A 121,896-nucleotide genomic window follows, 5' to 3' on the forward strand; every position below is an offset into this window, starting at 1 on the left:
TACCTCTTCTTTACAGCAATTTTCTCCATTGCAATTTGGTATTCGTCTGTGTTAATGTCTACCTCCTAGATAGTAAGCCCCCTCAGGGAAGGAACTGTTTCTGTTTTTCTTGTCATTGCACTTTCAGCACCAAGCATGGTGGCTGCATCATGACAGGTGTTTAGTAAATATCTGTTGTATGAATGAATAGGTGGGTAGATGGACAGATAGGAGGGCAAACAGATAAATAGGTAGGTGAATAGATGAAGAGATAGATGAGTGGCAGGTGTGTAGATGCATCAGTAGATGGGTGCATGGACATACATAGATGGAGGATAGATAGATGGGTAAAGGGCAGATACATGGGTATGTGGGTGTATGGACAGGTGGATGTGTGGAAGTATGGATAATGCAAGGGTGGATAGGTGGGTGAAGAGTGGATATTTGGGTAGATGAGTGGATGGATAGGTAGGTGAGTAAATAGGTAAGTAGAGAGTGATGAATAGACAGGTAGGTGGGTGGATGGATGGATATGTGAGTGGATGAATGAGTAGGTGGGTGGATGATGGGGTAGGTGGGTAGATGGAATAGGAAGGTGAGTGGAGGATGGATAGATGGGTAAGTGGGTAGATGGAATAGGAAGGTGAGTGGAGGATGGATAGATGGGTAAGTGGGTAGATGGACAGATATATGAGTAGACAGATGGATATCAGGGTGGATGGATGGGTAGGTGGGTGGATGGATATATATGTGAGTAGATGGATGGATATGTGGGCAGATGGATAGGTGGGTGGATGGATGGACAGATAGGTAAGTAGAGAGTGATGGATAGATGGATAGGTGGGTGGATGGATGGATATGCAGGTGGATGGATGGGTAGGTGGGTAGATGGTATAGGTAGGTGAGTGGAGGATGGATAGATGGGTAAGTGGGCAGATGGACAGATACGTGAATAGATGGATGAGTATGTGGATAAATGGATGGGTGGTGGGTGGATGAATAGATAGGTAAGTAGAGAGTGATGGATAGATGGGTAGGTGGGTGGATGGATAGATATGTGAATAGATGAATGGATATGTGAGTGGATGGATGGGTATGTGGGTGGATGGTTGGGTAGGTGGGTGGATGGATAGATATGTGAATAGATGAATGGATATGTGAGTGGATGGATGGGTATGTGGGTGGATGGTTGGGTAGGTGGGTGGATGGATAGATATGTGAATAGATGAATGGATATGTGAGTGGATGGATGGGTATGTGGGTGGATGGTTGGGTAGGTGGGTGGATGGATAGATATGTGAATAGATGAATGGATATGTGAGTGGATGGATGGGTATGTGGGTGGATGGTTGGGTAGGTGGGTGGATGGATAGATATGTGAATAGATGAATGGATATGTGAGTGGATGGATGGGTATGTGGGTGGATGGTTGGGTAGGTGGGTGGATGGATAGATATGTGAATAGATGAATGGATATGTGAGTGGATGGATGGGTACGTGGGTGGATGGTTGGGTAGGTGGGTGGATGGTTGAGTGGAGAGAAGAAAGTGGATGAAGCTGACATGATAGCTCCCACATGTGAGTGTTAGAAGGATGTCTCACTCATTGGACAAGCTCTGGGGAGGAGGCTTCTTTAGAATCTGTTCTCTGTCTGTGCCTGGTGCCCAGGAAATGGATGCTTTCTCTCCTTTTTTCCCCACCTAACCTTTTCCCACCACCTGAAGGAGACACTTGCTCTTGTGGAGACTGAGGATGCTGACACTGGTTTAGCAGGAGTGTGGTCTCTGCTGGAGCTATTGAGGGGAGTCTGTAGTCACCTCCTCCAACTGTAAGCCATTTTGATCAGAGATGTGGGTTCCAAGCCATGGGAATCCCTTTTTCCTCTTGCTTCTTGCTTTACATAGGCACAAAGAGACTAAGTTAGTTTCTTCTTCCTCCATAGATCCAAGAAGTGAATTTGGGGAATGTGACGGTCAGTTTCATGTGTCAGTTTGGCTAGGGCACAGCCCCCAGTTATTCCATCAACACTAATCTAGATGTTGCTATGAGAGTATTTTGTAGATATAATTAACATTTATAATCAGTTGACTTTAAGTAAAGTACAGTATCCTGGATACTCTGGGAGGAACTGATTCAATCAGGCAAAGGCCGTAAGAGCAGAACTGATGCTTCCCTGAAGAAGAAGAAATTCTACCTGTGGACAGAAGCTTCTGCTCTGCCTGAGAGTTCCAGCTACCCTTCCTGATGGCCAGCCTAGCCCCCATCCCCCAAAATGCATAAACCAATTCCATAGAAGCACACATATACACATACATATACATATGACATATGTATCTACATATACATATACACAAGCACATCTGTATGCCTGTGAATCCTGATGTTTTCTGTCTCTCTGTTGGAATCTGACTGATACAGGGGAGGAAGAGGAGAGGCAGCAGCTGGGTCCTAGAATAGATGCTAGAAGCAGAACCAGTTGTGTGGGAGCTTCCTCAGATGAGGTTGTGGGAAACCTTGACGTAGAAGCAGTGAACACTCTCTTCTTTTATGATATGAGAATACCCATAATGTCGGTGACTAGCCCCATCCTATCAGCCCCCACATATGGCCTGAGGTGTTGTGCAGATGCCAGGGATCACTCTCAGAGGCTCAGGACTCCTTAGCATGACTTGTTCTACAGAGTCAAAAAACACCAAGGGCCTTTGCACCATGGCAGAGCTGGACCTTCCATCTAGAACACTCCAGGACTTCCTGACCCTTAGTTTCTCCTCTCCCGGCCAGCAGGGGACTGAAGTTCAAACTCACGTGAAATTTTGCGTCACCAGTCTTCATGACAGTCAACTATTCCCCCAACTGTGCCCTTTCTGGCAGAAACCTTATCTTCTGTCTTCTCAGCAGAGCCAGACCAGAGCCGAGCACCAAGCATGGTCTGGAAACCCCAGCTGGTGTAGCAAGTTCAGCCCTGGTTTTGCAGAAGATGTCCTGTGGTTACTGCCCTGGGGCTGCTCGCAATCAGTGGAGGAGACAGATGATAAACACAGGAGGACTAAGCCATGTGGTCAGGGAGATGCCAGGGGAAGCTCCGGGGTCGAGCGAGCCCAGGAAAAGGGGAAATGGGAAATGCTGACTTCCTAGAATAGTTAGAGGCAGCTCCTCAGGCTTAAGCTGGGTCTTGAACGATGAGTAAGACTGTATCTAGGGATTTTTTATTGTTTTGAGAGCTTACTCTGGACCTCACATTTGTCTAAGTTCTTTAAAAGAATGATCTCATTTGCTCTTCACAACCACCCTAATAGGGAGCTTCCGTTATATCTTTTCCACCAATGAAGAAACTGAGATTCAGAGGGAGAAGTTAAATAATTTGCCCCGAATCACATAGCTGCTGAATAATGGTACCAGGATGTAGAACCGAGGTGGCCCGGTTTTGTCATTTGTTGTTTGTGTGTGTGTTTTGAGACAGGGTCTTGCTCTGTCACCCAGGCTGGGGTGCAGTTGTATGATCATGGCTCACTGCAGCCTCCACCTTCCAGACTCAGATGATTCTGCCACCTCAGCCTCCTGAGTAGCTGGAACTACAGGTGCACACCACCACACCCAGCTAATTTTTGTATTTTTTGTAGAGACAGTGTTTTACTATACTGCCCAGTCTGGTCTCAAACTCCTGGCCTCAAATGATCTGCCCACCTCAACCCCCAAGTGTTGGGGTTACAGGTGTGAGCCACCGCGCCCTGCCTGGTCCAGTTTTAAGATCTTGTTCTTCACCAGCACCCTACACCACCTAGGCAGGAGAAGTGGTACCCCATGTAAAGAGGACATGATTGCATCAGCACCATATGAACCCATAGTGAAGCCAGACTCAAAGTCTGCCCTTCCCCAAAACTAGATTTTGAAAATTTGACTGATGCACTTGCTTCTACTAAAGCCAGGAACGTGAAATTATAATAAATTCTGGTCTGGGTAAAAATAAAATATTTAAACTTAAAATAACATTGTGGGTGTTGATACGTCTACTTTTCTGTTTTGCAATACTTAAATTAACCCTTTAAAATACATAAAAACACACTTGAAAGGATGCTGCTTTTCCCCTTGCCTCAGGCTCCAAATAACACTCTGCACAGCACTGTCAGAGCCTGTCTTTACATGAAATTCTGATATTACGTTAGTTGTGGGTTTTGGGCGCTCATTTCAATTTTTTTAAATATTGACTTAAAATCTTGATTATAAGTTTTTGACACCTGTGGCAAAGGCCGCCTTTGTTTGCCCCAGACCTGAGGCAAAGAGCTATGACAGCCCCCTGCACGAGCTGGAGTCAGGGGTGAACATGGGAAAATCACATGAAAGGGCCCTGATGAGGAGACTTTGGGCCAGGGCACAGGAGACTTTCTAGGCCATGATGAGGAGCTTAGATTTATCCTGTGGGCAATGGGGAGCCACTGAAGTATTTTAATGAAGAAAGGGGCAGGGTCAGACTTGTGTCTTAGAAAGATCACCATACCCTGCCTGCTGGACCATCAAGAAGGTTGATGCACGGGTCGGGTGAGAAAGGACAAGGCCTAATCTAGGGCAGGGGCCGTGCAAATGAAGTTCGGGGTCATGGGGTGGGTGGCATCGTCAGAGCCCCCAGGCTGAGCAGCAGGAATCTGAGTCTGGGAAGCCTCTGCGAACCACCCTGAAAATGTTCGGTTCTGTGTCCCCACTTAAATCTCACCTTCAATTGTAATAATACCCACGTGTCAAGGGCGGGACCAGGTGGAGATAATTGAGTCACGTGGGTTGGTTTTCCCCATACTGTCACATGTCTCGCGATAGTGAGTGAGTTCCCACGAGATCTGATGGTTTTATAAGAGGCTTCCCCGTTGCTCAGCACTGCTGTCTCCTGCTGCCGTGTGAACGACGTATTCGCTTCTCCTCCTGCCGTGATTGTCAGCTTCCTGAGGCCTCCTCAGCCATGCTGAACTGTGAGTCAATTAAACCTCCTTCCTTTATAAATTACCCAGTATCGGGCAGTTCTTTATAGCAGTGTGAGTACAGACTAATACGCACCCGGAGTCTGGGAGCGTGCGCTGTGGCTGCCATCATGGCCGGCGTCAGCAGGGAGAGGGGCCAGGAAGGCAGGTGAGTTCACCCACACAGAAAAAAAAACTGCTGCCTCTGTAGCCCTTCTTCCCTGTTACCTAGAGTGGGGTTCAGCGAGAAGACTCTAACAGACAGCACCTGAAATCAAACGTGTAGTCTTCTAAATTGTGTGGGACCCTCAAAGGAGGGCTGGTTACGAACCAGAGGGCATAAGAGACAAGTAAACAATAGACCCTTCATTTTCGATTTCCCCTCCCTGGCGTCCAGCGACACACTTTTCATTCCCAAGGACTTCCAGGGACCCAAAGTCCTCCCTTGGCTTGCTTTTAGTGAAGCCCATGATCTTGCATGGAAGCCTAAAAACAAAAAAAAACTTAAATGTTCATAGCATCTTTATTTATTATAGGCAAAAACTGGAGACAACCCAAATGTCCATCAACAGGTGAATGGATAAACAAATTGTGGTATATTTATACAATGGAACATGACTCAGCAACAAAATAGTACAAACACCACATGCACAGTGTATGCACACCGTAAATGAATCTCAAAAGCATTATGCTGAGGGAAAGAACTAGATGCAAAAGATGTATACTGTATGACCTCATTTATGAATTCAAGGACAGACAAAACTAATCTATGGTGATAGATTTCAGAGCATGGTTACCTGGGGGAGATGGGAGAGGGTGAGACAAAATACTGGCTGAAAGGAGTACGAGGGAGTATCCTGAAGTGATGGAAATATTCCATATATTGATTTGACTGGTAGTCATGCTGGTATATACATATTAAAAATTCATCGACCTGTACACTTAAGATTTGTGCATTTTACTATATATTATGCTTCAATTTAAAAATACATAAAAACAAATAATTTGTAAAAGAGGAAGTGATTGATGTGTGTATGTGTGTATAAATCTATGTAATGATGATAAAATGCAAGTTTCAGCTGTAACCTACTGCTATAGATTGACACTGTCCAATAGAATTTTCTTTGTTGGTGTAAACTTCTGTATCTGCACTGTCCAATATGGTAGAAACTAGCCACATGCAGCTACTGAATACTTGAAATAGCATGTGAGTGGCTAATGCAACTGAGGAACTAAATTTGTTGCTTCATTTTAATTAATTTAAATTTACATTTAAATAGCCACGAGTGGCTAATGGCTACCATTTGGGACATTACAGCATAGATTTAGTAAGATGCCAAACCAAGATGTTTAAATTTTCCACTTTGAGCCAAGCATGAGGACCTTCAGCAGGACCACTCAGGAAGTCTGATATGTTCAGGGACAGGGTGAATGCTTTGGAGACAGGAGTTTTTTTAGAAGTTCTGTTCCCTAATCATCCTGTTTCTTCCACAACCAAAGTCCCATTTACCTCACTTTGTCTCTTGATTAATTCAGATTCTCCTCAAATGTTTGGGGATCCTTGGCCATTCATTCATGTTTATAAATGAGCTGTTCTCAAAGATCAGATAGTTGTAGATATGCGGCATCATTTCTGAGGGCTCTGTTCTGTTCCATTGATCTATGTCTCTGTTGTGGTACCAGTACCATGCTGTTTTGGTTACTGTAGCCTTGTAGTATAGTTTGAAGTCAGGTAGCGTGATGCCTCCAGCTTTGTTCTTTTGGCTTAGGATTGACTTGGTGATGCGGGCTCTTTTTTGGTTCCATATGAACTTTAAAGTAGTTTTTTCCAATTCTGTGAAGAAAGTCATTGGTAGCTTGATGGGGATGGCATTGAATCTATAAATTACCTTGGGCAGTATGGCCATTTTCACGATATTGATTCTTCCAACCCATGAGCATGGAATGTTCTTCCATTTGTTTGTATCCTCTTTTATTTCATTGAGCAGTGGTTTGTAGTTCTCCTTGAAGAAGTCCTTCACATCCCTTGTAAGTTGGATTCCTAGGTATTTTATTCTCTTTGAAGCAATTGTGAATGGGAGTTCACTCATGATTTGACTCTCTGTTTGTCTGTGATTGGTGTACAAGAATGCTTGTGATTTTTGTACATTGATTTTGTATCCTGAGACTTTGCTGAAGTTGCTAATCAGCTTAAGGAGATTTTGGGCTGAGACAATGGGGTTTTCTAGATATACAATTGTGTCATCTGCAAACAGGGACAGTTTGACTTCCTCTTTTCCTAATTGAATACCCTTTATTTCCTTCTCCTGCCTGATTGCTCTGGCCAGAACTTCCAGCACTATGTTGAATAGGAGCGGTGAGAGAGGGCATCCCTGTCTTGTGCCAGTTTTCAGAGGGAATGCTTCCAGTTTTTGCCCATTCAGTATGATATTGGCTGTGGGTTTGTCATAGATAGCTCTTATTATTTTGAGATACGTCCCATCAATACCTAATTTATTGAGAGTTTTTAGCATGAAGGGTTGTTGAATTTTGTCAAAGGCCTTTTCTGCATCTATTGAGATAATCATGTGGTTTTTGTCTTTGGTTCTGTTTATATGCTGGATTACATTTATTGATTTGCATATGTTGAACCAGCCTTGCATCCCAGGGATGAAGCTCACTTGATTATGGTGGATAAGCTTTTTGATGTGCTGCTGGATTCGGTTTGCCAGTATTTTATTGAGGATTTTTGCATCAATGTTCATCAAGGATATTGGTCTGAAATTCTCTTTTTTGGTTATGTCTCTGCCAGGCTTTGGTATCAGGACAATGCTGGCCTCATAAAATGTGTTAGGGAGGATTCCCTCTTTTTCTATCAATTGGAATAGTTTCAGAAGGAATGGTACCAGTTCTTCCTTGTACCTCTGGTAGAATTCAGCTGTGAATCCATCAGGTCCTGGACTCTTTTTGGTTGGTAAGCTATTGATTATTGCCACAATTTCAGAACCTGTTATTGGTCTATTCAGAGATTCAACTTCTTCCTGATTTAGTCTTGGGAGGGTGTATTTGTTGAGAAATTTATCCATTTCTTCTAGATTTTCTAGTTTATTTGCATAGAGGTGTTTGTAGTATAAGAAATGGGGAAAGGATTCCCTATTTAATAAATGGTGCTGGGAAAACTGGCTAGCCATATGTAGAAAGCTGAAACTGGATCCCTTCCTTGCAACTTATACAAAAATTAATTCAAGATGGATTAAAGACTTAAATGTTAGACCTAAAACCATTAAAATCCTACAAGAAAACCTAGGCAATACCATTCAGGACATAGGCGTGGGCAAGGACTTCATGTCTAAAACACCAAAAGCAATGGCAACAAAAGCCAAAATTGACAAATGGGATCTAATTAAACTAAAGAGCTTCTGCACAGCAAAAGAAACTACCATCAGAGTTAACAGGCAACCTACAGAATGGGAGAAAATTTTTGCAACCTACTCATCTGACAAAGGGCTAATATCCAGAATCTACAATGAACTCAAACAAATTTACAAGAAAAAAAAAACAACCCCATCAAAAAGTGGGCAAAGGACATGAACAGACACTTCTCAAAAGAAGACATTTATGCAGCCAAAAAACACATGAAGAAATGCTCATCATCACTGGCCATCAGAGAAATGCAAATCAAAACCACAGTGAGATACCATCTCACACCAGTTAGAATGGCCATCATTAAAAAAGCAGGAAACAACAGGTGCTGGAGAGGATGTGGAGAAATAGGAACACTTTTACACTGTTGGTGGGACTGTAAATTAGTTCAACCATTGTGGAAGTCAGTGTGGCGATTCCTCAGGGATCTAGAACTAGAAATACCATTTGACCCAGCCATCCCATTACTGAGTATATACCCAAAGGACTATAAATCATGCTGCTATAAAGACACATGCACACATATGTTTATTGCGACACTATTCACAATAGCAAAGAGTTGGAACCAACCCAAATGTCCAACAACGATAGACTGGATTAGGAAAATGTGGTACATATACACCATGGAATACTATGCAGCCATAAAAAATGATGAGTTCATGTCCTTTGTAGGGACATGGATGAAACTGGAAAACATCATTCTCAGTAAACTATCACAAGGACAAAAAACCAAACACCACATGTTCTCACTCATAGGTGGGAATTGAACAATGAGAACTCATGGACACAGGAAGGGGAACATCACACTCTGGGGACTGTTGTGGGGTGGGGGGAGGGGGGAGGGACAGCATTAGGAGATATACCTAATGCTAAATGACGAGTTAATGGGTGCAGGAAATCAACATGGCACATGGATACATATGTAACAAACCTGCACATTGTGCACATGTACCCTAAAACCTAAAGTATAATAAAAAAAAAAAAGAAATAAAATAAAATAAATAAATAAATGAGCTGTTCTGACCAGGAGCTCCCTATCCAAGGGCGGGACTGGCCACTGGTGGGCTTCATGCCACATGAATGATCAGAAAGTCAAAATTACACAAAACCTTCCCCCCTCGAATGCCAGAAGGCAAAGGACGTTACTCTCAGACCCCAACTCACACTCACTGCCCAAATTCTTCTGGACATTTATGGAATTTCTTAAGAAATAATCATTCTGTTTTGTCCTAGGGGTAAATTCTGGACTGTCATCTAGTCTGCATTTTGGGAAAGAGTGAGGGTTGTGAAGGTCGACTGTTTTTGTACACATCTTCAATTATTCCTCCTTTTTTCAGCCTCACTCTCTCATCCTAGGCCAGCCTAAAGTACCTGTCATCTCTACATCTGCCGCCTTGTCTGGGATCCACTAAGCATGTCCCCTTTGCATATATTCCAAGCTGAGAGTTTCTCCACTCTGCTTTCAAACCAGCATTTCTTCATACACTTCCTCCCTTCCAGAAATCTGTTAAAATGCCTCATTCACTGCCACTCCCCATTGTCTTCCTTGTTAGAGGACTATACTGTTGTATTCCTTTACTGTCATTTTAGTGGAAGGAGGGAATATAATGTGCTCAGTGCAGCATCTTGAATAGGAAGTCCTCCAGGAATAGCTTTAAACTCTCATGGACACAGACAGTTCTCCAATCTCTGCTACCTCTTGAAGAAAATTCCTAAGGTCTCCTCATTATCGTATGACCTTGAATTGCATTCCTCCTCTGGGGTGGGGTGAAGGAAATAGGATCTGTAAGACCAGGGTGGAGCAGAAGGGATGAGCAGCACAGCTCAGTATTAGAAAGGATGGGAACTTCCACTTCCACCCAAGATGAACTAGTAAAAGGACACCTAAGGACCCACGCCCCAAAACCACTTTAGGGAATAGGCAGTGGTAGGGGGGCCTGAACTCACCCTTGGTTAGATCCCTGAGCAACCTTCCCAAAGGGCTTAGGGAGGGAATAATGTCCTGAGCTCCCAGGAAGCTAGGCACCGTGACAGTGAGGTGAAGAATTACAACCGCAAGTAGTGGGAGCCATCCCATGCCCCTGGTAGGCTGAGCACCACCAGGTTAACTGCTAAGGGAGGGAGCAGACTGGCAAAGGCCCAGGAGCTGGCACTTGCCGGTGCTGAGTGGGAATCTATTTCAGAAGGCGGAACACTGCTTGAAGAACACAACACCATCTAATAGGTGGCTATGTTTGAAAGTAAAGAGCTTGTCATTTTTGACACGGAGAAAAAGGTGGCTGTGCAGCTGGAATATGATTAATTCCCCATCAAGGTATGTCTGTACTGATCAAAAGACAACCAGATAGAGAATTGAAGAAAACAACAAAAAGAGTTTGAGGACGATCCACTTAGAGGAAAGGACTCTGTTGTCCTTTAATGCGCACACTCACTGTCCTCTTTCAATATTACAGAGTTGCACATGTGTAGAATTAATCATTTATTGTTTGAATATACAGGTTGAACTCCAGTGCATTCCACAGTCCTTGGGTGGACCTGGAGATGAAGTAGTCCATCATCAAGCAAGGAGGTTGTCAGGTTTTAAAAGCCTTGTACTATGCAGGGGTCATATTCAGAATAGTTAACTAGTGTAGGCATAGGCACTGACCAGTCAGAATCAACATTGACCTTAATAACCCATCCAGTCAAACCAATACTGACAGTCAGCCTGCATACATGAACACACAGCCTCTGCAAAGTGGAATGAGCTCTGCTGGGCCGCACTACCTGGCTGCTTGGCCAAGCCTGGAACCTTCAGCCTGTGTTGTACCTTCAGTCTGTGTTGTTTGCTACTTTACTCTGGATATCTGTATTGGAGGAGCCTCTGGGAAAATTCCCTTTGGAGTCTGGGCTCCCCTTACATCTGCCACTTTCTCCCTTAGTCACATAACTATCCTCAAATTAGCAAGATGCCTGTATGCCTTAAATTAAGAGCAGACTGGTGCAGCATCAGGATGCACCAGTCTAAATTTAGACGAAGTGTTCTGCTGGAAATGAAAGAGCATGTTTAGATTTTAATAATAGAATTTTAAAAGACTGGTAGATCACTTCTGCGTGGGTCACCCAGCTCCTGAACACCTGGGTATTCTCAGTAACAGCTATAACTATACAGTCTGATATATCAGGAGTTGCATTAAGAAACTAGTAACAGAAAATGGCAATAATTTTTTTCTCTCTTATATACAAGAAGCCCTGGGATAAACAGAAGAAAATATTCTGTAGTAGATAGGAGCCAGGATCTTCCATCTTTATGTTCTATCATCCTTAGAACATGTTGGCTTTCATCCTCAAGGTCACTTCATGATGACTTTTGGGGCTCCAGTCATTATGTCTGAGTTCTAGGCAGAAAGCTAACAGGAAAGAAAAGGCTGGGCGCGGTGGCTCACGCCTGTAATCCCAACACTTTGGGAGGCCGAGGTGGGCGGATCACAAGGTCAGGAGGTCGAGACCATCCTGGCTAACATGGTGAAACCCCGTCTCTACTAAAAATACAAAAAATTAGATGGGCATGGCAGCAGGTGCCTGTAGTCCCAGCTACTTGGGAGGCTGAGGCAGGAGAATTGCTTCAACCCGGGAGGCAGAGCTTGCAGTGAGCAGAGATCATGCTACTGCACTCCAGCCTGGGTGACAGAGTGAGACTCTGTCTCAAAAAATAAAATAAAATAAAATAATTAAAATCAAAATTTAAAAAAAAAAAAACAGGAGAGAAAAGAGGGGGCAGAAGTCACATACCATTGCCTGCCCTTTGTTAAAGCACTTTCTCAGGAGCTCTACCCAAACACTTCTGCTCCCAACCTGTTGGTCACCTCTAGCTGCAAGAGAAGCTGGAACACTTGGGGTCCTTTAGTTAGACCCATTGCCACATGAAATAGAATTGGGGCTCTGTTATGAACAACAAAGAAGAGAATGGATATTAGGGAGGCAACTAGCATTCCTGGCTTCAACCTATATAAGAAAGTCCTCGCTCTCTCTCTCTCTGGGGCCATATGAAGAGATAGGAGATGCCCCCCAAAACCTGCCACTGCTGTTGCACCAGCTGAGGCCTCCTGCAAGAATCAGGAGCAACCCTCCCGTGAGCAGACAAGGCTGACCCAGTTGCCCAGGGGCTCACAGGCAACCAGAATGGAGCCTACCCTGCAGGGGCAGTGGGAAGCTGTAAGCCTTTCAGCCCGGACCTTCCCTTCTCCTCCTCACTGGGTTGCAGAGTGTGGCACCAAAGCTTGGAAACCCGAACTGTCCATGAAGAGGTCACTCATACAAGAAAAGAAACTACTGTTCTCAGCACCACTTTCAAAAAAGGAAAATTAGCCTAGAGTCACACTGAGAAGACCTTAGACAGACCACCTCAACCCAAGGGTGGGCGTGGAGGGTCAGTACTAGAAGTCCAAAAAAACAGTCAGCAGGGCTGGGAGTGGTGGTCACCACTTTCCATCCCAGCTGCTTCTCTCGGGATTTCACAAGTCCAGGGAATGAGGGTAATCCGAGTGTATGGGTAACAGCACTGGAAACTCCCCTGGGGAAGCTGGAGAGACAGTGAGGCAGGGGTGGCTTCTGACCTCAAAGAAATCACATCCCAAGGAACTCACATTGAAACCCAAATCAGAACATGAGGAACGAGGTTCAGATGCTGACCCTGGGGGAGATGGATTGAGGAGGGAGGTGTCCTTCCAGTTTGGGGGCTCAGAGAAGCCTGAGGGGGGTTAAGCTATTTTTCAAGCATAAGGATGATTGGTTGTGGACGAGTGGGCAGCATCCTTTGAAAAGTCAGTGTGACATGAGCAAAGCTAGGAGGGGGGACCTTGACAGCTGGGGGCTTTGACTCTGTCCCTCCCTCTTCCTCCTGCTTTTCCTTGAGCCCGTGAATTTCCTTACTGCTTCCTAAGGTGGATGGAAGGAAGCACTTCTATCTGAGGCTAGCACTTCAGGCCCGACTGCTTCAGCAAGCAAGGACCCACTAGTGCTCCTCTACCATAGCCCACACCCACTGCCTAGATTCTGTCCGCACAGCACTGGCACTCAGTGCAAGCTTTTGGACAAATTAATGGGTGAACAAATACACAATTGAAAGGGGGCCACGAGAGCAGCTGAACCTGCTCTTTGAGGGATGTTCTCCATGCAGAGAAACACCAATCTACAAAATGGACTTGTTTCAGGTCCACCCAGGACTATGTCTCAAAGGGAAAAGTGACCCGTAAAATATGTTTGTGCAGTAAAACGAATGATCCTAGTGTCAATTATTTAGAAACAAGCCCCTAATGTGAACAATCAGAAGTGAGGAAAAATCGATACACTTCTTCTCATTGTGTAGAAATGGAAAACAAGCTTCATTTTACTCCAGCCCCAGGGAGAAAAGAGCAAATTAATGATTCCTGTCAAGGGCTCCTGTGCTGCGTCCCTACCCAGGGCCTGGCTCAGGAAGGTGCCAGATAAATGGGTTAGGAGGGTTCTGATCTCAGGCCCAAAATGCCCAAGTGAATCCAGGGTGTACACGTGCACACAACACACATAACACACAGAGGTGTACATATGTGTTCTCAAGTGCCTTATGCGTCCACACCCATGTACACACATGCCTGCACAGTCGTACACATGCATAGACACATCTGTCTACACATATGAGCAAAGATGACATGTTCACTCACACAAGTGCACGTATGAATATACGTGTGTGTGTACGCTTGTGTGTGTACCTGAACACAGATGGCTGTACCACTCACTCACATAGATACTTACCCGTGGGTCTCAGGCATATCGTGCTTGCTGAGTTCAGTTACAGTGCTGTGTGTGCTGTGGCCAACTAATAACGGAATAGATGAAGCTTGCAGCCCTACCAGGAATCTGCTGGCTTCTTCACCCCTATTTCGCCACCAAAAGGGCTTCCCCCACCAAAGACATGTAGACTTTTATGGAGAGATATACACTTAGAAAGTCATGTTGGGCCGGGCACAGTGACTCACGCCTGTAATCCCAGCCCTTTGGAAGGCCAAGGCAGGCTGATCACCTGAGGTCAGGAGTTCGAGACCAGCCTGGCCAGTGTGGTGAAACCCCGTCTCTACTAAAAATACAAAAGTTAGCCAGGCTTGGTGGCACGTGTCTGTGATCCCAGCTACTCCAGAGGCTGAGGCAGGAGAATCATTTGAACCTGGGAGGCGGAAGTTGTAGTGAGCTGAGATCGCGCCACTGCACTCCAGTCTGAGCGACAGAGTGAGACTCTGTCTCAAAAGAAAAGGTGATATTGTACATACACATAAAGCACACATTTAGGAATACTCGTATTGGTTTCCTGTTGCTATTTATAACCAACTACCACAAACTTCGTGACTTAAATTTGTCATCTTAGACTTCTGGAGGTCAGAACTCCAAAATGAGACTACGAGGCTAAATCAGTGTCAGCAAGCCTGCTGACTTCACCACCTGCCACCCGGTCTCAAAACCAGTGCCACGTATTTCAGGTTTTTGTTATGAAAGCATTCCATTCCAGATACCAATTACTGTATGGGTCAGCTATTGCTGCATGACAACCACAAAAGCTCAGTGTCATACAACAACAAGCACATACTTCTCACTCATTTGCCTGTGGATTGGAGATTCAGGGGAAAGGAATGAGTGATAAACTATAATTTAGTCTACCACACATAGCGAGGATATAGTGATTTTTCAATAAATGTTGGCCATTGTTAGCTATTCTGCCAACTCCTCATACAGCGATATTCCACAGTAAATATGTAGAATTGGCTTCTAATCCCAACTCCACCATCACCTCACCATGAGGCTTACAGAAGTCACTTAACCTCTCTAGGGCCTGGTTTCCTCATGTAAAAAGTGAGGATGCTGAGTGCAGTGGCTCACACCTGTAATTCCAGCATTTTGAGAGGCCGAGGGCGGTGGATTTCTTGAGCCCAGGAGTTCAAGACCAGCCTGGGAAACACAGTGAGACCTTGTCTCTACGAAAAATACAAAAATTAGCCAGGCTTGGTGGCTTGCACCTGTAGTCCCAGCTACTAGGGAGGCTGAGGTGGGAGGATTGCTTGAGCCTGGTTGCAGTAAGCTGAGATTGTGCCACTGCACTCCAGCCTTGGCGACAGAGCCAGACCCTGTCTCCAAAAAAAAAAAAAAAAAAAGTGAGGACAGTGGAACTAGAATGTCAGATATCTGATGTAACTTTCACTTTTCCCCCTCCAAAGTCTGTGGCAGACTCACAAATAGATCAAGCCACCTTTTCCTCTGAGCCTGAACTTGAATTCAGAATTAATCTCCAGAAGATGCACCGTGTGGCCACCATTAAAATGATCTGAAGTTGGTTCAATAAATGAATGATTGTTGTATCCTGAACTAGAATTGCCTCTCTTAGAGCAGGATGTAACACTGGCTGTCATCCAGCTCAACCTCCTCCTGAAGATGCAGGAATTTAGGTCCAGAGAAAGAAACAGCATGGCTGAGAGCACACAGCTAGTTAGTGGAAGGCCATGCCCAGAATCTGGGCTGGTATTCCTTTTACACCACGCAGTTGGAAAGAGAGGGCACTGGTCCTCAAATGCAGGTCTTCCAGTTCCAGGGATGTCCTCTCCCTCTGCTCTCTCATAGACACAGAACTGGGGGAATGATTCCACTGGGTGGAGGGAGAGGGGGCTCTTATTGCTTGGTAGGAGTAGAAAACCCTATGAAAGGCACAGCCCTGTGTCTGCCCTCTCTACGAAACTCACGGTCTTTGTTCACACTGCTTCACTCGACATCTTTTCTGTATAGTCTTTGAAACTATTATATCAACATAGGAAAGGAAAGAGGTTAACACACTACAAAAAGGCCAGAAAGAAGAGCAAATGAGCGCTCATAATGGACGGAGATCATCTGGGTTTGCATCTTGACTCCAACACTTACCAGCTCTTTGATGTTGGGCAAGTCACAGGTCACTTACCTCTCCATGCCTCAGTTTCCTCACCTGTAAAGTGGAAATACTAATAGTAATTACCTCAGAATGGTCAGGAGCAGCCTGTTTAATATATACGTTAAATATATGTAAAATATACATATAGGACTTAGAAGAGTCTCTGGCACTTAGTAGAATTATATAAACATCAATTGTTAGCTATTCCAGTTTTATTACCTTAGTGTTGTAGAAAATGCAGCAATTTGGAAAGCTGTGCTCCATGCAGCCCAACTCTCACCTGGCAGCATTCCGTCACCAACCAATTGAACCTGAAAGCCCCTCAGCCACCTCCAAGACATCACGACTTCACATACGTCATATGGACATAGGTGGTGAGAGATGCCCCTAAGGAAAAGTTCTTTTTCCATTTGATGAGAAACTAGAACTCAATTTTCAAGAAAGTCCACATGCTTTTAGAGCTGCCTTTAGCAGAAAGGAGCCACTGAGTCGAAAGTTTCAGGGCCTTTTCTGTTGGTGTGTGTGACTCATTTAGAGCAGTGGTGATACATGAGGGAAGGTCATGGGAGCTGGGGCAAGGCGGCAGGATTTGGTGGGGGGAATCGGAGCTCCATTGTTTGCAATGGATTGCTGGAGGAAATGCTGTTTGCTTGGGAGTCATTTGCAATTAACTCCACCTAGGATGAAAAATGGCGTGGGCATGAAAATGTTATACTATCCATGTAATAATAAATCGTTAGCAGATGCTGTGGGCATGAAGATTGTTATTAATGACTTTGGGGAGAAAAAGGTTTGTGGGAAATGTTTGATTCGAAGGGAGGACATGGTTCTTGCTCCAGCCCTGCCTGTTTGGTTGGCCACAGCACTGGGAGTTTATAGAATGGTGTGAAAAGGAGAAAGGCGTCATGTGCAGAGGGACCTGATCTGGCTCGTCCAAGCTGATGAGAGCTCTCCATCCAGATCTGGAGGCCTGGAGCTCACCGTGCCCCTCCCGCAGGGAGGCTGCATCTGGGCTTCTCACACTACTTTAGGTCCTGAGTCCTTGGAGGTCTGGGGCGTTGCTGCTCTTGTGCACACCTGAAGGGCCTCTGGCTGGAAGTGTCACACTCCAGGAAGAGCCACATTTGGTTCAGCACAGCCATCATTTTTGGGGTGCTCTCTCTGTGCCAAATTCTCAACTCAACTCTCACCAGAAAGTTCCAAAAATTCAATCCTAAGAAGCAACAAAAATGTCTGACCCTCCCTCTCCCAGAAGTCTTCTAGGTAATCAAAGCTTGCAGCACATCCCACAAACATCTGCCTTTGCAGCCTCGTCCTGCACCCCGTATGGGCCCAGATAGTGCAGGGCTGAATCACTCAGTGTTGGATAGCAAAGTGCTGGGTGGTGCAGTGGTTAAGCGTGGGCTTTGAGGTTAGCCCGACCAGATTTGCCTGCATCTTTGCCTCTTCTTAGTAGTAGTGTGGTTTTTGGCAAATGAGCTCATCTCACTGATCCTCAGTTTTCTCACCTCTCAGATGGGCAAACAAAATATGTATCCCCAAATACTTTTTTTTTTTTATTTGAGACAGGGTCTCATTCTTTCACCCAGGCTGTAGTGCAGTGGCATGATCATAGTTCACTGCAGCCTCAAACTCCTAGGCTTAAGCAACCTTCCAACCTCAGCCTTCTGAGTAGCCAGGACCACAGACACATGCCACCATATGTGGCTAATTTTCTCTACCTTTTATAGAAACAGGGGGTCTCCCCATGTTGCCCAGGCTGGTCTCTAACTCCTGGCCTCAAGTGATCTTCCCGTGTTGGCCTCCCAAAGTGCTAGGATTTCAGGGCTGAGCCACAGTGCCCAGCCCCCACGTAATTTTTGAGGATTAAATAAGATATAGAAAACACTTAGTCCAGGCCAGGCGCGGTGGCTCACGCCTGTAATCCCAACACTTCGGGAGGCTGAGGCAGGCAGATCACCTGAAGTCAGGAGTTCGAGACCAGCCTGACCAACATGGTGAAACCCCATCTTTACTAAAAATACAAAATTAGCCGGGCATGGTGGCGCATGCCTGTAATACCAGCTACTGAGGAGGCTGAGGCAGGAGAATCGCTTGAACCCAGGAGGCGGAGGTTGCGGTGAGCTGAGATCACGCCATTACACTCCGGTCTGGGCAACAAGAGCAAAACTCTGTCTCAAAAAAAAGAAAAGAAAACACTTAGTCCAATCCTGGGGAGTAGTAATAAGTCCTCACATGTTTTCAATGGTGACGTGTCAAACCCCTCACCGTGAGGGTCTCCACGTCCAGGCTCTCCCTCTCCTGCCACCCTTCTCTTTGGTGCACTGCTTCCTCCCTGAGGCAGCCTAGCCAGCACTTCAGAGCATGAACTTTGGGCTCCACGGCCCCACCTTTAAGCCCTGGCTTCTCTACTCACTAAGTCTGCAAACACGAAGACATGTCTTAGTTCTCCAGGCCATGGTTGTCTCGTGTGTAGAATGGGGATAATAGTGGCACATGCCACATCTGTGCTGTTAGGAGGGCTGAGTGAGAGTGAGACAGTGGCGGTAAACCACCGGGCACGTGGGATGTGCCCCTCAGTGCTGAGTCTCAGAACTCTGCTAGATGCTGTGGGCAGGAGGACTAGAGCAGGAATGAGGTCCATGCCCCAGGAGCTCGCAGTCCAGAACTCCATGCTGGCAAAGAGGCGTCTTGGTCCAGGCTCACTCTGCTCAACACTGGGGTGAGCTGGGGCCACAGATCTCTGCACTTCAGCACTCCTTTACCCCATTCCCCTCCCCCTTCTTCACTGCCATCATCAGCCAAATCCTATTTCCTTCACACCTGAGATCCACAGACAATTGGGCTTAAATCCACACTTTCTCACTGTGTGATCTTGACCTTGGGTAGTTGCTTAACCTCTCTGAGCCCATTTTCTCACCTGCAGCTGTAGGGACCAAATAAGATGGAGCAGGCAGCATGCCTAGTCCAAAGCCTGGCACTGTTTCCAGGTTGAACTGTTCCCTCCATCCTTACTTTCGGTCCTCAGTGCAAACTTCTCTCTCTGCCGTCTCCTCTCCAGATATATACTGTGCCCAAACATTTCTTCCAACACAGTATGCCCTGTGGCTCCTGTTGTATTGGAATCAGAGTGTCCTGCATTCCGCATCTTCTCTAGAACCACTCTCTCCATTTGCATCTTAGGGTAGAAACAGTGGCTCTCTCCCAATGTCAGCTCTCCTCACTGGGGTAGATTATTGTGTTTATGGCTCCAACTTTGTTCACTCCCTTTTTTTTTTTTTTTTTTTTTGAGACAGGGTCTCACTCTGTCACCCATACTGGAGTGCACAGGTACAATCACAGCTCACTGCAGCCTCGACCTCCCAGGCTCAGGTGATCCTCCCACCTCGGCCTCCTTGGTAGCTAGGACTACAGTTGCCTACCACCACACCCGGCTAATTTTTGTATGTTTTTTTAGAGATGGGATTTTGCTATATTGCCCAGTCTGGTCTCAAACTTCTGGCCTCAAGTGATCTGCCTACCTCGGCCCCCCAAGTGCTGGGATTACAGTTGTGAGCCACCGCGCCCAGCCCTTTCTCCATCCCCTTGAGTTATCTTCCCCCTACCTGATTCAGTACTTGCTGTGTGACTTGCTTCAGCCAATGGGACAATAGCAATGTGTGGCAAGAAGATACTTGGAAAGTGTTTGTGCCCTGGGGCTTGTTCTCTCTTGTGGCTCTTGGAACCCTCAGACAATCAGAGGAAGAGAGGCTCCAGTCATCCCAGCCATCTCAGCAAAGATGTCATAAACCCCACAACCTCAGCTGACCTATGAGCTGACCAAAAATGCAGGAGAGATTCAGGCCCAACAAAAGAACCATCCTGATAAACTCAGCCCAAATTGTTCACCTACAAAATCTGAACTTAATAAACAAATGATAGTTTAAGCAACTAAAATTTAGGTGGTTTGTTACACAACAAAAGCTAACTGAGGCCGGGCACAGTGGCTTATGCCTTAATCCTAGCACTTTGGGAGGCCAAGGTGGGTGGATCACCTGGGATTAGGAGTTCAAGACCAGCCTGGCCAACATGGTGAAACCCTGTCTCTACTAAAAATAGAAAAATCAGCCAGACGTGGCGGCCGGCACCTATAATCCCAGCTACTTGGGAGGCTGAGGCAGGAGAATCACTTGAACCCAAGAGGCAGGGGTTGCAGTAAGCCAAGATCATGCCACTGCACTCCAGCCTGGGTAACAGAGCAAGACTCCATCTCAAAAAACAAAAACAAAAAAAAAGCTAACTGATACACCCGTGCCTGCCGGGCAGCACTCAGGTGTTTTGGATGGCCTTTAATTAGTCTAATCCAATCTGGATAATCCCAATCTCCTTGCCACAGGCTCTGGGATGAATAGAATTGAGCCAATCAGCACACGGAATCCACCAGCCACCAACTTGTTCAGGAAAGGGCATGGGATCCAATTCCAGCCAATGAAACCACAGAGAGGTTTGTTTGAAGATTCTGAGAATAAAGCTTCCTTTATTATGAAAAATCTTTCAGACAATTTCTCTTCCTCTGGATTTTATGTGTGGATGTGGAGCCAGAAACTGCTACCTCTTTTTTGCCTCCATAAAGGAAGCAGTCTGAAGACAAAGACCAAGCAAAAAGAGAGTACAGATGAGGGAATTGCAGAAAAAAGGACACTGGAGCCTTTGGATTAAGCTCACCTAAGACCACTGTACACATGGGCTTCACGTTATATGAGCCAATAAATTTCCTTATTATTTAAACCAGTGTGAGTAAGGTTTTCTCCTATTTGCAGCCAAAGTCATCCCAATTGCTGTATCTCCTATCATAAAATGAAGAATAAATGTCTATTAAATGAATACGCTTCCCACAATAACTTCACTCTGCAAGCGCTTCCCCCAACCTACCTGATGACAAATTGAGGGCCCTAGTCAAGGAATGAGCACCTCGCTCCCTCTGAGATAATGGATCTCTTCCCTGGGAATTTTTAAAATGTGTGTCCTAGAAGGTCAGTCTCTTTGGTGATTAAAGCTGTAAGAAGTAAACCTCAGAACTGCATTGTGTCCTGCCACATGAAGAAAGCGATTCATTATGGAAACGGCAAATGAAACAAACATGTCCAAGAAGCAAGATACGGACAGAGAAAAGGACAGAGACACACACACAGAGAAAGACCTGTTGGCATTAAAATCCCTGGTTCCAATAGTTCTCGAGACCCAATTGCTTCCCTGACTGTCCCATAGCTTGACTAATCTGCCCTTCCTAGGATACTCGAAGCCAACAAATTATCCTTCTCTTGCTTAAGTGTTTTTGAGATTGGACCATTCTGTAATTTTCAGTCTGAAGTGATCTTTAAAATGTGCTCTACACTCTATCCCCTGATATCATCCTTGATGAACTCAGCATCCAAGATGATGTCCCTCTGACATCCTGGTCGTACAGTTCTCCAGCCTCCTTAACTCCAGCAACATTCTCCTCTGTATCACTGCCCCCAGGCCAGGTACCCTGCCATAACTCTGAACTCTTCCACCTCCAATGTCTCAGGCACAGCTGTGATGTCATACCCAATGCACAGATCTAGAGTCAGAAGCTCTTGAAGCTCTTGAAGGATGATTGAAGCTTAGAAATCAAACCTACCTATTTTCAGCTGGGCGCAGTGGCTCACGCCTATAATCCCAGCACTTCGGGAGGCCAAGGCAGGTGCATCATCTGAGGTCAGGAGTTTGAGACCAACCTGGCCAACATAGTGAAACCCTATCTCTACTAAAAATACAAAAATTAGCCAGGCACGGTCGCGCGCACCTGTAGTCCCAGCTACTCTGGAGGCTGAGGCAGAAGAATCACTTGAACCTGGGAGGAGGAGGTTGCAGTGAGCTGAGATCGCACAACTGTACTCCAGCCTAGGCCATAGAGTGAGACTCATCTCCCTACAAATTCCGGACCAAGGCTGAGGCAGAAGAATCACTTGAACCTGGGAGGAGGAGGTTGCAGTGAGCTGAGATCGCACAACTGTACTCCAGCCTAGGCAATAGAGTGAGACTCATCTCCCTACAAATTCTGGACCAAGTGCTGCTCTTAGTGACACCCTGAGATCCTTTGAACCCATGCCGTACAGTCTTGTCCTCTATAGTCAAAGACCTTGCCCTTTGACCCGTCTCTAATTCTCAGACCACTGAGCTCTGAGGGAAATTATGTGCCAGAGCTTCTCAGTCATTCAGTCCACAAACATTGATTGAGCACCAATGATACAGAGTTCACTGGTTGATTAGAGATCAAACCCAGCCCCTGCTTTTGCCAAGCTCTCAGTCTAATGGGGGATCCATACTATATATCACACATATTATACTGTGTGAATGCTATAAACAAATAGCATTCACACAATATATTAAGTGCTATGTTTTAAACGAGAGTATTATAATAGCCCAGTGGGGAAGTAGCCACTAGAGAAATGCCCTAAAGTTGGTTAACTTCTGAGTTCAGTTTTGAAGAACTAGTAAGAATTTGGGCTGGACGCAGTGGCTCACGCCTGTAATCCCTGCACTTTGGGAGGCCGAGGCGGGCAGATCACCTGAGGTAAGGAGTTCAAGACCAGCCTGGCCAATATGGTGAAACCCCGTCTCTACTAAAAAATACAAAAATTAGCCAGGTGTGGTGGTGGGTGCCAGTAATCCCAGCTACTCAGGAGGCTGAGGCAGGAGAATCACTTGAACCCAGGAGGTGGAGGTTGCAGTGAGCTGAGATCGTGCCACTGCACTCCAGCCTGGGTAACAGAGGGTCTCAAAAAAAACATTTGGAGGCATAGGATACTGCAAGCAGAAAGTAAATGCACAGTGACTAGAGTATTCATTCATAATTCAACAAATACTTATTGTGAGTGGCAGGCATTATTACAAACACAGAGGATTCAGTGACTCAAACTCTGTCTATTCCTGCCTTTTCCCAGACAAACCCCTAAGCTTCCCCTCACCAATGGATATGAAAGACCATGGCATATGTGGAGGACTATTTAATACCCTGGTCACCTGTGAATCTTCTCCCTCACACCAGCCACCAACTGCCATTGATTCACAGACCTTTATATTGGTAACACCTCCACTTTAACCATATTCAGTGGCATCTTGTTAATTTCAGTCAAGTCTGCCAGACTATCCACATTTTTTAAAATACCAAATAGCCATTCAATGTGTATTATCACTTCCAGGTTTGCATTACCTGCAAAGTCAGTAAAGCATCTTCCCTAGCATCTTGATCAAGCCACTCACAGAAGTATTAGACACATTTTGCTTGAAATTAAATTATCATCACATGCCAGACACGTGGTGCTGACCAAGAAGGGTTGTCTCCTCACTGACATCAAATGATCCCCTCATTCGACAACCCGAATTTTGACTATGTGCTTGACACTGTTCTAGTGACCGATAGGTAGACATAACTAACTATGCTCTTGAAGTATTTTGTATCTAGACAGACTTACAAAGAAGGCAGCTAGTAACCCTGACAAGAGAAGGCAGGAAATATTTCCGAAAAAAAAAAAGAGGTGGGGACATTTAGGCTAGCTATTGGCAGATGCACAGGAGTTTGCAGGGTGGCTAAGAAGAAAGGAACATCCAAGGAGAGAAAACTGTGCACGAACATGATGCTTCAGGAATCTGAGAGCCTGGGTGAGGCTGCAGCTTGTGGCGTATGAGGATTGGAAACGTGGGCAGGTACCAGACACTAAGAAGCCCCATGTCTAATTAATTCTTTAAATCCATGTCATCCTCCATCATGTCCACAAAGACATCTTGAGAAGCCACTCAGTTTTGTTGTGGAGCTGAGTGTGCCTGAAGTTCCAAGTAGCACCACTTCTTGATAAATAATTCAAAGCCCTGTCTTCATGAATCCACATACATCTTCTCATTCAAGGAGTCTGATTTATAGACACTTAGCTTTTGAACACAGAAGGCACTGATTCTATTTTGTTGGTTTTTTGTTTGTTTTTTTTTAAGCAGAAGTGCTCAGGATTTACTACACTGATAGGCAGATACGGAAAATGAGCACAAGAGGAGCTGGGGGCTATTTGTATAAATATATGGGAATGCTAATGCAGTCCAACTGCAGACGAACCATCCTGCTGCCCGCCTCCCAGTCTCTCCATCCCAATGGGCAGAGAGGGACAAGATGCTCTCTGTCCACCCCAGTGATTCCCTATTACAGCTCAGCCCCTCTGCATCACAGATGGGAAAATCATCTAAAGCCATGCAGAATGCATGGAACCACTCGGAGCTCTGTACCTCGAGCTAATGAAGTTTCCGCTTCCTTGAAGCCTCTTCAATTTCTTCCAGTCCAAAGCATGCGTGGACCTCTACAGGGAGGTAGTGTGGCTGAACGGAGAGCAGGTCCTGACATGAGGGAGGTTCTGCCATGCCCCAGCTGCATGATCTTAAGCAAACTACTTAATCTCTCTATGCCTCAGTTTTCTCACCTCTGAAATGGGGGTAACAATGAGTAGCTGTCATAAGGATTAAATAATGTTGGGAGTGCTCCCTAAACACACTCATCTTTACTTCAAAATTGTGCTGAAGGGACTTTATGTCTTTTGCCATATTTTTTTGCGGGGTTGGAGGGTTCATTTTTCGGTTTTTGTTTTTGTTTTGAGACGGAGTCTTGCTCTGTCACCCAGGCTGGAGTGCAGTGGCGCGATCTCGGCTCACTGCCAACCTCTACCTCCGGGTTCAAGCAGTTCTCCTGCCCCAGCCTCCTGAGTAGCTGGGATTACAGGCACATGCCACCACGCCTGACTGATATTTTTGTATTTTTAGTAGAGACGGGGATTCACCATGCTGGCCAGGCTGGTCTTGAACTCCTGACCTCATGAGCTGCCCACTTCAGCCTCCCAAAGTGCTGGAATTACAGGCGTGAGCCACTGCACCCGGCATTTTGTTTTCTTTTATATGGTGTCTGCACATCTATGGTGTAAAGTAAGAACTTTACTTCCATCTATATAAATATCTTCATCTTGTGTGAAGTTATTTGGATATTTCTTTAACCCAACAGCTGTAAAGTGAGTAAATCTAGTGTTCTTTAAGGTTGAGGAAACAGGTTTTCTTTTTATGCTGTTGAATTGTAAAATATGTAATCAAATTTAAAATACAAGTACCCTAAAATCTTATAATCTTGCTCCACAACTCTATCTTACAGAAATACTAGTAAGACCATGTGAGGCACAAAGTGTAACATTGGTGGTAATGGTAAAAAAACAAAGTGGAAATAATTTAAATGTGCATTCATATCTGAATGAATAAATTATAGTATATCCCTACAAATAAAATTCTACACAACCAGTTAAAAGGTGCCATATGTACAGACTTGGAAAGAAGTCTATAACATATTGTAAAGTGAAAAAGGAAGTTGCCACACAATCTGTGGAGTGTTAATACTCATTTTGGATTTTAAAAGCCATATTTAATAAAAATCACTAATGATTTATTAAATGCTTATTCTTTGCCAATTATTTAAATATTTTACCCTTACAGCAACCCCTTGAGATAAGTACTGTTATCCCATTTTGTAGATAAAGAAACTGAGGCACTGAGAGGTTAAGTAATTTTCCCAGGGTTGTGGAGTTAGCAAGTAGTGGAACCCAGAATCGAACCGCCATCTGGCCACTGAGCCCACCCCTTCAGCTCCACGTGTCAGAAGCAGAGAAAAAGGTCTCAAACTGGAATGGGGAGGACAGTCCTTCTCCACCTACTTTATCCACTTTTGTGTTGTTTGGATTTGTTACAATGAGCATGTAATTGAAAAAGAAAAATTTTATAAAAGCACCCAACCACGTGGAATCCTTGCCTGGGATAGGAGCCAAGAGCGGGTGGAAGGACCACAGACGCTTTTCCCAGCCAGGCTAAGCTCAAACCTGACGTCCGCAGATCCCCAATATACACCTTACCCATCGGCAAGGAGAAGTGTGTGGGGAAAGGCACCAGTTTGGGCCTAAGGCAATCTGAGTGCAGTCCCACCTTCACCACCTCCCAGCTGGGTGGGCTTTCACAAATGTCTTAACCTCTTTGAGCCCCCACTTCTCAGCTGCAAAAGACTAATGCCACCATTACAGGCTTGCTATGAGGATTAGAGAGAATGACTGACGCACAGCACGTGATCAGGAAGAGGAGCTTGTTGTGGCTACTGGGTCCCATCTCTGCAGCCATGGCTTCTGGGAACCTAGCATCACGTGAATAAAGACAAAGTCTGCTGGCTGACATCATCTGGGAAAATTTTCTTGTCACATAGTGTTCATAACCAACTCTCAAGTCCAAACTCAATTCAGAGAAAGAGGATTTCACATTTATAAATTCAAAAGCCCAATAACTTCCCAAGTCTCCCCCTAGCTTCAAGGCTCCTCACATTCCAAGGAACAAAAGGGATGGAAAGAGGGATTTCTGTTCCCACTTTACCCAGTGATCTAGTCTCAGCCTCTGGTGTTCCAAATCTGGTCGGGCATTTGGAAGAAATAGTTTGCCTCGAGTCTTCCTGTCAGTGGGTCTGGGAACCACCTGGACAATCGGATGCAAGGCTGCAACACAGAAAGAACAAAGCCTTTAGACTTGGGTCCTGCCTTTAGAAACCTGAACTTCAGGGTGCTCAGCACACGGGGGACAGAGAAGAGTTAGGAGGTGTTTTAACCCCTTTAAAGTCTATATTTCAACTTTAAAATGACTTTAATATTCTAATATTCTCCCTCCCAATATTATGCAGCATTACCTGCATTGACTGGATTATCCAGATAATTACTGGAGTCTCTACTACCCCTCCTCCCAGCCCCTAACTGGATACTGACCTCAGAGTGAAAGCATTCACCCTTCTGAAGGTCCTTGTGAAGCCTGCGTGATGCTGTGTAATCTCCCAAGCAGCTTCGTTTATCGCTATTGTGCGTTCCTACAGATTCTTAGTTTAATGACACCCTTTCTGAAGCAGCAGCAATGGTGCCAAATGGCACTTGCATTTCCAGGAAAGCAGCCAAACTCATTAAGTTAATAAAGGAATTTAGCTGTATAGAGATGCCTCCTTCACATACATTCCCGAAAAACCCTCACTCTCACAACTCAGCAGCAGCAGCCATTAAATCTCTGCCTCCACCTGCAAAGCACTGGCCCCACTGAGTCAAACCGCATCGGCCCTGCGGTCAGTTGCAGAAGACAGGGCACATCTCAGAGCCTGGCCAGCTGACTTCTCTGCCACTTCTGCTCCCAAAGCAGCTCCCCAAGGTCCCTCTCTCCGTGCCAGAGTGAGCCCCATTAGGGCCCACAGATCCTGGTCAGGAATGGGACAGGCTCCCTCAGTCTGCCCGGTTATTATAGCTGGACTGTCTGGAGTCACAGCATAGTCTGGGCTGGCAGGAAGCAGTTGTCACATGAACCATCACAAGAGCCACCTGTGTGGTCTTCTTGCCTCGGTCTTACCCTCTCTGATCACACTTCCCTGTTGCAGCCAGGGGAATCTTTCTAAACTATAAATCTCACTGTGTCACTCCTCCACCATATTGTTTCAGCAGCTCCACATGACTCGCAGGAGGCCAGTCCAAACTCCTAGTAGCATCAGGCCTCCCAGCGTACCTCCACCACCACTTGCCTCTCCAGCTTCTCCTCACATCATCACCCATCCAGCTCCCAAAACACACCCAGCTCTCCCTCACTCCAGGCCTTTGGGTACCACTCTCCAGATGCTGTGATGCCTTCACCAGCCCCTCTGCTTCCTCTTCCTGCATAACTACAGTTTGTCCTTCAAGACTCCATGCAGAAATCTCTTCCTCCTGGAAGCTTTACTTGGCCTCCGAAGTTTGCTTAACTCAGGTGCTCCTCTTTGAAACCCCACAGCAGCTGGTGTGCCCATACGCCTGAGCCCATACCACACTGAATTGTGGTCATCTCCTTATTCTCAGTCTCCACAGCTACAGCGTGGGCACACAAAGAGCAGGCACTGTCTTTTTCACCTCTGCGTTCCCACGTACCTGGCACACAGAGGCACTAAATAAATGAAGCCACAGGCTCCTGTCTTGTGGAATGGGCCTCAGTGTCCTGCATGTTGAATTCCTGTCTCTCCTGCCGTCCTATCTCCTCAATGACCTTTATAGAAATGTCCACCCTTGGCCGGGCACAGTGGCTCACGCCTGTGATCCTAGCACTTTGGGAGGTCGAGGCAGACAGATCACAAGGTCAGGAGTTTGAGACCAGCCTGGCCAACATGGTGAAACCCTGTCTCTACTAAAAATACAAAAATTAGCCAGGCATGGTGGCACTCACCTGTAATCCCAGCTACTCAGGAGGCTGAGGCAGGAGAATTGCTTGAACCTGGGAGGCAGAAGTTGCAGTAAGCCAAGATCATGCCACTGCACTCCAGCCTGGGTGACGAAGTGAGACTCTGTCTCAAAAAAAAAAAAAAAAAAAAGGAAAAGGCATGTCCACCCTTTTTCTAGTGCCCAGATCTCTCTTCCTTGCCCTCTTTTAGCTTTTTCTCTTCTCCTCTATCATACGTACTTGTCAAACTGAAGCTTTAAGTCTTTTCATTTCTCCACTCTTGGGAAAGGTTTCACCTGGTCCCATCTGCTGCTTTGGAGTGACCCATCCATCTCCTCTCCAGCCCCGGTTCCCTCACCTCAGTTCCTACACCTTTAATTTCACCAGGGGTTGGGGAGTCCCTTCACCCTTCTGCCATCCTGGAAAGGGATGTGAGAGCCACCAGGGGTGTGAGCCTCTGGTCCACTCGGCCCCGGTTCTAGCTCCAGCCAGGTCCCCTAAGACACACGATCACTGCTGCATAGTGGGGGTGGCTGCATGACAGACTCATTTCCCTTAATCATCCTACACTGATCAATTGCTGAGTTCAGCCAAGCCTCTCAGGAAGGGTTTATATTTCCTATTGGCACCAGCTCTTGGCATAATGAATTGCTGGAGTTTACTAGCATCTGAATGTGTTTCAAACACTCTTCTTCCAAGTGTCAAGGCACAGAAGGTAATTAGCATCCTGCAAGTAGTGGCCACATGTGGGTTGTGGTCTTGCACCAAGCCTCCTACCCCACTCCGCCAGGATTCAGAATCCTCCTTCATGAGAACCAACAGAAGCATTGATTCAGCCAAGGATCCAGATCACCGAAATCTCTGAAAGGGAATCATAAGGCAAATAGCTGCAGGAGGCAACACTGGTGCTTATAAGGGCCACCAATGGCTGGCTTGCAGAAGCACTGTGGCCGATACAAGAGACCCCTGTGGGTAGAACCCAGGGCAGAGGCTGGGCTAGGAACCCCAGGACTGAACCTTCAGCTGATTTTTGAAAGAAGACTGATGACCAGGATCTGGTCGGGAAAACTGAAACCACTCCAGTATTTCCATCACAGGGAATTTAATAGGAAGGACGGGCCACAGTGAGGATAAAAAGACTAAGAAGCCATGCAGGGATGGTAAAGCCACCCAAATATGAGCAACAGCAGGGGCTAGTTTCCCCTCCAACAGCTGCAGGACACAGGGGGATGATGATATTACCAAAACCCAGAAACCAGGGCCACCCAGCCCAAGCTAGAACCATAGCAGAGGTTGCCAGGAAAAGCTGAGACCATGGTGTGAGGGGCCGTCCAGCTGGGACCTGAAACAGCTGTCCAGATGCAGCCACAGCCAGAAAATGCCCTCCCCCACCCAGAGCAGAGAGAAAAGGAGAAATGGCCTGACCTCTCCCTTCCTCTCATGCTCCAATCTCCTGCCAAACCTAGACAAACACCCATGGCAAGGGTACCTGGGAAACACAGCTTGCAGGAGAAAGACGGGGGATGGATCTAAAAGCCAGGGGCAATGACCAACTGAGGGACCACTGGAAAAACACACCCATAGTTTATGTGCCTCTATTCTCCTTAGCATTTTATAGCGTTCGGTTGTGTCCTTTCTCAGCTTCCATCCTTCTGGACTGAAGAGTTCGTCCCCACGAGGCAGTCTTCTGTGTCCATCCTATGGGCTCAATTAATTTTACAATCCTCCAAATACTTATTGTGCATCAAATATGTGCCAGGCACTCTGCTGGGCAATGGGAGGAAGGGGATGCTGATAGAAATAAGCTATCACTCTTGCTCTCAAAGTACTCACGGTCCGGGGGACAGGGGTAACAGATAATGCACAGCTCTCTATAACAAGAAGTAAATAATTTATGTGTGGCCAATGAAGGAACTGTGCCTGGGGACATGGGAGAAGGCGTCCCACAAGAGATGACACCTGAACTGCAGTAGAGGAGGAGGAGTTTATCAAGTCGGAGAAAGCCTCCCAGATAGAGGGAGCAGTCTCCCAAAGGCACCCAGTGGGTGGCAGAACGCAATGGTTCTGGAGACGCCAAGAAGGCAAGGCTGACACGGAGACCATGTGGGGAGAAAGATACAGGCAGGGCCTGAAGCTTGTACCAGAGGCTACAGGACCTGGAGCACCACACAGCGGTGGGGAATCACAGAAGGGGTTTATCGAAGGGTGTGATAGGATGAGGTACGAGTTCCAGAAAGGTCTCTTACTACCTACATGAAGGATGTGTTGGAATGGGTGGGATCAGAGGCAGGGAGAAAGTTTGAGAGGCAATTAAAAGGTAATACATGGTAGAAATGATGATGAGCAGAGGGGATGGAGAGGAGGACCAGGGGTAGGAAATGAGCTATCTTAGGGACAGAGCACTGTGAGGGAGGATGAGGGATGTAGGCACCTGATACATGGCCTGGCGTTGAGCTTTGCAGTCTCTGTGCATTTCCAAGGTGGTGCTGAGATCAAAGCTGGGCCCAGAGCCTTGAGAATGTGCAAAGAGAGGCTGAGCCCAGAGCCCTGAGGATGTGCCTGGTGGTGCCAGGCCTTGGGGACGGTTTTTGCTGCAGTTGTACATTGGGCATTGACATCAGAGTTCCCTGAATCATACCAGAGCAAGGTTTGAGTCATTTTCCCAAATGACTCCCTGTATCCACCTCTTGGTTCATCCATTTTGATGGCTCTGAAATTTTATCTCTTTACCCACTGATTTCTGAGCTGGGGAGCAGAAACTTCTGTTCCCCAGAGCCTGTTTAAGAGACTGAAATCTTGGTCTTAGATTCACTCCCCTAGTTTCTTCTTTTTTTTCCCCCAATTCTTCCCTCCCTCCTCCCTATCTTAGCCTTGTGTTATATGATAGTCTGAGATACTAAGAAGCAACATAGAAGAATCAAGAACTGGGTTTTTTTTTAGCCAATCCAGATGTGAGTAAACAAATACACATAAGAAGTAAATGTAAACAGCAATCCTTCATCTCCCACTCCTCAGAAAATATGAACTGAGACATTTCAGGGGGGTGAGTTTAGAGCCAGGTCCACATTTGCCATATCCTTGCACAGTCCTGCACGATGAGAAATTATGCACCTTTTATTGAGAGCTGACTTTGTGCCTGGAATTGTGCAGGACACTGAGCACCCAGAGGTGGGCAAGGCACACTCCCTGCCCCATGAATTCACACCCTAAGCCCCTGCAGTCTGGCCCCAGCTCACCCCTCCAGCAACCTCTCGTGCCACTTCCCACCACACATCCTTCAACTGTAGAGGCATGGAAGGGACTGGGATTGAGAACTAAAAACTCCATAGACACAGATGAAGAACGAGGCATGTAACCCAAGTGGTTCTGTGCAGAGAGAACCACTCTTTTGGACCTAGTTCAGCAGGCTGTTTGGGGGCCACCACAGACACAGACTGTCAAGGAAGTACATAATTCAGTGAATACATACTAGGAACAGGTTTTGTGTAGTGTTGCAGCAAAGCCCTGGGAGGAAGGCGAGGAAGCAAAAGACCAATCCATCGAAGGAAGTCAGGGACTGGTAAGAACCCTGGACCGCTCCATGAAGGCCAGCTCTTGTCCTAACCTTCATTCCTTCCTTTGTTCAACACATAGTGAACTTCTACTTACATATAACTAATCCACTGCATTAGGGGCCGGTTGTATGGTGGTGTGCAAAATGGACATAATCCCTGCCCTCAAAAAAGTTATAGTGTAAGAAATAGGCAAGAACACATCAAGAATCAGTGGCCTCTTCCCTGCAGCTAGAGAGCTCCCTAGTCTAGGGGAAACTGCAGATGGGCCTTGGTCTGATTGTTCCAGGCCACACCTCCTTGAAAAAGGGGACTTGGGGCGGGGCGCGGTGGCTCACGCCTGTAATCCCAGCACTTTGGGAGGCCAAGGCGGGCAGATCATGGGGTCAAGATATCGAGATCATCCTGGCCAATATGGTGAAACCCTGTTTCTACTAAAAATATAAAAATTAGCTGGGCGTGGTGGCATGCACCTGTAGTCCCAGCTACTCAGGAGGCTGAGGCAGGAGAATCCCTTGAACCCAGAAGGCGGAGGTTGCAGTGAGCAAAGATCACGCCATTGCACTCCAGCCTGGCAACAGCGCGAGACTCCTTCTCCAAAAACAAAAAAATCTGCCCAAGATCCATTGGGCAGCAGAGCCTTGTCCTCCAGTCTAACGAAAAATGATCATAGGCTGGGCATAGTGGCTCACACCTGTAATCCCAACACTTTGGGAAACTAAGGTGGGAGGATTGCTTGAGCCTAGGAGTTCAAGACCAGCCTGGGCAACATAATGAGATCCTGTCTCTACAAAAAAGTAAAAAAAAAAAAAGCCGGGTGCAGTGGCTCACATCTGTAGTCCCAGCTACTTGGGGGGCTGAGGTGGGAGGATCTCTTGAGCCTGGGAGGTCAAGGCTGCAGTAAGTCGTTATCACACCACTGCCACTCCAGCCTGAGTGACAGAGTAAGACCATGGCTCAAAAAAAGAAAAAAAGTGATCACGGTGGGAGCCTAGGAGATCCTTAAGAGTCAGGAGAGGCATCCCATTAGTGGATCTGCTAATTGAACCTCAGTCAGCACTGGATTCACAGAAAGGTTCCTCTTGCTTCCAGAAGCAACCTTCCAGACTGCTTTTAATGCATTCTCTGATGGTTGGAAGAAGCCCTGTTTAATTAGCTGTTTAATTATCGCCACCTACTGGCCTAAATTAAATTTTGTCAAGAAAAGAGAGCCTGGAATAATGGAGTTTAACGACCAGTTGACATCATGGATTCGTAGTTTTCTAGGGAGGCTTAGCAGGGCTGTCACAAGGGGCCTCATTAATTCTCTGCAGTAAGCCCCAGACGGTTGCAAATTTAGCTTGTTCTTAAAGGCTTCTGGAAGGGAATTCCACGCTAACCTCCCCTATCTCATTCCTACAACTTAGCATCTCTCACTGGGCAGAAGTCCTACCTCAGGGCTAATCCTAGTTCCTCCTGCTGCACTTAAAGCCCCCTTGCTTTGATTGTCATCCATGGAGCTGGATGCACTCAGCGGCCATCATCTGACCTCTGTATTTTCTGGCTCAGAAGCCTCCATAGGGAGGGGTAGGCAACAATCCACTTGAGGCACAGATACGTTCCGAGAGGCTCGGGCTTCCCCCATGTGACGGCCAAGGCAAGTGTGGAGCAAGCTGAAAGCAGCCTCGGGAGTGAGAGGAGGACAAGCCTCTTGGAGAGGGATCCGCCGGCCGGTCACTCGGCGAGCACACCACTCAGCACATCAGTGCCATTGTGATGCATGGGAAGGAGGAGGCTTTGGAGTCTTATAGATCTGGTTCTCATCTGCAAAATAGGGACGATAATTTTCATCTTAAGAAAATAGTTGGGAAGATGAAATGAGCTAACTTTACAAAGTGCCTGGTATGAAACAGGCCCCACTCAACAGACGTGTCATCTGCTCGTCTCCCCACTCCCAGGACTGTCATTAAGAAAACTCGATTCAGGCCAGGTGCAGTGGCTCATGCCTGTAAACCCAGCACTTTGGGAGGCCGAGATGGGCAGATCACCTGAGGTCAGGAGTTCAAGACCAGCCTGGCCAACTGGTGAAACCCTGTCTACTAAAAATTTAAAAAAATAAAAATAAAAAATTAGCTGGGTGTGGTGGTGCATGCCTGTAATCCCAGCTACCTGGGAGCCTGAGGCACAAGAATTGCTTGAACCCAGGAGGTGGAGGTTGCAGTGAGCTGAGATCGTGCCGCGGCACTCCAGCCTGGGGGACAGGGTGAGAGAAAAAAAAAAAAAAGGAGGGAGGAGGGGAGGGGAGGAAAGAAAGAAAACTGGGTTCAACCCTTTTGTGTACTCACAGCACATATTGTTCTGGAGTGACTCGGTGGACAAATTTACATACATACAAAGATACATGATACAATTAAAATTGTATTACCTTAGCATGAACAGCAAGCAAAATTAAAACAAGAGTAGGGAGAAAATAAGATGAAACCAGGAGTTAACACTGTAGACATATCATGTGCTTTAAGATTGAACTTGGCATGTACATTTTTAAGAGATGGGCCAAGCCTCTGACTTGAAAACATCCCAGAAGGTAAATCAAAGATGCATGTGTCTAGTTGCTTGATGCCACGGTCGAAAAGCAAAAATAACTCTCAAGAGAAGCATATTTCTTTTTTTTTTTTTTGAGACGGAGTCTCACTGTCGCCCAGGCTGGAGTGCAGTGGTGCGATCTCGGCTCACTGCACTCGGCTCACTGACTCAGCCTCCTGGGTTCACGCCATTCTCCTAACTCAACCTCCTGAGTAGCTGGGACTACAGGTGCCCTCCACCATGCCCGGCCAATTCCTTTTTGTATTTTTAGTAGGGACGGGGTTTCTTCGTGTTAGCCAGGATGGTCTCGATCTCCTGACTTCGTGATCCGCCCACCTTGGCCTCCCCAAGTGCTGGGATTACAGGCATGAAGCACATTTCTGAACCCAAATTTTTACATGTGTGATCTCTTCAACCCAGAAATTCCTTTTCTAGGACTCTATCCTTTGGAGGTACTCACATGTGTGTGATTATACACTTGTGTACAAAGTTGGTTATCACCACGTGGCTGGTAACAGGAAAATGCAAATGAAAGCCAGCTAGATTTCCATCAAATTTGACTAATCAAATAAATTATGGTAGATCCAAGCTATGAAAAACTCAACAATTACAAAAGAGAAGAAAGAACGACTTAGATCCATATGTACTAACATGGAGGGATCTGCAAAATATTTTAAGAGGAAAAAAATTCACTCCTAAAAACCTTAGGTCCTGTATATTTGGCACATAGAAAAATAACTGTGTTCATGTAAAACTGTGTTTTTTTTCATGGAACACTGAAACATTCATGTAACATTGGTTATTCCTGGGAAGTAGATCTGACGGTGCAGAAAGTCAAAAGAACATTTTTACTTTCCCCCATATATTTCTGTATTATATTTTTATAATCCTAATAATCTAAAGAACAAGATGAAAATGTCATTTTAAAAGTTACGTGTAATTGGATAGTAGTATTGCATCGATGTTTTAAGCTTCCTGAATTTTATCATTGTACAGTGGTATATAAGAAAACATCCTGATTCTTAGTAGATATTGCCAAAGTTCTTAGAAGTAAATGTTATGGGCCAGGTGTGATGGCTCATGCCTGTAATGCCAGCACTTTGGGATGCCGAGGTGTGTGTGGGGGGGCAGATCACCTGAGGTCAGGAGTTCGAGACCAGCCTGGCCAACATGGCAAAACCCCGTCTCTACTAAAAATACAAAATTTAGCCAGGCATGGTGGCAGGCACCTGTAATCCGGGCTACTAGGGAGGCTGAGGCAGGAGAAACGCTTGAACCCAGGAGGCAGAGGTTGCAGTGAGCTGACATCGCGCCACTGCACTCCAGCCTGGGCAACAGAGCAAGACTCCATCTCAGGAAAAAAAAAAAAAAAAGGAAGTAAATGTTATGATATCTGCAACTTACTCCCAATAATCAGCAAACATAAATAAAAATAAAACAATAGTAAATGTTAATAATTGGTGAATCTAGGTTGAGGTTATATGGGAGTTCACTGTACAACTCTTGACATTTTCCTGTAAGTTTGAAATGTTTTCAAAGTAAAAAGCGTCTCTGAAAAGTTATGCATGACTTCCTCCTTTTAGCATAGAGACTTGGGTGTGCCTTGCCTGGTTTCTAAGAGGACCTTTTTGGTGGGTGTTTTAGGCCTATAAAGCGGGAACCAGTCATTGTTCTTTACTGAGATTTAAATGCAGTTAAGAAGGTCAAATGAGAATACTCAGAGTGAGAGATGCGTTCTGTTGTAACTGATGTAAATTGACTGTGACCTTTGGCTATCGTGTGTTCTTGGAAGATGGTGATGTGGGTGTCTTGTCCAAGTTCACAGGACATTAAAGTAGACCATGGTAGGGGCAACACCAAGTCCTAATATTTCCTTCACTTAACAATGGAGGAAAGACTAGAAGGAGGAAGAGGAGTAACAGGGAGAGGAGGAGGGCTGGATGAACTAGACTACATTTTTTAACAAAAGATTTCACCTGTTGGTGTTCAAAGCTCCATTTTATCTAAGCCTGAATCACATCAACTTGGGGGAAATGAATTGTCAAACTATTGAGATGATCTTGTTGGGTCCATAATACTGTTGGATTTAGTGGGTTCCTTTTCAAAGGTTCCACTTGTTCACTTCACTCATTCTTTGTCCTCTATTTTCAAAGCCTGTTTTGCCTCCTTGCCCCTAGTTATGGTAAACAACCTTCCAGCCGTTCCCAATCTGTAACTCACACCCATTCCCAATCTGTAACCCACATCCATTCCCAATCTGTAACAACCCACATCTGTACCTTATTTGGCCAAAATTGCTCTTCCTGCTGCTGTAGCCCCCACCCCTGCTCCATTTGAAGTAGCCAATCAGGATCAGCTTAGACTGTGCAGTCCAACTCCAGCCAATGGGGACCGGACACAGTATCAGGGACTGACTGCATTAGGGATAAAAACCCCTTAGCCCTCCTTTGTTCAGTGTGCTCTTGCAGTGGCCAGAAGGGCAAGTGGCACCCTTCTCCAGAAGTATATTTGCCTTGCTGAAAAATCCTTTGAGTGCTCATTTTCTTTGTGACTCCGAGCTCTTATTTCCAACAATACCAAGCACACATCTGAAGGGACTAGATATTTCCATGTTGATCATCCTGGAAGGAGGATAACCCTGGGGCCTCTGCTAGGAGTGATGTGAATGTAGGACAGCTTGTTCTCTTTCTAGATATTAGAGCCAGATGGTCGTGGCCTCCGAACGGCAGAGGAGGCTGGAGAATCTTGAGGCTGGGCAATGACCTGCCTGTGTGTAATGGAAAGCACCAGAGCTGCAGAGAGTCCAGCTGGAAAAGGGATAGCAGGGATGATCCTGGACCAGAGAGGGCTCTGAGGACAGCGTGAGCCACAGCTGCAGAGAGTGACGCCCTGATGTAATTACCATCCTTCATCCCTGATCCTTGGGGAAGGTCTTGCTCAAAATCATATCCTCATATCGTGGTCTCAGCTGTACCGTAAATTGGGAAAACCTTGTCCCACATTTCAGGAATGGGCCAGGAAACAGCCGTGCCCTAAAATGGTTGTGACAGAGAGGACACCTGGGCCCAGCAACTTCAGGAGGATAGAAACGGGGTCTGAGACCAAAGGGACAACAGCAAGGTAGTCAAGACCAGTCGATCAGAGGGGAACCGAGGACTGACTTCAGAACCCCATGAGGCAATGCCTGGGACACGCTTAGACATAGGTGGGAGGAGAGGGATTTCAAGGAGGCTGATTTCCAGAAGTTATCCGGATCTGAACTCAAGCCACAGTAATTTGAACCTAAAGAGAAAGCCTCACTGTACTCTGCTGGAGTATTGGCCATAACAGATATTCCTCATGAGTTAAGTTTTAATGGAAAATAGCATGACTTGAATAAAAGTGAGTTTTAATGTGTTCCTAAAATGCCTCAAGGAAAGGAAACAAAGACCCAAAGCACCAGAAACAGGGATAACTTTAAAAATTCAGGCTCAGAGAGCGCCAGTGGGTCCTCTCCACCAAACCTATGAGGCTGCTTCAATGCACAGAAAGTACTTGAGTGCCATCTAGTGGCCAGAGTGAGTAGCTGTTTAGAAGGATGACAAGGAAAGCGTTCAAAAGACATTCATTGTCTGTGGCATTGATTGTGCTGACATTGTGGGCCAGGCACTGATTTAGGCATAGCGGATACAACAGCGAACAAAACAAGCCAAGTCCTGTCTCCAGGGACCTAACATTCTATTGGCAGGAGGGGGTGACAGAAGGTAAACGAACAAACAAGTCTGTAACGTCAGGCAATAATAAGTGTCATGCGGAAAAATAAAGCAGGGAATGGAGGAATACCACTTTACAGAAGGTTGGATAGCGCACCTCTGAATATCTGGGGAAACCATTCCAAGACAATGGAAAAACTAGTGCAAAGGCCCTGGAGTGAGAGTATTCTTGGCATATTCAAGGAACAGGGAAGAGACTAAGAGGACCCAGTGAGGGAGGGGGATAGGGTAGGAGATAATGCCGGAGAGATATCAGGAGCTAGATCATGCAGCCCCTGGGAGCCACTGGGAGGACTTTGGGGGATTTGGAGAGTTTTTGTTGTTGTTGTTTGGTTTGGTTTGAGACTGTGTTTCGCTCTTGTCGCCCAGGCTGGAGTGCAATGGTGCGATCTCCGCTCACTGCAATCTCTGCCTCCCAGGTTCAAGCAATTCTCCTGCTTCAGCCTTCTGAAGGATTACGGCATGCGCCACCACACCGGATAATTTTTTTTTTTTTTGTATTATAATTATTAGAGATGGGATTTCACCATGTTAGCCAGACTGGTCTTGAACTCCTGACCTCAGGTGATCTGCCCACCTCAGCCTCCAAAAGTGCTGAGATTATAGGCATGAGCCACTGTACCTGGCCGGATTTGGGAAGTTTTTTAATATTATTTCATAGGGACAGGGTCTTGCCATGTTTCCCAGACTGGTCTTGAACTCCTGGCCTCAAGCGATCCTCCCGCCTCAGCCTCCCAAAGTGCTGGGATTACAGGCATGAGTCACTGCGCCTTTGGTTGGACTTTGGTTTTTACTCAGAGTGAGATGGGGAATATGGGAAAGTTTTGAGCTGAGAAGTGTCCTGACCTAATTTATGCTTTAAGTGGATAATTCTGGCTGCTAGACTGAGAGTAGACTGTAAAGGGGCAGCATCAGCGTGGGTGGGAACACGTGGGAGGCTAGCACAGTGATCCCAGTAAGGGATGACTGAAGGCTGGACCAGCGGCCCCAGTGGGCGTGGTGGGAAGGGTCAGGTTTCTGATGTATTTAACAGGTTGAGTGGATCTCCAGTGGCCAATGATTTAATCAATTGTGCCTATGAAGTGAAACCTCCAAGAAAACCCCACAGTTTTGTTTGTTTGGGGTTTGGAGAGCTTCCAGGTTAGTGAAGCAGGGAGGGGAAGGGAGAGTAGGGTCCCTGGGAGGGCAAGGAAGCGCTGTGCCCCTCCCCCACCCACACTTGACTTCGGCATCTCTTCCATTGGGCTATTCCTGAGCCGTATCCTTCATCATGAACCAATAATAATAAGTAAAGTGCTTTTCTCAGTCCTGTGAGTCATATCAGCAAATTATTGAACCTACCGGGGACTGTGGGAACGCTTGAATTTGTCACCAAGTCAGACAGAGATGCCAGTGGTCTGGGCACCCATTTGCAACTGGCATCTGATATGAGGCCAGCTCTTCACTGAGCCCCTAAACCTGTGGGGTTTGATGCCGACTCCAGGCAGTTAGTGTCAGAATTGCACTGTAGGACACCAGTTGGTGTCTAGAGAGTTGGTGCCTGAACTGGCTGGTGTGAGGAGGAAAAAAAACCACACAGCCCTCCTCCAGGCCATTCCTCCCACCATATGGAGTCTCAGGGTCCCTCACGGAGTGCTCAGAGCCTCCCAGTCATCCCACTTTTAGCACAGCGCTTTTCCACTTCTGGTCAGTCTGGTACTAGAATGTCCTACAATGTGCTTATTAGCCATTTTTAAAAACTAACATTTATAAAATATATTTAGGCCAGGCACGGAGGCTCACACCTGTCATCCCAACACCTTGGGAGGCGGAAGTGGGCGGACCACCTCGGATCAGGAGTTCGAGACCAGCCTGGCTAACATGGTGAAACTCCATCTCTACCAAAAATACAAAAAAATTGGCCAGGCGTGGTGGCGAGCGCCTGTAATCCCAGCTGCCCAGGAGGCTGAGGCAGGAGAATCACTGGAACCCGGGAGGTGGAGGGAGGTTGCAGTGAGCCAAGATCTTGCCACTGCACTCCAGCCTGGGCGAGAGAGAGAGACTCTTAAGACCTTTTGCTGAATTGAAGCCTCTTGGTAAACCTATGATGTCCCATTTAATAGATAGGCAAACTGAGGCTCAAAGAAATAAATCAGGCACATAAGGAGTCCTTGTCCAAGCAAGCCGTGGGTTGAAGCCCGGGCTCTGCCAGTCCAGGTGAAACCAAAGCATCTCCAGAAATTCCTGGTGGTGTGTTACATCAGCAAATGAGTTGGGTAATGTCATTCCTCAACCTGGAGTTAGTGGCATCTTGCAGATTCCACAAAAGAGGAAGTCTGCACCTAGCTCCCCGAGGCCTGCTTGCAAGAATGAGGAAAGGGCTGTTCTGCTTTCAGGTGGAAATGTTCACCAGCTAAGTGCTGGGCTGCCCAGAAGGCAAACAGCCCCCTGGGCCTGGGACACATGCTTCAGTGCCCCTGGTAGCATGGCAGGACATGCAGTGCAACTCAAGAAGCTCCCAAAACCATGAAAGACTGGGAAAAATGCTCCCTGGCCCAGTTCTAATGTTTCCCAATAAGGAGCTGCCTGGGCAGACACAGGGGGCCCCACCCATCCAGAGAGGCTGGGCCTGGGCTGCAGACACAACTGCTTGGAGAGTCTGCATCCTGGCTCTGCAGACAGGCTGTAGGTGGTGGGCTGGCAGAGTGCCCATGTGGAGATGCACGCACCGTGTTTAGTATGGGCCTGTACCTGCTGCAGTGTCAGCTAGTCTGGGCCTGTGCCCCTCGTCCGCCTACAGATGCCATGTGGCCCGTCTGAATCTGTGACTCTGAGTCTGGCCTACCCAGGCCTGGTTTGATCCTACCCCCTGGCCACGCCCCTTGTGGGTTTGCTCTGGGTGACGTTTCTTTCCTTCCTGCTCTTGTTGACTGGGGGCTATTCTTGCTGGCTGGTGCCCCAGGGCCTGGAGAGGTCTGAAGAGACCTGGGAGCCAGCAGCCCTGGGCTCCGCTCTGGGTTCTGAAAGCGCATTCCCTGCTCTGAGGCACCTCCCACCCCACCTCTTCTCAGCCTTGCAGCTCAAGGGTTGATCTCAGGAGTCCAGGACCCAGGAGAGGGAAGAATCTGAGGAACACAGATCAGTGAGCGTTGCCCGCACCCCATCCCTCGTCACCACATCTCCCCTCACCCTCACCCTCCCTGCCTGGCCCTGGGCCCTTTCCCAGCACCTCCCTCTCAGCTGACTTCTTCCAGTGTCTCGCAGGCCCCTCTGGGCTCCTCCCTCCCCTGGCTTTTCCTGCCACTCTCCGTCTATCGGCCTCTATCTGCAGGTGCCCTGGGATTTATAAAACTGGGTTCTGAATGCTGAATAAGAGACGGTAAGAGCCAAGGCAAAGGACAGCACTGTTCTCTGCCTGCCTGATACCCTCACCACCCGTGAACATCCCCCAGAGACCCCCCTTAACTCCGGGACAGAGATGGCTGGCGGAGCCTGGGGCCGCCTGGCCTGTTACTTGGAGTTCCTGAAGAAGGAGGAGCTGAAGGAGTTCCAGCTTCTGCTCGCCAATAAAGCGCACTCCAGGAGCTCTTCGGGTGAGACACCCACTCAGCCAGAGAAGACGAGTGGCATGGACGTGGCCTCGTACCTGGTGGCTCAGTATGGGGAGCAGCGGGCCTGGGACCTAGCCCTCCATACCTGGGAGCAGATGGGGCTGAGGTCACTGTGCGCCCAAGCCCAGGAAGGGGCAGGTGAGTGGACAAAGGACCCCTCTGCCCGCGGGGCATCCCCTGGCCCCCACGCCTGCCCTGCCCTCTTGGGACTCCACCACTGAGCCCTCCCTGCCAGGCCTTCCTCTGGGCAGTGACACAGAACTGCCTTCTCAAAGGGGGATCCAGGCCCCAGACTACGCTGGAGCCGGGAGGCTTGCTGGGGGGCCCTTGCTGCACCTCAGAGCCCCACACCCTCTTCTATTCAAGTGCATTCCCAGTACTCGCCTGACATTGTAGTTATGAGCACAGACTTGGGAATCAGGCACTATCACCAGTCGTGGCGCTATCACCCTGGGCCAATCACTTCACTGTTCTCTGCCTGTTTATCTGTCTGCAAAATGGGAGAGTGAGAGCCCACCTCCCTGGGCAGTGTGAGGGTTAAAAGAGATCATCCAGGTTAAACATTTAGCACAGAGTCTGATATACAGCAAGCGCTCAATAAATAAGATCTCCCATTGCTGCTGTTGCTGCTGCTGCTGTTATTATTACTATTAGCCATCCTGGGTGGCAGATGCCGTTGGCCCAATAAAGCACAGCTGAGGCTCAGTAGGAGTAGTGATTTACACAAGGAGATAGTCAGGACCAAGACAGATACGCAAATTTCCTGATCCTAGATCAGGACTTTTTGCCTAGCAGTATCTGTAAGAACATCATTCTTCAGACAAGCCTCTAGAGGAGGTTGTAGAGGGCTGCAGCGGGTTCACTGGTGTATCCTGACCTCTCTTGGTTGAGAGGAGACCAGCTCAGTTCCCTGGCACCTGCCCCTGCCCCTCTGATGCGTCTCCAACCTCTTTGTCTCTTTCCTGTAGGCCACTCTCCCTCATTCCCCTACAGCCCAAGTGAACCCCACCTGGGGTCTCCCAGCCAACCCACCTCCACCGCAGTGCTGATGCCCTGGATCCGTGAATTGCCGGTGGGATGCACCCAGGGCTCAGAGAGAAGGGTTTTGAGACAGCTGCCTGACACATCTGGACGCCGCTGGAGAGGTGAGGCTTGCTGAGTCAGGCCGACAGCCCTGGGTGGAGCTGTGAATCAGCTGGTGGGCCCCCCGCAGATGATCATGTATGTTCATGGGGAGCTGACATGGGGGACAGCAGAGGAAGGATAGGGTTGCCAGGATGGGCTGTGAGAGGTAGGCCTGGAAATGATCTTTCAGGGACCTTCCAGTGCCGAGATTGCACCCCTCCCCATTTGGCAGATGGGGAAGCTGAGACCCATGTGGGTCAGGCAATGAGTCTTACCCAACTGGGTGCCCAACTGGTGCCATGGTCCTTGCCCAAAGAGAACTCAGCTCATAATATTGATGGGCTCTGAAGATCCTTAGGGTCAGGGTGGTCCAGAAGTTCCAAGGAGCACTGTGTTTTCCAGACAGACCCCAAGAAGAGGCTAGGCTTAGTCCTCGGCCCAAGCCAGCTCCCTCACATGACTTCTGTCTTCACTACTGAGAGAATAAAATTGTCCCTCTACTTCGACATGGTTTTTAAAATAATATTAAGACCCATCTCTGAGTACTGTTGTGAGAGTTTAAAATATAGGCACCTAAAAGAAAATAAATGTTCAGTAAATGGTTATTTTTCTTTTCATTCCACACAGAAATCTCTTCCTCACTCCTCTACCAAGCTCTTCCAAGCTCCCCAGACCATGAGTCTCCAAGCCAGGAGTCACCCAGCGCCCCCACATCCACAGCAGTGCTGGGGAGCTGGGGATCCCCACCTCAGCCCAGCCTAGCACCCAGAGAGCAAGAGGCTCCTGGGACCCAATGGCCTCTAGATGAAACGTCAGGAAATTACTACACAGGTGAGACCCTACTGAGCTCCTGGCAGGGTGGTGAGGTGGGAGAGACAAATGCATGGACAAAGAGTCCCCTGGGGACCAGGTTGGCAGGCTGAGCAGAGGTTCTGGAAAACATCTGAAATTTCCCTCAGGAAATTCCACCCTTGGAGCCTCTCCGCTGGTCCAAGGCACTGTTTCCAGGAGGCACCTGGGCATTAAAATACACATGTGTTACCCAGCACGTCTGGGGGACAACAGAGCAAGGATGGGGGAGCCTGGATGGGGTTACACATCACCTGGTTTACTGGACAGGGCACTGGCCTGGGGTCAGAAGAGCTGGGTTCAATTTCCACTGAGCTCCTCACCCTCCAAGTGGCCTACCGCTAGTCCCATTCCCATCAGTGCTCACTGGACACTCTCTGGGTTAGACCATGTCCAGGGCTTTACGTGTACATTGGACTTAAATTCTACAACCACTCCATGAGATAAATATTGCTATTATCATACCCTGGAGATGAGAAAAACAAGGATCAACAAGATAGTCTCACAGTTAGTACTAGCAAAGTTGGAATTCAGCCTTCACTGTCTCTCACACAGCAATCCACACCTTTAACTTTTACACAGGGAGTGCCCTCATCTGGGCAATGAGGACGGTCATACTAAAGCCACAGGTACAGAGGCTTCTGATGTCATAGGCTCCTTAACCACTGAACTACACTGCCTCTCAATGACAGAGGATGCCTCCTTTGAAATCTGAGAGATTTTAAGTTAAAAGTATTTCTTCTGCTCCCAGCAAGGAGTAAACTTGTAGATTTCGTGGTCCTATGTGGCCTAGGCTCAAAGTATATCAGTTTACTTAATTATTCACACCACTTGCCATTCAAAAAAAAAAAAAAGCCATGTAACAAACCTGCACATATACTGCCTGAGTCTAAAATAAAAAATAAATAAACTCATATTTTTAAAATCTTGATAGGGTATATAAGGAAAGATCAACATTCGAGTTAAACTCAGGAAAACAGAATCTGCAACAAAGTCAAGAAAGGAAGATTCTAATTCTAATACTTTAAGTTGTTTCTTTCTATATCTCAGAATCACAAAGATAACTTTTTCTCAGAATTATTTTGTGAATTAAAAAATCCAAACAATAAAGACAATTAAAACTGAAAAACAAAAGAAGGAAGATAGGAAGAATATAAAGACATATCAGAGCCATCTATGGAGGCATAAAAATGCAATAACTTTAAAAGTGAAAAAAACAAGTATGAAAACCACAAAGACTAACTCATTGCTATAAATAAAGTTTCCATCAATTGTGGGCATTCTAGCAACACTGGCAAAAGGGGAAATATAATGGGTTACACAATACCTGTTACTCAATAGAAAAGACCAATGCAAGGGAAATAACATTTTTCCCTAATTCTAAATTCTAAGGGAATTCTTCAAATAGGGAACTTAAAAAAACAACAACAACAAACTTTTATTTTAGTTTCAGAAACACATGTGCAGGTTTGTTATATAGGTAAATTATGTGTCACAAATGTTTGGTGTACAGATTATTTTGTCGCCCGGGTAATAAGCACGGTACCTGTTAGGTTGGGTTTTTTGTTTGTTTGTTTTTGTTTTTTGTTTGTTTGTTTTTTGGTTTTTGGTTTTTTTGAGACAGAGTCTTGCTCGGTCACCCAGGCTGGAGTGCAGTGGTGTGATCTCCACTCACTGCAAGCTCTGCCTCCTGGGTTCACACCATTCTCCGGCCTCAGCCTCCCGAGTCGCTGGGACTACAGGTGCCCGCCACGAAGCCCTGCTAATTTTTTGTATTTTTAGTAGAGATAGGGTTTCACCATGTTAGCCAGGCTGGTCTTGAACTCCTGATCCAAGGTGGTCCACCCACCTCAGCCACCCAAAGTGCTAGGATTACAGGTGTGAGCCACCGCGCCCAGCCCAGTAGTTTTTTAATCCTTACCCTCCTCCCACTCTTCACCCTCAAAAGGTCCCAGTGTCTATTGTTCCTTTTATGTGTCCATGTGTACGCAATGTTTACCTCTAACTTATGAATGAGAACATATGATATTTCGTTGTCCGTTCCTGTGTTAGTTCACTTATAATGCTCTCCAGCTCCATCCAAGTTGCTGCAAAGGCATGACCTCATTCTTTTTTATGGCTATGTAGTATTCCATGTGTAAATGTACCACATTTTCTTTAGTCTATGGTTGATTCCATACTGGTGCTATTGTGACTAGTGCTGCAGTGAACATACATGTGCATGCATCTTTATGGTGGAATGATTTACATTCCTTTGGGTATATACCCAGTAATGGGATTGCTAGATTGAATGATAGTTCAGAGTTCTTTGGGAAATCGCCAAATTGCTCTCCACAGTGGCTGAACTAATTTACATTCTTACCAGCAGTGTATAAGTGTTCCTGTTTCTCTGCAATCTCACCAACATCTGTTATTTTTTGACTTTTAAATTATAGCCATTCTGACTGGTGTAGAATAGTAACTCATTGTGGGTTTGATTTGCATTTTTCTTTCTTACTTTTTTTTTCCCAGAGGTCTCTTTTTTTATTCTATTCTGGCCTTCAACTGATGGGATGAGAGCCACCCACATCAGGGAGGGTGCTCTTCTTTTTTTTATATATATATATACTTTAAGTTCTAGGGTACATGTGCACAATGTGCAGGTTTGTTACATATGTATACATGTGCCATGCTGGTGTGCTGCACCCATTAACTCGTCATTTACATTAGGTATATCTCCTAATGCTATCCCTCCCCCCTCCCCCCTCCCCCGACCCCATGACAGGCCCCGGTGTGTGATGTTCCCCTTCCTGTGTCCAAGTGTTCTCGTTGTTCAATTCCCACCTATGAGTGACAACATGCCGTGTTTGGTTTTTTGCCCCTGCGATAGTTTGCTGAGAATGATGGTTTCCAGCTTCATCCATGTCCCTACAAAGGACATGAACTCATCCTTTTTTATGGCTGCATAGTATTCCATGGTGTATATGTGCCACTTTTTCTTAATCCAGTCTATCATTGATGGACATTTGGGTTGGTTCCAAGTCTGTGCTATTGTGAATAGTGCCACAATAAACATACGTGTGCATGTGTCTTTATAGCAGTATGATTTATAATCCTTTGGGTATACCCAGTAATGGGATGGCTGTGTCAAATGGTATTTCTAGTTCTAGATCCTTGAGGAATTTCCACACTGTCTTCCACAATGGTTGAACCAGTTTACAGTCCCACCAACAGTGTAAAAGTGTTCCTATTTCTCCACATCCTCTCCAGCACCTGTTGTTTCCTGACTTTTTCATGATCGCCATTCTAACTTGTATGAGATGGTATTCCATTGTGGTTTTGATTTGCATTTCTCTAATGGCCAGTGATGATGAGCATTTCTTCATGTGTCTGTTGGCTGCATAAATGTCTTCTTTTGAGAAGTGTCTGTTCATATCCTTCACCCACTTTTTGATGGAGTTGTTTGTTTTTTTCATGTAAATTTGTTTGAGTTCTTTGTAGATTCTGGATATTAGACCTTTGAGTAGATTGCAAAAATTTTGTCCCATTCTGTAGATTGCCTTTTCACTCTGATGGTAGTTTCTTTTGCTGTGCAGAAGCTCTTTTGTTTAATTAGATCCCATTTGTCAATTTTGGCTTTTGTTGCCATTGCTTTGAATGCTTTAGACATGAAGTCCTTGCCCATGCCTATGTCCTGAATGGTATTGCCTAGGTTTTCTTCTAGGGTTTTTATGGTTTTAGGTCTAACATTTAAGTCTTTAATCCATCTTGAATTGATTTTTGTATAAGGTGTAAGGAAGGGATCCAGTTTCAGCTTTCTACATGTGGCTAGCCAGTTTTCCCAGCACCATTTATTAAATAGGGAATCCTTTCCGCATTGCTTATTTTTGTCAGGTTTGTCAAAGATCAGATGGTTGTAGATGTGTGGTATTATTTCTGAGGGCTCTGTTCTGTTCCATTGGTCTATATCTCTGTTTTGGTACCAGTACCATGCTGTTTTGGTTACTGTAGCCTTGTAGTATAGTTTGAAGTCAGGTAGCGTGATGTCTCCAGCTTTGTTCTTTTGGCTTAGGATTGTCTTGGCAATGCGGGCTCTTTTTTGGTTCCATATGAACTTTAAAGTGGTTTTTTCCAATTCTGTGAAGAAAGTCATTGGTAGCTTGATGGGGATGGCGTTAAATCTATAAATTACCTTGGGCAGTATGGCCATTTTCACGATATTGATTCTTCCTATCCATGAGCATGGAATGTTCTTCCATTTGTTTGTGTCCTCTTTTATTTCATTGAGCAGTGGTTTGTAGTTCTCCTTGAAGAGGTCCTTCACATCCTTTGTAAGTTGGATTCCTAGGTAGTTTATTCTCTTTGAAGCAATTGTGAATGGGAGTTCACTCATGATTTGGCTCTGTTTGTCTGTGATTGGTGTACAAGAATGCTTGTGAGTTTTGTACATTGATTTTGTATCCTGAGACTTTGCTGAAGTTGCTTATCAGCTTACGGAGATTTTGGGCTGAGACGATGGGGTTTTCTAAATACACAATCATGTCATCTGCAAACAGCGACAATTTGACTTCCTCTTTTCCTAATTGAATACTCTTTATTTCTTTCTCCTGCCTGATTGCCCTGGCCAGAACTTCCAACACTATGTTGAATAGGAGAGGTGAGAGAGGGCATCCCTGTCTTGTGCCAGTTTTCAAAGGAAATGCTTTCAGTTTTTGCCCATTCAGTATGATATTGGCTGTGGGTTTGTCATAAATAGCTCTTATTATTTTGAGATACATCCCATCAATACCTAATTTATTGAGAGTTTTTAGCATGAAGTGCTGTTGAATTTTGTCAAAGGCCTTTTCTGCATCTATTGAGATAATCATGTGGTTTTTGTCTTTGGTTCTGTTTATATGCTGGATTACATTTATTGATTTGTGTATGTTGAACCAGCCTTAGCATCCCAGGGATGAAGCCCACTTGATCATGGTGGATAAGCTTTTTGATGTGCTGCTGGATTCGCTTTGCCAGTATTTTATTGAGGATTTTTGCATAGATGTTCACCAGGGATATTGGTCTAAAATTCCTTTTTTTTGTTGTGTCTCTGCCAGGCTTTGGTATCAGGATGATGCTTGCCTCATAAAATGAGTTAGGGAGGATTCCCTCTTTTTCTGTTGATTGGAATAGTTTCAGAAGGAATGGTACCAGCTCCTCCTTGTACCTCTGGTAGAATTCGGCCGTGAATCCATCTGGATTGGTAGGCTATTAATTATTGCCTCAATTTCAGAGCCTGTTATTGGTCTATTCAGGGATTCAACTTCTTTCTGGTTTAGTCTTGGGAGGGTGTATGTGTCCAGGAATTTATCCATTTCTTCTAGATTTTCTAGTTTATTTGCATAGAGGTGTTTATAGTATTCTCTGATGGTAGTTTGTATTTCTGTGGGATCGGTGGTGATATCCCCTTTATCATTTCTTATTGCATCTATTTGATTCTTCTCTCTTTTCTTCTTTATTCGTCTTGCTAGCGGTCTATCAATTTTGTTGATCTTTTCAAAAAACCAGCTCCTGGATTCATTAATTTTTTGAAAGGTTTTTTGTGTCTCTATTTCCTTCAGTTCTGCTCTGATTTTAGTTATTTCTTGCCTTCTGCTAGCTTTTGAATGTGTTTGCTCTTGCTTCTCTAGTTCTTTTAATTGTGATGTTAGAGTGTCAATTTTAGATCTTTCCTGCTTTCTCTTGTGGGCATTTAGTGCTATAAATTTCCCTCTACACACTGCTTTGAATGTGTCCCAGAGATTCTGGTATGTTGTGTCTTTGTTCTGTTGGTTTCAAAGAACATCTTTATTTCTGCCTTCATTTCGTTATGTACCCAGTAGTTACTCAGGAGCAGGTTGTTCAGTTTCCATGTGGTTGAGCGGTTTTGAGTGAGTTTCTTAATTCTGAGTTCTAGTTTGATTGCACTGTGGTCTGAGAGACAGTTTGTTATAATTTCTGTTCTTTTACATTTGCTGAGGAGTGCTTTACTTCCAACTATGTGGTCAATTTTGGAATACGTGTGGTGTGGTGCTGAGAAGAATGTATATTCTGTTGATTTGGGGTGGAGAGTTCTGTAGGTCCGCTTGGTGCAGAGCTGAGTTCAATTCCTGGGTATTCTTGTTAACTTTCTGTCTCGTCGATCTGTCTAATGTTGACAGTGGGGTGTTAAAGTGTCCCATTATTATTTTGTGGGAGTCTAAGTCTCTTTGTAGGTCACTAAGGACTTGCTTTATGAATCTGGGTGTTCTGTATTGGGTGCATATATATTTAGGATAGTTAGCTCTTCTTGTTGAATTGATCCCTTTACCATTATGTAATGGCCTTCTTTGTCTCTTTTGATCTTTGTTGGTTCAAAGTCTGTTTTATCAGAGACTAGGATTGCAACCCCTGCTTTTTTTTGTTTTCCATTTGCTTGGTAGATCTTCCTCCATCCCTTTATTTTAGCCTATGTGTGTCTCTGCACGTGAGATTGGTTTCCTGAATACAGCACACTGATGAGTCTTGACTCTTTATCCAATTTGCCAGTCTGTGTCTTTTAATTGGAGCATTTGGCCCATTTACATTTAAAGTTAATATTGTTATGTGTGAATTTGGTCCTGTCATTATGATGTTAGCTGGTTATTTTGCTCGTTAGTTGATGCAGTTTCTTCCTAGCCTTGATGGTCTTTACATTTTGGCATGTTTTTACAGTGGCTGGTACCGGTTGTTCCTTTCCATGTTTAGTGCTTCCTTCAGGAGCTCTTGTAGGGCAGGCCTGGTGGTGACAAAATCTCTCAGCATTTGCTTGTCTGCAAAGTATTTTATTTCTCCTTCACTTATGAAGCTTAGTTTGGCTGGATATGAAATTCTGGGTTGAAAATTCTTTTCTTTAAGAATGTTGAATATTGTCCGCCTCTCTCTTCTGGCTTGTAGAGTTTCTGCCGAGAGATCTGCTGTTAGTCTGATGGGCTTCCCTTTGTGGGTAACCCAACCTTTCTCTCTGGCTGCCCTTAACATTTTTTCCTTCATTTCAACTTTGGTGAATCTGACAATTATGTGTCTTGGAGTTGCTCTTCTTGAGGAGTATCTTTGTGGCGTTCTCTGTATTTCCTGAATCTGAATGTTGGCCTGCCTTGCTAGATTGGGGAAGTTCTCCTGGATAATATCCTGCAGAGTGTTTTCCAACTTGGTTCCATTCTCTCCGTCACTTTCAGGTACACCAATCAGATGTAGATTTAGTCTTTTCACATAGTCCCATATTTCTTGGAGGCTTTCTTCGTTTCTTTTTATTCTTTTTTCTCTAAACTTCCCTTCTCGCTTCATTTCATTCATTTCGTCTTCCTTCACTAATACCCTTTCTTCCAGTTGATCACATCAGCTCCTTTAAGGATTTCTCTGCATTGGTTATTCTAGTTAAACATTCATCTAATTTTTTTTCAAAGTTTTTAACTTCTTTGCCATTGGTTTGAATTTCCTCCTTTAGCTCAGAGTAGTTTGATCATCTGAAGCCTTCTTCTCTCAACTCGTCAAAGTCATTCTCCATCCAGCTTTGTTCTGTTGCTGGTGAGGAGCTGCGTTCCTTTGGAGGAGGAGAGGCGCTCCGCTTTTTAGAGTTTCCCGTTTTTCTGCTCTGTTTTTTCCCCATCTTTGTGGTTTTATCTACTTCTGGTCTTTGATGATGGTGACGTACAGATGGGTTTTTGGTGTGGATGTCCTTTCTGTTTGTTAGTTTTCCTTATAACAGACAGGACCCTCAGCTGCAGGTCTGTTGGAGTTTGCTAGAGGTCCACTCCAGACCCTGTTTGCCTGGGTATCAGCAGCAGTGGCTATAGAACAGCGGATATTGGTGACCCACAAATGCTACTGCCTGATCGTTCCTCTGGAAGTTTTGTCTCAGAGGAGTACCCGGCTGTGTGAGGTGTCAGTCTGCCCCTACTGGGGGATGCCTCCCAGTTAGGCTGCTGGGGGGGTCAGGGACCCACTTGAGGAGGCAGTCTGCCTGTTCTCAGATCTCCAGCTGTGTGCTGGGAGAACCACTACTGTCTTCAAAGCTGTCAGACAAGGACATTTAAGTCTGCAGAGCTTACTGCTGTCATTTTGTTTGTCTGTGCCCTGCCCCCAGAGGTGGAGCCTACAGAGGCAGGCAGGCCTCCTTGAGCTGTGGTGGGCTCCACCCAGTTCGAGCTTCCTGGCTGCTTTGTTTACCTAATCAAGCCTGGGCAATGGCAGGTGCCCCTCCCCCAGCCTCACTGCCGCCTTGCAGTTTGATCTCAGACTGCTGTGCTAGCAGTCAGCGAGACTCCGTGGGCGTAGGACCCTCCGAGCCAGGTGCGGGATATAATCTCCAGGTGTGCCATTTTTTAAGCCCGTTGGAAAAGCGCAGTATTAGAGTGGGAGTGACCCGATTTTCCAGGTGCCATCTGTCACCCCTTTCTTTGACTAGGAAAGGGAACTCCTTGACCCCTTGCGCTTCCCGAGTGAGGCAATGCCTCACCCTGCTTCGGCTCGCACACGGTGCACTGCACCTACTGTTCTGCACCCACTGTCTGGTACTCCCTAGTGAGATGAACCCAGTACCTCAGATGGAAATGCAGTCTTCTGAGTCACTCACGCTGAGAGCTGTAGATCGGAGCTGTTCCTATTCGGCCATCTTGGCTCCACCCCCTCATTTGTTTTTATTCTTTTTTATTTTTGCCTGACTGAGTTAATTTGGAGAACCAGTCTTCAGGCTCTGAGATTCTTTCCTCAGCTTGGTCTGTCCTGTTGTTAATACTTGCTATTGTATTATGAAATTCTTGTAGTGAGATTTCCCACTCTATCAGATCAGTTTGGTTCTTTCCTAAAATGACCATTTCGTCTTTCAGCTCCTGTATCATTTTATTGTATTCCTTAGATTGCTTGGACTGGATTTTGACTTTCTCCTGAATCTCAGTGATCTTCATTCCTATGCATATTCTGAATTCTATGTCTGTCATTTCAGCCATTTCAGCCTGTTAAAATACCATTGCTGAGGCACTAGTGCACACGTCTGGAGATAGGAAGACACTGTGGCTTTTTGAGTTACCAGAGTTCTTGAGCTGGTTCTTTCTCATGTGTGTGGGCTGATGTTCCTTTAATCTTTGAAGTTGTCTTCCTTTGGATGGGGTTTTTGTTTTGGTTTGTTTTTATCTTGTTTGAAGCCCTTGGGGGTTTGATTGTGGTATAAGGTGGGTTCAGTCAACTGGCTTCGATTCTGGAAGATTTCAGGTGGCCAAGGCTCAGCTCAGCACTCCTGAGCTGCGTTCTCTAACTCTAGAATGCTGGTACTGGGTCCCCAGCCTTTTTCCTCTGGCCCCCTGGGGTTCAGAACCTGCTGCATTAAAGGGGCCAAGGTGTTCCCAGTCCGCTGGCCTCAACAGTCCGTTGGGGGTGCAGGCCAAAGTGCCTGCTTGTGGCAGTGCCAGCGGGATCTGTGCTTACTTGCACATGGCGCCAGCCACAGTGGCATGGCAGGGTGCATGTGTGTTGGCTGGGGCAGGGCACTGGTGGGAGCCTTTACCTTAGTTTTCAGAGGCACTGAATACTGCAAAACATTTTGGTGTTGTAGTTTGGGGCCGCCATCCAGTAGGCAGTGCTTAAGAGTGATCACCAGGAGATACACTCTTACTCTGCTGCGTGGTTCTTCACATTTTGGTACGGTTGGCAGTAGTGTTCTGTGTATGTTGGGGCCAGGGGGGTGACCTTCTCACTTAGTCCACTCCTGGGCCTTAGATGAGACCCTTCTGATTACTGGCCCCACACCTGCATTTCTTTTGTTGGGTGTTCTGGTAAACACCCTTCAGGCAGGGGCCGTGGTTGGCAGACAGGCCGTATCCTTGCTGGGTCCGCCCTGCGGAGAGAGGCATACCTCACTCCTCCACCAGCCTACAAACTCGGACATCTCACCTCTGTCAGTGATAAGAGAATGAGGTCTCTTCCCTGCTTGAGCATTGTCCAAACCAGCAAGTCCTGCTCAGCTAGGATCTGCAGAAGTGGGTGGGGTCACGTAATCAGCTGTCTGGGTGCTTCCCAAGGGAACAGGGGACAGCACCCACCCACAGAGTAGCAGGACTGCTGGGCTGGAAGCTCTAGCAGGTGTGGCCCATCTGGCTACCATAGGCAGAGGTGGTTGGAGTCACCCACCCTGCCATCTAGGTGTTTCCCTGGGCAGCAACAGGAGGCTGCACCCTTCAGCCGGATTCAGACAGAATTAGGACCACTGCGCTGGAAGCTCTAGCAGACATGGCCTGCATGGCTAGGAGAGGTGGTAGTGGGTGGAGTCAACCGCCCTGCCTTCAGAATGTTTCTCGGGGAACCAGGAGTTTGCCTCTGCTGGCTGAGTTCAGACAGAAGCAGACCACTAGCAGACATTGCCCGCCTGGCTATCAGTGGCAAGGATGGGCAGAGTCACCCCCTCTGCTGTCCAAGTGGGGAACCTGAACAAAATAATATCCCAAAGAACAGTTTCATGACAAGTATAAAAACCACATGGCATGCTTTTAGATCTATCAAGAGCAAAGGTAGGAAAACTTGTTTGAGTAAAAGACAAGATGGTAGGCTGGGTGCAGTGGCTCACGCCTGTAATCCCAGCACTTTGGGAGGCCGAGGCGGGTGGATCACATGAGGTCAGGAGTTTGAGACCAGCATGGCCAACATGGTGAAACCCCGTCTCTACAAAAATACAAAAATTAGCTAGCGTGATGGTGGGTGCTTATAATCCCAGCTACTCGGGGGGCTGAGGCAGGAGAATCGCTTGAACCTGGGAGGTGGAGGTTGCGGTGAGCCGAGATCGCGCCACTGCACTCCAGCCTGGGTGACAAGAGTGAAACTCTGCCTCAAAAAAAATAAATAAAATAAAATAAAATAAAATAAATTCACCTAAGGAGAGAAGGGAGAGGCACTGAACATATTGTGAAGAAAAGAACAGAAGGAGTTGTAACTGTTGTTCTATTTGGAATCTGACTAAGATAGGAGCCTGAGGTCCCTCCCTGGGAAACAGTGGCATAGATGAGCTCAGCTTCTCACAGGTCATGAGGTATCTTCCATCTGTTTCAGGTTCGGCTCGCCCAGAAGCCTGAGACTGGATTTGGTTGCAGGTGGCTTACTGGGGAGGTGATTCCTTGGAAACATCAACGAGAGAGAGGGGAGGCAGGGAAACCCAGGAAAGGTAGATGATGGAACAGGTTACCTTGTAAGCAACTGAGGCTCCATGCTGCTGCGGATGTCTGGGAGACAGAACACACCTGAGTGTTATCTGTCCTGGGGGCAAGGGACCCCCATCTGTCATCCACTAAGGGCATCTCCTGGACTGGAGAACTATCCTCCAGTATTTCTGGCCCACCCGGCTTACAGACAGAGAAAGAGCCCTCAGACAGATGACTACAGCTGTTGCCGAGGGACACTGTTGGCAGGTACTGCAACAGCAGGTGCTCAGGGGATGCTGTCAGCATCTGCTGCACATTCTGGTATCTCCTCCACTCCTCCATGACCTCCTACAACCCCCAGCTTACAGATGAGAAAACTGAGGCTCACAGGGGCTAATGGCCAGCATCATGAGCTTAGTGATGACTGAGAGTTGTGTCTGTTTTGTTCACTCATTATCCCCAACCCCTATAGCAGCACCTGGCACAGAGTAAGCCCTTGATAAATATTCAGTGAAGGAAAGTCATTCAGGGAGTGTGACTTGGTTGAGTCAAGACTTGAACTGGGATCTTCTACCCCAAAGCACATGTCCTTCCGCCGCATGGCGGGAACATACCAGTGTCTGCAGCCAGCGCAGTGTGTGGCTTCGAGTAGGCGCTTAAAACAGTTGTTTAATTAATTAATTAATTCTTCTATTCTCTACCTTTATGTTCCTTCTTTCCCTCCCTTACTTAGAAATCAGAGAAAGAGAGATAGAGAAATCAGAGAAAGGCAGGCCCCCATGGGCAGTGGCGGTAGGAACACCCCCAGAGGTGCACGCCAGCCTACAGCCCCACCGCCACCCATGGGAGCCTTCTGGGAGAGAGAGCCTCTGTTCCACATGGCCCTGGAAAAATGAGGATTTGAACCAAAAATTCACACAGCTGCTACTGCTACAAAGACCTCACCCCAGAAGCCAAGAGCCCCTGGTCAAGGAAAGCTGGCCTCGTGATGTGGAGGAGGATCGAGGACATTTAATTGAGATCAGAGACTTATTTGGCCCAGGCCTGGATACCCAAGAACCTCGCATAGTCATACTGCAGGGGGCTGCTGGAATTGGGAAGTCAACACTGGCCAGGCAGGTGAGGGAAGCCTGGGGGAGAGGCCAGCTGTATGGGGACCGCTTCCAGCATGTCTTCTACTTCAGCTGCAGAGAGCTGGCCCAGTCCAAGGTGGTGAGTCTCGCTGAGCTCATTGGAAAAGACTGCACAGCTGCTCAGGCTCCCATTAGACAGATCCTGTCTAGGCCAGAGCGGCTGCTCTTCATCCTCGATGGTGTAGATGAGCCAGGGTGGGTCTTACAGGAGCCGAGTTCCGAGCTCTGTCTGCACTGGAGCCAGCCGCGGCCAGTGGATGCACTGCTGGGCAGTTTGCTGGGGAAAACCATACTTCCTGAGGCTTCGTTCCTGATCACAGCTCGGACCACAGCTCTGCAGAATCTCATTCCTTCTTTGGAGCAGGCACGTTGGGTAGAGGTCCTGGGGTTCTCTGAGTCCAGCAGGAAGGAATATTTCTACAAATATTTCACAGATGAAAGGCAAGCAATTACAGCCTTTAGGTTGGTCAAATCAAACAAAGAACTCTGGACCCTGTGTCTCGTGCCCTGGGTGTCCTGGCTGGCCTGCACTTGCCTGATGCAGCAGATAAAGCGGAAGGAAAAACTCACACTGACTTCCAAGACCACCACGACCCTCTGTCTGCGTTACCTTTCCCAGGCTCTCCAAGCTCAGCCATTGGGACCCCAGCTCAGAGACCTCTGCTCTCTGGCTGCTGAAGGCATCTGGCAAAAAAAGACCCTTTTCAGTCCAGATGACCTCAGGAAGCATGGGTTAGATGTGGCCATTATCTCCACCCTCTTGAAGATGGGTATTCTTCAAGAGCACCCCATCCCTCTCAGCTACAGCTTCATTCACCTCTGTTTCCAGGAGTTCTTTGCAGCAATGTCCTATGCCTTGGAGGATAAGAAGGGGAGAGGTAAACATTCTAATTGCATCATACATTTGGAAAAGTTGCTAGAAGCATATGGAACACATGGCCTGTTTGGGGCACCAACCACACGTTTCCTATTGGGCCTGTTAAGTGATGAGGGGGAGAGAGAGATGAAGAACATCTTTCACTGCCGGCTGTCTCAGGGGAGGAAACTGATGCACTGGGTCCCGTCCCTGCAGCCGCTGCTGCAGCCACACTCTCTGGAGTTCCTCCACTGTTTGTACGAGACTCAGAACAAAACGTTCCTGACACAAGTGATGGCCCATTTCCAAGAAATGGGCATGTGTGTAGAAACAGACATGGAGCTCCTAGTGTGCACTTTCTGCATTAAATTCAGCCCCCACGTGAAGAAGCTTCAACTGATTGAGGGCAGACAGCACAGACCAGCATGGAGCCCCACCAGGGTAGTCCTGTGAGTACCCAAACCACCCATGTCTGCAGCTCCTCTGTCGGTCCATAAGCCCGAGTGACCTGAGCACCGGAGTCACGCTCACTGAGCCTGGCCGGGGGCGGGGGTGGCTAAAGGATCAGGGTCGCCAGTGACTTCTAACCGCCCAATCTGACCACCATGCTCTGTCTACCTAAGCTCCTCTGCAGTGCCCAGCTGTGGGGCAGGCCCTGCTTGCTTCTGGAGAGGCCACTGGGCCCCGCCATGTCTGCCACCTCTCCTCTTACCCTTAGAATGGCCGTCCACCTTCTCTCCTGGACGTGCTCCCACCTTCCTGCTGACCTTTGCTACCCCCACACTCCCCAGGATGAGGCAGCCACCCTACCTCTGCTCCTCTCTCCGGGCGTTCATTCTCTAGGAGAAATCGCTCCTCCAGCTGCTTCAGGAACCCTTTCAATGATAACGACATTGGCCCTGAGATCTTCCCCATCAGCTCTCAAAAAGAGTTTCCTATTTTTCCCTGCAAAACGGACTTCATAATTATTTGTGACCGTGGTGCCACTATTGCCCCAGGCACTCAGCCTGAAACCCACTCTCTGGCTGTGCCAGAACAGCTTCCTCTAACCATTCTCCAGCCTGGCAACACTGAGAACTTCCCCACCCTGGTTCCCCAACCTCTGTCGCGGTATCTATCACATGGTATTGGTATGTGTCTATGTCCTGCTTTAGATGATTCCTTCCATAAGTATTTATTAAGCACTGATTCTATGCCAGGCCCTACAGATCACAGATTAAAAAGCACAATACCTGCCTTAAGGAGCTCAAAAAATAGGGGAGAAGACAAACATTCATTTAATGACAACAGAGTGTGATGCCTACAACAGTAGAGGTATGGACAAGGTACTGTGGTGGCCCAAGGAAGGGAGTGATCACACGAGTGGACAATGAAGATTCTCAGAGGAAGAAATGTTTGATGTGGGTCTTCATATTTATATTTTTAAAACTTTTTCTCACAATAAAATTCATGTTCATTATAGGAAAAAAAAAAAGATATGTAGGCTGGGTGAAGTGGCTCACGCCTGTAATTCCAGCACTTTGGGAGGCCAAAGCAGGAGGATCACTTGAGGCCAGGAGTTTGAGACCAGCCTGGCCAACATGGCCAAACCCCATCTCTACTAAAAAATACAAAAATTATCTGGGCATGGTGGCACACGCCTGTAATCCCAGCTATTAGGGAGGCTGGGGCATGAGAGTCACTTGAATCTGGGAGACGGAGTTTGCAATGAGCCGAGATTGCGATACTGAACTCCAGCCTGGGCAACAGAGCCAGACTCTGTCTCAAAAAACAAACAAAAAAAGGATATGTAGATAAGCAAAAAGATGAAAAGTAGTATCAGCAAGAATTCCATCACTCTGAAATGACCATCATTAAAAATTGTCCGGGTGTGGTGGCTCACACCTGTAACCCCAGCACTTTGGGAGGCCGAGGCAGGTGGATCACCTGAGGTCAGGAGTTCGAGACCAGCCTGGTCAACATGGTGAAACCCTGTCTCTACTAAAAATACATAAATTAGCCAAGAATGGTGTCAGGCGCCTGTAATCCCAGCTGCTTGGGAGGCTGAGGCAGGAGAATCACTTGACAGGTCAGGGGCAGAGGTTGCAGTGAGCTGAGATTGTGCCACTTCACTCCAGCCTAGGAAAAAGAGCAAAACTCAGTCTCAAAAAAAAAAAAAATTAGTGGTCAATTGTAAGAACCCCCATCTTTTTTCCATGCACGTGTCTATGGCGAAATCGAACCATATTGTACATTTTATTTTATAGTCAGTTTTATTTTCTTTATATATCAAAGGCTATCTTCTTGTGAGTGGGTGTGGGGTGATTTTTTGGTTTGTTGTTGTCTGAGACAGAGTCTCGCTCTGTCACCTAGGCTGGAGTGCAGTGGTGCAGTCACAGCTCACTGCAGCCTGGACCACCTGGGTTTAAGGGATCCTCTTACCTCAGCACCCCCAGGAGCTGAGACCATAGGAGCATGCCAACATGTAGCGATAATTCTTGCATATTTTTTGTATAGAGATGAGGTTTCACTATGTTGACCAAGCTGGTCTCAAACTCCTGGGCTCAAGCAATCTGCTCACCTTGACCTCCCAAAGTGCTGGGATCACAGGCGTGAGCCATCATGCCCAGCCCTTCATACACGTGTGTGTGTGTGTGTGTGTGTGTGTGTGTGTGTGTGTGTGTGAAGACAGAGAGAGAATGAGAGACAGAGACAGACAGAGTCTCGCTCTGTCACCAGGCTGGAGTGCAGTGGCACGATCTCTGCTCACTGCAACCTCTGCCTCCCGGGTTCAAGCAATTCTTGTGCCTCAGCCTCCAGAGTAGGTGGGATTACAGGCACACGCCACCACACCCAGCTAATTTTTTTGTCTTTTCAGTAGAAACGGGGTTTCACCATGTTGGCCAGGTTGGTCTTGAACTCCTGACCTCAAATGATCCTCCTGCCTCGGCCTTCCAAAGTGCTGGGATCACAGGCGTGAGTCACCATGCCAGCCCTTCATATATTTTTAAGTAGTCTGATACAACACCATTTTGAATGACCACATGCAATTCCATAGGGAGAGTGCCATGGCTGATTTGACCATTCTCCTGTTCTTGGCCATTTTAAGCTGTTTCTAGTTGTTCATAGTTATAAGTGTGAGGTAGGCTTTAAAGGACCTGGATACAGGTACTGCAAGTAGCAGTGGACAGATGGGAAACCTTCAAAGAGTTCCAGGCATCTAGAGGCAGAGGCCAGATGGTGGCTGGCCAGGGGATGGGGGCTGGAATGGGCAAAGGGAACCAAGAACACCAGGCCAGAGAAGAGAGTTTGGGATGGGCAGGAGCAAGTGGAGCCTTAAGAGAATGCCATGGGAAAGTCAGAGGCTTCAGCCGCAGGTGGGAGGAGAAATTTTGAAGGAACTGAATCCGCTAGGCAAGGCAGAAAGAAGAATAAGGAGGCTACTATAAACAAACAAGAAAGTTCAGGAAGAAAGGGTGGAGGTTGGCCAAGGGCTGTGGGAAGGAAGAGGAGAACCAACCAGAGATATTAAAGAAATGAAGATGGCAGGATGGGAGGTTCCAGGTATTTGGTGTGTGATTAAGCATTGTGCATTTTCAAGTATAATTTTTTTCTTTTTTTTTTTTTTTTGAGACGGAATCTCGCTCTTTGGCCCAGGCTGGACTGCAGTGGCGCTATCTCAGCTCACTGCAAGCTCTGCCTCCTGGGTTCACACCATTCTCCTGCCTCAGCCTCCTGAGTAGCTGGGATTACAGCTGCCCGACTAATTTTTTGTATTTTTAGTAGACACAGGGTTTCACTGTGTTAGCCTAGATGGTCTCGATCTCCTGACCTCGTGATCCGCCCGCCTCAGCCTCCCAAAGTGCTGGGATTACAGGCGTGAGCCACCGTGCCCGGCCTCAAGTATACATTTTTAATTTTTTTCCAGTCACCTTGATTAAGGATGGCAAATGCCAACGGAAATAAAAAATTTAAAATGTATTTTTCAAGTTTCACAAAACTAAGTAAATGTAAAAGAAATTCAAATAAGCTTTCATTTATGGCTTTTTTCGTGTGTGTGTGTGTGTGTGTGTGTGTGAGATGGGATCTCAGTGTCTCCTCGGAATAGTGCAGTGGCATGACCATACCTCACTGCAACCTTGGCCTCCCAGGTTCAAGCCATTCTCCTGCCTCAGCCTCCTGAGTAGCTGGGACTACAGGTGCACACCACCACGTCGGCTAATTTTTTTTTATTTTTGTAGAAACAGGATCTTACTATGTTGCCCAGGCTGGTCTCAAACTCCTGGGCTCAATCGATCCTCCTGTCTCTACCTCCTCAAGTACTGGGATTACAGGCAAGAGCCACTGCACTCAGCTGGCTTTTTCTACATGTTTGTAGTACTTGTACTTCCACAGTTATTAAAACTTAAAACTGCTCTAGGACTTTTGGGATACTCTGTAGTAGCTTTTAATTCTCACATACCCCTCTGCAGCAGGTGCTATTGCTGTCCTCTTTTTGCAGCAGAGGAGATGGAGTGAGGGACGAGAAGCAGAGCCCACATGCAGGCAGCTCCTTGCCTCTGCTTCTTGCCCCCATGTGACTCTGCAGACTTAGGGAGAAAGATGAATTAAGGTTGGGGACTTGTTGGGACAAATTAGATGAAAGAATTACTGGGATGTCGAGGTGGGGATATCCGGCCAGAAAATAGAAAACTCAGTCTGAAACTTGGAATAGAGCTTTGAGTAGTTGAAGCCTTGGAGGTAGATGAGGTCACTAAAGTAGTGTGTGAAAACAGATCAATTAAATGGGTAGAAATCACATGAGTTGGAGTCTACTCTAACACCCTCAGACAAAGCCATCATCGCCTCCCCTCAGGCTGCAAATATTCTCTCCTAGGGTACTCCCCACAGCCATCTCTCTCCTGCAGACCCTCTTGTTATCCTGGGAAGGGGATAGGGTCCCATGTGAGCCAACCTGGACAGCAGTGCATATGATCATATACAGTCTTCCATCACAACATCATCCTCAGGCCATCTCTCCCAGGCTCTACTCCCGCCTCCCATCTTCTTTCCTGGGCATTGGGACTCCAGAATGTCTGTGCCAAAGGAGCACAAGTGTGTCTGCATCAAAGGGAGGAAGGCTGTCAAATTTTTTTAAGTAAAATTTTTTTTCTTATCTGCAGTGCCCAGCACAAAGGCCAGGCACTATGCTGAGCAGTGCAGATTAAAAGAAAAAAAAAAAAAAAGACAAATGTCTGTCCCTGCCCTCAAGGAACTCCCAGACTGAGGCAGAAACAGACACACGGGATGAACACTTCAGTGTACTATGGTAAGGGCTGTAGAATGAGGAGCCACATGGAGGAGAGGGACCTAGCCCTGGGTGACAGAGGCAGACAGGCAGGGAGGCTGGTTAGTACTGGAGATGGCACTACCTGCTGTGGCCTGGTGCTCAGGGGGACAAAGCCCAACTGTGTTGTGCAGGGCTGGGTACCTCAAACCCCTGCCAGACACATCACATCTCTCCTGTCCTTCTCTCTGCCCCTCAGGTTCAGGTGGGCCCCAGTCACAGATGCCTATTGGCAGATTCTCTTCTCCGTCCTCAAGGTCACCAGAAACCTAAAGGAGCTGGACCTAAGTGGAAACTCGCTGAGCCACTCTGCAGTGAAGAGTCTTTGTAAGACCCTGAGATGCCCTCGCTGCCTCCTGGAGACCCTGTGGTGAGTCTGGCCTGGGTTCTGTTCTGAAGCAGGGATGGGGAAGAGATCCAAGGCAGAAGCTGAGTCTAGGCTGAGGGATTTGTCTTTGTATTTATCAAATATTCATTGAGGCCCTCTCTGGCCAGGGTGACTTTAGTAAACAAACACAGATAGGATTTTTTGCTCATAAAAAAAAAAAAAAAAAATTCCTTCATGAAGTGAGGTTTGAGGGAGGTCTGAAGAATACAGAGGATTTAACCAAGCGAAGCAGGAAGAAAAAAGTTCCAGGAAAAGGGAATAGCATGTACAAAGGCTCTGTGCAGAAGGCAGGAGAAGGCAGTCAAGAAATTGAAAGCAGGCCAGTGTGGCTGGAGGGCAGATAGCAAAGGGATGAGATAAGGCTACAGATACCAGCAGGAACCAGACTATGCAAGGCTTGTGCGCCGTGTTGGATTTGGGTCTTTTCCTGATGGTGTGGAATTTTAAGCAGAAGGTTGACAAGATCAGTACATTTTCAAAACAGAAACTGGCTGCAACATGAAAAATGGATTGGAAGAGTGCAAAAGTAGAGGCTGGGAAACCAATTAGTAAGAAAATTGCAGTAGTCCCTGCAAAGATAGTGATAGCTTGGACTAAGGAAAATTATAGTACTTTTTGTAACAGACAGTCATAGCTTGGACTATGGTATTGGCAATGGATGTGGAACAAAGTGGCTAGATGTAAGAGAGCTGTAAAAGTAAAATCAACTGGGCTCAGTAACGGATTGAATTTAGGAAAAAAAGGAAGAGGAAGATATCAAGGATGATTTTAGGTTTCTGACCAAAGCAACTCATGAGATAGTGGCATCTTCATTAAGATGGGGAATACTAAAAGAAAAGTGATTGGGGGGTGGAGTGTCATGAGTGTGATCTCGTGCTTGCTGGTTTCAAGATCCTTTCAAGGTATCCAACTGGACCTGCCAAATAGGTATCAAATAAAGCTCTATCCAAAGATAAGATTGCCCCATAAAACAAATCTCAACAAATTTGCAAGGACTGAAATCATACAAAGCATATTCTCTGACCATGATAAAATGAAAGTAGAAATCAACAATAGAAGGAAAGTTGATGAGTTCGTAAATACACTGAAATTTAAAAACACACTCCTAAATAACCAAGGGTCAAAGAAGAAATCACAAAGGAAATTAGAAAATACTTTGAGAGGGATGAAAACAAAATCACAACATGCCAAAATGTATTGGATACAGCTAATGCAGTGCTTACAGGGAAATTTATAGTTATAAATGCCTCTATTTAAAACAAAAAAAAAAGGAAAGATAGAGCCAGACATGATGACCCATGCCTGTAATCCCAAAGCGTTGGAAGGCCAAGGCAGGATGATTGCCTTAGGCCAGGAGTTTGAGACCAGCCTGGACAACATAGAGAGACTCTGTCTCTACAAAAACATAAAAAATTAGTTGAGAATGATGACCTGTGCCTGTTGTCATAACTACTTGGGAGGCTGAGACAGGAGGATCACTTGAGCCCAGGAGTTCAACACTGCAGTGAGCTGTGATTATGCCACTGCACTTCAAGCTGGGCAACAGAGACAGACCTTATCTCTTAAAAAATTACTCAAATTTTTTTAATTAATGAAAAAAAGAAAAGATACCACTACACACTTGTCAGAATGGCCAAAATCCAAAACACTGACAACACCAAATGCTGGTTAGGATGTGGAACAACAGGAACTCTCATTCACTGCTGGTGGGAATGCAAAATGAGACAGCCCCTTTGGAATACAGTCTAGCAGTTTTCTACAAAACAAAATATACTTTTACCATAGGATCCAGCGATCACATTCCTTGATATTTACCAAAATGAGTTGAATACCTCTGTCCACATAAAAACCTGCACATGAATGTTTGTGGCAGCTTTGTTCATCATTGCCAAAACTTGGAAGCAAGCTGCCCTTCAGAAAGTGAATGGACTCATAAATTGTGGTACAAACAGAAAATGGATTGTTATTCAATGCTAAAAAGAAATAAGCTATCAAGCTATAAAAAGATATGGAGAAACTTTAAATGCATGTTGCTAAAAGAAGCCAATCTAAAAAGGCTACATGCTGTATGATTCCAACTATATGACATTCTGGAAGAGGCAAAAACAAGGAGATAGTAAAAAGATTAGTGGTTTCCAGGGCTTGGGGGAAGGGAGGAATTAATAGAGCACAGAAGAGTTTTAGGGCAGTGAAACTATTCTATATACTGTAATCGTTCATACATATTATTTTACAGCAATCAAAATCCATAGAATGTACACCACCAAGAGTGACCCCTAATGTGAACTATGGACTTTGGGTGATGATGTGTCCATGTCAGTTTATCAGTTGTAACAAATGTCACCACAATGTACTAGTGTGGTACAGCATGTCAGTAGTGGGAAAGATTGTATGAGGGATGCGGGGACAGGGACTATATGGGAACTCGCTGTACTTTTTGCTCAACTTTACTGTGAACCTAAAACTACTCTAAAAAATAAAGTCTATTGAAGAAGAAGAAAAAGAAGAAGCAGAGAAATCTCAAATCAGTAACCTAAACTTACACTTTAAGAATTTGTTTTCCTTAGGTCTTTCATGTTAGTAAAAAAAATTTGTTTTAAAAGCAAACAAAACCAAAAGCAAGCAGGGGGAAAGAAATAATAAAGACTAGAGTAGAGATAAATGAAACAGAGAATAGAAAACAATACAGAAAACCAATGAAACTAAAAGTTAGTTCTTTAAAAATACCAACAAAATTTGACACCTTTTAGCTAGACTAACTAAAATTAAAAGTAAGAAGATTCAGATTACTAAAATCAGAAATAAAAGATGGGGTATCACAATTGAACTTACAGAAATAAAAGGATTATAAGTGAATATTATGAAATGTTGTAAGCCAACAAATTAGATAGCCCAGATGAAATAGGCCAACTTCCAGAAAGACACATATACCTAAACTGACTTAAGAAGAAATACAAAATCTTAATAGACTTATAACAATTACAGATATTGAATTAGTAAGTTAAAAACTTTCTATGAAACAAAGCCCAGGCCCAGGTGGCTTTACTAGTGAATTCTACCAAATATTTAAAGAAGAATTAACACTTATCTTTTCAAACTCTTCCAAAAATAGCAGAAAAGAGAACATGTGCCAATTTGTTCTATGAGACCAATATTACCCTGATACCAAAATTAGACTAAGATAACCAAAAGCATCACAAGAGAAAAAAAAATCTACAGGCCAACATCCTTTATGAATATATATGCAAAATTACATAACAAAATACTGGCAACATATAAAAAGGATTGTAGACCATGACCAAATGGGATTTATCACAAGAATGCAAATTGGGTTTAACCTAGGAAAACTGATCAGTGTAATGCAAGATGTTAATAGAATAAAGAACACAAACCAATGATTATCTCAAAGACACAAAAAAAGCATTTGACAAAATCCAACACCTTTTCACATTGAAAACACTCAGCAAACTAGAAATAAAAGGGAACTTTATCAACCTGATAAAGTTGTTACCAGTGAAAAACCCACAGCTAACATTATACTTAATGGTGGATGACTGAGTGCTTTCCCCCTAAGATTAGGAATAAGACAAAGATGTCTGTTCTTGCCATTTCTATTCAACATTGTACTCAAGGTTCCATCCAGAGCAATTAAGCAAGAAAATGAAATTAACAGCTTCCAGATTGAAAAGAAAGTAATTAAACTATTATTTGCAGGTGACGTGACATTGTATGTAGAAAATCCTAAGGAATCTACAAATATTAAAATTAGGGCAAGGCATGGTGGCTCATGCCCTGTAATCCCAGCACTTTGGGAGGCTGAGGTGGGTGGATCGCTTGAGTTCTGGAGTTCAAGACCAGCCTGGGCAACATGGCAAAACCCTGTCTCTACCAAAACTACAAAAAATTAGCCGGGCATGGCGGCACACGCATACAGTCCCAGCTACTCAGGAGGCTGAGGTGGGAGAATCGCTGCAGCCCGGTAGGCAGAGGTAGCAGTGAGCTGAGATTGTGCCACTGCACTCCAACCTGGGTGACAAAGGGAGACCCTGTTGAAAAAGAAAAAAAAAAAAAAAAACGATTTCAGCAAGGTTTCAGGAAACATGACCAATATACAAAAATTAGTTGTACTGCTATACACTAGCAATGAACAATCCAAAAATTAAATTAGGAAAACAATAAATTTAACAAAAGAAAACTTGTACACAGGGAACTACAAAAAATGGTTGAAAGAAATTATGTAAGACCTAAACAAATGAAAAGATGTCCCGTGTTCATAGATTGGAAGACTTGATATTATTAAAATGACAATACCCCCAAAACTGATCTACAGATTCAACACAATCCCTAGCAGAATCCCAGCTGCCATTTTTGCAGAAATGGACAAGCTGATTCTAAAATTCACGGGCAAAAATAAGATTGCATGTCAAGCGTGGGGAACACCCCCACCCCAGTGTTTAATGGCCAAAGAAGAGCCAACAAACAAACCTGAGAAGGAGGGGCCACATAGATGAAAGGGACTCCAGGAGAGAGAGGTGTCATGGAACCCAACAGAGCAGAGGGTCTCAAGGAGGTCAGCAGGGGCTACTGCTGCTGGGAGGTCAAGTAAGATAAGGACTGAAATTTGTCCACTGGATTAGTGATAGGAAAGTCATGAATAACCTCAGCAGAAGTAGCTTGTGTGGCATGGAGAGGCCAGAATACAGACTGGAGTGGGTTAAAGAGGGAGAAAGAGGTAAAAAATGAGACCACAAATACACTTTCTTCAAAGACTTTGATAGTGAAAAGGAGGAAAGCACTAAAGCAGAGGGGATGGTGGGCTGAGTAAATGTGTGTGTCTGTCCATCTGCTTACTTGCATTTAAGAAGGAAAAGATCTCAGCTTGAGAATCAGTGGAGGAGGAGTGATAAAAGGCACAAGAAGGAGAAGGAATCAGGGTTAGCCAGAGGAATGTGATGGAAGGTCAGAGAGTAAGAAATTCAGGATACTGCCAATGAAAGATCATGGAATCTAAGCTACATTCCAAGGAAATTGAAGAAAAGAAAGTGATAAGAGATTGAGAGAAGGGGGATTGCAAGAAAGGAAAGCAATCAAGAGATTGTTCATTGAAAAGGAGTAACAGTGGGAGAAGTTGAGCAGGCAGAGTAAGGAGGCAAGCCCAGCCTGGTGCTGTGACTTTCTGTATCCATATGAGGCTGCTCTACCCACTCCTAAGACCTATCCAAGGAGAACCGCCAGAGTCCAGTAAAAATGCTTTTGAGTAGGACTAAGGAATCCTGGTTCTACCTCAAACTTCACACCCCAGTAGGAAGACACCAATCTTCAATGTACTCTTTTACATTGGCATAGAATTTCACTATCTCAAACCCAAACACCTCCATATCCATTAATTCCTTGAGCCTTCCAAAAAACACCCTGCAAAAATGGCAGAGCAGGGACAATTATTTCCATTTTCCATATATAAAGAAATGGGCTGGGGAAGGACATTCCCTGGAGCCAGACACACAGAGGTTCAAATCTTGCCTCTAACAGTTACAGATTGAAAACTATGGGTAGGTTTCTTTAGCAAGTTTCAGTTTACTCATTAATAACATGGATTCACCATGTCTATTGTACAAGGTGGCTGCAAAGTCAAAGGAGATCATGTATGCTATGTACTTAGGACATATATGCTATGTACTTAGGGTCATGTATGCTATGTACTTAGGGTCATATATGCTATGTACTTAGGGTCGTGTATGCTATGTACTTAGGGTCGTGTATGCTATGTACTTAGGGTCGTGTATGCTATGTACTTAGGGTCATGTATGCTATGTACTTAGGGTCGTGTATGCTATGTACTTAGTGCCTAAGTTGTCCTAAGAGGCTCAGAGAAATTAACAACTTGCCAAATTCACATAGTTAGCAGTGGGAGAGCTGGACACAACTCAGTGAGGGCATGACCCAGCACCAACACCTACCTCCTCTGTCAGGAAAGCCGGGGCCTGATTAATTCTGGCTCTCTGGGGGTAGCACCATAAAAAGAAAGAAAATCTGGATCAGGCAAATGTGAATATTTCCCAGAGTAAAAACGTCTCCATATGGAAGAGTGCACAGCCTTACACACGCTTGGATGCCAGACTACCCAAGACCCACAAGCAAAGTCCTAACTATTGTATTTCTCTTTTTTTATTTACCTACATCTCCTCATTTCCTCCCCCTCCTCACCCCTGGTAACCACCATTTATTCTTTCTTTGTATGTATTTTACTTTTTTAATATTTCAACCACTAGTGAGACCATGTAGTGTTTTTCTTTCTATGTCTGGCTTATTTCACTTTTGGATTTATCTTGAAATACATTGAATAAGCTGGTGTCAGGAATTCTGGGGTTTTTTCACTAATGGCCTGTAAAGTTGAGCACATTACGCAGACAAAGGAGAAATTAGTAGGAGTGGGGTTGGAGAGCTCAAAAAAGGAATGCCGGAAAGAGCAAGGTCAGGGGAGAGACCAGACAAAGGGTGTGGAATCAAAGACACATGAGGGTGGACCCTTGGCCTCCCTTGGGACAGAAGAGAAAGGACTATGTGATGACACAGGCAGCTGAGGACGGAGAGGTGGAGGGACATTGAGGGCTTTGGTTTCCACAGCAGCAGCATCCTTTAAGCACTAACCTTCTGCCAGGGGCTTCCCTAAGAACATGGCATACATGATCTCCTTGGATCTTTGCAGCCAGCTGGTACAATAGACATGGCAGATCCATGATATTGATGAGTGAACTGAAACTTGGTAAAGACATCTGCCATAGTCTTCAACTTGTAACTGACAGAGGCAAGATTTGAACCCATCTCTGTCTAGCCCCAAAGCCTGTGCCCTTCACCTGCCCACTGGGGTCACTGCTGCCCAGGGTCAGATGGCCTCAGCCTCCTCACAGAGGTCCAATACCAAGTGTCTTCATTGGGGCTTGGGAGTGGGTAGAATTGGAGGAGGGAAGTCCACACAGCACAGCTTGTAATGTAAGTTGTTTAAAAATGAATAAAGCCCCAAGAGAGGCACATTTGTTTATACTGAGATGAGTCCTGGGGGCAGGAACATGCCCAGCGAAAATGAGCTTGTCAACAAGCAGGAAATCAGATAAGCCAGGTGGGTAGAACCGACCACCCAGGGAGAGAGTGGGCTGGCAGGAGACAGCCATCTGGGAAATAGGCCGTCAGCTGTGAGATGCCAGCCACAGGCAGTGAGCACAGAGCCACATCTGCCAGCTGCGTCTGGACTTTCTTGGGCCACACTGCACTCAGGGTTGGGAGCAGAGAAGGAAGACAGTGATTGTCCAGGGAGACATTACCAAGGGCCTGGCGCACTCCAAAATGCCAAGTGCTCTACAGTGCCACATACTGAGTCAGGTCGTGTGTGTGTGTGTGTGTATGTGTGTGTGTGTCTCTGTGTCTGTGTGTGTGTCTGTGTGTGTGTGTGTGTGTGTAAGTGTGTGTGTCTCTGTGTGTGTCTGTGTGTGTGGGTGTGTGTGTCTGTGTGTCTGTGTGTAAGAGAGACAGGGGAATTGGGGTTTCACTCTGTCTCCCAAGCTGGAGTGCAGTGGTGTGATCATGACTCAGTGCAGCCTCAAACTCCTGGACACAAGCCATCCTCCCACCTCAACCTCTAAAAGTGCGGGGATTACAGGCAGGAGTCACCGCACCTTGCCAGGATGTGTGTTTAATACAGCTGACCTTAAATTCCTGGCTGGATAGGAAAGTCCAGAAGGAAGCCAGAGAAAAACAAAGGGGAAAAGTAGGTCTTATGAGAGCAAGGAAAGACAGAGATTTTTGGAGGGGATGGAGAGAGTGGTATTTGAGTCCAACCAGGAGAAGGATAACCAGGCCCCACCTTCGACCTCCTTCCTCCTCACACACAGTCGCTCCCATAATCATATCAGATGGCCCCTCCCGCAGTGCCTGCCAACCCTGCATCTGCCGCTCCAGACCCAAACACAACACCCTCCTCTGAGATGTCCCAGAGGCTTCTGAAACTCAGCATATTCTCACCTAGACTCTCCTCCCTAACTAAAAACAAACTGTTCCTCCTCTCAGAACCAACTGCATCATTTTCAGGACCCAGTACAAAATGAAAATGCAGTGTCCTAGCTCAAAAATCAGGATGAAAGTGCTGTTAAAGGTACTACAATACAGAGCTTTTTCTTTCTTCCATAGTTTCTCTCTCAACCTATCATAGTGTATTTTATTTGCTATTTAACGATGCATTCCCTTGGGCACTGGGACACTAGCAGTGTTTGTCCAGACCCTCAAAGGTGCTCAGAGGCCTCTCCACAGCTCAGCACGTGCACATGGCCCACCAGATGCAGACTGCTTCTCACATAAGTCACCAGACCCAGGCACCATGCCCCAGAGTGGGTAAAATGTCAAGCTAGACATCTCTCCTTCCCATGGGCCACCTCCCCAGCCTAAAGCAGATGGGAGACCCTCCAGGGTATTGCCAGGATGCATTAGGTATCTAGATCAGTGGTGGGGGAGATTTGCCCCCACCAAATCACCAAATGTGCTATGATGCCGCCAGCCCACATCAAGAAAGGCTGCCACCTGCCCTACCCCAAGATGCCCCACCCCAACGTACCCATGCCTGATCCAGGCCCCCACCAGAGATAAAGGGTGGCAATAATCACTGGGCTAAGGTTGAGTGGGGGCCCCACAACACTCAAATGCAGGATGACCAAGAACTGTTTCCCCCAGAGGAAGGGCGGGAGGTGGCAGGAGATGGCATCACCTATGAGCTGAGGCTCTATGGTCCCATCAGACTTCACCTACAAAACACAAATTTAAAGACAAAATTATTAAGAAATTCAAGATGGCCACTACAGAGCGGGAAGGAAGGAGAAAGAAAGGAAAGAAAAAGAAAGGAAGGAAAGAAAGAAAAGAAAAAACAAAAGAAAGAGGAAGAGAGGGAGGGAAAGAAGGAGGGAAGGAAAGGAAAAAGGAAAGGGCAAAATTCCTCCTCAAGGAGCTTACATTCTAGTTGGGAGGGAGGACAAGAAGCCAAATAACTAGGTAAAATATATTGTGAGTGACAAGCTATCGAGAAAAGTAAAGCAGAAAGGAGCAGGGAGTCTGGGGGTGGGTGTGCAATTTAAGTGGAGAGATGAGGCAAGATGTCACCAAAGCGACTTCCTTCTGAGCAAAGACCTGACACAAGCGGAGGAGCAAACCATGAGATGTCAGCACCAGAAGATTGTTCCGGGCAGAAGCAGCAGCAGAAGCAGGAGGTGCAGAGGCTTTAGGTGGAACTGTGCCTGGGGTGTAGAAGGAAGAGAGAGAAGGGCAGTGAGGATGGAGCTAAAAGAGGTTAGAGATGAGGACAGAGATGATGAGGATCCAGGTCCCTAGGGCCCTGTAGACCAGGAAAAGGTAATGTGGGAAAACATTGGAGGGTTTTAATCAAAAAGGATCAAAAAACTAAATATTATGTGTTTCTATGTCTATCCCCAAGTACCCTGTGCATTTCTGGGACCTGGGAGGGTTTTCTAGACCTCTGCCTGGCCCACAGGCCTGGCGCATAGTAGGTGATTAATGATTGCTTATGGGTGTTTGTTGAATCAACAGGTGAGTAACCTCAAGACCATGGGTGTGTGTCTTCCACAGGTTGGCTGGCTGTGGCCTCACAGCTCAGGACTGCAAGGACCTTGCCTCTGGGCTGAGAGCCAACCAGACCCTGACCGAGCTGGACCTGAGCTTCAATGTGCTCAGGAATGCTGGAGCCAAACACCTTTGCCAGACACTGAGATGGCCGAGCTGCAAGCTACAGCGACTGCAGTAATTGTTCTTGGTGGGCAGGGGGAGGTGGAGGGAACTGCCTGCCACCATGAGGCAGGCGGAGGGTAAGAGCAGAGAGAAGGTGAGGCCTGCTTTGTGGGAGTGGGAGGAGCCTACAGGATCTCAGCCAGGCAGTAGAGGCTCAGGAGGAAGCTCATCCACCCTTGGACAGAGGGAGGGGGCCTCCAGCCTCCAAATACAGCAAGAGAAGCCAAGTCGAGTCAAGGGACATGAATGCAAGGTGGGGACGGGGCAGAATTTGTGGCCATTTTCACAGACTACCAGAAAGGATGATGATAATAGTGCCCACTTGATAGAGCAATGAGGATTGCAGCAGTGATTTCCTATTCCTCTCCTGTTCCCACCAGCTGTGATCTGCCTCGTAACAGGTCCTCTTACTTGGCATGGGGCTCTGCCATAGAGAGCTGAAATCACTGGTGTCCACTTAATTCAATTTTCTATCTCATCCGAGGGGACAGAGCCATCCCCCCTCTACCATGTAGAAACAAGTCTGGGCGCGGTGGCTCACGCCTGTCATCCCAGCACTTTGGGATGTCAAGGCAGGCAGATCACTTGAGGTCAGGAGTTCGAGACCAGCCTGGCCAACATGGTGAAACCTTGTCTCTACTAAAAATATAAAAAGTAGCCAGGCGTGATGGTGGACACCTGTAATCCCAGTTACTCAGGGAGCCTGAGGCAGGAGAATCGCTTGAACACAGAAGGTGGGCATTGCAGTGAGCTGAAATCACATCATTACACTCCAGCCTGGGCGACAGAGCGAGACTCCTTCTCAAAAAAGAAAAGAAACAAGAGTGCATAGTTCCCTCTCCCTGGTCCTGCTGGGCCTCCTCCCTTGATGCCCAAAGTTATACACACCCCTCTGCACACCAGCTCAGGGGGCTGCCTTCGGGGTATGCTTTTATTTCTGCCCAAGCCCTGAAAGATCCTTGTTTACACCTTGCGAGATCCTTGTTCACACATCACACGTCCCTTCCTTCTTCCCAAGGCCAAACCTCTCCCCTTCCCAGGGCCATTGCCTGCTTCCCCATTCAGTAATCCTGGTCAGAGTTGATGGAAAGAGGAGACAACTGGGATCCCCTCCTAATATCAGGGGTCAGCGATCCCTGGTCAGCTAAGAACTCAGTAACACTTGTTAGATTTAATCCTCGCTACATCTACAGAAGACAAGATTGGGTCTCAGAGAGATTCATTATTTTCCCAAGGCCACGTGGCCAGGAAGTAGCTGCCCCAGGATTTGAAGCCAGGTCTGACCTCAAAGCCTGGTTTTCCATTTTCCCAGTCCCCTCTCTTAGCGAAGGCCCGGTAACGCTTTGTGACATTTACGAGCTTGGACTGCAGCTGGGTCTCAGCAGACCCAGCTGGGAGAGCCAACAGTTCTAGAAGCAGGGCTGAGACCGCAAGAGCAGAGGATCCCCAGACGGGATCCCCCAGAGAGAGCCTACATATATACAACATACAGCAGGAACATAGCCCTTTTCTGGCATAAATGGTAGCACAGCACAAACTCTACCCTGCACTTTGCTTTATCAGTTAAAATATATCTTGGAGATGGTCCCACATCAGTACGTACAAAGTCACGTCATTCTTTTTAATCACAGCATGGAATTTTCACTACATGGACCTACCATCATTTTTTTATCCATCACCTATTATGAGCAGCCAGATTGTCTCCAGTGTTTGCTGTAAACAGGGCAGCAGTTAACATCCCCCAGTGCGTCCTGAGACCCAGCATATTATCTGTAGCTTAACTTCCGAAAAATAGAACTGCTGGGAAAAGGGTATGTTGCTAATTTTGCCCTCTAAAAAGGCCCTACTGGCCAGGCGCGGTGGCTCACGCCTGTAATCCCAGCACTTTGGGAGGCCTGGGACACAGAGCGAGACCTCGTCTCAAAAGAAAAAGGAAAGAGAAAACAGACCCAGGTGTACAAGTGGGACACTGAGTAAGTTACTCATCAATGGGGACAGAATGAGGGGACAGGATCAGGTGAATCACACAGGATTCAGAAAGGGTGGGTGCCGGCATCCTGAGGGGTTCTGTGGCTGCAAAAGGAAAGTGAAAATCTCTCAGGTTACTGCAAGCCAGGAAAGTTTGTATCTTCTCTGCTTGTCATCCCAGACCCTCAAAAGGCCACAGATGCTAGGAAGGAATATCAGACCCTAGTTACCCCGAAGAGCGAGCCCTCAGGACAATGACCTGAGCTGGTGTGTATCTTTCCTGCAGGCTGGTCAGCTGTGGCCTCACGTCTGGCTGCTGCCAGGACCTGGCCTCGATGCTCAGCACCAGCTCCAGCCTGATGGAGCTAGACCTGCAGCAGAACAACCTGGGTGACGCTGGCATGCGACTGCTCTGTAAGGGGCTCAGGCATCCTGCCTGCCAACTCACAAGCCTGGGGTAAGGCCCTGTGGGTCCTTTCTGGGCAGAGGGCAGGGAAGAGGGTTGCGGGGGGGTGTCAGACAGTGAATGGAAAAAGGACTGATAAATGTATAATCAACCCAAGTTTCTTACCAGCTCTACCACTTATACTGTGTGACTTGGAAAAGTCACCGAATTCTCTGGGACTCTGTTTCTTCATCTGTGGAATGGGAGTATCATACCCACCTCATGGATTGTAATGAAATAAAATGTATATAAAAACAAGCACAGGCAGGCGTGGTGGCTCACACCTGTAATCCCAACACTTTGGGAGGCCGAGGCGGGTGGATCACTTGAGGTCAGGAGTTTGAGACCAGCCTGGCCAACATGGTGAAACCCCATCTTTACTAAAAATACAAAAATTAGTCGGGCATGGTGGTGTGCGCCTGTAACCCCAGCTATTCGGGGGGCTGAGGCAGGAGAATCGCTTGAACCTGGGAGGCAGAGGTTGCAGTGAGCTTAGTTCACGTCACTGCACTCTAGTCTGGGCAACAGAGGGAGACTCAGTCTCAAAAATTAATCAAATAAAAACATGGACAGTGCTGGGAAGAGAGTCGGGCATGATCAAATGATAACTATTACTGAGGCTGCATGTTCTAGGGGACTGTCAGTTTCCCCTCACTCCAGGGCAGCGCTTCATTCATTCATTCACTGAGTGCCTCCCACATGTAAGCACCAGACCAGGCCCTGGGGTACCATAGTGAGCAAACAGACATGGGCCCTGCCCTTCTGAAGCTTCTACTCTAGTGGGGAAGAGATGGACATTGGTCACCTATAAATGCACAAGTCTATATTTATGAGCTCTGTGGAGTGCTATGAAAGGAAAGTACAGGGTATTATGAGGATGTAATATTGAGGGAGGATGGGATTTGATGGAAGGGCCAGGGATGACTTCCCTGAGAAAGCGACGCCAGGCTGAGGTGTGAAGGAGGAATAGGTACCCAGGCCAAGTTGGGGAGAGTAGTCCAGGCCAAGGGATGGTGTGGGGAAAGGCCCGGAACAAAGAGGCACTTGAACCCTGGAGAGCTGAAGGACCCTGAGCGGCTGGAGTGGAGTGAGCCCCCAGCCCTCATTTCCCATCCCGTAGGCCCCAGAGATTCTTGCCCTTCCCCGAGGAGCCACCCCCACACTATCTCTGGGCCACATCCGCTCCCCTCCCCTCCCTGGGAGCAAGCCCACAGGTGGCTTCTGTCTTGACACTTACCTGCGGCTCCTGCCACGTGCTCAGGGAGCAGACAGGGGCTCCAAACCCCCACATCCAGCGCCTTCTCAGAGTGAGTCCAGGAAGCCTGGGCCTTGGGCTTTCCTCAGCCAGGCCTCCCAAACCTAAAGAAGTGGTCAAGGCAGAATAACAGAAATAAATAGTCCACATTTGGGTTCTCCTGTAGCTGACACTGGCCATCTACAACCATGGGAACTCCATCCCGAGGGGGCAGCACCTTTGCACCCCAGCCTGCTGCTCCCCACTGAGTGTTTTTGGCTATCACTACCTCCCTTATGCTGAAGAGCCTCTCTCCAGAGCTTGGCCATGGCAGGCAGATGTGGCTTCGGGCCCCAGCTCAACACTTACCTGTCAAACCTGGGCTGCTTCTGAGGGGGTTTGCTCTCTAGAGTCCCGAGTAGGTTTCCACCTCCTTCCCTCCTGGAGCCGGGACTTAGTTGAGAAGAATAACCTTCTACTTTAAGGGCTGCGCTCCTCCCCAGGGGCAGAACAGCTCTAACAGCAGTAGGGGAACGAATGCAGAGCCCTTCGCAGGAGGCAGGGTCTTTTCACCTCCTCCTTGTCTGGGCCTCAGAACAGGCAGGGCAGGATTAATTCATCCTTTGTAGCAGATGGAGGACACAGAGACACAGAGAAGACAATCAGCATCTCACATCTGGCAGAAACCCCAGACCACAAGGCCTGGGAGGATGGAACCAGGACTGTCTCTTCCCAGCAAAACTTCCGACCACTGGGAAGAAAATCCCAGGACCCAGTTCTGAGGTGGTCATTTTGAGGCCATGGGGAAATCCCTGGCAGCCAGCTGCAGAGACAGCCTCTGCCAGTGAGAGCCACCTCACCCAAGGCCACATCTCCTTCCTGGGGAGGCCCACATCCGATGACTGGCCAATGTTGGGGTAGAAAGGCCCAGCCCCTCAACCCGACTCCTTTAAACAGCTCTAAAGGATCATCTCCCAGAGTCAGCGGAGGCCTCCATGGAGACTGCCTCACAGCCCACGTCTCCCCGATTCCCTCCCTTCCCTTGCCCTGGCGTTGACCCAAGAACACACCCTAATGAATCTCCTCACTGTACCCTCCTCCTCAGAGCCCGGCTCCCAGGGAACCCACCCTGAGTCTGCTCCTTCAGAAGGTGGCAGGTCCTGGGATTCTGGGCCCTGGGGACCTGGGGACCACATGGGGGATCCCAGGAGGACCCGGCTTCCTTTGTGCTTTCAGGCTGGACCAGATGACTCTGAGCGATGAGATGAGGCAGCAGCTGAGGGCCCTGGAGCAGGAGAAGCCTCAGCTGCTCATCTTCAGCAGACGGTAAGGGGGGTCCCCAGAACTCCCTCTGGCTAACCCAGGCCCAGGGCTGAGCAGGAGACAGGGAAAGAGCCATGGGGTGAGAGACAAACACAGCCAGGGAGAAACCCAGAAACCACAGCAGCCAGAGTGAGGTGTGCTTGTCTGTGCAAATAGAGTCAAATCCCCCCCGCTTCAACTCTTACGTTAGACAAACAAGGAGAGGAAAACATGAAAAAGTAAGTGGGCTAAAAAATTAGCCAGGCGTGGTGGCGGGTGCCTGTGGTCTCAGCTACTTAGGAAGCTGAGGCATGAGAATCGCTTGAACCCGGGAGGCGGAGGCTGCAGTGAGCCAAGATCGTGCCACTGCACTCCAGTCTGGGCGACAGAGCGAGATTGCATCTCAAAAAAAAAAAAAAAAAAGCCAGGCACGGTGGCTCACGCCTGTAATCCCAGCACTTTGGGAGGCCAAGGCAGGTGGATTACAAGGTCAGGAGATCAAGGCCAGCCTGACCAACATGGTGAAACCCTGTCTCTACTAAAAATGCAAAAATTAGCTGGGTGTGGTGACTTGCGCCTGTAATCCCAGCTACTTGGGAGGCTGAGGCAGGAGACTTGTTTAAACCAGGGAGGCAGAGGTTGCAGTGAGCCAAGATCGCATCATTGCACTCCAGCCTGGGTGACAGAGCAAGACAACATCTCAAAAAGAAAAAACAAAGAACAAGAAAAAGTCAGTGGGAAGGTGAGCCAGCAAACCCCCTGAACCCAGCACAGCATGATACCAAAAGGCCTCTAGTCCAGGAATCCTTCCATGAAGAACAGAGAAGGTTTGGAACAATGAAAGCTATGATCACAAGAGGGAGACAAAGACAGAGAGCGCCTGTGCCCTGGGAAAAAGACCACCCTCGCCATCACCGTCACCCACCACCCTCACCACCACCACCACACACACCCCTGACTTGAGGGGCAAGCCCCGGGGCCAGGAAAGTCCATCTTCCCTTCCCGGAGGAATCTGCTGCAGCTCCCACATTCTCCCAGTTGGGTGCATTTCCACCTGACAGTGAAGCACATCTGTCCCCAGGTTCCTGGCTGCTGTGGCTCACCTGAAATGGAAGGAAAAGAGCTCCTAGGCTTAAGAGGAGCCATTCATTCATTGAACAAACATTCCCTGCAGACCCATTATGTGTTGGGCACTATTTTGGGATCTGAGGACACAGCAGTGAACAAGAAGGACACAGCCCACCCTCCAGGAGCTTAGTCCAGCAGGGAGACAGGCACAGGTTATCCCACGAGTGTCTGCGCAAATACACCTGGGGTCAGTGTGAGTGCACCTATGGGCCTATTTGACCTGGTCAAGAGGATCTAGGCTGAGCTGTGAAAGAAGGACAGGTTGGCTGGGCCCAAGAAGGAGTGGAATCCAGGCAGAAGTAAAGGCTCTGAGAGAGAAAAGAGTTTAGCCCCCTGGAGGAATGGGAGGCCAGGCGTCAGAAGCAGCTACTCAAAAGTGTGGTCCATGGACCAGCAGCATGAGCATCACCTTCACTGGGAGCTCGACAGAACTGCAAATTCTCAGGCCCCACTCCAGACCCACTGAATCAGAATCTCTGGAGTGGGGCCCAGGAATCTGGTTTTTTTTTGTTTGTTTGTTTGTTTTTGTTTTTGTTTTTTTGAGACAGAGTCTCGCTGTGTCACCCAGGCTGGAGTGCAGTGGCATGATCTCGGCTCACTGCAAACTCTGCCTCCCAGGTTCAAGCCATTCTTCTGCCTCAGCCTCCAGAGTAGCTGGGACTACAGGTGCACGCCACCACACCTGGCTAATTTTTGTATTTTTAGTAGAGACGGGGTTTCACCATGTTGGCCAGGCTGGTCTCGAACTCCTGACCTTGTGATCTGCCCGCCTCAGCCTCCCAAAGTGCTGGGATTACAGGCGTGAGCCACCGCACCCGGCTGAATCTGTGTCTTAACAAGCCCTCCAGATGATTGTTAAGCACAGAGTTTGAGAACCAATGGACTAGAGGTCAGTGAGCAAGGAAAAAGGGGCCCAGGTGACATTGGAGGGTGACAGAGGCCCTAGCAAGCCCTTTTGGACTATGTTAAAAACTTTCCATTTTCCCCCAGAAGCAATGAAGAGACATTACAGGGCTGCAGCAGCCAAGTGATGGGTCAGGTTCCTATTTTAAGACTGGCTGCTGTGTAGAAAATGGGTGGCAGAGGGACCCGAGCAGAAGCAGGGAGACCTTTCAGAGGATGCTGCAGTGGTGCGGGCCACAGAGGCCAGGGCCTGGGGCTCGGGTGGAGGTCACGGAGGTGGAGGGAAGAGAATAGAAAGAAGAGCTATTTGGGAGGTGTTGTCAAGGTGATCGGCTCTTAGAGTGGGCGAGGAAGGAGTTGGGATGACACCCCAGCTCTAGCCTGGATGCATGGGTGGATGGAGGCCGCTCACAGAGACAGGGACCACAGAAGAACCACAGGATTGAGTTCAAATTCGGATGGAGTTTTTTTATTTGTTTTGTTTCGTTTGAGACAGGGTCTGGATCTGTCACCCAGACTGGAGTGCAGTGGCACAAACTCAGCTCACTGCAACCTCTGCCTCCTGGGCTCAAGTGATCCTCTCCCACTTCAGCCTTCCAAGCAGCTGGGATACAGGTGCATGCCACCATGCCCAGCTAATTTTTGTATTTTTGGCAGAGATGAGGTGGGGATGTCTCACTGTGTTACCCACGCTGGTCTCGAACTCCTGAGCTCAAGCTATCCACCCATCCCGGCCTCCCAAAGTGCTACAATTACGGACATGAGCCACTGCACCTGACCCGAGGAGGAGTTGAATTTTTAGTGGGAATGTCACGTAGACAGCCCTCACTTCCTCCAAGATCTTAGGCAGAATGAACAATTCTTTGTCCAGGAAACCAAGTGTGATGATCCCTATTGAGAGCCTAGATGCAGGAGAGACAAGTAATAGCACGTCCTCACTCAAGCGGCAGAGACTCGGATCAGGTAGTTTGAAGGGGCGAGGCTGGGGGCATCATGACAGGGGTTGGGGGAGGCCAGCTGTGGGAGGTCATTCCCTCCATCCCTCTGCCCCTAATGTGGGACGGGGCAGGTTTCCTACCTGAGAGGGTGCTACCCCCACAAGAGAGCTCCCACTCCTAGGAACTGGCCGGATTTCTGTTTCCTTCTCTCCTAGACTCACTGGTTGGTGCTGCCCCTCTCCAGAACATCTGTGGCATGTATCAAACCCTGAACGAGGGTCCAGCCTCCCATTCTTGGCTGCCAAGGCTTGGGAATCACATCTCCATCTTTGCCCTGCCATCTTAAAAAAAAAAAAAAAAAAAAAGAGTCTCACTCTATTGCTGGAGCGCAGTGGCATGTTCACGGCTCACTGCAGCCTCAACCTCCTGAGCTCAAACACTCCCACCTCCGCCTCCTGAGTAGAACTGGGACTGTAGACACACCACCACGCCTGACTGATATCTTTCTTTTTTCTGTAGAGACGGAGTCCTACCATGTTGCTCACGGCTGATCTCAAACGCCTGCGATGGAGAAATGCTCTTGCCAAGGCCTCCCATCCTGGGATTACAGGCAAGAGCCACGGTGCCTGGCCCCTTTCATCTTTTCAACCATGTTCCTCTCTCAACCTGCCCACCTGAGCATGCTGGGGAGAGTGGCACTTCTGTTCCAGTGGGGAAGGGGAGGTGGGCGGAGGCTGGGCTGGAGGCATTGGAGGGGGGCTCCCCAGACAGGCAGGCAGGCAACCATGGAGCAGGAGCAGAAGCTGCAGACACACTCCCTGCCATGGTCCAGGCAGGCCAGCCTTGGGAAGGGCCCCTTACAGTGCAGCCATAGGGGCTGGGGAAGGCCAGGCGGGAGAATCTGGAGCTGACCGCTGCTTTGCTGTTTCAGAGAGAAGCTTCCCAAAGGTAATAGTGGTGGGACCCTGGCACGTGCATTCTCCTGACTCTCAGTGGTACCTGCCTACGAAGCCTTTGGGGACTGACGATGACTTCTGGGGCCCCAAGGGGCCTGTGGCTACTGAGGTAGTTGACAAAGAGAAGAGCTTGTACCGGTGAGTGAGGGGGCTCTGCTTGTCCCAGGCTGGCCTCCCGCACCCCACTGCCCATCCTGGGTCCCCACAGACAGTCAGCACCCACCACACCCCGCTGCTCACACTCGCCACTGGGTCCTCCTCTTGCCAAGACAACAGGCAGGGACAGGGCTGAGACACCAGGTGTGTGCTTTTCATGATGGAAAGATGTTTTCTTATGAAACTTAAAATTTTCAAACATACACAAAAATAGAGAGTACAAGGAGCTTCCATGTACCCATTACCCAGCTTCAGCCGCTGTTTTGCCAAATTCTTTTCAGCTGTTCACTTTCCCCCTCTGATATTGTTACAGTATTTTAAATCCAAGACATCAGGTGATTTTACCCTTAAATATTTCATTACGCATCTCAAAAAACAAAAATAAAAACCTTTTCTTCCATAACATAACTACAATGCCAATATCACATCTAACAAAGCTGACAATAAGTCTTTCATTTCATCTACTCCCCAATCCATATTTAAATATGCTCAATTGTCTAAAACGTGTTCTTGCAGTCAGTGGTTTTTTTTTTGTTTGTTTGTTTGTTTTGAGACAGAGTCTCCCTCTGTCACCCAGGCTGGAGTGCAGTGGCACAATCTCGGCTCTCTGCAACCTCCACCTCCCGGGTTCAAGCAATTCTCCTGCCTCAGCCTCCCTAGTAGCTGAGACTACATTCGCACGCCACCACCCCAGGCTAATTTTTATATTTTTAGTAGAGATGGGGTTTCACCGTATTGGACAGTCTGGTCTTGAACTCCTGACCTCAGGTGATCCACCCGCCTCGCCTCCCAAAGTGCTAGGATTACAGACATGAGCCACTGCACCCAGCCTGAGAAGAGTTGAATTTTAAGTGGGGATGTCATGTAGACAGCCCTCGCTTCCTCCGAGACCTTAGGCAGAATGAACAATTCTTTGTCTAGGAAACCAAGTGTGATGATCCCTAATGAGGGCATGGATACAGGAGAGACAAGTAATAGCACGTCCTCACTCACGCAGCAGAGACTCGGATCAGGTAGTATGAAGGGGCAAGGCTGGGGGCATCATGACGGGTTGGGGGAGGCCAGCTGTGGGAGGTCATTCCCTTCATCCCTCTGCCCCTGATGTGGGACGGGGCAGGTTCCCTACCTGAGAGGGTGCTACCCCCACGAGAGAGCTCCCACTCCTAGGAACTGGCTGGATTTCTGTTTCCTTCTCTCCGAGACCCACCGGCTGGTGCTTCCCCCCTCCAGAACGTCTATGGCATGTATCAAACCCTGAACCGGCGTCCAGCCTCCCATCCTTGGCTGCTAAGGCCTGGGAATCACATCTCCATCTTTGCCCTGCCATCTTAAAAAAAAAAAAAACAAAAACAGGGTCTCACTCTAGTGCTCAGGCTGGAGTGCAGTGGCATGTTCACGGCTCACTGCAGCCTCAACCTCCCGAGTTCAAACAATCCTCCCACCTCCGCCTCCTGAGTAGAACTGGGACTGCAGACGCTCACCACCATGCCTGGCTGATATTTTTCTTTTTTCTGTAGAGACGGAGTCTTCCCACGTTGCTCAGGCTGATCTCAAACCCCTGGACTGGAGCAATCCTCCTGCCAAGGCCTCCCAAAGTGCTGTGATTGCAGGCAAGAGCCGCGGTGCCTGGCCCCTTTCATCTTTTGAACCATGTTCCTCTCTCAACCTGCCCACCTGGGCATGCTGGGGAGAGTGGCACTTCTGTTCCAGTGGGGAAGGGGAGGTGGGCGGAGGCTGGGCTGGAGGCATTGGAGGGGGGCTCCCCAGACAGTAGGCAGGCAGCCATGGGGCAGGAGCAAAAGCTGCAGACACACTCCCTGCCATGGTCCAGGCAGGCCAGCCTTGGGAAGGGCCCCTTACAGTGCAGCCATAGGGGCTGGGGAAGGCCAGGCAGGAGAATCTGGAGCTGACCGCTGCTTTGCTGTTTCAGAGGGAAACGCCCCAGAGGTAGCACAGGTGGAACCCTTGTGCCTGCCTTCTCCTGCCTCTCAGGGCGACCTGCTTACGAAGGCTTTGGGGACTGACGATGACTTCTGGGGCCCCACAGGGCCTGTGGCTACTGAGATAGTTGACAAAGAAAGGAGCCTGTACCGGTGAGTGAGGGGGTTCTGCTGGTCCCAGGCTGGCCTCCCGCACCCCACTGCCCATCCTGGGTCCCCACAGACAGTCAGCACCCCCCGACTCACACTCGCCACTAGGTCCCCTCCTCTTGCTAAGACAACAGGCAGAGACAGGGCTGAGACACCGGGTGTGTGCTTTTCATGATGGAAAGATGTTTTCTTAAGAAACTTAAAATTTTCAAACATACACAAAAATAGAGAGTACAAGGAGCTTCCATGTACCCATTACCCAGCTTCAGCCGCTGTTTTGCCAAATTCATTTCAGCTGTTCACTTCCCCTTTGTTATTGTCACAATATTTTAAATCCAAGACATCAGATGATTTGATTTTACCCTTAAATATTTCATTATGCATCTCAAAAAACAAAAATAAAAACCCTTTCTTCCGTAACATAACTACAATGCCAATATCACATCTCACAAAGCTGGCAGTAAGTCTATTTCATCTACTCCCCAATCCATATTTAAGTTGCTCAGTCTAAAACGTGTTCTTATAGTTGGTGTTGTGGTTTGGTTTGGTTTGGTTTTGAGACAGAGTCTCGCTCTGTCACTCAGGCTGGAGTGCAATGGCACAATCTTGGCTCACCTCAACCTCCACCTCCCAGGTTCAAGCAATTCTCCAGCCTCAGCCTCTCTAGTAGCTGGGACTACAGTCACACGCCACCATGTGTGAAAAATAAAAATTGTATTTTTAGTAGAGATGGGGTTTCACCATATTGGACAAGCTGGTCTCAAACTCCTGACCTCAGACGATCCACCCTCCTCAGCCTCCCAAAGTGCTGGGATTACAGGCATGAGCCACTGCGCCTGGCCAGTTGGTATGTTCTTATCAGGATCCAAACAAGGTCCACTCGTTTTATTTTGTTTGTTAATGTTTTTTAAATCTCACTTAACTCTCTTAATCTGTATGCTCCTGTTTTATTAACAGCCACTAATGAGCTAAGGACTGTACTAGTAGCTGGGAACCCTAAGATGAATATGGCAGCCCTGCCCTCCCAGGGCTTACAGTCACACTAGTAGTAATTGTCTATAGTCATACTCATGATCTCTTATGTAACATGTTATATAAGATAAGGCTTGAAAGGGGAGGTACAGGAAGCTGAGGAAGGATAAATACGGTGCGGCACAGGAGGGGGGCCCGGTCCCCCCATGGACGAAAGTGCCTTCCCAGCAGCCCCTGTGCAGGGTCCTGGGATACTGGCATCCCTCATTCACACCAACAGTGTGTGTCACGCCTGCAGGGAGCACCCCAAAGCAGCAAGAAGGCCCAGAAGGGAAGATGAGGCTTGAAAGGGGAGTAGAGGCAAGTGTAGAAAGAAAAAAAGCGGCGTGGCAGTGGAGGGGGGCCTGGGTCCCCTGATGGATGAAAGTGCCTTCCCAGCAGTCCCTGCACGGGGCCCCAGGGATCTTGGAGTCCCTGCTTCGCACCCACGGTGCATGTGGTGCCCACAGGTGGTACCTCAATGCGGCAAGAAGGCCCATATGGGAAGATAAGGCTTGAAAGGGGAGGTAGAGGCACCTGTGGATGGAAAGAAAACGGCGTGGCAGAGGAGGGGGGCCTGGGCCCTCCCACGGAGGAAAGTGTCTTCCCAGCTAAGGACTGTGCTAGTAGCTGGGAACCCTAGATGAATATGGCAGCCCTGCCCTCCCAGGGCTTACAGTCACACTAGTAGTAATTGTCTATAGTCATACTCATGATCTCTTATATAACATGCTACCACTCACCAAACACTGCCACAGACATCATCTCAACCAGGAGACAGCGTCACTCCCAGCTCACACCTACAGAAGCTGGGGCATCCCAGGACCCACTATTAACCCACGTGAGGAGCCTTGGGAAAATCACTTCTGATCTCTATAAAAGTGTTGTTTTCAATTCTAAGGGTTTAGCATTAATATTAGCACATATGGCCAGGCATAGTGGCTCATGCCTATAATCCCAGCACTTTAAGAGACCAAGGCAGGAGGATCACTTGAGTCCAGGAGTTCAAGGCCAGCCTGAACAACATGGCAAAACCTTGTGTCTACAAAAATTACCAAAAAAATTAGCTGGGCCTGGTGACATGTGCCTGTAGTCCTAGCTACTCAGGGAGCTGAGGTGGGAGAATCGCCTAAGCCAGGGAGTTCGAGGCTGCAGTGAACCAAGATCAGGCCACTGTGCTCCAGCCTGGGCAACAGAGTGAGACCATATTTCCAAAGATGATAGATAGATAGATAGATAGATAGATAGATAGATAGATAGATAGATAATCTTAGCACATATATTGTTATTAATTATTGGTAAATAGGCCCTTTACATATATGAACACTTGTTATTTCATCATTACCATCATTGCCGTCATCAACATAGTAGAAACAGTTCACTGCTCCCAGGCGTGTACTAAGCTGTGAGCATGCATTAAGTCACTTATTCTCATAACTAGGAGATGGGAGCCACAGTTACTCCTACTTACAGATGAGGAAACCAAAAACGGGAAGGTTAAATGACTTGCTCAGGGATCCACAGTCAAGAGCAGAAGAGCCAGGACTAAAATGGAAGGCTACCTGATTCTGAAGTCTGGGCTTGAAGCCACTGTACCGTATCCGCAAGCCCCTGCATGGGGTCTGGCATCCAGCAGGTGCTCAGTGAGTTCGTGCAATAAGTGTCTGCCTCTCCCTCTTCTTCCCAGAGTTCACTTCCCTGTGGCTGGCTCCTACCACTGGCCCAACACGGGTCTCTGCTTTGTAGTGAGAGAAGCGGTGACCATTGAGATTGAATTCTGTGTGTGGGACCAGTTCCTGGGTGAGATCAACCCACAGCACAGCTGGATGGTGGCAGGGCCTCTGCTGAACATCAAGGCTGAGCCTGGAGCCGTGGAAGCTGTGCACCTCCCTCACTTTGTGGCTCTCCAAGGTAAACAACAGGGAAGGATAGGGAGGAAGGTGGTGGTAATTATGGGCCTGAAAGGGAGTGTAGAATGATGATCTCCTGGGAGAGGGTGTTGTGGCTTCCTTAGAGGGGCCGGGGTTGGCAGGGGGCGCAGGTTATGGAGATGGGGACTAAGATTTTCGTGCATTCCACTCTTCTCTGGACGTATCCTTTTGAAACACATCTCCCAGCCTCATAATTCTATCTGCCTAAACTTACTTGAAAGTTTTCATTAAGTGTCATTTATATAGACTATATCACTGAAGGTCCCAGCAGGAAAGAGACGATATGCTCAGTTGAGATTTTTGAAGAAGCTTTTCAAAGACGGGACCATTTACAAAGTAAGGCTAAGTGAACTAACGAAGAATGTTGGGGCAACAGGGACTAGCAACAATAGGAAGCCGTCAGTACTCCTACAGGCAGGGGGAAGAAACAGTGTCATCAGACTCCATCTGAGAGCTGGGGCCATGAAAGAGGGGCTTCCCATAGAAGATAGTAATCATACAGTATGATTTTATGTCACCTCCAAAGACTTCCCACAGACTTCCAAGAAATATCAGCTGACAGTCAAAAATCTCACAAAGGGGAAACAAGGCACCAGAAGTAAGAGCCAGCAGAAACGACAGATACCAGAATCAGTCCCTTAAATCCTTCAGATGCTGAAATTATCAGAAAAAGAACATAAAATAAGTGTGTATAATATGACCAAAAAAAAAAGTAACCTTAAAACTGTCGGCAAAAAGCAATGAACCATTAAAAATGACAAATCAAAGTTGGAAACTAAATTGACTAAAAAAAAAATGAAAAAACAAGGCCGGGCGCAGTGGCTCGTGCCTGTAATCCCAGCACTTTGGGAGGCCGAGGAGGGCGGATCACGAGGTCAGGAGATCGAGACCATCCTGGCTAACACGGTGAAACCCTGTCTCTACTAAAAATACAAAAAATTAGCCGGGCATGGTGTCAGGCGCCTGTAGTCCCACCTACTCGGGAGGCTGAGGCAGGAGAATGGCATGAACCCAGGAGGTGGAGCTTGCAGTGAGCCAAGATCGCGCCACTGCACTCCAGCCTGGACCACAGAGCAAGACTCTGTCTCAAAAAAAAAAAAAAAAAAAAAAAGAAAGAAAAAACAATCAAGTAACTTGTAGGATACCATGATAAGTCCTAATATATATCTAATATATCTAAATGGAATTCCAGAAAGATATGATAGAGAGAAGGGAAAAAATGGAATATTCAACAAGACAATTGCAAACAAATTTCTGGAAGTATTGAGACATATGAGACTTCTCAGAATGAGAAACCCCAAAACTGCAATGCAGGAAAGAGAGAGAGAAGGGAGAGAAAAAATCAAGATTAGTCTCATTAATGTGAAACTACAGAATAACAAAGTATGAGGGAAAGTCTTGACAGCAGCCAGAAAGAAAGGATTATAGGTGTGAGCCACCGTGCCCAGCCAATGTCTATCAATTTAGTGAGCAAGTTAGAAGAATCTGATGTGTCCCCATGTCAAATCATGACTCCAATAGAAGCTTCATTTAATTGCTGATAAAATGATTTGATAAACAATTTATGTTACAGCTTACATCAGTTATAAGCACTTTTATGATTTGTACAGTTTAGCTAGATGTTAAATGGGTTTTTAATATTTTTTCTTTTCTTAATTTATTTCCCAGGAATAGAGGTAAATGAGAATTTATTTTTAATTTCTCATTTATGTTAGTTGATATGTTATAGTATCATCCCAGTAGTTCAATGTATTTTTAGTATCACCTCGAAATAAAGGTATTAACTTTTACAGTATGCATATATTAAGGTAATCGAGGCATATATATAAGAAAAGTTATTTAGAAGCTAGTAGAAAGAGAAAAATGAAATGAGAAAACTAAAAAGCAAGGAACTGCTCAGTACCCAGAACCAGGAAAGTCTTGTTTGCTGAGGCCACAAAAGTTCAGTAAACAATTCAAGCTGCACACCAGGAGGAGAGCATGGGGCAGGGGAATAGAGCCCCGGGGTCCTCAGGATCCCTGGGACACCTGGTTTAACAGTCAGGGTCATATGGGCATTCCCTAGGGAAGATCCCAGACTAAAACAGAGTAGAGGGATGAGATGCAAGACAGCTCTGGAATTGTAGAGGTCCGTTTAGAAAGGAAGAGATTGAGGAGAGGAAACTGATGGCTGAAACAAGAAGCTGGGACAAGTTACTTGTTCCCACCTGGCAATCTACAGAGTAATGAACACAGCCACTACCACAACCAGCCTGCCTCTTCCACAAGTGAGACCGTGGCCAGGGCTCCCCAAGTACTCTGTCAAGAAGAGAGGGGCCTGGCTAATAGAGTCAGTGCACTCAGCTCTGTCGTAGCTCTGCCCATGACCAGCAGCAAAAGAACTTGGCTTGCCCCAACCTGGGATGCTCAGGGCTGCACCACCACTCCCTGCTCTAACCAGGGTATTCCAGGAGAAACCTCATGCAGCTAAGGTCTGGAGCCAGAATGTACCACCAGGGCCCGAGGGGACAAAGTCTGCCTTCAGCTCCTCCTCCAGGCGCCCCCTCATTCCCCACTCTCAGAGGTGGATGAGTTGGCCCTCCCCATTGTGAGGACTCCCAAGCCATGCCCTGCTCAGTCTCCTACGTCCATCAAGTGGGCCTGGGAAACGGGATTTGTCCAAGGAATTGGGTGACCTTCTGAGTGCACAGGCATCTAGCTGAAGCCTGCCAGGCTGACAGCCAAATCAGAATAGGAATGAATTCACTGTGCTTGTGGCACTGTCCTTTGTGGCACTGGAACTTGGCCAGTAAGAACTGTGAATAGTAACTGAGCATCCTGTGCCAGGAACCATGCAAGGTAGTTCCATATATATTAATATCATCTCTGTTTTCATAATGAACCGGGAAATTAGGCACTACAGTTTTCCCTTGGTGTACCAGTGAGGAAACTGAAGCCGAGAGAGGTGAAGACCCTCTTCCAGAGTTGGGATTCTATCCCAAGTCCTATTTATCCCAGGCTAAGAGCTATACCCCTACCCCTCCCCAGTCCTGCCCAAGCCCATGTCCCACCAGCCTTCTCTAGACCAAATTCTGAGCCTCACCTTGTGGCCAGATAGGATTTACTCCCTTTGGACTCTGTACACAAGCTTGTACAACCTGCGGCCTGTGGGCCACATGCGGCCCAGGATGGCTTTCGATGAAGCCCAACATGAATTCGTAAACTTTCTTAAAACATTATGAGACTTTCTTGCGAATTTTTTAAAGCTCACCAGCTATCATTAGTGTTAGTATATTTTACATGTGTGGCCCAAGACAATTCTTCTTCTTCCAGTGTGACCCAGGAAAGCCAAAAGATTGGACACCCCTGCCACAGAACAAGAGGCAAAATGCACAGAGGCCACTTTTAGCTGGCCATGCCCAGCCAGGAAACCAATCCCTGGGGCCGGGCAGGGCCCCTTCCAGAAATGCTTGCTGCCTGCTGTCTGGGCTGCAGCTGTTCATTGCCCTGGAAACGATGACCTCACTGCCTGACACAGGGTCTGATTTAGGACTTGAGCACTGGTGCTTCATCACTGTCGTCGCTGAATGGGTGACGAGTCATTAACTTTCCATGGTGAGTTTTCTCCCACTGTAGCTAGAGCTTGGGGCTTTCAGCCTCTCAGCTTCATCACCATGGGCATGGGCATTCTCACCCTCCCGCAGAACCAACTCCAGCAGTCGTAGGGCCCAGCACAAAATGAAAGTGCGGAGCTCTTCATTCAAAAATGATTAAGAATGTCAAGACCACCAAACGTGAAACCAAGCGCCAGGCCCTGCTGAGCTCGGGACCCTGTGTGACTGCACAGGCCACACATCCATGAAGCTGGAGCTGGCCTTGTCCTTTGGGTCCTTCGTTCCCCCACCCACCCATCTCCTTCAGCACACACAGACCTCTGATATCCACACAACCCTCCCTCCAAGAGGAAGTGAGTTCCCTCATTTTTGTCACACTTGCTCCTCTCTGTGCTGCCCGTGGGAACAAGAACACTTCACACAGACACCTGAGTGGGGTCTCTCCCCATTCCCATCCCCTCCCCCTGCCCACCCACTCAGGAGTTCAACCAGATGAGATGGCTGGAAACCACAGTGATATACCTCAGGCCTCAAAACTGCTGGCTTCCTGGAACCAACACTTATTGAATCGTATAACGATATAGAGTCCCAAAACTCAGATTCAGCAAAATGGATTTTCAAAATGCCTTAGTGGCTGGGTGCAGTGGCTCATACCTGTAATCCCAACACTTTGGGAGGCAGAAACAGGAGGATGACTTGAGCCCAGGAGTCTGAGACAAGCCTGGGCAACATAGTGAGACCCCATCTCTACAAAAAAGATACTAAAGAATTAGCCAGGCATGGTGGTGCGCACTGTAGTTCCAGCTACTCAGGAGGCTGAGGTGAGAGGAGCACTTGAGCCCGGAAGGTCAAGGCTACAGTGAGTCATGATCGTGCACAGCACTCCAGCCTGGGTGACAGAGCAAGACTCTGCCTCAAAAAAAAAAAAAAAAATTTAGTAGCTTTTTCTTCCCAGACCCCAAGAGTTACCAAGAGGACTGGGCCAAGTTGTCTGAGGAAGAAACAGAAAGAACCACCACAGCCAGGTGGATAGATTTGGTCAAGCTGCATTTTATCTGTAATACGAGCACGTGGCCCTTATTATCCCCAGGGCTTTATAGACACAAACCCAGTCAATGTGCACAGTGACACCGGGAGGGGGATGCTGTTATCAGCCCCACTTTACAGATGATGCACAGAGAAGGCAAGTAATCTGCTCAGAGTCCCACAGTTGGTAACAGCCCTTGCTGGGAGTCAAAGCCAGGCAGTCCATATCATTTAGCTGCTCCGCTAGACAACCCGCTAGTGCCCTACCTTCATGTGATGTGGGTCCCACTGTCCCTGCTTGAGCAAGAGAGCCACTGTGCCCCTCAACAACTCACCTGAGCCTGGAAGGTGCTGACCACACACACTCAGCAGGAAGGGCACGGCCAAGCATCAGGCCACAGGCCCAAGGGCAGCATCTAAAGGAGGGAGAGTCCCCAGGCCCCTGGACAGCAGGAGCAGCAATGTTCCAAGGCAGACACCAGGCATGCGGCCGGGAAAGGAGGAAGGAGCTGACGGGCTTCCGCTGGCGGAGCACTTGTGGTGCTAAGAGCCATTGTTCTATTTGCTGTCTGTATTCCCCATTGGGCCACAAGCTCTGGAATTGCAGTGCCCGTGCCTATCCTGTTCACAGCTACATCCACAGGGCCTGGCACATTGTCCATACTCAATAAGCTTTTGTGTAATGAGCAGATGCAAAGCCCTGGACCCCAGACCCACAGAAACATGCCTACCTCACGATAGCTTTTTCTAAATTTTTCTAGTGCAACCAGCCAAAGGCAGCGTAGATCTTTCTGCCAGTGAGACTTGCCCCAGTCAACACTCAACCTTCTTCTCCTTCAGACCACAGTCTTCCCCATTGCTTCCCTTCTCTCTCCAATCTATCAGCACAAATATACTGTCAGGTTTGGATGAGGTGACTCTACCACAATGTATGGAAAGGGCAGTATGTGCAAGAAGGGTGGTGACCAGCTCATCTTAACACTGACAGTCCTGCACCCCCAGGAGCCCTCTCGGTCCTGGGCAGGCATGGACAGTTGGTCACCCTAGCAAGAAGGTAAGTTGGAGACACTCAGCACCTTCTGGAATTCAGCAAAAATTCAAGTGGCACCGAGCATCTGTTAGTGCCCCAGACTGTGGTCAGAGTCCTGAGATCTGGTCCTAGGACCATGGCTGGTTGTGTGGCCTTGGAAAAAGCACTTTCCTCCCAGGATTTCAGCTCCCTCAACTGACATGTGAGGACATTCCAGTGCTTTGGAGGTCAGGGTGAGACCATCCATTTACTGCCAGTGATGGCAATGCAAACCAGCATCGCCTCTTGGAGAAGCAACTGGGGGGTGAAGGAAGTCATACCATCTCACACGCTTTCCTCATCCCTTGGTACTGATTGATTTCAAGGCAATAACACAAGGGAAATAGAAGCTTTCTGCAGAATATGTGCATTGCAGGTGCTATTTATCATGGTGAAAAGTTGGAAGCAATCTCAACACTGAAATGAGAAACAGGCTGAATCACAGGGTGGTGCATCCACTAGCAGGGATCATATACTGTGGTAATTAAATGGTCTGACATCCTTGCAACAAGTTAAACTGTCACGGGAAACAAGAGACAAAGTGTCATGGACTACAATAAAAATAGGAAAAGGTGTTGCTGCAGAGAAAGACTGTGATGCAGGCGTCCCATGCTAAGAATAGTTATACTGTGGCCAGGCGCGGTCTGGGAGGCCGAGGCAGGCAGATCACCTAAGGTCAGGAGTTCAAGACCAGCCTGGCCAACATGGTGAAACCCCCTCTCTACTAAAAAGCCAGGTGCAGTGGTGCATGCCTGTAGTCCCAGCTACTCGGGAGGCTGAGGCATGAGAATCACTTGAACCCAGGAGGCGGAGGCTGTGGTGAGCCAAGATCACGCCACTGCACTCCAGCCTGGGTGACAGAGCTAGACTCTGTGTCAAAAAAAGAAAAAAGAACAGTTGTATTGTTTGATTGGTAAGATTCATAGGTGAATTCTTCCCCATTTTTTCAGATGATAGATACCACTGTGACTTTATTTTCATCCCAAAAATGCAGTTAAATGAGAAAACTTAAGTAATGGTCTTCATGGCCCCTTCTGGGATTGACATCTGACTAAGGGCTTTGTCCAGCTTGCTGGATGCCTTGTTGCCCAGAAACCACTTGCATTGCAGCAGTTACCAGGCAATGCAGGGTTGGAGCTGGGACCTCTGATCCCTAGGCCAGTGTCTCTCCCATTACCAGTGTTCATCCCTCAAGCTCTCTTGTAACTTCAACATCCTTGCCTGGCGCTGGTCAGAGACTGCAGTCAAAGATACCAATTCTGGCTGATTTAAGCAGAAAAGGGATACATTAAAAAGTTATTGACTAACTCATAGACTTAGCAAAAGGTTATGCAACAAATCTAAGCGGGGGGGAAGATAGTGACCCAATGACTCAGAGAAACCAAGGGCAGAGCCAAGGTCACATCAGGAAAATATGGAGACAGGCTGCAGGCACAGCTACTGTAAGACCCTCCTGCCCAGGAGCCACTGGGCTCATTTTCTTTCTTTCTTTCTTTTTTCTTTTTTTTTTTTTTTTTTTTTTTGAGACAGGGTCTCACTCTGTCACCCAGGCTAGAATGCAGCAGCACAATCATAGCTCATTGCAACCTTGAACTCCTGGGTTCAAGTGATCCGCCCACCTCAGCCTCCTAAGTAGCTGGAATTATGAGTGTGCACAACCACACCTGCCTCTCACTGGACTCTTCACCCAACTGCTACTGCCAGAATTCTCTCTGCATCTGTTTCACCCCTCTAGACTGGAGGTCCCAGTTAGAGACAACCACTTAGTCAAGTCTTGGTCACACACCTGTGTCATTGCTGCCAGGGAGTAGTAGCATCCTGAGTGGGGGGCTCGGCTTGCCTCCTGCCAAGACCCACACAGTGCTGGAGGAGGAGGCTCTTCCTAAAAAGAAGAGTTTGAATAGTGAGAGGCCAAACAGCTTGGTCACTCTATGTTCCCACTGCCCCTTCCTCCTCCTTGTTCTCTACCTGCCTAGTCAAACCTTCCAGCATCACTCAATGGTCTCGCATAGAGAATCCACACCAGCACAGGCAACTAAAGGTTCTATATCTTTCCCAGCTCCAGGGCCAGGGGCTGGGTTTGCATATAAGTTTGGCTCAAGGGTGATCCTTGAGCTTTACTTAGGAGTTCAGCACTGCTAAGTGCTCCCACCTGGTGGCACAATTTCCCACAGCCTCCAAAGGCCCCAGGCCTAGAAATGCCGTCTTCCCCATGCTGGGTGTCTTAGCCTGTTCAGGCTGCTATAACAAAATACAATAAACTAGGTAGCTTATAAACAACAGAAATTTGTTTCTCACAGTTCTGGAGCCTGGTAAGTCCAAGATCAAGGCACCAGCAGATTCGGTGTGTTGGTGAGGCCCATTCCTCATACATGGAGCCTTCTACCTGTGTCCTCACAGGGTGGAAGGGGCAAGCAAGCTCCCTTGAGTCTCTTTTGTAAGGGCACTAATCCCATTCATGAGAATCCCACCCCCATGACCTAATCACCTCCCATAAAACACCTCTTAATACCATCACCTTGGGGGTTAGAATTTCAACATATGAACTGTAGGAGGACACAGACATTCAAGACCATAGCACTGGGCTCCCCCAAGAAGGTACCTGAGCCTAAGCCCTGGGATCCTATGGTGCCAGCAAATCCTGACTCAGTAACAACACTATATCTATGCCTCTTGGGCTGGACGCAGTGGCTCACGCCTGTAATCCCAGCACTTTGGGAGGCCGAGGCAGGCAGATCACCAGAGGTCAGGAATTCAAGACCAACCTGGCCAACATAGTTAAACCCCATCTCTACTAAAAATACAAAAATTAGCCGGGCATGGCGGCAGGCGCCTGTAATCCCAGCTACTCGGGAGGCTGAGGCAGGAGAATCGCTTGAACCCAGGAGGTGGAGGTTGCAGTGAGCCGAGATTGTACCATTGCACTCCAGCCTGGGCGACAAGAGCGAAACTCTGTCTCAGCAAAATAAATAAAAATAAACTTGTGCCTCTTGAATCCATTCTTTTACAGGGGGCCATGTGGACACATCCCTGTTCCAAGTGGCCCACTTTAAAGAGGAGGGGATGCTCCTGGAGAAGCCAGCCAGGGTGGAGCTGCATCACATAGTTCTGGAAAACCCCAGCTTCTCCCCCTTGGGAGTCCTCCTGAAAATGATCCATAATGCCCTGCACTTCCTTCCCATCACCTCCATGGTGTTGCTTTACCACCGCCTCCATCCTGAGGAAATCACCTTCCACCTCTACCTGATCCCAAGTGACTGCTCCATTCGGAAGGTGACACTAAGAGCCAGAAAGGCTGGGCCACGGTGGGTTGACGGTAAACACAAAATGCAGCCAGAGAGCCCCCTAGAGGGTCTTCACCTGGGACTAAGGATGGGCCTCTTGTACATGAGAACCTTGAAGTGGGCAAACAATTCGTCCCTTCTCAGTCTTGGACTGGTCTCCTGCCTTTCCAAGGTATCCCCCTGCTAGGTTCATTGATCAATCACTGATCTTTGGACAGTTTCTTGCAGCCCCTGTCCAGGAATCAAAGGATTGGAGGCCTCCATGCCTGAAACTATAGCCTTTCTTCATTCTAACTGCGCTAACAATAACCCTATTCCTATCCTGAAGACATCAAAGACTAAGTGCGGGCTGTCTGTGTAGCAGTGCATGGGGGGAGGGAGGCAGGGGTGATATAGCCCCACTCTGTCCACACAAACACACAGATGCACCATCCCCCCTATTCAGACCACACTCCATGGGGCAGAAGCCTCCCTTAATCATTGTTCTTTATGTTCCGTAGGCCATAGATGATGAAGAAATGAAATTCCAGTTTGTGCGAATCCACAAGCCACCCCCGCTGACCCCACTTTATATGGGCTGTCGTTACACTGTGTCGGGGTCTGGTTCTGGTTCAGGGATGCTGGAAATACTCCCCAAGGTGAGCAGCCCAGTGTCTGCCTCTTCACTGGGAACAGAAGTCCTACCTGGGAATGAATGCCTGTGGGGCAGGTCTCAGGGCTTTCTCAGGGACAGGGTAAATCGAGGTTGAACAGAAAGTGAGTGGGATTTAGGGAAAGTGGGAATGCTTCCAAGACTGGGAGAAAGAAAGTCCGGAGAAGGGAGGATCACATGCAGGATGAGAAGGATGATGGGATTTGACTTGGGGGCACTGGGAAGAGTTTGGGCTATAGGTCATCAATGTCCTTCAGTCCAGACCACCAGGAACAAACCTGTAGTTGAACATACTGGGTTCATTGCAGTGGTAGAACACATATTATGGGGAACCATGGGGTATGTCAGTAAAGGGTGTTAGAAAGAATCTGCTGTAGGATTTGGGCCTTGGTTGCATACATTTGAGGAAGATCTAAGGAAACGAAGATTTTCTTTAGATTGGGTGTTGGTTCAGGCCACACGGAGATTTGCGGAAGAACATTTCAGGCAGAAGGAATGTGTGCAGAGGCATAGAGGTGGGAGCAAGCTTGATGCCTCCAGATGACAAAAAAAGAGGTCAGTATAGCAAAAGATGAGTCAGATTAGAGGCAGGGTCTTACCAGGCGTCATCTGGCCTGTTGGCCCTGGTGTGCACTTTGCACTTTGTTCTAAGTGCAATGGCAAGCTCTTGAGGGTCATAAACATGCTAATACAAGACCTGATTTACCGCCAGGTGCGGTGGCTCACGCCTGTAATCCCAGCACTTTGGGTACCGAGGCGGGCAGATAACTTGAGGTCAGGAGTTCGAGACCAGCCTCGCCAACATGGCGAAACCCTGTCTCTACTAAAAATACAAAAATTAGCTGGGTGTGGTGGTGTATGCCTGTAATGCCAGCTACTCAGGGGGCTGAGGCAGGAGAATCACTTGAACCCGGGAGGCAGAGGTTGCAGTGAGCCGAGAGTGCACCACTGCACTCCAGCCTAGGTGACAGAGCAAGACTCTGTCTCAAAAAAAAAAAGACCTGATTTACTTTCATAAAGATGCCTCTGGCTGCTGGGTGAGAATGAATGATAAGCAGGGAAGAGTGAAAGCAGAGAGACAAGTCAGAAGGCCATTATGGGCCAGGCGCAGTGGGTCATGCCTCTAATCCCAGCACTTTGGGAGGCCGAGGCGGGTGGATCACCTGAGATCAGGAGTTTGAGATCATCCTGACCAACATGGTGAAAACCTGTCTCTACCAAAAATACAAAAAATTAGTGGGGCATGGTGACAGGCACCTGTAATCCCAGCTACTCGGGAGGCTGAGGCAGGAGAATTGCTTGAACCTGGGACGCAGAGGTTGCAGTGAGCCAAGATCACCCCACTGTACTCCAGCGTGGGCTACAAGAGCAAAACTCTGTCTAAAAATAAAAATTAAAAAAAAAAAGGCCAGGTGTGGTGGCTCACTCCTGTAATCCCAGCACTATGGGAGGCCAAGGCAGGCAGATCACCTAAGATCAGGAGTTCCAGACCAGCCTGGCCAAGATGGCAAAACCCAGTCTCTACTAGAAATACAAAAATTAGCTGGGAGGGCCAGGCGCAGTGGCTCAGGGCCTGTAATCCCAGCACTTTGGGAGGCTGAGGCGGGCGGATCACAAGGTCAGGAGATCGAGACCATCCTGGCTAACACGGTGAAACCCCATCTCTACCAAAAATACAAAAATTTAGCCGAGCGTGGTGGCGGGTGCCTGTAGTCCCAGCTACTCAGGAAGCTGAGGTAAGAGAATGGCGTGAACCCGGGAGGTGGAGGTTGCAGTGAGCCAAGATTGTGCCACTGCACTCCAGCCTGGGCGACAGAGTGAGACTCCGTCTCAAGAAAAAAAAAAATTAGCCAGGAGTGGTGGTGGGCACCTGTAAACCCTGATACTCTGGAGGCTGAGGCAGGAGAATCGCTTGAACCTGGGAGGTGGAGTTTGAGTGAGCCGAGATCGTGCCACTGCACTCCAGCCTGGTCAACAGAGCAAGACCCTGTCTCAAAAAAAAAAAAATGCTATTGTGGTTGGGTACAGTGACTTATGCCTGTAATTCCATCACTTTGGGAGGCCACAGTGGGAGAATCACTTGAGGCCAGTAGCTCAAGACCAGCCTGGGCCATGTAGGGAGACCTCATCTCTATGAAAAATGAAAAAATAAGATGAGTATGGTGACGCACGCCTGTAGTCCCAGCTACTCAGGAGGCTGAGGCACTTGAGCCCAGGAGTTCAAGTCCAGCCTGGGCAACATGGAAAAACCCCATCTCTCTTAAAAAAGAAAAAGAGAAAAAAAAAATAAAAACGCTGTTGCAATACTGCAAGCTACAGTTGAAGGTCACTTGACCAGGAAGGTAGCGAGGGAGATGGAGAAAAGTATATGAATTCAGGGTTGATTTCGAAGGTAGAGCCAACAGGACCTGCTGGATTGCCTGTGTAGGGAAGGAGTTAAGCATGATTCCAAGTTTGGAGCCTGCATGCTCAGTGGATGGTCCTATCCTTTACTGAGTTTGGGGAAACTGGAAAGGGAGCACGTTTCGAAGACAGTGGGGAATCAAGAGTTCTGTCTTAGCTGGGATTTAGGAAAGGGGATGGATATAAATTTTTGTCAATTGACAGTGGGTGGAGTTTAGGATCCATTGGGAAGACAGGCTTTGGGCTGGAGAAATGAGGGTTTGGTTTCAAGATGGGGGAGGTGAAGGAAGGAGGATCTGGCTTAGGATTATGAGCACTACGTTTAAGGACAAGCCCTGACTTACCCATGAGGTACTCAGTTGTGTCCTCATCCTTCTGTGGGAAATTGGGAAAAGAGCAGTATCTGAAGGTGATGGTTGAATTCAGTACAGGGATCATCGGAGTGTCCTTATGGAGCCAAGCAGGGCCAAGAAGGTGTCAGGTGGGGAAAGACCTTCCATGCAAGATGAACAGGGGGGCAACTCAACTTTTTGCCTCTTCAGGAACTGGAGCTCTGCTATCGAAGCCCTGGAGAAGACCAGCTGTTCTCAGAGTTCTACGTTGGCCACTTGGGATCAGGGATCAGGCTGCAATTGAAAGACAAGAAAGATGAGACTCTGGTGTGGGAGGCCTTGGTGAAACCAGGTAAATCCAGGACAATTCCAGAGAGCTCAGAGGTGGGAGGAGAAAGAAAATCAATGAAGGAGCTGGGCACAGTGGCTCACGCCTGTAATCCCAGAACTTTGGGAGGCCGAGGCAGGCAGATCACAAGGTCAGGAGTTCAAGACCAGCCTGGCCAATATGGTGAAACCCCATCTCTACCAAAAATACAAAAATTAGCCAGGCATGGTAGTGCGTGCCTGTAGTCCCAGCTACTCAGGAGGCTGAGGCAGAAAAATCGCTTGAACCCAGGAGGCGGAGGTTGCAGTGAGCTGAGATCGCACCACTGCACTCCAGCCTGGACAAAAGAGCAAGACTGCGATCCAAAAAAAAAAGAAAAAGTCAATGAAGGAAAGTCTGTGTATGTGTGTTGGCGGTGGGGGGGGGAGGGGGGGCAGAGTGCACTATCACAGTTTATTGATGAGAAGAAATAGCCCACAGGAGGTAGGAGGTAGGTGGCTTTCTCAAGTTACATAGCAGTTGTTATGACTAGAATTTAACTTGAGTCAATCTGACCCTCTAAAATTTATGCTCTCTTCCATGCACAATGGTGCCTTCACAGTGCCCTTGAATTAACAGATGTCGACACACACAAAGCTTTTAGCTAAGTTTCTCATGATAGTTTGGGTGTGAGGTGGAAGAATAAGACCTAGATAGTCATATGGTTGTATGGGTTAAACCGATTTGGCAATTTCAGATACTCTCCCCTGTATCGCTCAGTATTTTTCAGGTAGACAAGAGGAAATCAAATAATAGATTTTCTGGGATAGAGAAAACTTATGGACTCTTAGTCTAGTACCAACACTCTAAGAACCCAAACCCTCCAAACAGTCCTTCTAGGACAACCATCCCTAGTCAGCTGTCAAAAAATGGTGAATCTACCTCCTGAACTGCAACAAGCTGGCTTCACAGTGTAGTGGAAAGAGGATGGGCTTTCCTGAATCCTGGCTTGGGTGCAACCACAGATGGAGAACTCACCAGCCCCAGCTTCAGACCTGGATTCAAAGCACTTACTTGCTGAGTGACCTTGGGAAAATTACTTAATTCATTTGAGTCCTTCATCTGTAAAAAGAGGATCATAATGACTAATTTGTAGGAATGTTGGAAAGATTAAACAAAGCGATGCCTATACATGCTTCATGCAGTAATCCTTAACAAATCATAGCAATATTACCTTTTTCCTCATGTTAAGCCAATCTCTGCCTCTTATCAGTCTTAATTCTGTCCCTTGGAACTCATAGAAAAAGTCTATCTCCTTCCCCGTGATAAAGCCATTTAGATTCTGGAAGACTGTGGTCATAGCATTCCTGATGACTCTTGTTATGCAAGTTAGACATCTCAGCTCCTTCCATCATTCGTCTTCTATTTTGGTTTGTAAATTCTTTGCCATCCAGTCACCTCCCTCAGTAGATGCTCCAGTGTGTGAATGAGTCAGAATTGACCCCTGGACTGTCCAGTCAGCAGAGAGGATGTGAAACACCCTCCTTTCTCCACCCGCATGGGCCCGGTGCTCCTGGTACCACAACCTGAACTCCCTCCCCTGTGCCCACCTTCCTGAACTGTGAGATCACACTGAACTTGGAGCCTGCTCAGACTCTCAGGCCTTGTACATGTGAGCTGCTGTGAACTTCCCCTTTCTCTCCTTTGCAAAGCAATTTTTAAGTCCCTTCATTTTTGTTGTTGTCTGTTTTTTCTGTTAAAATTCATTTGTTATTCCCATGTCCTAAGATTGCTTGATCTCGATTCTAGATTCTGACATCCAAATCCAGAACATACACCTTTGGTTGGTGCCAGTCTAGAAGGCTAAACAAGAACAAGGAAGTAGATTTCTGCTCAGAACAAGGAGGTGCTAAATAGTTCAAGCTATCTAGCAAGGGGTTTGGTTAGTTCACCAGGGATAAAATTCAGGCCAACATGGGATTAAAACCAAGTCTGGGATGTTGTAGGAGAAATTGCTGTCGCTCATTTGGACGTGTTCTATTACTGTATGATCACAGCTTTTGGGCCTGAGTTTCCCCATGTGCATAAGGAAGGGATTCACCTAAATAACCTCTAAGGACCCTTCCAGCTCTTACTCCAGATTCTACCAGAATTTGTCTGTGGCTTTTTTCTAAATCAAAGAATCTCAGAAGTGAGTGGGAGCTTGGAGGTGTATCGTGTGTGTTAATAACTTAGCACTGTTTCAGATGCACCTTCATCTCTGTTTTCCTCCAGGAGATCTCATGCCTGCAACTACTCTGGTGCCTCCAGCCTGCATAGGTCAGTAACAGCTCTCAGAGACCACAGGAGGCGGTGGCAGTTATGGGGTACTGTCTGGTTCTGGGGGGAAGGGAAGAGAGAAAGGAAGGGACTCATCATTGCAAACCTCACAAAGGGTCAGGCCCTGGAGAGCGGTGCATGGCCCCTCCCCATACCCCCTTGTCCTACCCACAGAGACCCTAGAATTCCTTATCTGACAGTGTCCAATGCGCCCAGCAGGAACCCCACTCCCGATCCCCACTCTGGCAGAATGCCAGGCTAGATGCTGGCATGAGGGAGGACACAGGTGCATTTCTGGAGGCAGAAGGAAGCGAGGGATGCAGAGATGAGAGAGGAAAGCACTGAAGGTGGGGATTGGAGGTAGAGGCTATGGTTGGAGCCCTTCTTTGTTCGTTGCCAGGCTTACCTTCACCTCTGGATGCCCCACGGTTGCTGCACTTCGTGGACCAGTATCGAGAGCAACTGATAGCCCGAGTGACATCGGTGGAGGTTGTCTTGGACAAACTGCATGGACAGGTGCTGAGCCAGGAGCAGTACGAGAGGGTGCTGGCTGAGGACACCAGGCCCAGCCAGATGCGGAAGCTGTTCAGCTTGAGCCAGTCCTGGGACCGGAGGTGCAAAGATGGACTCTACCAAGCCCTGAAGGAGACCCATCCTCACCTCATTATGGAACTCTGGGAGAAGGGCAGCAAAAAGGGACTCCTGCCACTCAGCAGCTGAAGTATGAACACCAGCCCTTGAGTCCTGGCTTTGCCTGACCCTTCTTTGGGTCTCAGTTTCTTTCTCTGCAAACAAGTTACCATCTGATTTGCCTTCCAGCACTAAAGTAATGGAACTTTGATGATGCCTTTGCTGGGCATTATGTGTCCATGCCAGGGATGCCACAGGGGGCCCCAGTCCAGGTGGCCTAACAGCATCTCAGGGAATGTCCATCTGGAGCTGGCAAGACCCTTGCAGACCTCATAGAGCCTCATCTGGTGGCCATAGCAGCCAAGCCTAGAGACCTCCGGATCCCATCCAGACACAAAGAGGAATAGGAGGGACACGGAACCGTTTGCCTCTGGCTGTGTCACAGGGTGAGCCCCAACATTGGGGTTCAGCATGGGAGGCCACGTGGATTCTTGGCTTTGTACAGGAAGATCTACAAGAGCAAGCCGACAGAGTAAAGTGGAAGGAAGTTTATTCAGAAAATAAAGGAGTATTACAGCTCTTTTAGAATTTGCCCAGCAGGCTTTCCAGTTTTTACCAGAAAACCCCTATAAATTAAAATTTTTTTACTTATATTTTTAAATTTAAGAATTAAAAAAATATAAAAATGAAAATAAAGGAATAAAAAGTTGCCTACTCCATAGGCACAGCAGCCCCGAGTGGCTGCTGGTTGGCTATTTTTATGGTTATTTCTTGATCATGTGCTAAACAAAGAGTGGATTATTCATGAGTTTTCCAGAGAAAGGGGTGGGAATTCCTGGAACTGAAGGTTCTTCCCCCTTTCAGACTACTTAGCGTAACTTCTAGATGCTGTCATGGCGTTCCTAAGCAGTCATGGCACTGGTGGGAATGTTTTTTAGTATGCTAATGTATTAAAATTAGCATATAATGAGCAGCAAGGACAACCAGAGGTCCCTTTCATCACCATCTTGATTTGGCAGGTTTTGGCTTCTTTACCACATTCTGTTTTATACGAGGAGTCTTTGTGACCTCTACCTTGTGAAACCAGTCCTGCCAACCCCTATCTTATCCCCACCTCAGACATTACATATTTGTCCTTAATCTTAAGAGGTTGTAGAAGGACAGAGATCTATCTTCTGTCACTGCTTCATGCTGAACAAGGGCCATCATCCCTATCTGCTCTGGAGGCATAGAAATCTCTTTGTACCTGATCAAATGACTTATAGGGACTCCATCTTTTCTGCAGTGGCACAGGCTGGAGCCTTGGACTAATTATTTTTCTCTGAAACTGTTGTAGCCTGGATGTCATAAACTTGAACCGTCCAAACACCTGATGAATATAACAAATATTTTTAAAATCAAATAGCACCTAGTGATAATTAATAAAATACTTAAGCCCAGTTTTAAAATGCATATAAGAAGAGATCAAAGCCAAGCGTGGTGGCTCATGCATGTAATCTTAACACTTTGGGAGGCCAAGGCAGGAGGATCACTTGAGCTCAGGCTTTTGAGACTAGCCCGGGCAACATAGTGAGACCTTGTCTCTTTAAAAAAATATGAAAGAAAAAAATAAGAGATCAGATGCCATTTGGAATCTAGGTGAATAGGCTGGAAAACTAGTCTTCTGTTGTCTGAAATACAAAGCCAAACAGATTTTTAATAAGAGATATTTTTATGAGAACAGAAGAAAAAAAGGTTAATGCTGGACACAATCTATCCAGGTATTAGACTCAAAAGTATCTTTAGTTATAAAGCAGGAAAGTGGTGGCAATCTGACATGCCTGTATCACAAGGTATAAGCTTTAGCTTGCAGGGCCTCAGGAGAAAGGTAGTAGTAATTTTATTGTATGCAAATCTCTAAGGTGGGGGTGACACAGGAGGTCCGCAGGACTGGCTTCACAAGATGCAGGTCACAAAGACTCCACTGATAAAGCAAGATGCGGTAAAGAAGCTGGCCAAAGCCCACCAAAGCCAAGATGGCAATGAAAGGGACTCCTGGTTGTCCTCACTGCTCATTATATGCTAATTTTCACCCTCCTGTAGGACCAGCTCCAGCAGTTGTGGGACCCAGTGCAAAATGAAAACACAGGGCCCCTCGTTCAAAAGTGATTAAGAATGTCAAGACGGTGACAACAGGACATTAAATCAAGCGCCAGGCCCTGCTGAGCTCAGGGCTCTGTGTGACCGCACAGGCCACACACCCATGAGACTCGCCTTGTCTTCCGGGTCCTTCATGCCCCACCCCCCCATCTCCTTTAGCACACGCAGACCTCTGCTCTCCACACAGCCCTTCCTCCAAGAGGACAGTCAACGGGAAGTAAGAAGATTTAAAACGGGGCAAAGAAAAATGCAATGACGTGTTTCCATCGTGGAAAACGTGGTCATGGAATTGCAGATTGCCCTGCTGCCCTTGAAAATCAAGATATGGGCACTAGAATATGTTAACAAGTGTGGGTCCACAGAGCACGAAATAACCAAGTGTAAGGCTAAAGCAGACCCACCTCTTGGCGAATTTCCTTTTGCAAAATGTTTTGTTTGTGCAGAAATGGGGCACCTGTCTAGATCTTGTCCTGATAATCCCAAAGGACTCTATGCTGATGGTGGTGGTTGCCAACTTTGTGGCTCTGTGAAACATTTAAAGAAAGATTGCCCTGAAAGTGAGAATTCACATCGAATGGTCACAGTTGGTCTGTGGGCAAAGGGAATGAGTGCAGACCATGAAGAAATTTTGGATGCACCAAAACCACAAAAACCCAAAACAAAAGTATCTAAAGGTGTTAATTTTTGATAACAACTAGTACTATCATTAGTTACCACCTCATTGTTACTTTCTAAACCAGGCCCACTTCACAAGTAAGAGTTGGGCTCCCTTGTAGCCAGGACTATACTGTAGATATCAGTATGATCTGGGTGTGGTCAAAAACAATTTTCAACAGAGAGAGAGAAAGAAAGAAAAAGAAAGAAAGAAAAGAAAGAAGAAAGAAAGAAAAAAGAGAAAAAGAGAGAAGAAAGAAAGGAAAGAGAGAGAGAAAGAAGCGAGGGAAAGAAGGAAGGACCGACGCGAGGAGGGGCTTCGCCAAAAAGCCCCACAACCCCCGCATGCCCCGCCCCCTTCTGCAGAGCTCCCCCTCCCTCATCCCAGCGAGTCCTCACGTTAGTTTCCGGAAGCCTAGGAAATGTATTCCTAAATCTGGAGTCGTCTCCATGGCAGCGAGCCCCGAAGTGGAGCCAGTCTTGGAGTAGGAGAAAGGCCAGACACAAACAAGTGTGTGGGGGTGGGGGAGACAGATGCATGTCCGCTTTGGATCCAGATTCTCTCTTTTTTTTTTTTTAGACAGAGGCTCGCTCTGTCGCCCAGGCTGGAGTGCAGTGGCACAATCTCAGCTCACTGCAACCTCCGCCTCCCGGGTTCAAACGATTCTCCTGCCTCAGCCTCCCGAGTAGCTGGGATGACAGGCGCCCACCACCACGCCCGGCTAAATTTTTGTATTTTTAGTAGAGACGGGGTTTCACCATGTTGGCCAGGCTGGTCTCGAACTCCTGGCATCAAGTGATCCGCCCGCCTCGGCCTCCTAAAGTGCTGGGATTACAAGTGTGAGCCACCGTGCCTGGCCTGGATCCGGATTCTAATAGCAACAGCTAGAATTCTGAGGGACAGGCAGTGAGCTGGGAATCAAATTCTTGGCTCTCTCACCCATTAGTTGTGTGATCTTGAAACAGGTTTTCAGATGTGTAAGAAGGGAATAGCAAAGCTTGCGTCAAACGGTTGTTTGATTAGGTGAGCTCATGAGTGGGAAGTTGTTCAGGGCGCGCTGGTACACAACACTAGGCAGACAGTAAATCTTAGCTTCTTTGAGCCTGAGGCTGTTGTAGGTGCCAGTGATAACAGAGGCCACAGAGTATCTACTCTCAAGCAATTTATATTCTAGTGGCAAGGAGATACGAAATATGCACCCATGTGTGTAATCCCAGCACTTTGGGAGGCGAAGGCCTGAAGATTTATTGAGACCAGGAGTTTGAGACCAGGAGTTCAAGACCAGCCTGGGCAACATAGCAAGACCCCGTCTCTAAAAAAAATAAATAAATAAATTTTCATTTTTTTTGGCCAGACACAGTGGGTCACGCCTGTAATCCCAGCACTTTGGGATGTCGAGGCGGACGGATCACCTGAGGTTAAGAGTTCAAGACCAGCCTGGCCAACATGGTGAAACTCCATCTCTACAAAAATACAAAAATTAGCTGGGCATGATGGCAGGTGCCTGTAATCCCAGCTACTCGGGAGGCTGAGGCAGCAGAATTGCTTGTACATGGGAGGCGCAGGCTGCAGTGAGCCGAGATCACGCCATTGCCCTCCAGCCTGGGCGACAGAGTGATCTTCTATCTCAAAAAAAAAAAAAAAAAAGTTTTTTTTAATTAGCCAGGCATCGTGGTACATGCCTGTATTCACAGATACTCTGGAGGCTGAGGCAGGAGGGTCCCTTGAGCCCAGGATCCAGTGAGCCATAATCATGCCACTGCACTCCAGCCCTGGAGACAGAGCAAGATCCTGTCTCTAAATAAAAATAATTGGCTGGGTGCTTGCCTATAATCCTAGCACTTTGGGAGGCTGAGGCCAATGAATTGCTTGAGTCCAGGAGTTTGAGACCAGCCTGGGCAACACAGTGAGACCCTGTCTCTATTTAAAAAAAAAAAAAAGAAGAAGAAGAAGAATAGAAGAAAGATCTTTTTGAATAGAGATAGATGGCAACTTCCTCAGAATGGACGTGACGGTTGAACAACACACGGAGATGATGGGAATGAGAAGTGCAGGGCAGCAGGGATCATTCTCAACAATGGTGGAAAATTGGAGTCTTCCAGGATCATCGTGTTCAGACTAATCCACCCTACATGAAGTTTTCTTTCTCTTTAAAGTGGGCCACTTGGAACAGGGAGATGTCCACATGACCCCTGTCAAAGAATGCATTCAAGAATCATGGATCTGGCTGGACAAGGTGACTCACGCCTGGAATCTCAACACTTTGGGAGGGTGAGGCGGATGGATCACCTGAAGTCAGGAGTTTGAGACCGGCCTGGCCAACATGGCAAAACCCCATCTCTACTAAAACTACAAACAAAATTAGTTGGGCATAGTGGCTCATGCAGTGAGCCAAGATCGCGCCATTGTACTCCAGTGTAGGCAACAAGAGTGAGACTCCATCTCAAAAAAACAAAAGAATCATGGAATGCTTCCACCAGGCACTCTGATGGATGGTGGGAGCCCTGGGCTGAGCTTAATGCCTTTCCTGAAGGAATCACTCTCCCAAGGAGTAGGATTTGCCAGGTGCTAGAACCCGATAGAGGCCGTGAGCAATACTTGTCTCAATGGTGGGATAACTACAGATTTAAACTTTGAGCCATGCACACACTCTGGTCCAGGCCCCAGTCCTGGAAGCAGGGGAAGGAAGAGGGTCCTCTGGAACTTGTGATTACCTGTGTTGTGTAAGGTTGTATGATTGTGGGGACCCCACTGAGTGCTACTCACAGGTTAGCCCCAGGCAGGTAAGAATGAGAAGGAGGAGAACAGGAGAAGAAGAGGAATGGCTAGACAGGAGCATGACTGCTGGAGAGAACTTGAAGGGAAGGCTAGCAGTAGCATGGACGCTGTGCTATTTGGTCAGCAGTCCTGCTGTATTCTTGGTTTCCTAGCAACTGCTGTTAAGCAGGTGGTTGCTAGGCAATGTGGGGCGATCCAGGCGGTTAGGTAAGGACCTTTGTCTGCATGGGCACGAATCAGACCATCACAGAGTATTGTTAATCCTGAAAATGGCCACTGGGTCCATTACTTAGATTTTTTTGGCCTTTGTTGCACAGAAACTAATATAACCATGGTGCACAAGTTCTGGTCAAATGAGAAAGAAGTCAGCCCATGAGCTCATTATCCAAACAATACAAAAATTCTGTCTTTCCTCTTTCCATTCAGTCTTTCTCTGCAGGAACACATTTTTATCTTGTTATCATCCTAGTACATGGGGTTTTAAATCTTGTTTTCTTGACTTTGATTTAGATCATCACAAGCATCCCTCAAGCTACTTAAGAGTTTTCAGGATAATCTCCCCCTGATGACTGCATGACTCCTTGCAGTAGATATATCATTTAATTAACTATTCTCCTCTTGTTCTGACATGGAGTTTGCTTCCAATTTTTTGCCACGATAAGCAGTAATGCAATACACGTCTTTCCGCAGAGAGCTTTTCTATATTCTTTAGATTACTGTCTTGAAGTCAATACTAAGGGATAGGATGATTGTATCAAAGAACATCAATAGTCTCATGACTTTCTATATTTTGCAATAGCTTCCCTCATGCTGGGTGCAGTAGCTCAAGCCTGTAATTCTCACACTTTAAGAGGCCAAGAAGGAGGATCACTTGAGGCCAGGAGTTCAAGGCCAGCCTAGGCAACATAGCAAGACTCTGTCTCTACAAAACAAATTTATTTTATTTTTTATTTTTCTTTTTTTTTTTTTTGAGATGGAGTCTCGCTCTGTCGCCCAGGCTGGAGTGCAGTGGCGCGATCTGGGCTTACTGCAAGCTCCACCTCCCGGGTTCACACCATTCTCCTGCCTCAGCCTCTCTGAGTAGCTGGGACTACAGGCGCCCGCCACCACGCCCGGCTTATTTTTTGTATTTTTTTTAGTAGAGACGGGGTTTCACCGTGGTCTCAATCTCCTGACCTCGTGATCCGCCCACCTCGGCCTCCCAAAGTGCTGGGATTACAAGCGTGAGCCACCGCGCCCGGCCTTTATTTTTCTTTTGAGACAGGGTCTTGCTCGGTCACCCAGGCTGGAGTGCAGTGGCACAATCTCAGCTCACTGCAACCTCTGCCTCCTAGGTTCAAATGATTCTCCTGCCTCAGCCATCTCAGTAGCTGGGATTACAGGTGCACACCACCATACCCAGCTAATTTTTTTTTTTTTTTTTTCTGAGACCGAGGCTCACTCTGTCCCCCAGGCTGGAGTGCAATGGCATGATGTCAGCTCACCGCAACCTCCGCCTCCATAGTTCAAGCAATTATCCTGCCTCAGCCTCCTGAGTAGCTAGGATTACAGGCGTGCACCACCACGCCAGCTAATTTTTGTATTTTTAGTAGACATATGGTTTCACCATGTCAGCCAGGCTGGTCTCGAACTCCTGACCTTGTGATCTGCCCACCTCAGCCTCCTGAAGTGCTGGGATTACAGGTGTGAGCCACTGTGCCCAGCCGCTGGCTAATGTTTTTCTTTTTTGAGACGGAGTCTCGCTTTGTCGCCCAGGCTGGGGTGCAGTGGTGCAGTCTCGGCTCACTACAACCCCCGCATCCCGGGTTCAAGCGATTCTCCTGCCTCAGCCTCCTGACTTTCCAGTAGCTAGGACTACAGGCACGTGCCACCATGCCTGGCTCATTTTTTGTAGCTTTAATAGAGACGGAGTTTCACCATGTTAGCCAGGATGGTCTCAATCTCCTGACCTCGTGATCCACCCGCCTTGGCCTCCCAGTGGGATTACAGGTGTGAGCCACAATGCCCAGCCAATTTTTGTATTTTTAGTAGAGACAGGGTTTCACCACGTTGCCCAGGCTCGTCAGGAACTCCCGGACTCAAGCAATCTGCCCGCCTTGGCCTCCCAAAGTGTTGGGGTTACAGGCGTGAGCCACCATGCCCGGCTGAATTTCTTGATTCTTTAATGGCTGGTTTTTGTTTTCTTTTGATTTTAGAAGGCCTTAATTTGAAGACCTTTAATTTAATTTAATTTAATTTAATGTATTTGAAGACAGTTTGAGGGAGAACAAAATGTCCTCACGGTTATTTTGTCATTATTTTAGTTGAATATATCTATAATATAGTGTATGATTATAACCATTTTTAAGTGTAAGCACATTCACCTTGATATGCAACGATCACCACTGTCTATCTCCAGAACTTTTTCATCTTCCTTAATTGAAATTCTGTACCCATTAAATAATAATTCCCCATTCCTGCCTCCTTTTAGCCCCTGGGAACCACTATTCTATTTTCTGTCTCTTTAAATTTGACCACTCTAGAAACCTTATATAAGTGGAATCATACAATCATTGTCTTTTTTGTGCTTGCTTCTTTCACTTATCACAAAGTGTTCAAGGTTCATCCGTGGTATTGCATGTGTCAGAGTTGTTTTTTTTTTTTTTCAGATGGAGTTTCACTCTTGTTGCCCAGGCTGGAGTGCAGTGGCGCAGTCTCAGCTTACTGCAACCTCCACCACCCGGGTTCACGCCATTCTCCTGCCTCAGCCTCCCAAGTAGCTGGGATTGCAGGTGACCACCATCATGCCCAGCTAATTTTTTTTTTTTTTTTTTTTTTGCATTTTTAGTACAGACGGGGTTTCATCATGTTGGCCAGGCTGGTCTCGAACTCCTGACCTCAGGTGATCCTCCCGTCTCGGCTTCCCAAAGTGTTGGGATTACAGGCGTGAGCCACCGCACCTAGCCAGAATTTCCTTCCTTTTAAGGTTGGAAAACATCCCATTGTATGTCTATGCCGCATTTTGGTTATCTATTCATCTGTTGATGGACACGTGTGTTGCTTCCACCTTTCGGCTATTGTGAATAATGCTGCCATGAACATAGGTGTACAGATACCTCTCTGAAACCTTGTGTTCAACTCTTTTGGGTATATACCCAGCAGAGGAATTGCTGGATTATCCTCACAGTTCTTAACCATTTAGTGTGGGTCAGCTTCTGGGTGGATACAGTAATGGAAGGAGAAGAATGATGTTGCTGAATTGGCTGTTTAATGATTTTTTTTTTTTTTTTTTTTGAGACAGAGTTTTGTTCTTGTTGCCCAGACTGGAGTGCAATGGTGCCATCTCAGCTCACTGCAACCTCCACCTCTTAAGTTCCAGCAATTCTCCTGCCTCAGCCTCTCTGGTAGCTGGGATTGCAGGCGCCCACTCCCATGCCCAGCTAATTTTGTATTTTTAGTAGAGACGGGGTTTCACCATGTTGGTCAGGCTGGTCTCAAACTCCCGACCTCAGGCGATCCACCCTCATCCACCTCCCAAAGTGCTGGGATTACAGACGTGAGCCACCGCACCTGGCCCTGTTTGATGATTCTTGTTCTATAGGAGTGGCACAAAGAGAAGAGGACAGAACAAAAGTAACCAAATCTATTCTGTCTGAGGAAGATCATATGTAGAGAGCAGAGGTCTGTGTGTGTGAAAGAAAACGGGGAAGAGGATGTAAATGTCCAGAGTGGTGAGTTCTGCTAGGCCCTGGAATGAAGCTGAGATGCTGGAAGCGCTAAGTTCTCTCTAGTGGGAGAAAAACCACCGTGGAAAGCTAATCATTTGATGTAGAACCTCACCAATGACCAGGAAGAAGCAATCAGTGCCCAGCTAGGCTAAACTGGGCCTGTGGTAGGGTGTGAGTAGGGCCAGCTTCCTGGAAGTGCAACCTGTGCAATGGCAGTAGGCCCCATGCTTGGGGTTTAACGCGTGGCAGTCACTGCCTTGAAACTCTTAATAATTGTATCTTTGAATTTGTGCTTTGTAAGTGAAGTTTGATGGGACCTGGAGGGTGCATAAGGGCAGGAAGGGAGGGTAGCGAGGCTTGGAGCCACAGCTCATGTGAAATCCCACCTGCCAGGTGCCACCTCACAGCCCCCAGACAGGTTCTTAGCTTCCCGCTGTCTGCCCCGTGGAGCCCCAGGCTTTACTCAACCTCCCCTTCTCTGCCTTGCTCAGCAACCACTGCTACCCCTAACCCCAGCAGGGGACTGAGTGGAGCACGGGGATGATCAGCGTTGGATATGAGCTCCCAGAAGCCTCTCAGGGTGGGGCAGGCAGCTGACCCTGCATTGGGCTAGAAGTGCCACAGCACCTTCAGCAGGTGACCAGGCTTATCCAGTCACATCCTGGTGTAGAGGTTGCACTACACTTGCAGGTTTCCCATCAACTGTGGGTTTGGGCAGAGGACCTGTGGAGAGGGGAGATTCCTGGCTTGACTTCCCTTCTCGCAGCCAGGGCACGCACATACATTAAAAGTTGGCAGGAGAGGAATTCAGCAGCCAGTTTCAAAGCAGCCATGGTTTCCAGGATAACAAACAGCTCTAGCCCAGGCAGCAGAGATTCCTGGAAGGTCCTTCTCTTCCACCCACCGACTGACACATACACCCCACCACCACCGCCACCACCGCCACCACCAAAGCCTGTCTCTTCAGCTGGGCATGAACACTTGGAGCTAAAAGTGGCCTTTGTGAATTTTTCCTCTTGCTCTGTGTACACATTCTAAAGTGAACAAGTCTGTTTTGCTGCATGGTGAGGCCCAGGATGCGACCTGGGAAAGGCTAACAGGACACAGTCTTTGCTGGTGAGCAAGCCTGGGGTGGGTAGCTGAGGGGGTGGGGATTGGGAGGTATACCTCTTACCCTTGGGTCAGAGAGATGTGGGTTAGAACCCCAGCAGTCAGTGATCTATGCTATGCGATGCGATGTGATGCGATGCGATGCGATGCACTATGCGATGCTATGCGCGATGCGATGCGATGTGATGCTATGCACGATGCGATGCGATGTGATGCTATGCACTATGCAATGCTATGCGCGATGCGATGCGATGCTATGCGCGATGCGATGCGATGCGATGCTATGCACTATGCAATGCTATGAGCGATGTGATGCGATGCGATGCTATGCGCGATGCGATGCGATGCGATGCTATGCGTGATGCGATGCGATGCTATGCGATGCGATGCGAGGCGATGCGATGCTATGCGCTATGCAATGCTATGCGCGATGCGATGCGATGCGATGCGATGCTATGCGCTATGCAATGCTATGCGCGATGCGATGCGATGCTATGCGCGATGCGATGCGATGCGATGTGATGCGATGCAATGCTAAATTTTTTTGAGACAGAGTCTCAAGTCTATCACCCAGGCTGGAGTGCAGTGGTGTGATCTCTGCTCACTGCAACCTCCACCTCCTGGGTTCAAGCGATTCTCGTGCCTCAGCCTCCCAAGTAGCTGGGATTACAGGCATGCACCACCATGCCCAGCTAATTTTTGTTTTCTTAGTAGAGAGGGGGTTTTGCCACATTGGCCAAACTGGTCTCGAACTCCTGACCTCAGGTGATCCACCCACCTCAGCCTCCCAAAGTGCTGGGATTACAGAGGTAAGCCACCACACCTGGCCCCCAGCAGTCAGTATTAGTGGCAGATTTTAGATTCCTTCACCTCTCAGCCTCAGTTTCCTCATTGGAACATTGGAGAAAATACTGGTGCCTAATTTAGGGGGTCATGAAAATTAAGTGAGACCATCTCTGCAGAAATGTTGAGCACAGTTCCCAGCACACAGTCGGTGGCCAGTGATTGGCTGCTGCTGCTGCTGTTATCATCCATGTGTATCCTAGGATTCCTCATAGAGGGGGTCACCAACATGGTCAACTGGCCATTGTCCAGATCCAGGCTTTGGCCTGGCAGACTCAAATCCCTGATTCCTATTGACTCAGACAGTGTATCTTCCTTCCAGGGGCAAATACCCCTAAGTGGATGAAGGAAACCTATCAAAGTATAGCCCAGGAGAAAAGATCCCCCTAGAAGAGGCCTCTCTCACCTCTGAGAGGGGTATGTACTCTGGGCAGGTCCCAGAAACAGGAGCTAAAGGCAGCCTTTGTCCATTCAGGGTTTTTTTGGCGGATTCTGGCTCCAGGCCCTGGACTCATGAGGTTTTACCTGGAACACTCTGGTGCCGAGCAGAGTGTGAAGTTGTAGCTTGGGATCTTCCCGTATCTGTCCTGTCAGGGATGTCTAGTGGTCCTGAAGTCCCTGGCCTGGGACGAAGTTAGCTCTTGTTGCTGGGCACAGGCATAGCTTGCAGCAGGGTGAGGCCATGGAGTCAGCCAAGCTCTCTCAATTCCTGACACATGGAGCCCCAGGGGTCACCTGGGCTGGGACCAGCATTGTTTTGTGATATATTCATTTCTGTACAGGTAGACCAGGTAAAAACTAACAAGGTGTCCTAGAAACACCTGGGCCTCTGCTGTCTGAGCTCCGGATTTAGCCTCACATCTTCTCAATATGCAAAGGACCGTGCAGTTACTAAAGCATTTTTAACACCTGCACTCCTTACTGACACCCAGCTCCTCCCCAGTAAGCCTTTGCATGGTTCTGCCCGAGACCCTCTTGGTTACTGAGACTTCCCCACTACCTACTCCCACTTAAACCGCATAGGTAGGTTTGGGTGACTTTCTCAATGCCACAACCTTACATAAAGCTCTTCCATCCCACTCTACACACCCTTCCATTCCACCTTGAAAACCCTCTCATTGCACCCTACGCACCCTTTCATTCTAGCCTCACACCCTTCCAATCATCCATCACACAATTGCATTTCACCCTTCACACCCTTCTATTCCACCTTGAAAACCCTCCCATTGCACCCTACACACCCTTTCATTCTAGCCTCACACCCTTCCATTCATCCATCACACAATTCCATTTCACCCTTCCCACCCTTCCATTCCATTATTCATTCACACCATTTCATTCCATTCTTCATGCCATTTCATTACAACCTTCATATTCTTCCACTCCACCTTACACACCTTATCTTCCACCCTTGACACTCTTCCAGTCCACTACGTGTCCTTCCATTTCTCTCTTCACATCTTCCATTTCACCCTAAGCAAGCTCCCATTTCACCCTTCACACCCTTCAATTCCACCCTTCACTCCCCTCCATGACATCCTTCAAGCTCTTCCATTCCACCCTTAACATCCTCTCATTCCACTTTTCACACTCTGGTCCTTCCATTCTGCCTTTTGCAACCTTCCATTCCATTCTTCACATTCTTTCACTCCACCTAAACCATCCTTCCATTCTACCCTCCACACCTTTCAATTTCACCCTTCATATATTTCCATCTGGCTGGGTGCAGTGGCTCATGCCAGTAATCCCAGCACTTTGGGAGGCCAAGGCAGGTGGATCACTTGAGGTCAGGAAGTTCGAGACCAGCCTGGCCAATGTGATGAAACCCTGTCTCTACTACAAATACAAAAAATTAGCCGGGCATGATGGTGTGCGCCTGTAATCCCAGCTATCAGAGGCTGAGGCAGGAGAATCGCTTGAACCCGGGAGGCGGAGGTTGCAGTGAGCCGAGATCGCTCCACTGCAATCCAGTCTGGACAACAGAGCAAGACTCCGTCTCAAAAATAAAGAAAAAAAAAGGAACTGCACGATTTTACATTCTCAACATCACGGATGAGGGTTCCATCTTCTCCTCATCCAGCCAACTGGAAGCCCTTTTAGCTGAGGTGGTTAAGCTGTGAGAACCAGAGTTTGCTGCTGCCATTATTCACTGCATCATTCATTCAGCAAAAACCTGAGTACCTACCACTACCTAGTAGGCTCTGGCCATGCAAAAAGTCCCTGGCAACACTGTAGGATAGAGAGGGACAGCACCCTGGTTACCGTGTTTCAGCGCCTTGGTCTTGGTTCACCCCTGGCCTTTCACTTGCAGGAGGCAGGGAGTTCTCTGATGGCAGTTTGAGTTGGATTTGCTGCAACTAGCAAAGCCGGCCAGTGGACCCCTCCAATCTACTGGGACTCAAATAAATCCAAGTGACTGTTCTCCCTCCATTCCAGGAGGGAACACCAGCCAGCCTTGGAACCTCAGGTACAACAGAGACTCCAGGAGATGCTAGGGCCCAGCAGCCTGTGGCAGTACCAATGAAGCCAGAGAGGGCTTGGTGGATGCCAAGGAGGCCTGAGTAGACCCCAGGTGGGTCTGAGAAATGGACTTAGGTGAGGCAGATCTTTGAAGGATTTGTTCTTAATCATATGCGAGATGCTCAAAAGGCTGGAGTCCTGCTTTTATGGGTGAAGAGCAAGAAGAGAAAACAGGTTGTACACATACAGATGCAGAGGGAGAGACAGAAAAAAAAAGGAAGAAGGCAGAGCAATGCACCAATTCTTTAGCTGTATTATCTCTGGACCTTGGGATTGTGGGAGGCTTTATTTTACTACTGATTTTGCCTATACTGTTTTCTCAATTTCTAGTTTTCTACAAAGATGATGTGTTAGCTTTTTCACGTATTAAGATAAAAATTTAAAACAGACCACACAATAAATATTTATTTTAAAAGGAGAAATATGCCCTGGGGAAGCTCCCCAGGCAGCTGAGAGCCTGGCTGGTTGCATTTCGGCTTCTTAGGTGCCAAGCCTGCTCGTGCCCCGGGGTCCCAGCCAGCGGCTCGCGCTTTCTCCCGCTTGCGCCGCCAGTCTGGTTGCCATGGAGACAAACCTTGCTGCGCAAAGACTGCCGAGCCGCAAGCCGGGGAGCTGGAACCCGGCGAGCCAGCCTCTGCAACAGGCTGGGGGCGGAAGGAGGAGCCAGGCGAAGCGGCGCCTCAGCTGAGAGGCTCGGCGGACCCTGCAGAGGCCCCCTGCCCCTCTGGCTCCGCCCCCACCCGGGTCGCTAGAAATACAGCCGCAGCCCAGACCACCGCCCACTGCGCTCCGACCCAGACCCAGCTGACTCATCTACCCGCGATCCTGCCCATGGCTGACGGACTCTTTCAGCGCAGACCCTGGGGTCCCGAGCAGTTTCGCCCGGACCCCGAGTCCGAAGGCCTGTTTGACAAGCCTCCCCCGGAAGACCCTCCCGCTGCCCGCGGGTCCAGGTCCGCGTCGGCCGCGGGCAAGAAGGCTGGTCGGCGCGCGGGCGGGAGGGCGCAGGGGGGCCGCGCCTGGCAGCCCCCGAAGGCCGCATCGCGCCCCCCGCCCAAGGAGGAGGCGCCTCCACTGGACGAGGGCTGCTATCTCGACCATTTTCCGCACCTCTCCATCTTCATCTACGCAGCCATCGCCTTCTCCATCACCTCCTGCATCTTTACCTATATCCATTTACAGCTTGCCTGAGTGGCCAGCGCGGGACGGGGTGGGCGCAGGACCGAGCGGGGAGGGAAAGGGAAAACAGGGCTCGGCATTTTGTGTTTTGGAACAGCGCTGCACCCCCTTCATGTAGCTTTCGACGCTTGTTTCTTTCCGTCTTTGTTGTCACTATCTTTGTCTATCAGTAGGAAAGTACAAAGTAGCTGCCGGCAATGAAATAAGGGTGCTGTTTGCACCTGCAGGTTAGGGGTGGGGGCGTTTAGAATTCCGGGGTGTGATTGAGCCCCGTTTATAATTAGGAGAATGTCCCTGGACCCCTACCACTCTGTGACGTGGGGGCACGCGCAGGGAGCCCATCATTTTGTGTTTGGGGAGCTCAGAGTGCGCCCAATCTTGGAATCTTTAAGGGATGAGCCAGACCCAGACCCGCGGCCTTCTAGAGAGGGTCCGGCGGGGAGGGTCGGCGCCCTGGCCCGGGGTGGGCCGGAGCCCTGTGATGCTGCATCGCCCCCAGGAGGAGCTAGCTGTGCCCCGGAGTTGGCGCGGCCGAGAGAGGACAAGAGCGCGCAGCGGGCGTAGCTGGAGGGCGGGACTCGGTAAGTGGCGTTCGTCGGAGTGTCGTGCTGCGCCCCCAGGGGCCCTGGCTGACCACGACTGTGCGTTTTTCCTGCCTTAGACTTTGTTGTCGCTGCCTGGAGGAGTCGAGACTCGTACCCGGAGGAGCTGTCTCACCAGGAGACCACGCCCTGGAAGTGTCCGGGACTCGCGGGACCTGTGGCTGCAGACCCCACCGGGACACAGGCCCAGAGCTGGCGCACTCCTCAGGATGAGACTCTGGGGGCCCTAGCCGGGGTCCACGGGAGGGCTGTCCTTGGGGACTCTAGGATGGCTTCGTTCTGGCCCGGTGCCCTTCTGGAGCTGTGGGACCCAAGACAAAAGGGGCTGAGGGATTTCTCATTGACAAGAGTTCGTGCGAGAAAACCACCTGACCCCTAGGGGTTTGTCATCTTAGACTCAAAAGGCTTAATACCAGAAACCACCTTGGCAAGATAATTTACCCACCGGCCATCTCTGTTTACTCATGAATGTTAAATGTCAAAACGCAGCGCTCTAACTCTGCATATTCTTTACTTGCAAATGTCTGTAATCTGTAATTGTGATGCCTCTGATGGAATAAATTATCTTTTTCAGTCTCGTCTATATTCAGTTCTCCATTAATTTCCAGCTCTTCCTAACTTCTTCTGCCAAACTTCCTAGTCTGCTCCACAGCATCCCCACTGCCCCTCCAAAACAGACTTAATCCTGTGGCCCAGCATTCCAAAATATGGCCTCTCCCTCCACTAAATAGCTACAAGGCCCTTCAATGGCATCTTTCTCTACGTCAGGTCTTCACAACATGCCAGTATCCGAGTCTACCATCCCTTATGGCAGGTCAGCCACTATCCCATTGTGGCATTGCCTACTGCCCCTCAGTATTTAGTTTCCACTTGCCTCCATTATGAAGACCAAGTACAGCCCCCAGCTAAGCTCTGGAATTTGCCCCCTGGGTCTTAACAAACGCCCTGTTTTCCAGTATCAGGGCCTTGCCATTTCTCAGTTCTGACTTCCTATAATCCCATATCACTCTGTGCCTTGATATCTTGCCCCCGGACACTTGTTTCAGTGCCACAGATATGACATCCACTGTTCCCCAATGTCAGCCTGTGCTTTACAATCACGCTTTACTACAACAATTCCCCCACAGCAATCGGTGGCACTATTTCCCAAAATTACCTCTCCAGGCCGGGCGCAGTGGCTCACGCCTGTAATCCCAGCACTTTGGGAGACCGAGGTGGGTGGAACACGAGGTCAGGAGATTGAGACCATCCTGGCTAACACAGTGAAACCCCGTCTCTACTAAAAATACAAAAAAAAAATTAGCCGGGCATGGTGGCGGGCGCCTGTAGTCCCAGCTACTCAGGAGGCTGAGGCAGGAGAATGACGTGAACCCGGGAGTAGGAGCTTGCAGTGAGCCGAGGTCGCGCCACTGCACTCCAGCCTGGGCAACTGAGCAAGACTCCGTCTCCAAAAAAAAAAAAAAAATTATGTCTCCAAAGGACCACAATATTTATCCCTCACTGGTTTCCAGCTTTCAATCTTGGATATTTGATCTTCTGCTATCTCTTAGTAGTGAGTACTCACGGACTCCCAATGTATAGCCTAGCGCTCTCCAAACATTTGATCTCATTGTTTCCCTTTCACACATCCCCTATTATCTCTCATACAGTCCCTCAGTGATACTCAGGATATGATCCCCCAGCTTCCTTTCCTCCGCCAATCTCCTGATAGTAGACTCCTCCTCCTCTTCCCAAAACCAAAGTTCCCTGGTCCTCGACATTCCATCACTGTTCCACAATATCATGGCCCTTTTTGTGCCACCAAATCTGGGCCTCCATTTTCTTTTTCTTTTCTTTCTTTTTGGTTTTTTTTTTTTTTTGGAGACGGAGGCTCTTTCTGTGCTATAGGCTGGAGTGCAATGGCCAGCTCACCGCAACCTCCGCCTCCCAGGTTCAAGCCATTCTCATGCCTCAGCCTCCCAACTAGCTGGGACTACAGGTGTGTGCCACCATACCTAGCTAATTTTTTTTTTTTTTTTTTTTTTTTTTTTTTTTTTTTGAGACTGAGACTCACTCTGTGCCCCAGGCTGGAATGCAGTGGCCTGATCTTGGCTCACTGCAACCTCTGCCTACTGAGTTCAAACAATTCTCCTGCCTCAGCCTCTCGAGTAGCTGGGATTACAGGCATGTGCCACCACATCTGGCTAATTTTTTTTGTATTTTTAGTAGAGATGGGGTTTACCATGTTGGCCAGGCTGGTCTTGAACTCCTGACCTCAAGTGATCCACCTGCCTCAGCCTCCTAAAGTGCTGGGATTATGGGTGTAAGCCACTGTGCCAGGTCTGGGCCTCCATTTTCTACCCCAAATTCCAACACCTGGTTCCCATGACTATACTGTTATTAGATCTTATTGCCTCTACAATATTAATATCAGCTTCAATATTCTCCTAAATATCCAGTCCCCATTTGATCCCCTTATTTCAGTATTTATTGCGTTGTTCCCCAAATACTTGATTATTGTCTCAATATTGTACTCCAGTCTTCCTCGACATTCACCCCATCACTGCTGTCTCTAATATTAAACTCACTCCAGCCCCCAAATTCATTTTCTTCCCATATCCCCATATTCTCTCCTATCAGCCCATCTCTCTTCCCCATACTTCTCCCAGTTTCACTCTCCCGCCTCCGTGGGCTCCTGTGCAGCCCGAGCCTCCCTGACGAGCGCCGCCCCCTGCTCCACGGCGCCCAGTCCCATCGACCACCCAAGGGCTGAGGAGTGTGAGCGCATGGCGCCCAGACTGGCAGGCAGCTCCACCTGCAGCCCCGGTGCGGGATCCATTGGGTGAAGCCAGCTGGGCTCCTGAGTCTGGTGGGGCCTTGGAGAACCTTTATATCTAGCTCAGGGATTGTAAATACACCAGTCGGCACTCTATATCTAGGTCAAGGTTTGTAAACACACCAATCAGCACCCTGTGTCTAGCTCAGGGTTTGTGAATGCACCAATTGACACTCTGTATCTAGCTACTCTGGTGGGGCCTTGGAGAACCTTTGTGTCCACACGCTGTATCTAGTTAATCTAGTGGGGATGTGGAGACCCTTTGTGGCTAGCTCAGGGATTGTAAACGCACCGATCAGCGCCCTGTCAAAACAGACCACTGGGCTCTACCAATCAGCAGGATGTGGGTGGGGCCAGATAAGAGAATAAAAGCAGGCTGCCCGAGCCAGCAGTGGCAACCCGCTCGGGTCTCCTTCCACAGTGTGGAACCTTTGTTCTTTCGCTCTTTGCAACAAATCTTGCTACTGTTCATTCTTTGGGTCCACACTGCTTTTTTTTTTTTTTTTTTTTTTTTTGAGGCGGAGTCTCGCTCTGTCACCCAGGCTGGAGTGCAGTGGCGCGATCTCGGCTCACTGCAAGCTCCGCCTCCCGGGTTCACGCCATTCTCCTGCCTCAACCTCTCCGAGTAGCTGGGACTACAGGCGCCCGCCACCACGCCCGGCTGATTTTTTTATATTTTTAGTAGAGACGGGGTTTCACCCTGGTCTCGATCTCCTGACCTCGTGATTCGCCCGCCTCGGCCTCCCAAAGTGCTGGGATTACAAGCGTGAGCCACCGCGCCCGGCCAACTGCTTTTATGAGCTGTAACACTCACCGCGAAGGTCTGCAGCTTCACTCCCGAGCCAGCGAGACCACAAATCGACCAGAAGGAAGAAACTCTGAACACATCCGAACATCAGAAGGAATGAACAACTCCAGACGCGCCACGTTAAGAGCTGTAACACTCACTGCGAGAGTCCGCGGCTTCATTCTTGAAGTCAGTGAGACCAAGAACCCACCAATTCTGGACACAACGCTTGCCTTCATGGAGCTCACTTTGTTAATGATGGAACTTACCATGTGGCAGGCTTAGTGTTTTATATAGCATGAGTTCATTGAATTCTCACAACCCTATGAGGTAGGTTCTATTATTACTCCCATTTGGCAGATGAGGAAACAGGCATAGGTGAAATGATTTGCCCAAGGTCACAGCAATGGAGCAAAATTTTGAACCCAGGCATTGTTTCTGGAGTGTGTATTCTTATTTTTACCAGCTATATTAAGACATAATTCATATAACTCATAATTCATTTAAAGTGTACAATTCAAGGGC

General features: G+C 47.6%; 4 protein-coding genes and 1 non-coding gene across 8 annotated transcripts; all 5 read left to right on the forward strand.

Moving 5' to 3' along the window:
- The first annotated feature begins 4,919 nt into the window (after window positions 1-4,919).
- On the forward strand, window positions 4,920-102,988 carry NLRP1 (NLR family pyrin domain containing 1). 4 transcript variants are annotated; one of them, XM_055256974.2, is made up of 19 exons: window positions 4,920-4,937; window positions 41,443-41,513; window positions 41,703-42,120; window positions 42,951-43,127; window positions 43,735-43,938; window positions 55,828-57,532; window positions 62,588-62,758; window positions 72,401-72,571; window positions 74,814-74,984; window positions 77,443-77,532; window positions 80,411-80,502; window positions 83,107-83,199; window positions 83,520-83,682; window positions 86,378-86,601; window positions 95,320-95,582; window positions 96,094-96,231; window positions 99,191-99,332; window positions 101,562-101,606; window positions 102,007-102,988. In XM_055256974.2, exons 3-19 carry the CDS (start codon window positions 41,850-41,852, stop codon window positions 102,324-102,326), a joined length of 4,440 nt encoding a protein of 1,479 aa, XP_055112949.2. In that variant the 5' UTR covers window positions 4,920-4,937; window positions 41,443-41,513; window positions 41,703-41,849; the 3' UTR covers window positions 102,327-102,988. The 4 variants fall into 4 exon arrangements, with proteins under 4 accessions (XP_055112949.2, XP_055112951.2, XP_055112950.2 ...); XM_055256976.2 differs by lacking the exons at window positions 4,920-4,937; window positions 96,094-96,231 and having other exon boundaries at window positions 41,308-42,120; XM_055256975.2 differs by lacking the exons at window positions 4,920-4,937; window positions 77,443-77,532 and having other exon boundaries at window positions 41,308-42,120.
- Window positions 102,803-102,864, forward strand: LOC129470824 (U7 small nuclear RNA). The gene has a single exon (XR_008653346.1). It is a non-coding gene; the product is annotated as a U7 small nuclear RNA (small nuclear RNA).
- Window positions 102,989-103,899: 911 nt separating the features above from the next.
- Window positions 103,900-105,334, forward strand: LOC129469841 (zinc finger CCHC domain-containing protein 9). The gene is given in 3 exon segments (XM_055256978.2): window positions 103,900-104,605; window positions 104,608-104,717; window positions 104,719-105,334. Coding segments are annotated over 3 exon segments (582 nt in total). The 5' UTR covers window positions 103,900-104,478; the 3' UTR covers window positions 105,064-105,334.
- Window positions 105,335-116,584: 11,250 nt separating this feature from the next.
- Window positions 116,585-117,189, forward strand: LOC129470235 (uncharacterized). Its single transcript, XM_055257842.2, has one exon. The coding sequence runs from the start codon at window positions 116,820-116,822 to the stop codon at window positions 117,177-117,179; it is 360 nt and encodes a 119-aa protein (XP_055113817.1). The 5' UTR covers window positions 116,585-116,819; the 3' UTR covers window positions 117,180-117,189.
- A 266-nt stretch (window positions 117,190-117,455) lies between these two features.
- On the forward strand, window positions 117,456-118,352 carry LOC129470234 (uncharacterized). The gene is given in 2 exon segments (XM_055257841.1): window positions 117,456-117,748; window positions 117,829-118,352. Coding segments are annotated over 2 exon segments (447 nt in total). The 3' UTR covers window positions 117,983-118,352.
- The last annotated feature ends 3,544 nt before the right edge of the window (window positions 118,353-121,896 follow it).

This window comes from Symphalangus syndactylus, chromosome 20 (assembly GCF_028878055.3).
Source record: "Symphalangus syndactylus isolate Jambi chromosome 20, NHGRI_mSymSyn1-v2.1_pri, whole genome shotgun sequence".
Classification (NCBI taxonomy): domain Eukaryota; kingdom Metazoa; phylum Chordata; class Mammalia; order Primates; family Hylobatidae; genus Symphalangus; species Symphalangus syndactylus.

Bases quoted from the DNA above. Each gene is read 5' to 3' on its own strand.
- NLRP1 (XM_055256974.2), top strand. From the start codon at position 41,850: ATGGCTGGCGGAGCCTGGGGCCGCCTGGCCTGTTACTTGGAGTTCCTG. The intron at 62,759-72,400 runs GTGAGTCTGGCC...TGTCTTCCACAG, and splicing joins TGCCTCCTGGAGACCCTGTG to GTTGGCTGGCTGTGGCCTCA. The intron at 83,200-83,519 runs GCAAGAGCCGCG...TTGCTGTTTCAG, and splicing joins CCAAAGTGCTGTGATTGCAG to AGGGAAACGCCCCAGAGGTA.
- LOC129470235 (XM_055257842.2), top strand. From the start codon at position 116,820: ATGGCTGACGGACTCTTTCAGCGCAGACCCTGGGGTCCCGAGCAGTTT.